The sequence below is a fragment of the Salvia hispanica genome, chromosome 5 (genome assembly GCF_023119035.1).
Source record: "Salvia hispanica cultivar TCC Black 2014 chromosome 5, UniMelb_Shisp_WGS_1.0, whole genome shotgun sequence".
NCBI classification, from domain to species: Eukaryota; Viridiplantae; Streptophyta; class Magnoliopsida; order Lamiales; family Lamiaceae; genus Salvia; species Salvia hispanica.
In genome coordinates this window covers 27,941,703-28,082,190 of record NC_062969.1, presented here as the reverse complement: position 1 = coordinate 28,082,190, position 140,488 = coordinate 27,941,703, and the positions used below count along the sequence as shown (strand labels likewise).

The window sequence follows — 140,488 nt, the reverse complement described above, 5'->3', positions numbered from 1 at the left end:
TCGGATGTCTGGGACATGCAGCACATCCTTAAGGGTAAGAACCTTTCCAGATCCTAATTTTAGGAACACGTTACCCACACCAACCACCTCAGAAGAGGCTTGGTTTCCCATGCGTACTTTTCTACCTCCAACAGATTTGTAAGTAGAAAAAACGCTTCTCTCGGAGCACACATGACATGTGGCACCCGTATCAACAAACCATTCATTTGGATTATTACCATGGTTCACGTCGGAGACCATTGCGACCACCTCGTGATCTTTGTTGTTTATAACAACACGTTCAAATAATTTGCACAATATTGTCTCCATCAATAAGTACACAATTATCTTGAACCATATGTGCATTGGTATATTCAACACCACATGCATTATTACTACCAAGTCAAAACTGGTCTTGCTTGTCAAATGACAAACGATAAACACAATTATCAAGAGAATGGATCTCAAGAAATTAACCACTTCATTGCGCATCGACATTGCGTCTGTTTGTTGCTTCATTCCAGCTTTGAATTTTATGTTTCCTCCGGCTTCGGTCGACATGATGATGGCAAGAGTACACTATCTCGTCTTGCGATTGTTGGAAATAGTGTAGCCTTTACACGGGCAACTCTTGCTATTACAAAAGAACCAAAAACTAGAAGGTAAATAAAACAAAAGAAATACAATAAAAGAACAAGATGCAAACTATTGTCTTCTTCAAGTCGAGTCGAGGTAACCCTCTCTCCGCAAGACGAGATACGCCCCGGCTAGTGCTCACGGATTGGCGCAACGTCCCCAAAGATGAAACGACTTTCCTCCTACCGAGTTGAAGCACCTCAAACTCGTAGGCTCCGGCGAACTTGAATTGGAGGCGAGAACCGAGCTATGCAATGCTCCTAAGATGCGAACTAGAATGCTTGAGATCTTAGAGAGAAGAGAGAATGATTGTTGGTGTGTTCTCATCTCTCAAACTCCACCTATTTATAGGATAGGGGAGACCACCTCAAAGGTCTTGACATTAAGGCATACCATAATGCATTTGGAGGTTACCAAAAGATGAAAGGCCAAAGGCCTAGCCTTTTCAAATTTCCCACATGTTCTCTGACATAAAGCCGCTTCCCCTTATTCCTTTACAAGCTCATTTATTTGAACCACATGCCTAGTCACTGCACTCTCACAGCTGGTAGTACTTTTACGATCTGGGAGATCTTCATCAATGTTCTTGATCACCACGTTAACACCATAGACGGGAGCCATGAAACCAACAGTTGGGAAACATGGCCCAGGGTATGGTTTGTATATCAGTCCCTCCGAGGGAGATCTCACCGGGACCAGCCATTGATTCCCCATTGGAACAGGCAAGCACCATGGTGCAGGTTTGGGATCAGTGGCGATGGATACGGAAGTTGGGAGAGGTTTATGTGGAGCAAGAATTCCTTTCTCGAAATCGCATACAGGCAACGGAAGCAATCCAAAATCTATGCAAAATTGGACTTGGGAGGGTCGACTTTTGCTTTAGCAAGGGGCGGGGATGGATCGACTGGGGATACATAGAGCAACTTGCTGATAGGAGGAAATTTGATGGATGGCGGGTTGGGGTCAAAGGTGGTCTCATGCAAGAGTTGTGGCGATCTAGCTATATGTCGTTGCACCTATCACACCACATCGAACGAAGATTAGGATTTCGTGCATACTTTTGGGCTAGAAAAGAGACATTTACCCCTCCAAAGGAAGCTGGCTTCAAATGCTTACGAACTTACAGTTACAAGTCTGTGCAGCTCAAACACCTGCAGAGAAAAAATCTTCTGTTGGCTGCGGGTGAAAAATGATCTGCATTAGCATCAGACCACAGAAGATGGAATTTAAACTAGTCGAAATGCTTACTGGGTCATTGTTTTCCTTGCTTTCAAGAACACCCTCTGGCCGATAACTCCCACAGCTTCGCCACTAGCTAAATCTATTGAGTCCTCTATGGAGGTATCCGAGGTTTCCTCCTTTTTGACCGCATCTCCTATTTTCAGTGACAGATGATCGTTGTCAATGTTCGCCTGTTGGTTGCAGCCTCCAGCTAGGGGAGAGGAAGAAGCCTTATCATCATCCACTGTACAAGTGCTTTTTCTCGAGGAAACGCCACATAATGCAAGCGTATCATCAGCCACGGTCTTCCTTTTGTGCATATTCTTCAATTCCACACATAGCTGATGCGCTTTAGGGAAATCTAATCTGTTCGTCTCATCATCTCCCGTGCTGGTTTTCTTTAAGTGATCGTGTTGAAGGGCTGTAATGCTCGAGCGGGATATTCTATTCCCACCGTTACTCAGAGATTGTTTACTAAAGGCATCCAGCTTCTCTTTTTTCACGCGCAGCTGAGGATTGCCAGAGGTGAGAATCTTCCTAGGCTGAAGAAAAGATGAAACTCAATCATTTTCGTCAGTGCAACAGCCATACGGTGCTTGGACTGAGATACATTTGGAGGAAATTGGATCCGGATAATTTGCAGGTCCCGATACCCCACCAGAACAAGGAGAGTAGTACAACTCTGCCACGGTAGGGTACCCGTTCATGGAAGCCAATACAGGCCGTACTTTCCGTTTTACACCAGCAACCTACAATGTTAAAAAATTCAAGAATTTGAGAGAGCATATGGTCTCTAATTTTAAAGTAACAAGCCATTTCAAAGCATATTCATCACAAAAACTAGCAAGTATGCATAAAAAAGTAAAACATGTGAAACAAACCTCAAGAACACTCGCACAAATTTTCATTTCTTTGTCATGATTGAGTAAACGGAACACTAGATACTCCCCATCTTCGTGCTCCTAAGTTATATACTAGGATCTTCTCGTTGCAGCTATTTCGAAAATGCCAAGGAAAAATACTTTGAGCTCTAGTCTACTAATGCGGTCGAGAAATTCAACCAGTGGAAACAACATAAACTATCGTCTTGATTTGTCAAAGCTCTCGTACTTAACTAAATATGCATGACCTCGAAGATGGATGGATCACAAAATTCGTATTTATGTAGTCGTGCGCAAGAGCAACGAATCTCTCAACAACAAAAAGAGCAACAATCGAAATATCCAACTGACGACTCTCGTACACATGACTCAAGTATAAAGTTGTCTAGAAAGTAAGCTACACAAGCTCTACTCAATGCATCAAAACAAGCTCATGCTTCATGAAACGAAAGAGAACCAATGACTCTCCTACACAATTCTACTCCACACATAACGGTTAGCTCAAGTCAAGTTCCGAACAAAAATAAACAAAGAAAAAAACAATATGTCAGACTCACGTGCTCGGAGATGCTTGTGAGATGAAGTTAGTTTGGAGATGCTTGTGAGATGAAGTTAGTACAGCCTAGCATAGGCAGATGCGGTCTAGGTCCGGACCTGAGCTCCGGACCTTCTGAATTCAAAATATACTCTTGGGAAAGAGTCATGTGAAACCCCAAATATGGCTATGATCAATCAATATCCATACATCTCAGCCCAACCCAAATCCTTGCATTGCATAAAGATTGCCTTTTTGAAAGAGTGTTTATCCAAACACATCAAACTATGCATGAAAATCACTGGCAGATCCAGTGGAGGACAAGGGGTACCACTGTAACCCCAAATTTTGTTTCTTTAATATATATTTCTTAGATATTGAAAATAGACATAGTTTAGCCCAACGATAGAATACTGCTCAGTGGTGTCACTCTCCCAGGTTCGAATCCCAGCGGTGGCATTCTTCTCTCAAGGTTTTGTTTTTCCTTTTGTTTCATGCTTTGCTATTTATAATTATACTGTGTATATTGCTCCATTTTGTTTTTTCTTCTTTCTATTTCATAGCTATTATGTTTTTATATATTTTGTAGTCATTATATTTTTATGTATACATATATAATTCATTCACAATTAATAAAAATATTGATATAAGATATTCACAAGTCGCAACTAATAAAATAAAAGAAAAATGATCGATCGAATTTTAATATTCTCTACGTCCCAACTTAAGAGTCATGTTTTGTTATTTCCGTCCAGTTCCTATTTCATTTTTACCATAAATGGTAAGTAGGTTCACATTCCACCAACTTATTTCACTCAAATATTATTATAAATGTAATATATATATATATAGGGTTTTAATCTATAAAAAATACCCTTAAGTATAGAAATACAACCTACATATGGACCGTTAGATTTGTAGATGAATGACCACGATTTGGATTGCTGTAAAAAAATTTTATGGCATATCTAAGACGATTTGTGTCATGGTAAGGGTAATTTAGGAATAGAAAAAATAATGAACTGTCCTTCCGTTTTTTAAGAGCGGACACTCTAATTTGGTGCTTAGGTTCCCACGCCGTTTAATTCACTCTCCTTCACCAATCCACTCTCTCTCCTTCACCAATCCACTCTCCTTCACCACAAAATCCGCTGAATATATCCACCCTACAAATTCTGCAAAATCAAAACTCTAATATACACAATCAACGAATATTTGGTTCATAGCTATGTATGTTTCATTTGTGTCATAGCTATATGTTTCATTTGTGTCAAAATAAACCAACATTTGGGTCATTGTATAGTTGTGTCATACTAAATGAATAGTTGGGTCATGTCATCGTATGGATAATTTGTGTCATAATAATCCAATATTCGAGTCATTATATAACACTACGGAGTACCAAAATGCGTCAAATAAATTTGATCGAAATGTTCGTATCAAACAAACTGGAGTAAAATAAACGATTATTCTCATGTTTTTGACACAAACAATGACACAAACATCTTCTATTCTTTTAGGTCATACTAAATGAATATTTGGATCATGTCATCTTATGAGTAAATTGGGTCATAATAATCCAATATTCGAGTCATATAAAACAACGGACTACCAGAATGTGTCATATAAATTATAGATTACAAGGATAACTGATAGATGAAGTGAAGAAGGAGATGAGAAAATATTGTTAAGGAGTATTTAGTTACAGTTATATTAGATCTGGAGAAAAAATTATCGATGAAGGAGACGGATACGGCGACGGAGTGTTAAAGGATATTAAAAACTCAAATAATCTGGCAACTATTTATTCACAAATAATAAATCTTCATGGAAAGAATTATAATGGAAGATTGTTGGAATTGCGGTTGATGAAGATGGAAGATAAATAGATGGTGAAGGAATTGAAGTTGCTGAATGTTAACTCATAAATCATGTATATGATTTGTTAGTAGAAAGAGAAATAAGCAAGATTGTAGGGATTACCATAACAATCTACATTACATATTGACATTACTAACCTTATATGATATTTAGTGATTAAAAAAATAATACTTATGAAATAAATTGAACCATCAGATCTTATGATCTTAAGATCAAAAAAGTTAATCCAAGGGTCAATCCACTTTTCTTTATACTTCTTAAAATTAGTGCACTAACTAATTAGAACTCTTAAATTGAGACGGAAGGAGTACTCTAAATCAATATAAAAGTTGTACCCCCGAATTAAAAATCCTGAATCCGCCACTGATAAAAATGCAGTACACGATAGGTCCCAGAAAATGCGAGTGAATTAGAGGGATAAAATCAGAAATGAAAAAAGAGTGTGACAGAAGTCCAGGTGAAAGAAACACAAGAAAAAAGGATTTAGTATATAAGACAGAACATGATCCCATGAGAGAAGGAGGAGAGAGGTGGTGAGGAGAAAGAGATTAGAATCGGCGAAAGGAGAGGGTCACCTCATGATCTCATAAAACGCATCACTACAAAATTGGAAGAGGGGTCAAAATTTCGATATCTCGCCTAATTATACAAAAAATTATAGTAAATTTTTAAAACAAAATATATTGATACAAAGATCTAATAAAATAAAAAGTTTATAAAATAATCTAATGTAATAAAAATATATTAGCACAAACTTTTAAATATATTTTTCCTTTTTTATTCAATAAATAAACAGTGGTAGTAATATTGATCAAAATAAGCTGTTTTTTTTTCTGGATTTTGACTACTATAGTAGTCAAAGGAATGTTAATGTCATCTAATATTACGTCGATCTAACCACATAGAAAGGAAACCTGTAGGAGGCGTACAATACGGAAAATAAAATTTAATGCTCAACTTTAATAGGAAATCAACTACTCCACATACTAGAGGTTTTTACGGAAAATAAAATTTGATGCACTATAATTAAGGAAATCAGTAAGATTTAATGCACTATTATTAAGGAAAATCAAGTATATTTTCGGAGATGACTGATAAAGAACAATATATATTTGAATGGAGGAAACGATATAAGTAAGTCGAATATAAAAGTTTCCATATTACTTTACATACAAAGCTGTTGGTTCATTTTGACGCAGGAAATATTATATTTCCATTTTTCTTGAATTTTCTTTGTTATTGTTTAAACCAAAAATTAACATGCGTTCAACGTTCAAACTTGTGTGCATTCAATACATATTGCTTTTCAACATAATAATAATAATAATAATAATAATAATAATAATAATAATAATAATAATAATAATATTTTTTTTCAAAAAATAGTACCACCGGCAATGACATATAAAATTTAATACAGTACTAGGTTGGTGTGACATGTTTAGATTACAAGAAAATTAGGCGAATGAAATTACATAACACATGGTCTCAGATTCCCATATTTTTTTCTCCTACATTTTAATGTTTCCTCACTTCCCAAAAATCAGCACGTAAAATTTTCCAAATCCAATCTCACTTAAAATGCTGATTCTGAAAAGAATAAATCTAAAGCACTCATAAATCTCAAGAATCAGTCTCATTCTTCAAACCCAGACGCTATTTCCCATTTCTTGTTGAATTCATTCCATGATAGCGAATAAAACACCCCATTTGCCACCACAATTCTGAATCATCCATTTTCGTTTTACCTCGTACGATCAAATGCCCCATGTTCTTGCATTTTTGGCAAGAAAATCAGCTGCATGATCTTAATTCCCATTTGGTAAGGAACTGGCCCTTCTCATTCTTGTGGTTATTCAATTATTTGTTGTAAAGATTCAATTTTTCTGAATGCCCATGTCCTGAAAAGTTATAATACCTCTTGTTCATGCCACATTCCTCTTTAGTAGTGAATCTTTTTTTGAGTTGGTAGCACACAAGAATTCTTGATTTGAAAGGATGAAAAAAAATGCTCCTATTTCTTCCATAAATTCTCTTATGAGTGGCTTCTCTGTTCATGACTGAATTGGGATCAAGACTAATGAACAGAACAACACTTCCCTAAGTATAGAATCCATAAATTGAGTTAGTTAGAAAGAGATGCAATCTAGAGTGAGCACATTAGAGGAAGGCCAAGTTCCTCCAAGGATTATTATACACCAACACAACAAGCATCTGCCTCTTAGGCTGCTGCTTCTCTTCCTCTTGTTAGGAGTAGGCCTAGTGTTTCTCTATGTCAGTATGTATACCTACGGCTGCATCCGCATCCACGACTTTTCCTCCTCCAGGATCCACACCCACCAGGCCTGCGTTCAACGCTTGGCGAGCTGGACTAGGCCTCCATTGACCCTCGTGCACGAGATGAACGACACAGAGCTGTTCTCGTGCGCCTCATCATCGCTTAACAAGCTCCCCTCCAACAGGACTCCCAAGATTGCATTCATGTTCTTGACAAGGGGGCCTCTTCCCCTCTCCCCTCTCTGGGACAAGTTTTTCCAAGGCAACGACCGCCTTTACTCAATCTACATCCACTCCTCGCCTACCTATGATCCCGATTTTGACCCTTCTTCCCCCTTCTATGGCAGGCAGATACCTAGCCAGGTATTGATACATCTCATTTATATGTTTGACAAGTTTTTAAGTTTGTAGCAATTTTCCTTATCTGTTTTCTTGTTGTTATAAGGTTGCTGAGTGGGGGAGGATGAGCATGTGTGACGCGGAGAGGCGCCTCCTTGCCAACGCGCTGCTGGATGTCTCGAACGAGTGGTTCGTTCTCGTGTCTGAAGCATGCATCCCACTCAAAAACTTCAGCACCATCTACACTCACATCTCCCAATCCCACTTGAGCTTCCTTGGGGCCTTTGATGAGGACAGTCCGAACGCCCGGGGGCGCTACAACTGGGGGATGGAGCCAGAGGTGAACCTCTTGGACTGGCGAAAGGGGTCCCAGTGGTTCGAGCTCAGCAGGAAGCTGGCAGTGGACGTTGTCCGGGACACCTTCTACTACCCCAAGTTTAAGTACTTCTGCAGGGCGGACAGCTGCTATAGTGATGAGCATTACCTGCCCACAATGCTGACCCTGCTGTCGCCGCGCCTCCTTGCCAACCGGACCCTCACGTGGGTCGACTGGTCAAGGGGGGGGCCCCACCCGGCCTTGTACGACGTGGGGGAGCTGACCGAGAACTTCTTCAAGGATGTTGTTGATGGTGAATCGTGCATGTACAATAATCACACTACCAATCTATGTTTTATGTTTCTAAGGAAGATTGCTCCTTCTGCTTTGGATCATTTGATGAGCAATTCGTTGGAGTTTTTCGGATATTGATGGACTTCTTTTTTAACATGAGATACATTTTTTGGAATGTGAAGATTCATTAATGAAGAAATTGGGGAGAGTACCATGTTGGTTTGTTTAATGAAAGTTGAGAGTTCGTGCAATGATACTTTGTGGAGCTTGCTTGCTAATTCGTCTTGCCGAATGAGGACTTTTCCCAATACGACTTATTGTACTTTGTGTCTTTATTCTATTTTGTTATTTTCTGGTGATTGATTGATTGATTCGTTTTAACTCGATTCTTCGTTGTGTCCATCATGGAATGGATTGGTTTCTTTATCTGAGAAATCGACTTCTGAAACATGGCCGTCAAGTTCCGGAGGTTCCCAATGTTGTGAGTTGTTGCACTTATCTCCTTAAATCATCCAACTTATTATCCAACTTAAATCATCCAACTTATTATCCAATGGTCTCTTTCTAGAGCCACGGGACCTTCGGCATTTGGCCCACGTCTATGACATCCCACCATAACTAGAGCTCTGATACCACGTTGACACCAAGAAAGTATGGTGAAGTGGGAGATAATTCAAGGAACCACTCAAAAGAAACACTCTCAACTCAAAGGAATCCACCTAAGAATTCAGAGCAAAAACTAAGAAGAATCATCTTCTCAAACAAGCACAGCTTGGAGTAAGTTCCTGATCGGCTTCAAACTCCAGATTTTTTTTTTTTTTTAATTAGTCAGCCAAATTCTTCTGCTCAAACTATGATTTACCTGCATGTACATTGATAGAGAGAGATCCTTGTTTTTTTCTTCGAATATTGGTTGCTAATCTTTTACTAAACGAATTAGTGTAGCATTGTAGGTAGGGGTGCAAAATTAGTTCTTGGCCCAATGAGTTTTGGGTACCCAAAACCTGACCTTATACCCAATGAGTTTTGGGTATCCAAAATCCGACATTACGGGTTTGGGTAGTTGATGTAAGATTTTTATGGATTTTGGGTATCCGTAACCCGTATTCGGGTACCCAACTAGTATTCGATTATCTGAAACCCGTATTCGGGTACTCAACTAGTATCCAATTAATACCGTTTATGGATTTGTGATAAATATCTTAACCCGATTATGCAAGGATATTAAAAAGTTTATCCGAATCTCTTGTGAGCTTATCCAAAAAATTTCTTTATTTTGAAATTAATTACTGTCTAATGTCTAGGTCATAGTATCACAGTAATGAGAAAACTAAAACACTAAAAAAACTAAAACACTAAAAATTGAAGTTTGAACTTTTACAAATAGTAAATAAGTGGTTATGTTAGTAGTATATAATTAGAGGTGTCAAACGGGCCGGGCCGACCCAGCCCAGGCCCGGCCCACCAATGAAATGGAGCGGGCTTGGGCTGGGCTTAGTAGGTTAAACGGGCTCCAATTGGGCCTTTCTTCAAACTCAGGCCCGGCCCCGGCCCGGGCCCACTTAAAGCCCGGGCCAGGCCCAGGACCGGGCCAGCTCGGCAGAATCTCAATTTTATAGTATATATTCTTAATTATGTGAATATATTTGTTTTTTTCATATCATATTATACATATTCTTTATTCTATTTAGTATTAAATAAATTACCTAATCAATCTAAATTAAAACTTATATTTTCAAATTTTATTTCCATGGTTATATAGATTAATTGTTAACTACTTTTCCTTTTAAAAATAGTGTATCTTAGAATTTATTACTTGATTTATATAATTGAAGAGATTAGTTCCATATATAAAGTGATTGATTAGTCATTTATATTTATGTGATAGGTATAAATATGTATTATCTATTATGCTTTATTATCTTACGTGTATTCATATGGGTAAAAAATTTAGATATTATCTCTACATATTCATATCTTTTCTATTAATTTATTACTAGATTGCATGTTATTTTATATTTATATATTTTAAAGATAATCATATATTTTATTAATAATATTATGCAAAAAAATCAATTAATTTAATTACTAACTTAGGTCAACACTTATTTAAATTTGATTTCCAATTACATTTGAATTGTAGTTGATTTACATAATTATAGATAGTAGTTATATTTGATTTATTACTAGTAATATTTAAAATAGTTCCATAATAGTAGCATATATGTTAACTCCTAATTTTGTGGGAATAGTGGGATTATAGGAGCAAAATTAATTTATATGTGTGTAATTAGTTGATTGATTAACCTATAATTATATTACTCCACACCATATCATAGTTCAATAATTGTTTTTTTTTCATAGTTCTATAATTTATTATGCATGCAATGAAGGTAAGTATAATTTTATTTAGCCATTTAATTAATTAGCAAACTAGGCCCGGCCCAGCCCAGCCCAGGCCCGGCCCAGCCCGACCCACTTGCCAAATGGGCCCGGGCCGGCTGGGCTCATTAAAAATACCAAAACCCAGGGCCGGCCCGGCCCGCTTCAGACATGGGCCTGTGCCGGGCTGGACCGGCCCGGCCCACTTGACACCTCTATATATAATACTCCACTCATCACAACATAATTATATTTGAAATGTAATAATTTTGGGTTCGGAAAAATGCATCTGGTATTAGGGTGCTCTGTTTGGAAATTAAACTATGTTTGGCAGTGTAAATATTTTTGGAATAGATTATCCTTTTTTCTTTTTCTTTTTGGTTTGACCATGGTCCACAGGTGTCCCGAATCCTGTCTTTTGGAGGAATCCGACCATTCCTGTTCGATCGAGTTGCGGATTAATGCCGAAAGTCTTCCAGCAGGTGGTGAAGTTTGAACCCGTGACCTCAAGGTCACCACAACTCCGCACTACAACCCGTTGGTGGAATAGATTATCCTTTGATTAATCATCCGATGGTTGATTATTTATAGACTGGATTTGAGATTATGGGAGGAATAATCTTAAAATTTATTTAGTCTAAGTTCCGATCTCCATTTGTTTTGTATACCTTGCTAGGGTCATATGTCTCTAATTAGTTTTGTACTTGTATAGGCCAGAAAGATACCCATACAAAATTTTAAGAAATTTTTATTCTGGTCAATTAGTTAAAAGATTTTGGGAGAAAATAATTATTGTTTTACTTTTTTTTCCAAAAAAACTCGCAAGTTAGTATATTTATTTTTATTTTTTAATATCATCATGAAAAGGGTCGAGAGACTAATGCATTAGATAATAAAAATGTCGGAAATATATACACCAATATCAAGATATCGGAAATATATACCACTAGTATATATTTTTTTCTTAAATGTAACACAATTTAATCATTTTAGCCATATGTTTTTCAGACGCATATAAAAAAAATTTCGCATAAAGACTGTGGGATGTGAGTCCTACTTTTAAAGTATTAGTTATATAATAAAATGTGAATAGGAATGAGTTAGTGGAATATGGGGTCCACTACCAAAAACGGTAAAAGTGAAGTGGGACAAATTATGTGGGACAATCCGAAATGGAATACTGGGTCGAATTATCTGGGACGGAGTGAGTAATAAAATAAAACAAGAATATTGTGAATATTGAGTATGAGAGGGGCATTTTTGTCCCATCATACGCCATAGCTAGGGTTTATAAGTTTACAATATATAGCGCTAAATCAATCCCTTTCGTCAGCTACCTTCACTCTCGAGGCCGTCAGAGCAAAACCCTAGAATCTCCAGTTCTTCTCTCTACGGTAAGCCCTCGCCAAACCTTGCAATTAGGTTAAATCGTTGGATTTATTTGTGTTTTGTTGGCTTAATTTTTATTTTCCCCTGTTACTAGAGTTATACAATTTTGTGTTTTCTTTGCAAAGGCTTTTCATTGATATTGTTTGGTGTATTGCCTTTCGTGATTTAGTCTTTGCTTGTTTCAGAAATGGCGACGGTGCCGGGGCAGCTCATCTGGGAGATCGTGAAGAAAAACAACTCTTTTTTGGTGAAGGAGTTCGGAAATGGAACAGCTAGCGTCAAGTTTAGCAAGGAGCCCAACAATCTCTACAACATCCACTCTTTCAAGCACTCAGGTTGTGTGTAATGTTTTAATATGTTGTGTATTTTACATTTTTTGAGCTTGTGATTGGCTTTAATTTTGGATTTGATTTCTTATTAATCATTCCAGGAAATTTAATCTCTTCTAAACCCTAAATTGCTTTTCCCTTTATAGGAGTAGAAAGCTTTAGGATAGTTTGATGCATTAACAGCTTCAGTAGAAATTAGAGTATTTGTTTGGCGAGTAAAATGGTCTAAAATGAATTAGGCCCACAATTTTTGACTCACCTATCACTTTGAGTGATTAAGAATTCTTGTTTCAGTTTAATTTGTGATTAATTTCCATTCCATGGTAATGGCAAGCAAGAAAACTTTGAGTATTTGTGATTGATTTCCATTCCATTTCAGTTTAATATGTTTGCTTATTATTTGGTTATTGTGAATAGGATTGGCAAACAAGAAAACTGTGACCATTCAACCAGGAAAAGATCAGACCGTGGTCCTTGCTACCACAAAAACAAAGAAGCAGAACAAGCCATCCACTCTGCTCAACAAGTCTGTCATGAAGAAGGAGTTTCACCGAATGGCCAAGGCTGTTTCAAACCAGGTAAACTATATTATGGTTTACTCACCTCATTCACTATTAACATAATGGTTTAGTTTATTGATTCTTGAAAATTTCATTTAGTATAATTTATGCTTGGATTATTGCTCATTTGGGATTCAATTTTGTACCATCACATATGATAGTATAGTAAAATCTTATTCAAGATGTTGCTGCTTTGTTTGAAATGGTAATACTAATACATCACTAATTCACTATTATATCTTTGTTGTTGGGGGTTACATCTTTTTGGCTCTGCTTCTTTCCCCTTGTAATGTTAGATATTAACTCTTGCTTTACATTTCCATGAAGGTGTGTGATAACTACTATAGACCTGACTTGAAGAAAGCAGCTCTTGCAAGGTTGAGTGTTGTCCACAGAAGCCTTAAGGTTGCCAAATCAGGCGCCAAGAAGAGGAACAGGCAATCATCTTAGAACACAGTCAGAAGAAGCAGGTGTTTGGACTCGTTTGCCTTTCCAAGCATCTGGATGCTTAATTGAATACTAAAGATTTTGCTGATTTCATTTTCTCATGAGTTTTTGATTTGGACACAAATAGACATTAGTTGGTAACATTGCCTTTTGTTTTACATGTATCCTTGAGACTTTGTTTTATCAAATGGAGTGAAATCTTTTTTGAGAAATTTTGATACTTCTGTTGTTCATCTATTTGTTTAGATATTCTCTTTCTATTCATCATACAATGCCATATGTTGAACATTGCAAGTGCTCAATTTTGTTTATATCCTTTAGCTTTCACAAATCAAATGATGACTTGTTTCCTCAGTGGATTTGATCGGAAAAGAATGAATTTGGGATTGAAATGATAATTTAAATTTTAATAAAATATAAACATGAGAAGGTCTCGTCCTTAAATGGGTATGAAATAGATATTCTGGTATCTATTATTGCTACCATTACAAATTCTAACAACTAGTATTTTATTTAGTAAGTCTATAAATTACTCTAACAATACTCCCTCCATTCCACAACAATGGAGTCATTTGCCATTTTTGTATGTTTAATACTCTCTCCGTCCGCGAATAGGAGTCTCGGTTGACCCTTTTCATCATTCCGCCATTAGGAGTCCCGGTTAGACATTTTATCTTGGGAGTATAAAAAATGATCCCACTGTTCCCTTATTGAAGATCTTTCTAGCATGGATAGTAAGAGTACCTTTTGTTCATCAATTTCGAGTTTATCTACACGATGATATCCTCTCACTTTTCCAACCATATGAACAGGTTGACCCCTTAGCATTTGTTCTAATGCCGCTTTCCAAATTCGAGAAGTTGTCTTCCTGGAAATCTGGAAATGTGATGAAGCTTCTTTCATAGCCCCTTTGGTCAGCACTCCATTATGGCTGTTCTTCATCAGGAACTGAGCAATGTTGTTCTTCATGTTGGTGCTTATAAATATGGACTGCCTCTGCTCTCCATCCATTGCTCAATGAAGAACTCTAGCTAAATTGAACTTGTATCTTTTGGATTTTGATTTTTGAGAAGTTATAGTTAACGACTGTATTTATAGGGAATTTCAATGACTGAAATTGAGTTTAAATTTCCCTCTTGAATTTTAAGAGGGGAAAATGAATTGAAACTTTCATTAAGTGTAATCTTCATTTTTGGATTAGGATTAATGAAATGGAATTCCTTTTTTGCCGCAATTTTTTGTTTGATTTCTGTGCACAAATTTTTAAACACCGCCACTTTTCATTTCAGCATAGTAGTTGTAATCTTAATGTTAGATTTCATTATGAATAAAACAAATAATAATATAAATGGGTCTCACATTCCACTATCACACACTTTAATTATTACACTCAAACTTTTCTTAAAACCCGCACCCGTCTCAATGAATATGGGATTGAAATGATGACTTTTCTTAATGCAAATTTTTTAAACACCGCCACTTTTCATTTCAGTCATGTTTATAAATGAATTTTGTTTATAATTCATTTATCTTTTTTATAAAAATCAACACATTTGTTCTTATTTATTTTACTCTCTCTTACTTTATTCTTTTTTTATCTCTCTACCTTTTTTTCATTATTTACTTTATTCTTCCTTTTACTTAACTCATTTAACACAATTTTTTTTTAATCTCCGTACCAAAAAAATATGTATCTATTATTATGGTACGGAGGGAGTATTATTAGTAGAATATGTGGGATGAATTACTCCATATCTTCTGAGCAAGCAAGGTAACACTATTCTGAAACTTGTTAGTGGGCCAAGTAAAGCCCAATCCGGAGTTGAGGGTTAAGTAGTACTTCCTCCGTCCCACCAGAATTTACACTCTTTCATTTTTAGTCCGTCTTATAAAAATATGCACTTTTTAATTTTAGAAACTCTTTTTTCTCATGAGATCTATTTCCACTAATAGTAATATTTTATTTACTTTTTCTCTCTAACTTTCTCCTACTTTATCAATTTGCATTAAAATCTGTGCCGCACCTAAGGTGCATTTCTTTGGAGAAGGAGGGAGTATTTCACAAATCACAACGAGCAAAATCATCATTATAATTATGAGAAATGTCACGATGCTGTTGTTCCAAAAAATGCAATTCCGAAGCAGTTAGTGATCCTCAAAACCTGCACACCGAAAGTTCAATAAACTGCCAATAATCCTATCACGAGGGCACGCTATAGTGTCCTTCATTGAACAAATATCAGCCATAACTCAATTTTAAGAATTCACATAATTTAACCACAATTTCTATAATAAGATTAGTCCCATTTTAATCATTTCATTAACAATATAATATTATAGAGTATTTATTAAAATCATACAGTAATAAACAATAGAATTTTCATAATTCAAATTCCTAAATTATAGTATATGCGAAATTCCTAAATTTGTAAATATTTTCTCTAGGATCTTGATCCATTGACATAGAGTAAAAAATTGAAAGAGGTGATTGAGAAATTGAAGGGAGGTAAATGACATTTGTGGTGTGATATTATAGAAGAAAAAAAGTCGGACCAATGGGACAAAAGTTATCAATAAAATTAAAAATTAAAAATATAATAGGAAATTGAACATAGGTCATTGCAAACCAGCCGAACAGGCTGGCTACCAGTCCCTCCCAAGGCTGGAATAGTGACTTTCTGAATGAAGGCTCTACTAAGAACGACAAAGAGTATCTTTCTTTTGTTAAAAAAAAAAATCTATAGCATTATTTAACTGAGTCGTCTTAACTTGGGATGGAGGAAATATTTAATACTCCTATAGTAAGTTATAAACACAGTAACTAACCTCTAGATTAGGGTTGGCAAATCGTATGTGTCGGGTCGTTATCATGTCGACACGATAATGACACGAACACGATAACAACAAACACGAACACGACCCGTTAAGAAAACCTCAAACACGAACACAAACACGACCCGCTACCCTCAGACACGAACACGACACGAACCACTTCGGGTCAACACGATACGATAACAACACGTATTGAAAAATGAGATTGTAAGAGTCATTTAATAAGTATTAAAAAATGAAAATAATAAGAATTAATAATATAAAAATATTATTTGTTAGCGGATAACACGAACACGACACGAACACGCATTGTTAACGGATAACACGAACCCGACACGAACACGACACGAAATTTTCGTGTCCTTAATGTGCCAACCCGATAAGGACACGAACCCAATAAACTCTGACCCAAACCCATTAATTTCGTGCCGGTTCATATTGTGTTATCGTGTCGGGTAAAAAATTGTCAGCCCTACTCTAGATAAAACAAACTCCTAAGTAACTAATTTTGTCTGTGCAAGTATAGGGTGAGAGTGAGATAAAAGTTTCATGGTCCAAGCTCCAAACATAAAAGAACAAAATATTAAACATGCGGAAAGTCGAGTTTTAACTGTATTAAAATTTTTATTTAATTGAAGAAAAATATAGTATTATTAGTAGGTAATTACTACAATATTTATTTAATTGGTAGTAATGGCTTCATTCGGGTTTTATTACAATATATTTCATCAATAGTATTTAGACAATGTCAACTTTTTGGCTACATGAGGAATAAATTGTTTGGAACATTATTTTATACTACTATTAGTAAAAAAAATTCTATAACTAGTAATACAATTTTTATTTTATCATTATGTTCAATGCGGCAAAAAGTTTGACGACATTCATATACTCTTAAACCAAAATATGAATAAAACTTTTGGTCTATTATTTTATTTATTTATGCAACTATCGAACTTATTGTTTTCACATTAAATAATGGTAAAAATCCGAATAGAGATAGAGAGTGCTTTCGCAGAAATTAAAATAATTGAAGCAGAATACATCGAAAAGCAAATTTAAGTTCCCAAATTTCTCCCCACAGTGTATACATACATACACATGAACATATACATTGGGAAATCTGAATCCTCCATTTTTATTGTACTAATCGATGCTGCATATCAACATACTCTGGAAAATGGCCGAATCTGAATCCAAATTTCCGCTGTTGCTGCTCCGATCTCCCTCAATCTCTCAGCTCTAAATCGCGTTTCATGATTTCTCAATGAAGTGAAAATCGGAGGGAGAAGAGATTTCAGCTGTTGTTTGTTATTTCGATTTTGTAGATTGCGTTCTGTTTTGTGTCGATTGTGGGGTAAGAATGGACAGTGGTGATGGTGGAGAGGTGGCATCAGCTGCGGCCGGTCCACCTACGCCGCTGGAATGGAAATTCTCTCAGGTCTTTGGTGAGCGAGCCGCCGGCGAAGAAGTACAGGAAGGTAAAAAAATATAATTTGATGAATACAAGAGTTTTTTGTTTGCTTTGGGGTCGGATCTTGTTGTTAGGGTTTTGGTTTATGTGAATTTGATCTGTCACTACCCGTTTAGTTACTTGATTTAGCAGGAAATATTGGTAATTGGTTGGGTTTTTGTGATTGATCTGTGTGGCAGTTTGATAATTAATTGCTCGAGAAGAATTAATGTTTAAGTGAGGTGAATTGAGTTCAGTGTTAGTATGCTTGTGTCGTTTCTCACTTACATGCTTTTCGAAGAAATTCTACGCTGTGGGTTTAGAACTATATATCGTTGTAATCTTTGTTTGATATCCCTTTTTTAAAGTGGAAGTTCTGCCGAATGTCCAACTCAGCAGCCCCAATGCAAGCATCTATATTTATGGGGTATTGGAGGGAGGCATGCTTTAGATATAGGTACATATGTAAATGTGCTCTGGGGGTTGAATATGTGCTGTCTACTGTTCTAGCGGTGCTGGCTTTTGTTTGGTTGACTAAAGTGATTCCAACATCTGTACTGGAGTTCTTTTTTCCAATATTCCTTAAGGCATAAATTGCAGCCAAGGCATGAAATACGCACTTCACTATATCCACAATATTCGATGAGTTGAAATGATCAAGGCCTTCCAAGTTTAGGGTGGCCTCTTTGGATTAATTTGAAATTCTGCATATCTGCATGGCATGCAGCATTAACCATGTTACATGGTGGCATATTACATTAGGACCAAATACCAAAAGAAAAATGAGTTGTTCCCAAGTAAAAGAGAACTTTATCTCTTTTTCTTGGTTACTTCATTTATTAAACGTTGTGGAATTAGGTTCTTGTCCATGTGGCAACATGCAACACACACATTGGATGATGCTTGACTAGAACTCTGATTCGAGGAGCAGTTTGATGTGAATGAAAGGGCTAGAGAATGAGTTGGCTGATGAATGATAACTATGCAATGCTAAATATTACTATTATTATTAGTTGTCATGATTGTTTTAATAAAATAATAATAAAAAAAATTTGCAATGCTAATTCTCGTCAGAACTCAGATTAGCTGATGAATATTAGTTATCTGAGATTTGAAACATGAATAATTTGGGCTTAAGAGGATTTCTTGTGATAAAACTTCAAGCATGCTGATTGAGTCTTCTAAAGAGCTTATTAGTTTGTCAAATATGCTAGTCCTGCATCAACATTGCTTAATCTTACTTTTTACTTTTAGTAGTAGTTTTTAAACTTAGACCAAACTTGTTGTGCAATGTGCATGTCACCTCTGCCTTTGAATTACTTCTGTTTATTTGTATATTTTTCTCAACTCGTACTACATCATGGTAAGCCTGATATTTGAGATGTACTCAAATTTTATAATCAAATATGTTGATCAGCTTCTTAATTTGCCCCAAGTTATTTACCAGATTTTCTTCTTTTATGGCTATATGCTACATTACCAAGAGATACAAATAGGATTAATAATTATCTCTATTATAAAAAATGAATTTACTGGTAACGACGTACAGTATTCGGATGTGTGCTTTCCTATTTTTGTCTCTTGTCTGACGGCTGTGTCTTAACATCTAATTGTTTCTTGTTGCAGTGGATATCATCTCTGCCATTGAGTTTGATAAAAGTGGCGACCATCTGGCTACTGGTGATCGTGGTGGAAGGGTGGTTTTATTTGAAAGGACTGATGCAAAAGAAGTGAGGCTGTGGGACTTAAAAGATTCTTTATGTTGATATGCTGAATTCTTGACTTAACTTTTTTGCTCTTTAATAAATCTAATTTTCAGCATGGTGGAAATCGAAGAGATTTAGAGAAGATGGACTACCAAGTCTCTCGACACCCAGAGTTTCGTTACAAAACTGAATTTCAGAGTCACGAACCCGAGGTATTTATTTGATTTTCAACACTTCTTCCTGTTGTTTCGCTTTACACCTTACTCATGCGATTATAAATAGTTTCCTTTTCAAATTATGGGTCTTGAGCATTTAATTATATTGTGAGTTTTCTGCTTTTAAATGTCACGAACCTGAGGTATTTATTTTATTTTTCAACAATTCTTCCGTTGTTTCGTTCTACACCTTACTCATGCGAATATAAATAGTTTCCTTCTTCAAATTATGGGTCTTGAACATTTGATTGAATTAGTGAATTTTCTGTTTTTAAATGTGTGTGTAGCAAATAAGCATCTCATTCTTGCTTCCTTTTTTTAACTTTTTTTTATCCTGAAAGGACTTCTTAATCATTATAACTTATGCATACATATATTTTTCTTCAGTTTGACTATCTAAAGAGTTTGGAGATTGAGGAGAAAATCAACAAGATCAGGTGGTGCCAGACAGCCAATGGTGCCGTCTTTCTCCTGTCAACTAATGACAAAACCATTAAGTTTTGGAAGGTGAGTGAGTCTTAAAATTCACGGTTTCATTTATAATCATTTTTTGCTAATATCTAATGCAGCCTTTTGTTTGCTGAGTTTCTTGTATAGATATTGGTTTGGATCTTTTGTTAGACTTTTCTTGGTGTTGTGTCTAAATTGGTTATTAAAGCTCAAGGAAAAAGGAACAAAGATTGAAGATTTGGATATTTTTCTATGAGAATTAAATATATACCGAACCTTGAACAATAATCATGGTGTTTAATATTGAAGATTCCTTCTCCCTACCCTAGGACCTCTCAACTTTCTTCTCTCAGGCTTGTATCTTGGTTGAATTGATTGTATGTAAGCCTGGATGATTCTTATTCCAATATAGACATTAGTAACTTATATTTTGTAATTTTTGTTGCATTATTTTAATTTCTTTGCCTTACCCTAACAGGTCCAAGAGAAGAAGATGAAGAAAATTTCAGAAATAAATGTAGACTCGGGTAAAGCTGCTGGAAACGGTGGTATTGCAAGTTCTAGTGTCTCTTCTAGTTCCAAAAAATTTCTTGCTAACGGCGACTGTTCAGATCCTTCTTACAATTCTTTGAGCAATGAGTTGTCCTTTCCACCTGGGGGGCTCCCCTCTCTACGATTGCCAGTGGTAGTTGTACTTAACTCATCTAGAGTTATACCAGTGGCATTAGGGATTCCATTAAAATTCTTTACTTTTTGATGTGCTCTGTTGAACATTATTTTTTAAAACTATCAATTTGTTCCCCCTTTTAGTTATATATGATCATGTCTCCTTTACATGTACTTGATCTGGTTTTGTGGTATGCTTGTGAATCATTTCATAACGACCTTTTTAAACAGATCATTGTTGATTGGTGGATCCTTATTGATGAATATTTTTCAAGGGTGGACTTATCAGTCGTAGTACCACATTGCATTCATACTTTTATGGACAGATCATCCACCTCCAAATGCTGACTGAGTTTTCCTATGACCTTTGACAATTGTAGGTCACAAGTGGTGAGACCAATCTTCTTGCAAGATGCAGGAGAGTATATGCTCATGCACACGATTACCATATCAATTCTATCTCAAATAACAGGTTGGAAACCTTTATTTTTTTCTTCGACAGTTGAAGTCTCTTTGCAGAAATCTGACAATGTTCACAGTTTGCTGCACATATTCTTTTGCATGCTCATCCTAGAAGTAGAATAGTTAGGACAATTTCATGTAAAGAAATTAGTAACATAACTGAGAGAGATAGATATGCCTTTTCTGAAAAGATACTCCCTCCGTCCCGCTTTAGCAGTCCCATTGACTTTTCTGCCCTCTTTTTGTAAAAATGATAAAAAATAGTTAAAGTGGAGAAATGGTAAAGTAAGAGAGACAATAATGTACATAAGACTCTTCTCTATATTATTCTCTCTCTTAATTTACCATTTCTCTTCTTTAACTATTTTTTTATCATTTTTACAACAAGAGGGCAGAAAAGTCAATGGGACTGCTAAAGCGGGACGGAGGGAGTATCAGTTTGTTAGAATATTTGTACAATAGCAGCTTTGAGATAATTCATAAACCATAGGAATATGAAAAGATATGACGCGTCTCATTACCCATTTAAAATGTGAATCATCTTACTCTGAGAAGGCTTATTTGATGAAAATGGTGAAAATAGTATGTTATTTACATAATCTTATTATATTAACAATATATATGTGACTGATTCATTTTGACTTCTTTAACTTTTTCAGATACATAATTTAGTAAATATAAGTAATGCATTTCTGATTTTGAAATTTATTTCCCTTCATTTGCCACATGATTACACGTTTAAGCTGTAACCTCAACCTCTAAATGCTGTGGATGCTGAACATATTTTGACTCTGTGGAACTGGAATGTGGTTACATTGTATATCCGTTTTTCTCCGATTCATTATGTTGTTAAAATGTACAATTTGTTTGTACTTGTTATTTTCTGCAGTGATGGTGAGACATTTATATCAGCTGATGATCTGCGAATAAATCTTTGGAACTTGGAAATAAGCAATCAAAGTTTCAATATAGTTGATGTGAAACCGACAAATATGGAGGATCTGACTGGTAAAATATTATCTGTATTTTGTTTTTTTTTCTTTATTTCTTTATTATCTTTTATTTTTGGAGGGGGAGAGGTAAGTTGTAGGGGAGTTGGTATGGGTAAGGCATTTATTTCCCCCTCATCTATGTCCAATGGAATATGTGGTTCCCAGTGCTTTCAGTGCATGCATAAGATTTCTTCTAGTCAATGGTTTATTGTTATAATTTAGTTCGAGTTAGAGAAGACTGAAAAAGGGCTAACACTGATATTTGCATCTAACACTTTCCTGTAATTTCAGTTATGTTTACTTTTTAATGTGACGGATCTCTTAAATCCGGAAAAAAGTAGTTTATCGGGTCGGAGTTGTCTTATCTCATTCAATGGATATGGTGACTTGAATCATCACAAACTTTTATAGCTAAGTGCTTTGATTGGTTCTTTTTGTTACATATTGCAGAGGTGATAACATCAGCAGAATTCCATCCCACTCACTGCAACATGTTAGCATATAGTAGTTCAAAAGGATCAATTCGTCTTATTGATTTGCGACAATCTGCACTGTGCGATTCACATTCTAAAATGTAAGCTCTTTGATAACCATTTGTGTTTTAGGCACCTCCTGATACGTAATTTGTATCTCCTGATTCTCCTTTAATACTGAAGGACAATAAATTAAATGTTGCATGGATATGAGACTTTTATTTCTCTATATTTTCCAGAACACTTTTGTTTAGCTCCATCGTAATACTCCTTTTCACTTTTGTTGGATAAGATAATAATTTTCATTCATAACAGATTTGAGGAGCAGGAGGCACCTGGCTCGAGATCATTTTTCACTGAGATTATTGCTTCAATTTCAGATGTTAAGTTTGCCAGGGATGGCAGATATTTACTGAGTCGTGACTACATGTCCCTTAAGGTTCCAACTTTTGTATATTTGTGCACTTTGTTTGTTGCAAATCCTTAAACTGGTCAGAGTGCTTAAGTGATTTTCATTTGGACTCATCTGCCTACTGCAGATCAATTTAGGAAACTATAGTGAATGATTTAATATTGTCATCATTAGAATTTGCTCTTGGCTAGACTGGGTTGGATAGTTAGATGTTATTTGCTTGCTTAAGTTCAATCCGGAAGGGGAAAATGCATGAACATATGCTTTTCTTAAACAATGATCCATCATTATTTCATCAATTTGCTGATGGAATTTCTTGGGTCTGCATTTATGATGATGAGATATATAACTGTTGCTATGCTTCAACAATTTCTGGTAGTTCCTAATTGATCTTTCACTGATAGATATGATTTGGTTGCAGCTATGGGATGTTAACATGGATTCTGGTCCAGTGGCAACCTTCCAGGTTCACGAGTATTTGAGACCAAAGGTGAACTACTTTTCATAACTCTTTTTCCTGAAATGTTTGTACGAACACTCCGAGGTGATTAAAATTTACTTTGACAATGCCTAGCTCTGTGACTTGTACGAAAATGATTCCATCTTTGATAAGTTTGAATGCTGCCTAAGTGGTGATGGTCTTCGAGTGGCTACTGGTTCATACAGGTGCGTCCTAGTTTTCTTTAGTTCCATCATAGTTATTATTGGTTCTTCTCACTCTAACCGAAGGATAAAAAATGTCAGCAATCTATTTCGTATATTTGGCTGTGCTCAGGGAAGCACTGAGGCAACTACTCTAGAAGCAAGTAAAAACCCAATGAGGTAACATAATCTCATGACTGTCCAATCTCTGTTTCTGTTGAAAAATCCTTGCTTATTGCTAGATATTGCTCCATTGCCTTTCAGAAGGCAGGTCCAGACCCCTGCTAGGCCTACCAGATCCCTGACCAGTAGCATCAGCCGTGTCGTGAGGCGAGGTGTGACATTTTTTCTTGTCTATTGTTACCTACATTCGCTTCATTTTTTTGTTTCCCAACTGAAGAAAGTTAATGAAATATGTTGCAGGTGCTGAAAGTCCGGGAGCTGATGCCAACGGGAACTCGTTCGATTTCACTACTAAGCTGCTCCACCTAGCATGGCACCCATCAGAAAACTCTATTGCTTGTGCTGCCGCAAATAGCCTGTACATGTATTATGCATAGTCAGTCCAAATTTGATGCTCGGTAAACATTTTTGGGTTGCTACTGGAGGAACACGCTTCTTTCAGCAACATGCGGCTTTGACCAATGTTACCTTGAAGTGCTTCATAAACGTTTACCACTGACTGAGCATGTCGGGTTCCAGAAATGGAAGTGGTGTTTTTGCAAGCAGCAGAGAAACATAACTATTTTATCCATCTTCACCCTTTTGCTGCGTCGCGCCCATCATATTCGTCTGTTTTTTTTTTCTTTACTCTCTCACAAGTCACAGCAAACGAATAGATGTTGTTATTTGTGCCAGGTAGCTAATGGGAAGGAATGTGGTTGTACGCTTGTAGCTCTCCCACAAAACGGAAACTAAAGATGCCGTATATTGTCTCTAGTTCTAAGGTACATGTAGTTTCTTCTTACTCCAAAAATCATGATGCTGCTAACTTTGCAGGCCATTAAGCTTTATTAACTTCCATGGGTAGCTTAATACTTTTCACATCAATCTATCTTAGGATGCTTTTTAGCCCTTTTCTTCAGCTATAGAATACTATTTCATTGGATATTTTCGCTTGTAAAAGTATTGAATCTTGGATTATAGTATTAATTTGTAAATTATTTTCCATTTCATCTTAAAATGCCCTTCAGTTTCTTACATGCTTTTAAACCCAGCAAAATGTGTGATATGATTGATCATTAGGTATGTTACCCCTTAATATCATTAATGGATTGTGATTTCGTTTTCTGGAAAGTTGTGCTTTTTCTAAACTAGTATAGCACGGTCCATTTTATTTTCTTCAAAATATAAAATATTGATTTGAAATAAAAAATAATATTATTATATGAGTTAAAATCATACATTGTTATAATTATTTGACCTTTCAAATAATAAAAATAATTTTAATTGATATATTAATTTGTAATTAAAACAACATTATTTTAAAATTTTTCAAAACTACCATTTTATATATGTATATATAGATATAGGTTTGTGTTAAAATGACAACCACCCTTAAAATGACAACGTGACAACGCTTATACAGCAACATTATTATAGATTGCTTTGTCTAACGTGTTGGATATTGCTTGTTTAAGAAAAATTCTTACATTTAAAGACCATGTCAAAAATTCTTTGCCCGTCTTTTTTGGTTTTTTTTTTTTTTTTTTCGTTTTTTTTTGCCACGTGGCAGCTTATTATTCGTCCACGTGTACAAATGATTGGCTAGAAATGGTGGTATGGTGTTATTTTAAGGGGTGGTGGCACCCTAACATGCCCCTATAGATATATTCTAAATATCCAACAATAATAATTATTTTATAAAATTATTTCAAAAATAAAATTTATTTCGACTCATCCATTTTATTTTCTTCAAAATATAAAATATTGATTTGAAATAAAATAATAATATTATTATATGGGATAAAATCATACATTGTTATAATTATTTGAACTTTCAAATAATAAAAATAATTTTAATTGATATACTAATTTATAATTAAAACAACATTATTTTAAAATTTTCCAAAACTACCATTTTATATATGTATATATAGATATATTCTAAATATCCAACAATAATAATTATTTTATAAAATTATTTCAAAAATAAGAACATTTTTTTTAAATGACTAAAATATACTACCAAAAAACTGAAAATCCCCAACATTGGTAGCATATGAAATGTAAAATTAATTTAAGATATTGTTTATCAAAAGCTATAATTTAAGATTGCACCGGTGAGACACTTCTTAGTCGAGCTTCATTTTATTGCAATATAGTGACCCTATACACTAAAAACCCAAACCCTGAAACTTAAATCATAAACCCTTAACTTTAAAATATACTCATCATGACCGACAAATGAGCCAAATATCAATAAAATTCTCCCTCTGTCCCACTTCAATTTTACTCTGTTGATCACATATTCTATTTTGGGGGTTTAAGATCTGTATTCGATATTCGATATCTTACACTTGGTCGGCCTACTTGATAATTATTAGAAATGGGCCACTCACCCCTTAAAAGGCCTCATAAGGGGGAGGGTTATCCACACTTATATAGATTAGATTGGATCATCACCAAGTCGATGTGGGACAGAATTGAGAGAATTTAACACGCCCCCTCACGTGTGGGCCGGAAAGGACATCGGTCTTCCATCACGTGGGTAGGCAATGCAAGAGATAAGAGAGAACCATCATCGATGTGGGCCGGAAAGGACATCGGTCTTCCACTCGTGAGGTAGATAAGAAATAAAGAGAAATCTATCATCGACTTGGGCCCGCTCGATACCATATTAGAAATGGGCCACTCAGCCACTTAAAAGGCCTCATAAGGGGAGGATTATCCACACTTATATAGAGAAGCTAGGATCATCACCAAGCCGATGTGGGACAAAGATTTGGAGAATTTAACACGCCCCCTCATGTGTGGTCCGGAATGACACATCGGACTTCCATCACGTGGGTAGGCAAGAGAAGAGATAAAGAGATAAACCATCATCGACTTGGGCCCTGCTCTGATACCATATTAGAAATGAGCCACTCACCCCTTAAAAGGCCTCATAAGGGGGAGGGTTATCCACACTTATATAGATTAGATTGGATCATCACCAAGTCGATGTGGGACAGAATTGAGAGAATTTAACACGCCCCCTCACGTGTGGGCCGGAAAGGACATCGGTCTTCCACTCGTGAGGTAGATAAGAAATAAAGAGAAATCCATCATCGACTTGGGCCCGCTCGATACCATATTAGAAATGGGCCACTCACCCCTTAAAAGGCCTCATAAGGGGGAGGATTATCCACACTTATATAGAGAAGCTAGGATCATCACCAAGCCGATGTGGGACAAAGATTTGGAGAATTTAACACGCCCCCTCACGTGTGGGCCGGAATGACACATCGGATTTCCATCACGTGGGTAGGCAAGAGAAGAGATAAAGAGATAAACCATTATCGACTTGGGCCCTACTCTGATACCATATTAGAAATGGGTCACTCACCCCTTAAAAGGCCTCATAAGGGGGAGGGTTATCCACACTTATATAGATTAGATTGGATCATCACCAAGTCGATGTGGGACAGAATTGAGAGAATTTAACAATAATCCTTACTGATAGTAGAGTTTTTTTTTTACCTAAAGCTTGGTTGTAAATCTATAACTAAAGAATTGTCTTAAATAAATGACCATCATCAATTTTAATGTTTAAGATTTGATAAGCCAATATCATCTATGTTGTTTTGCTTTAAAAACTTTTTGTTTTTTTTTCAATTTTTACTAACTCATAATGTTAAAAAGTGACCATCATCTAGATTATATTTCTCTAACGTTTTAATTAATTCATGAAAAAATAAAAATACAAAAACTATATTGTATTGTTAAAAACTCAACCACTTTTCTCAATTTTTATATTAGATATGTAAAGATTTTCAGAAGCTCCAATGAAATGGATTTAGCAATTTCCTCTTGTGCAGAAGCCGTTTTCGGTTGTAAAGATTTTAGTTGTTTTTCCATTGTCTGTGTTCTGGAGAAAAAAAATCAGTACTAAAAGTAAACTAAATACTTAAAGAATTGTAATGGTTATTAAAAACTTATTCATATCACAAAACGTTACAAAACCCATAACACCTCTTAATTAATTAACCAATCATATATAAGTTTAAAACTATTTTAGTGCTATAGCTAATGTTGTGATTGGGATTTCTATCAGTTATATTAATACGTTCAATAGATAGTTCCTAAGATATGTTAAAATATAAGGATCCTATTTTAAAATATTTTCGCTCATTTATCACCAAAAATCTTTTCAGTTTCCCTTATTTATCATAAAAACTCTACTAAACTTTTCACTTTTTCTAAATGATTTAAGGAGTATTGGCAACTTTGTTTATTGGTAAAATTCAACCCTAGTATCTCAATAAGTTGATTGCGTAGGAATATTAATGTAAAAGTTGGATAAATAATGCTTATTATATGGCAATTAGTACTGCATAACAATGCATTGAATATTAGCATTAATATAATTATAACAGTTACAAATAAAGTGGAATTAAGGTAATTCAATAAATTTGTTAATTGCATTTTTCATTATTATTATTATGCAGTAATTCCTATCAACCGATTAGACTTTTTTTACCATTGAAATGTCTCAATACATGATTGCATATTAAGTAGAAAATGAATTTCCATCACTATTGTGCATTAAATGCACACAATTCTTACAAAACATACTCGTCCAATTTTGGTTTGTTTTTAGGATTTCCTATTTCATCTTAAAAAATTACAACAACTATGTTGATTGTTGAGTTCTACAATTTTTCGCACAACGGAATATTTTTTAAAACACATTAATTTCAATTTTGTGAGTTTTGTGAAAAAACTAAAATTAATGCCATTGTAAAACTTTTGAATACATATATAATTGAATATAATCATCTATACATGTATCAAAAGGTGGAAACATTTATACTAATGCCATTTTAATTAAAACTAAATTACCAATAATTAATACTCTAAACAGTGAGCTCATTAACAATCCATATTCCTCAATTTTAATTTTATTCCTATTGTCATCACACTCCACCAAAGTGCTTCGCATGAAAAAAAAAAAGATAACTGCTTTTAAAGTCACCAACTTTCCATGAATTTCGGTTTTTCCCACGAACTTTAAAAAGTTCGTGTAATCTCATAAACTTTATTGTTGGTTGTCATTTTCCCATATCAGGTTTTCTGGTCTGATTCAAACTGTTCTTTTCCTATTAAATCAATGTCCAAATTCTTTTATCTTACTATCGTTATCTTCGTCTTTGAAATAGCTTCGCGTGGGTACCTTGTACGCCTCAATCGGAACTCGGATGAAGAAGTTATGGTCATTATGATAGTACAAGGTCGCACAAAGGTTGCAACCTTCATCAAATGAATCATCTAAATTCTCTATATATTACTCCATTTTTTCAGAAAAACTGTTGTTTTTAGTTTAAGTTTTAATATGGTCCGCTTAGTAAGTTAGGATTCAGCTAAAATATAAATACTTGGAAAATAATACTGTACATTATTTTTGTAAAATGGAAAAATGACTCCGACCGTGAGACCAAAAAATAAAGCAAATTTCCATCAAACAAAACAAAATAACCCTAAAGAATGTATAATTACCACTTCTCCTAATGAGATTTAAGATATTGTTTATCAAAAGCTATAATTTAAGATTGCACTGGTGAGACACTTCCTAGTCGAGCTTCATTTCATTGCAATATAGTGACCCTATACACTAAAAACCCAAACCTTGAAACCTAAATCCTAAACCCTTAACTTTAAAATATACTCATCATGACCAACAAATGAGTCAAATATCAATAAAATTCTTTCTCCGTCTCAGTTCAATTTTACTTTGTTGATTACTTATTCTATTTTGGGGGTTTTAGATCTGTATTCGATATCTTACACTGGGTCGGCCTACTTGATATTCCTTACTGATCGTAGAGGTTTTTTTACCTGAATCTTGGCCTAAATCTGTTTATATGCCATGTCCAGAAAGTGCTTTACAATAGAGCTATATGAATGGTAAACAAAAAAAAAATCTTGCTTGCATTCATCCAAGCATCTATTCACCCAATGGTATTATTTATTGAAGCCGAAGTAGTGTTTTGTTGAAGCTATACTTGTATTCTATCTAATCAAATAATTGTGTTTCACAGTTTAAGGAATGTAATAGAAGGAATGGAATACATATAACAAAGCTAAAAAATGAAATGCAAAGCTAGTCATTTTTTTTTCTACCACGGTCATGAGCCCATGACAATTTTAATTAACAGAATTGGTATTTATAGAAAATTTAATAGCTTTTGCCATTCTAATTCGGTAATCCATTTTACATTCTTCTCTATTGACACTTAGTGACCCCAATTATAATTTATTATAGATTGAAGTAGTAATAAATGGCATATAAATTTTTAACCGTTCTCAATGGAAGATTTTGTTTAATCTGAACCAAATGTGTGTAGAAGTTCAACCACTTCCCATATTGTTAGGTTTCAAACTAAAATTGGCCGCAGAGGCTTAGCGCAGTTGGTTTCGGGGGATTAAAAAATAGTTTTAATTAAATTGTAATTTTTAAAATGAAAATGGTAGTTTTGTAAATATCTCCAAGCCTCCCCTTTTATAGATTTATAGATTAATTCATAATCAATTTTTATATTTCAACATAGAAACTGTCGAATGAATTTAAAATTGTGCTTTCTGAAATTTCATGAATTCAAGTGAAAGATTAATAGTTTTTTTTAATTGCATTTACCTCCTTTGCACAAAATTATTATTCAAAATGTCCTAAAACTCCCTTTTTATATATGTATAGATGTGTTACAATGTGAGCAGTAACATTTTTTGGTGGTAATGGATTATGACTAAGCTATATTTTTATGGGAAAATGTCTACTCAATTTTGGGATATATTGTTGTTTTTATCTGCATGTGCACATATGCCATCAAAAAGTGAAACACGAGAAATTTTATTATGAAAAAATCAAATCCACCATCCATTTTGATTTCCCATTTTTATGTTTATTCATGTTTTCCGATTTGCCAGAAGCTTGATTTTAGGTATTTAGGAACATTATTCAAATAGTGTGGCTTGGTGTCTAGTCAGTCGCACCTTTTTTTCAATAGAGTCTAGTGCGACATGCAACTTGTATCTAATTTTCAAATGTGATCGAACACCAAAACAATTATTGATATATGACATCAATATTTTTCGAATTTGTGTTAATATTTTATATTCAGATGTGTTTGTTCATCATTCAAGTAGATCACTCTTACAACAAGTTTCTTGTTGCTGCAGCTTACAACGTGCGAACGTTCGTTTTACCTTCATCATACTATTTGTCAAGTCTTATTCATATTACTTACTCTCTTTGTCCCACCGCAAGTAATAAACTTTTCATTTGGGTTGTTTAATTGCAAGTGATTGATTTATTTTTTGGCAAAACACAACACATTTTTTCTATTTTACTTTATTATTATCTTTTTTCTTACTTTTATTTTGCTTTATCTTTTCTACTTTTTCATCTCTCTTGCCTTATTCTCTACATTTAACTCAATAATAATCATTTTCTTAAATCCCGCGCCCAATAGAAACCAAGCATATACTACCTCTGTCATAAAAAAAAATTACACTAACTTTACCATTTTGGATGGTCTTAAAAAATTAGATCAAATCTAAATATGGAAAGTTTTTAACAAATTATATATCACTAATAATGTGGATTCTATAATCTACTAACACTATTTTCATTAGTTTTCCCTTGTCCCATCTCTTTCTTAATTTACTAATCTACTATATCATTTACAAGTTTGTTTATTCGTTAAGGATGAAGGAAGTATTTAGTGTATTTAAATGTCTATTGTACACCCTCCGTTTTATGATAGTAGAGACATTTCTTTTTTAAAAACTGAAAGTAGAACGTAACACTAAACATATTTGAACAAGAAAATGTTAACTATGGAAGTGTTGTGTTGAGCACAAAAGAGTACTTAAATATAGAAAACACGAACTAAAAACTCAAGTGTTTGAAGAACAAAAGGTTTCTAAACAATAGGTTTGTAAACAGGTGGATCTGAGATTTGGAACATATAGCGATCGGGGGAAAGCGGAAGGGATCACCTACAACAAACCCTAAAACAAATTCTAAAACACACTCACAACAAAATAAAATAATCTTGTAAATATGAGCAATTTTGATAAGTGTTGGTGGGGTCTATTTTATTTTGTTGTGAGTGTGTTTTAGGATTTGTTGTAGGTTCTCACTGTTGAAGGCGTTGAGTGAGTTGTTGCACTTATCTCCTCAAATAATCCAACTTACTATGGAGCCGCGGGATCTTCGGCATTTGGCCTACGTCTATGACATCCAACCATAACTAAAACTCTCATACCACGTTAACATCATGAAAGTATGGTGAATTGGGAGATGATACAAGGAACCACTCAAAAGAAACACTCACAACTCAAACGAATCCACCTAAGAATTCAGAGCAAAAAGTAAGAAGAATCATCTTCTCAAACAAGCACGGCCTGAAGTAAGTTTCTGGCCGACTGTTTCAACCTCAACGTCGATGCTTCCAAAATCCAGGCAATGACCAAGTGGCCTATGCCAACCACGATCAAGCAGCTTCGCGGATTTTTGGGTCTTACAGGTTACTATCGTCGGTTCGTCAGTCAATATACCATGATCGCTGCCCCGTTGATGGAACTTCTAAAAAAGGACAATTTCCATTGGACCGCGAAGGACACTACAAGCTTTGAAAATTTGAAAAAGGCCATGACGACGGCCCTGGTTCTCTGCCTCCCCGACTTCATCAAAACCTTCATAGTGGAATTGGATGCCTCAGACCTAGGAATTGGGGCGATTCTTTTGCAAGAAGTTCATCCAATCACCTTAGTAAAAAAATTGGGCCCTCGACATCGCGTCGCTTCGACCTACCACAAAAACTTGCACGCAATTGTTGAAGCAGTTCAAAAGTGACATCAATATCTTTTGGGTCGCGAATTTGTCATCAAGAGTGATCAACGAAGCCTAATAGAGCTCTTACTTAAAGTAATCCAAACCCCTGATCAACAGTTTTACATACACAAACTAATGGGTTATAAGTTTCGTATCCAGTAACAAACGGGGGCTTCGAATCGCGTAGCTGATGCGCTATCTCGTAGGGACTCTCAAAGCACAGCGCGCCTGTTCCACTGGCTGCCCAACCAGTCTCATCCATCTTGTCTGACATTCTAGCCGAGAATGCGAAGGATGACCATTTGCGCATTCTACACTATGCTGTTCGAACAAGAAATGCACCTGGACGTATTTATGCTCATGAGGGCCTCCTCTACGACAAGAGACAAATTTACATCAGTTAAACTTCGCCTTTGCGAAGTAAATTGTTGGCTGAATTTCATGGATCTCCACTTGCGGGGCATCAAGGTGTTGATCGAACCTTCCACATGTTGGCGACGGTTTTCTTTTGGCCAAACATGCATAGAGATGTTCGTGCTTTTGTGGCTTCATGCCTAGCATGTCAATAGACGAAATACCCAACCTAGAAACTCGATGGGTTAATACAACCACTCTCAATTCCTACACAAGTATGGACGCGACCACTTTGGATTCTATAACAGGCTTGCTTCAGTCGCACGGATTTATGGCATCATGGTGGTGGTCGATAGATTGTCCAAATATGCTCACTTTGGTCCCCTACCATCCGCTTTTGATGCACCGAAAGCAGCCCGTTTATTTGCGCAATTTTTTGCAAAGCATCATGGGTTTCCCTCTTTCTTACTAACCGACCGTGATCCTATCTTGATGAGCCGATTCTTGATTGAATTAATGTAGTTGAGCGGCACCACGCTCCAACACACGACTGCTTATCATCCACAAACTGACGGCCAAACAAAAGTCATAAATTGAACGCTCAAACACTTCCTTCGCGCATTCACGTTCGACTGTCCAGCACGCTGGTTGAAACTCCTGACATGGGCTGAGTTAGCCTTGAATTGTAGTGTTCATGAGGGTACACACTACTGCTTGTTTAATTGTTTTGCCGCTGCTTGTCTGGTCGAGTTCATCAATCTACACACCACAGAGATACCTCGGGGTGACAAGTCCACTTCAATCTTTTCACGAATCTCAACTGTACTGGTTCCTTTGTTCATGCACATGTTAGTTTCTTTTTAGTTTGAAAATCCAATATTTAATCATAAAACTTGAAAAATCCATTATTACCTGTTGTGTGATGAGTGCCTAAGTTATTTTTACAAGCGTCACATGCCTGCTGGCTCTTTTGTCGCTGAGAATTGCTTGTATAAGATATCTTTGAACTCTTGGTAGAAGATGAAGGACTGTTTACAAAGTTGTAGAATCCATTTTGCGTCCCTATGGCGAGGTACCCTCATTCTTACGTTTATTTCTCTGCTGAAATAGCCTACTGCACCTGTGATCGTACGCTGTCCTGATGGACTTATCCGACAATAAACTGAAACGCTTCATCAGCCCCGATAGACCTATTTTTATCAGGACGAAGTTTCTGATACCGTTTCTTTATCGAGTCTTTATCAGCTAAATGGGTCAAACCAAGCACGCCATACCAATTCGATTCTCCATTTAATTTCTCCTCTTTAGCGGCAATATAAATCTCAAGCGTCCTCACCATTTGAGAAATGCCCTCTAGTTCAGGACACAAATTCTGAGCTTCAAGGGTGAACTTCTTCGCCCCCTTCATGTCCCTTGCCATAAACATCCTCTTAGCAATTTCTTTCGCTCTCACGGCCTTAACTCTGTTGTACTCCATCTACCCCTTTCTCCTCCCTCTATGGATCATCAAGTTAACAGAACATAAAATCAACTACTCATCCCCCAAAAAAGAAATTCAACAGCTAAAACACAGCTAATTCATGAAACACAAGTAAGCCAACTTCAATCCTAAACCATCTAGAACTGATTTCCAGAAAACATAATGAAATCATGAGCTAAAGAATTATAGCATATCCATCCTCAACCTAAATCACAACAAACTAACTATTACTTCAAACAATACAAACGCAACCTCATCCAATAAACAAAATTCAAAAATAAATAATGAGCTAATTCCCCAGCAGACCAAACCGAAATAGATAGCATACCGTAGAACAAGACGAAGAAAATAATCAAATATGTTAGGATTTAGATTTGTTAGTCCGTTAATAAAAGTCATATTCTTTAGGATAGTCAGCAGATTTGATTTTATTATTAGTTGTTACCACTTATTTAGCTAGACGAGAACTGATTTCAGTTTTGCTATTCTTTGTAAAACTATTATAAATAACTGTTTTGCATCTTCAATAAAGTAGTTCATTCCCTCAGATTCAATATCATCTTGTATGATTTAATATCCTTACAATCTGGTATCAGGGAGCCCCCACTGGGATCGAGAAAAGTAGCAGCCTTTCAGAGTGACTCACAAAAAAAAAGATAAAATTTTTTATGCAGCTTGCCATACCACGCTTCAAAGGTCACTACGATCATTGGAGCATGCTGATGGAAAACCTTTTGAGGTCTAAAGGTTATTGGAGTTAAGTTGAGATTGGTTATGAAGAACCAAAAGCAGGAGCATCATTGAGTGATGCTAATCGAAAGAAATTGGAGGAATTGAGGACTACGGACCTCAAAGAAAAGAATAACATGTTCTAGGCAATCGACATGACAATTCTTGAGCAAATTCTAGAGAAAAGAACCTCAAAGAAGATATGGGATTCCATGAAAAAGAAATTCGAAGGAAATGCTAGGGTGAAGCGTTCCGCCCTACAAGCATTGAGAAGAGACTTCGAGATTCTGGAGATGAAAGTAGGTGAAACCATCACCAACTATTTTTGCACAGGTTTTGACCGTTTCTAACCAGATGGGGAGTTATGGTGAGCAAATGAGCGAGAGTACCACTGTCGAGAAGATTTTTAGGACTTTGACTGAGAAATTCAACTACTCCCTCTGTTCCACTAGAAATGAAACGTTTTCCTTTTTGGGTTGTCCCATTAAAAATGAAACGTTTCTTAAAATAGAAATAACTTTATCTCTACTTTTCTCTCTCTCTTACTTTACTCTCTCTTCTTTAACTCACAAAACAACACTACATAAAATCTTGTGCCGAAAAACAAACGTTTCATATTTATTGGGACGGAGGGAGTATATAGTTGTCTCGATCGAAGAATCTTAGGATATTGATTCACTCACAATTGATGAACTGCAAAGTTCATTGATTGTGCATGAACAAAAGTTTCATAGGAGTAATGGAGAAGAGAAGGTTCTCAAAGCAACACTGAAGAGAGGAATGGTGGAAGAGGTCGTGGGAGAGCTGTGTTCAAAGGAGGAAGAGGCAGAGAAAGAAGTCCCCAATCCTACAACAAAGCCACTTTCGAGTGTTACGAACGCCATCAACTTGGACACTATCAATATGAGTGTCCAATGTGGCAAAAACAGACCAATTATGCGTAGATGAATGGCACAGAAGAAATGCTTCAAATGGCTTATGTAGAGTTGCATGGAGCAAGTTGAAATGATATATGGTTTCTCAACTCTGACTATAGTAGTCATATGTGTGGAGATCGGTTAATATTTATTCATATTTTATAACTCATGTACTAAAGTTATAAAAAAATGAATAAATATTAAGCTTGTGCATATATCTGGTTGTATACATAGTATTATTGGTGGTGTTCGGTTTCCTGGATAAAATAATACCAAGATATAATATAGGATTGAGTTGTGAGATTATTTTAGTTATAGGGGGTTAGATATGACTAATTATCCCATGATTATCCATCTAGGATTGAGTTATCTCATGAACCAAACACACTAGGGTGTTTAATCCCGGGATACAATCTTACAAACCGAACATGAGAATTATAGAAATTTCCATAAATAATCAATTTCTTTTCCTTTAAAATTCATTTGGCCATATATGCTCCAGCTTGAAGTGGAACCTAATATAATTCCATTTGGTAAAGAAATATTAGTGAGACACACCAAATCAGATTGCTAACGTGGTGTACCTAGACTATGAAATTTTTTCTCAGAAATAGGCATTTTGTTAAGAAGCGAAAAGATCCACAAAAAGATTAAGCATGAAATAGACTTTTTCTACCTTGAAAATCACGAGACACAAAAAGCTTTCTTATTAATTAGATGAAAGCTTCTTATATTTTTCAAAGAAATTATACATATTCTTCATCCTAAAATGAAGCATTTGAAGTAGTAAAACAATTTTTGGGGCATTGCTGAACTGCTGATGCAATTAAAAATATTGCTAATCCTAAACAGTAAGAATAATGGTTTAATATATTATGTAGAAGTATTACTTTTATGACATGCATGTATTACAATATGCAACATCTATACAAAATATAGTTATATACAAATATACTAAAAGAAAATGTCTTATTACAGCATATTTATATTTTGAAAAGTTTTTTGTGTCAGTTTTACTATAAAACTATAAAGGATTACATTCGGTCCTACTTGGTATGGTGTAATGGAATAGGAGAATAGAATGACATTCCTACCTCCATTCTTTTATTTGATAAATTTTTTTCTTAAGAATCACCATTCTATTTGGAATGGCCATTCCACATTCCACTCCACATGTGAATAACCACTCCATCTATTTAGCTAAAGAAGGCCATTCAATTCCATTTCATTTTCCTTTCTTCTTATTTTAAATTTTATTAAAATTATATAAATATTATTTATATTATATTTTAATTTAATATCATCACAATTTTATAATAAAAGTAAACTTTTAAAATTTTAAAATTTTTAATAATTTCACACACACACACACACACACACACACACACACACACACACACACACACACACACACACACACACACACACACACACACACACACACACACACACACACACACACACACACACACACACACACACACACACACACACACACACACACACACACACACACACACACACACACACACACACACACACACACCCCACATGCACCACCACCACCACCCCCACACACACACTAAGACCACGTTTATCGGTGCTTAGCGGCCGACCTCCACGTCATTTGTCAATTAAAATAAAAAAAAAATTCCCCAGCTGGTCTCTCTCTCTTTGAACGCGGTCGGATGGTGTGCAACCACCGACCGCATGGTCTCTCAAATACTCCCATGATTCCTCCAATGAAATTATGCCAAATGGCACAATTTCATTGGCTGATATTTTTATTAAAAAAAATGAATATATCTTTAATATATTATATACAAAAATTATAAAAGATACTAAAATTTATAATTTTTCATCCTCTACAAATAGAGACCACATTTGCTATAGTTTTGCATACAAAAAAATCTCATATTTTCTCAACATATTCTTTTTTTGGTATAATTTCTTATTTTGTAATCCTTTTATTGTTTGTTTTTTTAATAATTTTTAGTTTGTCATTTTTCGTACTTTTTAAAAAATTTTAATTCAATAATAAATATTTTATGTAATAATATTATTGTTGAAAAAATAATATAAAAAATAAATAATGGTATGGTTGGGTGGTCATTGATAAATCATGAAAAAAGGTGTGGTTGGATTGAATAAATATTAATAATATTGAAGATGATGTGGAGGAGATAGAAATTAATTAAATATTAAAAAAGTGGATGGTTGGGTTGGGTTGAATGGTTGCTGATAAACATAGTTTAATACATATTCACACACACACCATCACCACACTCACACATACACACACACACACACATACACGCGCACAGTAACACATATGTGCGCACACACATTTCCACCACATATGCACACACACAACACCACATATACACACACACCACCACACGTACATACACAACACCACATATACACACACAAGAAAAATGGAGTATTTGGGAAATTTTTTTTTGAATAAATATATTTTTTTAGAATCAACATATTAATTATTCATATTTCATTCTATTCCATTTCTATATTATTTGTAGTTTTCAAACATGGAATGAAACCAATCAAGGAATAGCAATTTCATTAACTTTGTATTCCTCATGCTGACCAAGCACAATAATAGAATGGAATTGTCATTGCATTCCCACCTTCATTCCATTCCCTCTTCATTCCATTCAATCATACCAAAAAGTCCATTAATTACTCCACATTATTAATTTATGTTTGCAGCCTTTGTACTATTAGATATTCCAAAATTATATTTTTAAAAAAATATAACGTGTCTGCATCGCACATACGAGGTACTAGTTTGTAAAAATGTAAAACTATTTAAACTGAGCTTTATCCGTACAATAAATCCTGTTTTTTAGCGGTTGGGCTCCATTCAAAAATGGATATCTAGTTGACTTCAATTGGCCCATTTTATTAATTCATTTTTAAGAAAAAAATATTCCTCACAAAAATAAAATAAAATATGGATATATATTGAATACAAACACAAAGAAAAACAATACTCCATTAAAGGCGATACCAGTAGGAATACCCTAATTTGGTAGAATTAAAAATTGTCGGGCTTCATCTTATGCATTTTTTACTCATGTCAGTTTTAATATCATTGGAAATAAATGTAAGTACATTATTTTAAATATCATGTTTTTGGTCCACATTTTTTAATTTTTAACATAAGTAATTATAAAAACCCAAATGAGGCTATATATATTTACGAACAAGAATATTTAGACAAAAATATACCCAGGAATGCGATATAAATGAACCTTCAGATTTCACGAATAACTTTATTAGTGATTTATGGTTGTATTTCAGATTTATTTGTTTTATATGTAGGAATTGAGAGATTTCGGAAAAAGGGTTTCAATTCGCAGGTCTTTCGAAATTGAGGATTAAATTGTTGACCTTTCGAAATATGAGATGTGAAATTTTTGAAATAAGGGATTTTCAATATTTTATCTATTTGTTCTTCTTTTTCCTTATGATTTGTCACACAGTATTTATGAATTGACCAAATTATTCCTAATATTTTCACCACAATTTTGACTTTTTTACTTCAATTCTGCAAATTACCGTGAATCACTGCCGCCTCCACGCACTCTCCTCCTCCTCCCCTATCCTTCTTGATCGCCGCCCTTCTTCTCTCCAATGTGTTTTGAGGAGGCTCGAAGAGACCAATTAGAAGGGATAAGGAAAGGTGGGCTTATGGAGAGAAGAGAGAGAAAAAAGAATGGTGAAGACTGAAGAGATTATCAGCATGTACGGGGAGATGCTTCGATCGGAACATGAACCTAGACTTGCTGAAAAATTAGAGTAAAAAAGTTGAATATAAGAAAGAAAAGTCCCTAAATGTACTTAATTTTCACTCCCCGTTTTTAATCTGCTGTAAATCGAATTGTGAATTTTTCCTAATCCCAAATCTCTTTTTTAATCAATAAGAGTTTGCACCTCAAACATTTACCATTTCTCATTTACTTGGTTTGGTTTGTTGGATTCATGAAATAATTTCGATTTGGGATATGATAATCAACCGGTAAGAGTTGGTAAATGAATTTTATAAACAGCAGAACAACAACGTTTACTTATTCCATTCCATTCAATTCTTTATTTATTTTTCTTTACCGTATCAATGAGTTTGATAGAAAAAATTACCATAGAGTAGCTCATGGTGTTGAAACTTGAAAGGTCGGAAGGATACGAACACCTAATGCCGGCATTGCAGAGGATTGTTGGAGTAAAAAAGTCAAATTGTGGTGAAAATATTAGGGATAATTGGTCGATTCATAAATATTGTGTTACAAATAATAAGGAAAAAGAAGAAAGATAGATGAAATATCGAAAATCCCTTGTTCCATAAAATTCGCATGCCACGATCCCTTATTCCCAAAGGTCAACGAATTTAATTCCCAATTTCGAAAGGCCTGCGAATTGAGACCTTTTTTCCGAAATCTCTCGTAGGGATTAGGGGTATGAAAATGAAAACACGTTATGATTACTAAAGTTAAATGAATATAAAATGAAAATGAAAATGAAAATGAAAATGAAATTAAAGCACGTTATAATTAATCCACAAATTGTTGTTTCATTTTGTCGACGATGTCATATTATTTCAAAATTAAAATAAATTTTATGAATCCTTTAGATATGAGCTCGTTAACAAGACATGAAAAGGGCCCTCAGCTGATACAGGATCATGCATAAAATAATTCGATATTAAGAAATATTGACTTGAAGTATTTAGTTTTTACTTGGAGAGTTATAAGAATCGATATACAACCTCCGTCCTGCATTAACTGATGGACGTGTACAGCCGGGGCATCCGTCCTGCATTAACTGATGGACGTGTACAGCCGGGGCAGGAAGGGGCGGTCCGGGCGGCGACTGCCGCGACGGTCCACTGTAGATCTCCGGCCAGAGAGTTATTGAATTGTTTTTTTTTAGTTTTTTTAATTTTTCAAATTTTATCTTTAAATATTTATTCCCAATTTATTTTTTCCATTCCGTTCTATTCTATTTATATTTGTCCAATTAATTTTGTTCTAGTCCGATTAAAATATACCAATAATTGATAAAATTATGTGATTTGTGGCTGTGGCATGACTGTTATTGGGGTGGTCAAGTTTTGTGGTTGTGGCGTGGCTGTTCCGCACCACTCTCAAGGGCCTTTCTTATAAATGGTCACTCTTATAAATGACCTTTCTTACTGCAATGGAAGGGTCTATCTCAAGGGCCATCTCACTTTCCATTTCATTTCAACATCATCAATATTTGTATATTTCATTTTTAATTGTTGATATAAAAAATGCAATAAATAAGAATAAACTCAACTTTTCTGACCGGTAGATCACGTCTCCGTAATTCAGATCAATTCCTCTTCCAATGCTCCATTGGAACGCCTGTAGGGTCAGCGGTCTACGAGCTCCGACAAAGGCATTTTCAGAGAATTGAGGGAGGCTGTCGTATTGGTTCTCGGTGAAATATGGGAAACCCCCACTGCCTAAGAAAGCAGTGAACCCGGGGGCGAATTGGTTCCCTGCAGTGAATTGGATTCCTCCATTGAAGGAGGGAATTTCAAAATTGGGTGGAGTTTGGGTTTCGGGGGAATTGGGGTTTGGCCTATGTCTGGAGCCGATAGGGAGCCCGATCGTAGGCTCGATTGATCGGCTCTTAGGGTTCAATTTCGAAACCCAAAACCCACACATTAAATTTCATGTTTACTATTGCTATTAGATTAATCAAACAGATTGATATATAAATCTATTTTTGTAATTTCTTGGTCTAAATGTGAATCTGCCCTGAAATTGGTGATATTTATTCATTTTCTTCAATATGTTCTTTCGATGAATACTCATATCTGGCCTCCATCATTGGAGAATGAGATAAATTTCGGAAGTATGTTAAACTGTCTGTCTCTACTCTCGTACCAAATCGCGTGATCCACAACATCATAAACGCCTGGTGCAAGAAACATAGAATCCATCTACTCGAAGGTAGTAATACCAATGCTACCACTTTTGGTGAAAGTTGAAGATGATTTCCTAAATATGCTACAAAAAATCTCATCCACATCAACATTGGATGATCAGAAAGAAACTGCGCCAATTGACAGAAAACACGCCTTCAATCAAGGAAAAGTTTGCTGAATCAGATGTTGCCGTGGAACATCTATTGACTATTCTCAGTCAAATCAGTTACCTCGATCATGACTTGAATGAGGACATCATTGCAACAATCACCATTCTGCCTCAATGACGACAACATTGTGTTAGCAATGCATTCTGGAGTTGTGCATCTTATATTCATTGCTTTAATGGGTCTGCCTAAGCCTTATACTAGTTAGTTACCATTTCCTCAAGGATATTAGCAAGAAACAGATTGGAAAAACTAATCCCTTTATTTCACTCGCACTATTATTGCAGGAAGGTGTTGATTTCGTATTGGAAGAAGCTGCCACTGCGATTCACAGCCTCTGTAGTCTCGAAAGCAATAAGAACAAAGCTATATCTTCTAAAGTAGTTGAAGTGACTATAAATGTGCTCAAGGCTGAAAATTTTGGAAAAGAAATGATTGACTTACTTGAATTGTTTTCTAGCAATGAGGATGCAGTTGCTAGGATGGTCAAGGCAATCCCATCGTTATTAAGGGTCGTAAGGCATCATCGTAATCATTTGATCAAGGACAAGACAACCCTTCTCTTGTAAAAATTCCGCCTCCATCATCCGGACAGTTTGAGGGAATGTCTTATTGACATGGAAGAGAGTATTAGGGATAAAGTGATGAATTATATCCAAACTGAAACAAGTGACTTCTCTCACATTTCATTTCTACTTTGAATAGGTTTATTGAATAAATATAGAATTTAATGTGTTTGTGTTTTGTGATACAGGTGATCAGGGAGTGTCATTCCCTGTTGAGACGGATGAACCAAGCACCAGCAAGACGCAGTGAAAAAGTGGTCTGCTTGTGATCACCAACCACTGTCTTGTTCATATTGAGATAGCTTTTGATCTTTGGCTTATGGAGTTCTTATTACAATGACAAGTTTTTTTTGCCGTGGGGAAAAGTTTATTGGATGCACACATAATATGACTTTGTCAATCATGCTTTGGTTTGATTCAATCCATAGTTCTTGCTAGTATACTCTACTTTCTACTTTATTTTGCTATTAGAAACTCGTCTTCACGTGGGAAGATGCTAGGGTCGCCTAACACCCTCCCAACGACAAGGAGGAATGTGGACACATTGAATGGCACCAGATCCTAACACCCTCCATTATTCTTGGAATTCATTTCTCTCCACTTTTCTGCTTCAAAGTTCCTCTTTGCTACTTTATATGCCATTGTTATTTGTTTATTTTTTTTTATGACTTATTTTGGGTATAAAATTTGTAATGTTACTACGTTAGCGGCAAGCAATTGGATTTTTGCTTAATATAGTGTTTGTAATTTGAAATTACATTCGTACTCTACCATTTCCTTAAAATTTATATATCATTTATAATGAAAGATGAAAATAGATACATGTTGATACGATCATGGAAGGCGTGCATCGAGGATTTTACATACAGCTGGATTCAACCAGTGATCGGTCTATCAAAGATGACTTCCAAATGCTATGCAAATGCAACCAATGTCTTCGGCTTCAAAAGAGCTTCGCGTGAGTATCTTGCACGCCTCAATCGGAGTCCGTTGGAGAGAGTTATGGACGATTTACTAAAGCCGCGCAGAAAGAGGGTGAGTCCAGAGAAAACGCGCGACCGGCCAAAATGAGCCATGCAAAACGCCCGATCGGACGTTTTGTCTAATTTTGGCGAGTTGAGGAAAAAAGTTCGCCCAGACGGGCGTTTTAGCCTTACAATTTGCCTGACCGGGCGTTTCTCCCGGACTTAGAATTTGTGGGCCATTTTCCTTGGATTTTTAGCATAGGCTATAAATAGCAAGCTTTATCTTTTTATTCCTTAGTTGATTGATGAATGTTGAATGTTAAAAGACTCCTATGAAGCATCTTCTTTGTGAGATTTTATCCAATTCCTACTTGTAGGTTGTTTGATTTAGTCTTTAGATTAAGTCAAGTAAAGGTATGCATTGATGATAGGGTAGTCATGAATGTGGAGCTAATGGAGTGTTTGCTTTGGTGAAAGTAGCCAAGGGTTTGTCCACATTTTTTTGTGGGAGGTCTTAGGTCCCAAAGAGGATTCCTCCTTCATTACATTTTCTTTGTATCTCTTTTTCCCTCCATCTAATTCTATTTTGAGTCTAGTTTCTGTGGCTAGGTTCCTTTATCCTTATCTTTTAAAACCAAAAAAATTGAAATCAAACACTGTTTTGGACATATCTTGGGAAATGGAACGGTTCAACCATAGGAATTCTTATCAGTACATGTGCTGTTTTTATTCATTTAACTTTGATTAGATGTGCTTATACATAATCAAAATTGAACAATTCCTAACTCAAAATTATGATAGCCAAGCTTAAACCTTAAATAGTACTCACTCCGTCCCACAAAAGATGTCACACTTTCCTTTATAGTTTTTCCCACAAAAGATGTCACATTTCCTCTTTTGGAAAAAGTCTCTTCTCACATCAATTATAAAATTATATTTTCTCTCACCACTTAACACACAAAATAACATCTCCTAAAATCCTGTGCCATTTCCCAAGTGTGACATCTTCTCTGGGACGGAGGGAGTACTAGTACTACCCTGGTAACTATTTTTCCCATAATATTTAATCTTTATTCCTAATTGATATAGTATAATAATTTCCTTTATTAAAAGTTCGAGTACATACCTCACTCATAATGTCATCGATATTAAAGTATATCATTACTAAAACGACATGCTACTAAAATAAATCGACAATGAAATGAGTATCAAAAATAATAATCACAACTTCTACAAATTTTAAAAATCACAAAATTGCAGAGCAAGAAATATAAAACCCCTTCAACTCTCCTCCTAAAAATTTCAGATTAATTGCAAAGCGAGAGACGCAAAGCTCATAACCCAAATCTTGAAACCAATTAAAAAAGATTTGTAGAGAATCGAATGCCAACAAGGAAGGATGAAAGATTGAGACGAAGAGAGAAAAGAAAAGGTTTTTCGCCGAATATTGAACAATAAACCGGATAAGATAAGCTTAGTGATGCAGCGAACTGACAATATCGGTTGTTTAGATTTCAGAATATCAGGGATAATTTATAACCTGCATGAGTACTTGATAGATATTAGGTGCATTACATCAATACATAGTAGAGAGTGATTAATAATGATAATAAATTAAAAAAATAATAAGAAAATTTATTATTCCACTGCCACATAAGTAGTGGCCTCTATATCACTCATGTGATGGCGCCCAGAAGAACAGATCTCATACTATTTCATTTAAAGTAGTACTACTAATATAAAATTAATTCCGTTAAAATTGGGTTTTAAGATAACGCATTAAATATTAGAATTATGAAAAGGAACGTACAACGAGTAATTTAGTCATGCGCTTACCATGTCATACAACATTTAACAAATAAATTTAAAAAACATTTAACTTCGAAATAAAAGTAAGAAAATAGCAAAAAAAAAAAAAAACATATAGTAGTAATTAAATTGAAAATATAGATTAAGAAATCCTAAGTTTTTTCAAAATTAGAGACTAGCTCTTACTATGAACATCATAAGTCACAAAATTAGATCAAATCCCTAGCCTATATAGAAAATTAAGATGTAGATTCATACGAACTCCTAAAGGAATATTTGGAGCGTGAATCCTTGAAAGCCTCTGAAAATTTCTTTAATTCCTCTTTAGAAGATGTTTGGTCTCCCGTTGACCAACTTGTCGATTCGTAATCTGCCAACGCCTCGATTCTATTTATTAAACTGGATGGATCATCCACGTTGCTATTCCGCGGCCGTGACCCATTACTGGTCGCGGCCATGGTCATATTCCCTCGGGAGTATGACCTTGGGACGTCGAAGGACCTGCGGGACCCGCTCCTCGACAGGATCGACGATGCCTTGATGATGTCATTGCCCCCGGCGTCTACGACTACCCTTGGTGAGCCCGCTGGGTATTCGCACGACAAGCGTCCCGGGATAGTATCCGAGGATGGAGTGCGATCCGTCAAGGGAGTCTGGCGTCGGGAGCTTTTCCCGAGGAGTAGCCGTCTTAGCTTGCCGAAAATTTTGGGCTTCCCGGGCTTGCTTGATGACGGAAGATCCAAGTCACGCTCGTCGGTCATGCACGAGTTTTGAGACGAAGACCATTGGTCGGATTCGAGGTAGTTGGAGTCGATGGTCTTTGGCTCTTTGTTGGCGTATTCGAGTAGGAGCTTCTTTATCTTCTCCTCCGACTTAGGGCTCAGGTTTCGGGCAATGCTATTCCCGGCCGGTTGGTAGTTCTTTAGCTCGTTTCCTAGGCACGCGTTGATCCATCGGAGGAAGATCAACTCTTCCTCGTCTGTCGTCTTCTCCGCCTTCATCCGCTCGACCTCCTCTCTCCACTCTTTGTTCTCTTGCTTTAGCTGGAAACTCTCCTCCTTCAGCTCCATCACCTATTATTCAAACAACCTTTTATACTTTACCACTGAGAAAGACATTTATACCCTTTTTAAACTGAAGGGTTAAAAAGGAAAAAAAGATATCCAATGAGTATTTTGTTTTGATTTCTGTTTTGAAATTCACTCTTTTATAAAACACACGCACGTAGAAGGCGTACCTCTTCGTTATCGACGGCGTTCTCAGCGAGCATCTGCACGTACTCGAGCTTCTGCGCGAGCTCGATGTTCTCGAGCTTCAAGATATCACTACACTTCCTCATCTCCTCTAGCTCGAGCCTCAACTCGCACGCCTCCTCGAGCTGCTGCTTCATCTCCACATCCACCTCCGCCGTCTTCTTCTCGTGATCCTGCACCATCGCCAGCCGATCCTGGAGGATCAGAATCTGCTCCTTATTCTTCTCGGCCTCCGCCCTCAGCTTCTTCCTCAGCGTCTTGATCTTCGCCTTGGCAGCCTCCAGCTCGGCTGTGGCATTGGCGTGGTCGGCCGCCTGAGCCTCCAGCCGCCTGTTGTCGAGCAGCAGCGACTCGATCTTGAGGTTGTACAGCTTCGCCTCCATGCTGCTCAGCCGAAGACGGTTCTGGAGCTCGATCACCGCAGTCTGTTGCTCCTTGATCCCGTAGTATTCGAGGAGCTGGAGCTCCTGGTTCCTGTCCTTCTCTTCGAGGAATTTCACCCGGTTGCGTAACCTACGCATCTCCCGCTCCTGCTCCTCCTCGTCGGAGTCATTCTTCTTCACACACAGATCGTCTTCGGAATTCAACGAGAGGATTCTTCTATGTTGTTGATTATTCTGCAGTCCAAAAAAATCATTGCAATTTTTATATGAAATCCTAGGAATATGATTAGTTGATAACTGACAATTATGTCAACAATCTAGGATGTTAATACATAGACATTTGTATGTCAGCTAAATGTAGTTGACATACACATGTCTTTCTGTTGACATGTAAATATAGATGTCGACAGATGTTCTTCACCTGATCATCGGAAATTTCCTTTCTTGAATCGACATTTGTTCCATGACCTATATTATACATACATAAAATGTTAAGAAACGAATCTTTCATATACTCATTCATGTGAAATTGCAATATATTGTACCTTGAGGAAGTTTGATATTTTTAAATCTATGATAGGTATAGAGGGCCCCACCGAGGGATAGAGCCACAGTCAAGCCAATTTTCAAATGTGTGGCAATCTCCTTTGAATGTTTGACTTCCATTTTCAATCAAAATAAAGAAAAAGAAAAGATTTAGGGCTGGGAATCATAAGTCAATCTACATGTTTTACCCTCTTCTCCATCATGGCCACCTCTCTCATCTGAGATGGAGAAAGAAACCCATATCAAAAATCAATTTTAAATTCTTTTTTGTTCTAATTCCAAGAATCCCAAAATATTAGAAAAAAAAAATGAGAGACTTACAATTTCCCCCTGACAGATTGTGATCAATATATCAGAGAGAGGGATGGATGTCGGAATTATAGGTTGTTTTTGTTTGCGTCCGGGGTTGAGATTGTGTTAATACTTTCTCTTTTAATGATTATTTTTTGGTTTTCTCTTCAATTTTTTTGTTTTTTTTATTTATTTCTAATTTTGGATTGGTCCAGATTAGCCATATAACTAATGATGATATCAAACAATATTATCGTCGCTAAATATTCTCCTTGCAATTTATACAAGTCTAGAAACATAAGAATTTCTACTTAACTAACTTTTGGTAGTTGAGAAGTCCAATGTTACGGTAACACATGTCAACAATACCTTTGATATCCTTGATATGCTAAGACAGTGGTTCTTATCCGGTCAAAAACATGTGTTTGGTATCAATGTTAGCAAAATTCAAAGCCCGTCGGGCTGTCTCGGCCCGTATGAATAGTGTGCAAAATTCACTATTGGCTCCATTTTGGTATCTTACAAAAAATCGTGAGATAGTAAACTGTTGTTAACATCAGTTTTCCATGTCCTACCCTTCTCCATTACTCCTTTCTTCACCCCTCGCCATAGACCTTCGTTTTCCGGCACCACCACCGACCTCGCTCTGTCATTGCAAGTCTTTCTCTTTCCCTCGACACAATGACAGCCGGCGATAGTGATTGCTTGCGACAGTATAGTTTGGTCGCATCTGACCGGACCGAACTCCACAGCCAACGTGCGTCTCTGGTTCGATCAGATGTGTCGACTCGAGGCTGTGATGATTGCTGTCAGATCTGACCTTAATTTTTCCAAAAAAATTTATTTCTCTAATTGACTTTGGACTATTTTGATTCCTAACCATTTCGATTGTGGTATGTCGATTGATGATGGTATAAATTGTTCGATTGTTATCCGTTCTTGTTCAATTTCATAATCTCTATCCCACCATTGATGCAACTTCCATGTCTTCATCTTCATATGAAGTTTCATTTTCTTCAGGAGAACACATAATTATTCACCCAAATCTCATTTTGCCTCAATTTAGGGTAATTACGAAATTGATTCACCAAAAGAAATCATCCGTTCTTGTTCAATTTTGTTCTCTTTTCAGCAAATTAGTTGAATTCATCTTTCTTAATTGATATAAACTCAATTAAAATTATTCAAGCATTTCTTAGTTCCAGCAATACTCATTACTCCCTCCGTTTCACTATAGTTGAGTTATTTTACCATTTTGGGAAGTTTCTTCATAGTTCAGTCGTTTCCTTATATGGTAACTTTTTCCTCTTTCTTACTTTACTCTCTCTTACTTTATTCTCTCTATATTATTCACTTTATACTTTATTATCTCTATCTTTTCCTCTCTCTTACTTTTTTATCTATTTATTTAACACACTTAACATTACATTCTAAAATTCCGTACCGAAAAGTTTCGCCTCAACTATAGTGAAACGGAGGAAGTAGTAATTTAATCACCAATTACATCTCCTCTCTCCAATGTAAAACACACAATATTGATAATAAGGGGAATTTTGTCTTTTCACATGGTATCTATATCACAACTTCAAACACTATTTCATATACCAAACATTTAACACAAAAATATTATCTTGTCATTAACTTGATTTTGGCCCGCGTTTCATATCAAAAGTTACATATCTTATTATAGGGTAGCATTAAGCTCCTATTGTCCCCTTAGTGTCAATTTCCTTCTTAATATCAACCATTAGATTGATGGAATGGACAGACTAGATTAAAAGGGCAGAGCTGATCCCGTGTTGCATTATTAGTTCGTTTTTGTGCATTATAAGGGTAAAGCTGTAAACACGAAAATATATCAGCAGTTTCAAAAATGCAAGTGCGAAAATTACATGGTTATTTAGAGAGAGGATTGACAAATCCCTCATTCCATTCTCTTTCATAGTCGCGACCTCCTCACTTCTTTCCTCTTCCCAAACCCTAACCGCGCCGTATTACATCCACAGATCAAGAAAAAAAAAATTTATTCGTGCTGCAAGGATGACGGGAGATCGAACCAAAGCAAACTCTGAACTTGTTTTCATCATTCGAGGGTCGATTTTACTATTTTGTCACAACCATCTCTTTCCACTTCCAGCAGCAGTAGTTGGAGATCGATTGATTCAATTTTGAATTCGATTTTTCAATGAATTTATGGATTATTGTGATAAATTTGTGCGTAACCGTCGGTTTTTGCAATTTTGAATTTGATTTTCACTGAATTTATGGTTTATTCTGATAAATTTGTGATGAACAGACGAAGAAAGTGAGGTTAGAAACCCTAGCTGCTTCAAAATCAGAGAAACTCCATTGGAAGAGTTGATTTTTGCCCGCTTAACACCTTCGGTCGACGCAACACCATTTTAATCGGTGGAAGATTTTCAATCGACAACAAGGTATGGTTCCAAAGTTTCGATTTTTGGTAAGAGACCAGTCTTCGAGTTGATTTTAGCCGTGAAAAAACCACAAAGTTGATGATTTAGAGTTTTATACTAAACATAATGTACAAATATTTCCGTGTAATGGATTTTATTTACTCAGTAATAGACGATTTGTGTCCTGTAATATATATGTTTATAAGACATTTTTGTTGTGATTTTATGAGTAGTTTTAAATGTATAAGTTAACTTAACAAAGTCTAAGTCTTTGTTTTAGTAGACCGGTTGTGGGCGACGTCCACTTTAAGGTAATACGGTCAGTCCTAAACAAAGAAAAAGAAGAATTTCACGACCTAGATGGAATTAGACTATCCATCGTGAAAGGTTGCAATGTCAGTCCGCATATTTCTAAGCCTTACTGAAAAAAGATGACATTGGTGTGGTAAAGCACTGAACGGATCTAACAACAAGACGTGTCTTTGTGCTATCTACTGAAAGACGAGGTCTTGATAAATATTTATTTCTTAATCAATGTAGGTTAGCATTGAGCATACGATATTGATTATGCATCACTTTGACTTATCAAATGGTGCGGGTTTTTCGTAACCCAATAATCCTAATATATTGGGTAGTGATGATTAATATCTAGCGGTGCTAGGATTGCTATTATATTGAATCGTGCGCGAGGTGAGTCTCGTTTGATAATGTCCTCAAGAGGAGCGTGAAACAAGGTTTTATTATTCGGAATCTAGCTAGTTGGAGTTTGATCACTCTAAGAATAATAAATAAGCGTTTCATGCTAAGTCCACTCTTGGAATTAATAAGAAGTTAATTAATTAAGTCCATAGCAGACATTAATTAATTAATGGATATTTTTATTTTAAGCGCGGGAAATAAAAGTTAAAACGGAAACCCGGATTACTTATAATTTCGGATTTGGATGGGGAGAGTTCAATATTACTTCTGTAGTGGCTGCTCGTAATATTACAATTAAAGCTTATATTAAATTGTGGGTTCAATTTAATTAGTAAAAAGTAAATTGGATGAGCTCATACGTAACATCCTGAAAATAGGGTTAGACATATTTATTTTATTTAAGAAGAAAAAAATAAAAGAGTTATCAAATTAGTGTATATCTATGAAAAGTTTGAAATAGTTTTTCATGATTTTTTTTAGGACTTACATTTTATAGTTATGAAATGCTAAATATAGTAATTGTACATGTAAGAATAAGTAGAGAGTTGATTACCGTGAGATATTAAGGATTTAAAAGAAAGTGATTTTAAAACTATTATAGAATAATGAAAGGAAATAAAGTACTCCCTCCGTCCGCGATAGGAGTCCCGATCACTTTTGCGCACCTATTTTATAAAAATGATAAAAAATAGTTTAAGTGGAGAAATGATAAAGTAAAAAAGAGAATAATGTTGAGAAGACTCTTGTCAACATTCTTCTTTATCTTACTTTATCAATTCTTCATTTTAATTATTTTTTATTAATTTTATAAAATGGGTGCGCAAAAGTGACCGGGACTCCTAATCGCGAACTGAGGGAGTAGCATTTTTTTTTTTGCAAATAATTACATTAAACCAATATTTTATGGAGTTGTCAGTTAAGATATTTGTGTCTCCATAAGTGTTGAAAGATGGAACTATTATATAAATATATTAATTCTAATGGTGCCACATGTTGAGTAAATAAGCATTTAAAATACATATATCTAAATTAAAAGGAGGTGTCGTGTAAAAATCTTAAGGAAAGCCTTGACGGAATAGTCTAGAATATTTTAGAAACTAATTAGGCACAATAAACTAGTAATAGTTTAACGGTAAGGAGGGGACGATTCTAGAGAGAGGATATACTAATTGGGGGAGGAGGAAAACCGAGGGGTAACAATTCAATCCCTCATTTTTCTTCTCCTTCTTTTCATTTCTGCACTTACACCTAAAATACACACGCACGCTCTACAAGTCGACCTCTTACTCGGTGCACCGGAAGTCGACCATCGCTCACTGCCATAAGAAACTGAGCAATTGTTGTCTTGCATAATCGGTCCTTATTAAATCAACAAGGATTGGGTGAGCTTTAGCAAATAAGGTAATACTCTAATCTTAACTAATTTTTATATCAAAAAGAAAAGATGAAAAAAATTGAGATTGAAGGATTTGGATGGTCGTCTATTTTTATGCTATGTAGATTATTTCTTGAGTTAACCATGAATATAAAATCATAGGATGTACATAAAATGTTTTAATTATTGAGTTAAAGCAATAAAATTCTAGCATGATAAGATTGAAAGTCCCCAAAATATTCATAATTGAATCTTAGAATCTTTTTATGCTATTTAGGCTATAGAAATTAGCATATGATGAGTTAACATGAATTAGGTGGAGAATTGTTTAGGAAATGAAATATATGGTGAAGATTGAGGTGATCATATGATGAGTTAACATGAATTAGATGGAGAATTGATAAGGAAATGAAATATACGTTGAAGATTTAGGTGATCGGATATATGCATGTGTATGCTATGAATTTTATTTGATTATTGGAATGCATATATGTGACCTAGAAATGATAAAATGCATACGGTAATTTTATTAATGGTTACAAAGATTGTTGATATATTTTGCAAAACTTGTTATAATAATGGAGTTGAAAGGGAAAATAAATTAATATAGTAAATAAATTAATGAGGTCAAATGGATAAGAAGTGAGTATATATCATAAACGATAATATAAGGAATGAGTATAATTCAATTGAGAACTAGTTATAATCATATGGTATTCGTAATGAATTGATTAATTTACTGATATTGGTTGTAAATAGTGTTGGGTGAATAGTAACAGAAACTTGATGCATTTTAGTTAGATAGTTTAATGATGTGAAATAATTATGAAAATGAAATGTGTGGTGCTATGTGCTATTATGTGATGATCGTATACTTATGATCCCGTCTGATTATTTATGCAATCTGTAATATGTTAACATAGTTGGACATGACATATAAAATATGGAAATATTGGATGAAATATGGTAATGAAATAACTTGACTAATGGATTGGGAATGAGATGGAATTATGGGTGAGCATGATGACTTATGAAATGCCACGTGCTTGGTTGATGTTATTGGGCATATTCGGCATGTGATGTGATGAGATTGATTCGGTCGGGCCACGCGCGGTGGCAATGATATAATGATATGTTTGTGCATCACATTTACTCATGGGGTCATACGGCCAGGCGGTTTATAATATTTGATGCGGAATTGCCCCATGAGCTATAAGGCCAGGCGGTGTAGTTATGTGGGTGCACTATGTTCATTCATGGGGCTATAAGGCCAAGCGGTTCATGTTGATATATGATGAATTGCCCCATGAGCTATAAGGCTAGGTGGTACATGTATGAGTGCTATGTGTTGCAGCTTATTCGATCGGTCCACACGCGGTGGAAATATTATATGATTTCGATCGGGCCTCGCACGGGGGAATATATATATTGACATGGTACCCATGGTGTTGTCAAGCACGTGGATGAGGGCTTAATATGGTGATGTTTGTGGTGATGATGAACTTGATTACGTGTGGTCGGTCGATGTTGATTTGAATTGGTGAATTATCTGCATATCCAAGAGGTTAAACTGAGCATGATGACGGTGCTATGGTTGTGGTATGTGATTTTGTGATGACTATGTGTCTATTGATGGTTATTGAACTGACGTTTGAACTTGTGATTAATTTATTGATTTAGATATTCTATTGTCATGTTGTTCACCGTTGGTTTTTGAGTATATAATAGTTCTTGGGAATATGATATCAAATTATGTTCTAAATTGATAAATAAGTATATTACAAGGATGAATGGCAGATAAATAGAATAAGTAATGTAAGACTTAAAAGAATATGAAAATGTGCTTATTACTTGTAGTGGATTATGGCATGTCTTAGAAGTTCTACTATTTTGTTGGTTCGAAGAATGGCAATTAAAATTCCCTAATATCAGATTAGCATAGCGGCTGCAAACTCAGAGTGTTACTGATCATGGCTTGCATCGTATGTGTCTAATTCTGTAAGGTGTGGCATGCATTGAATTTGAATACTTATATTAGCTCCCATTGTGTTTGTACAATTTTAGAATTCTCACAAATAATTTAATGGTTTAAAATTGGATATTTAGTTCACCATAGCTGATGGTAGCTCATTGTGACGTCACCTATTCGGCTGAGTATTAGTCGGGTAGGGGGTGTTACACCATATCCAAAACCTTACATAGATCACTGTCTGGGCCCAAACGAAACTTAATATAAATAGGAGAATAAAGGAGATAGAAAAACAAACAACATTATTATTTTTCCCAAAATTTTCGTCCCCTCCCCTATTTGGTGTTGGGCGATTTTTTCCTCTCTTCTGTGGAGTCGAATTTCTGTCTCTTTTATTTAAGTCCTAGTATTCCGGTAGCTCACGCTGATATTGGAGTACAGTTTGGGAACCAGAGAGAACATCTGTGGTATAGTATTCAAAGCGTCACGTGGAGAAGTTGCTAGCCATCGTCAATTCTTTGGAGAATTAATAAGGTATTATTTCTGTTCCGTAGAAAAACATGTTTTAGGTTTCAATTATACTTAAAGCATTATCAATTCAAGTTATGAGCATGATACATGTGAGAATTTCGCGAATAGAATTTGTCTAAATAATCTGCTAAATAGATCTGATTATTATGTGATTTATTTGTTCGATTAATTATTAAATTATGAAAACGAACGCTTCCGCTGCCAGTTCCTTCAATTTGTATCAGAGCCAGTCTTTGGCTCTGATTATTTGTATTTAAATTTCGCATTGTTATTTGATTATGAAGCATGTTCTTGTATTTTATTATTTATTTTATGCATGATGAACCCAAGAACATTCGAATCAATAGAACTTGAATTTTCGATTGTACGAGATGTGCGATTCGTCGGTGTTTGCACCGGGACGAATCGCACTATATGTAATCGAAGAGGGTTGTCGAGTTGAGTGGGAGCGAGGGAGGTGATCGGCCGGCAACACGCAGACGAGGGTGGTCTCGTGCACGCCGCCGGCAAGACCGCCGGTCCCAGCGAACCCCAGAAAAACGTGGCCGATCAGTGGGAGCATCGAAGCAATCATCCGGCGATGTGAATACGAGCATGGGCACGTCCACGCCGCCGGCGAGACCGCAACGCCGATCTTCCACAGCTTGAACGGCGGTCGACGGTGGTGGAGAGCGATGAAGCTCGCTGCTCATCCTAGAGTAGCGGCTTTTCTCCACCGCAAGAACCCTAACCTTAACCCTAGTCGAACCCTAGCCGTGCGATGCCAAACCGGAGCTGCACCGTCCTGCACGGTTGCTGCTGGTTCTCGGCAGGTTGACGACGACCGAGGGAGTTCTGCCGGAGCACTGCGGTTTTGGCCGCATGCTGGTCGACGACGAAGAAGGGAGAAGCGGCGCTTCAATGCCGGAGAAAAGGGGAGAGAGGAAGCGGCCGCGCTAATGCGCGGGCTGTCGGCATCAGTTGGATGGCGAACTCGCCGTTCCGGCGAGCGAATCGCTGGCAAATCTTCGTCGTTCATCATTCATGCAATCCTAAGACGATAAGATATCGTCAAAAGAATATTTTAATAATTATTTAATTCCATGATTAAAAGATATCATTAAATTAATACTCCCTCCGTCCCGGCTAAGATGACACATTGCTTAGCCGACACGAGATTTTAGAAGTTATTGGTTAAAGTGTTTAATTGGAGAGAGAGAATGTGGGTGTAAGTATTAAAGTAGAGAGATAAAGAAAGATGAATATTTTAATAAGAGTGAGAAAAAATGGTTGAGTGTGTTAATTGGAGAGAGAAAGTTACCAAAAAAGGAAATGTGTCATCTTAGTTGGGACAAACTAAAAAAGAAAACGTGTCATCTTAAGCGGGACGAAGGAAGTATTATTTAATGTAAATAAAATATTTTGGGAAGATTTTCCTAGATTTTAGGAATATTTTTTATTATTTTCTATATCTATGAAATTTTACATATCCTAGAAGATATAGATAAGAATAATTTAATAGTTTCCTAAATATTATCTAGAATCCTAATTAGGATAGATATGTAAGATTACATTAAATCATATAATTATTTTTCTTCCTAATCTTGAACATGGATATATTTTGAATTTAATGTTCATATCTAATTAAGATTTAAATAATGTACTTTATTTTAGATACATCTTATAGTATGACATGAATAAGAATTAAATTTAAGATTAATTAATTCCTAAATTAAGATTCTTAAAGATAATAAAAGATTTAATTATCCAGTCAATTAAATACAAACATAATTATATTAGTCTTAATTTTCCTTAAGGCTAAAGGATAATTAATGAAAAATCATAACCCAAATATCTAAGAGATAATTATGACCTTAAAGTAAAGTTTATATATGGTCTCCATCGGCTGGACTGCCAAATTTTGTGAAGCTAGTTTCTAATATTATCGCCATCCATTATGTGGAGACAATAATCCTACGAACCAGTAAGTTCATAAAAGCGAACTTCTCACATAATAAATAGAATGAACTAGAAAGTGGTCCTAATATTATCGGCACCCATTATGTGGGGACAAAAATCATATGCAACTACGAGTTTCAGGGTTCAATCAGAATTTATGAGATAGTTTGATTTTGTTATCAGCACATGAACATTGTCATGTGAGTGTGTTGTAGAAATAAAATTCTGTAATGCTAAATCTGATGGTCGTGCCTAGACAACATTAGGCGGCCATGCCATTATGTGGTCTTTGGACTATTCGTCGGTGTTGTGACCAGTAACATTGCCAAAGTTTTAATGCGTATTAACCTCTTATGGAGGGTACAAAATTTTAATTCTGCTGTTGTAAGATTTTGAAAAGTTTTATGGTTAATCTACTCAATTTCCTTACATAAGTTTATGACAGATAGTAAATTTTCTGTTTGCAGTGCAATAAAATCCGTCAAGATGTCTTTTAACCCTCTTTCTGCAATACTCAAAGAAAACAAACTCGAGGGCCAAAATTACATAGAATGAAAACAAAATTTGGATATCGTTCTCACAACAGAAGAGTACAAGTTTGTTCTCACTACTCCACAGCCTCCAGTTCCCGCGGCTGACGCAACGGTGGGAGTTCAGAATGCTCATAAACGGTGACATAAGGCGAATGAGATGGCTAAGTGCTACATGTTGGCATCTATGTCTTCAGTACTCAAGCATCAGCATTCTGCCATGGCGACTGCCGCTGAGATTATGCAAAATCTTGCAAATCTTTTTGGTACTCATAATGGAACGGCTAAGTCTCAAGCTTTTCGGAGTATCATGACGAAGACTATGAAGGAAGGCACATTTGCGAGGCAACATGTCCTCGAGATGATGAGCCACCTCAACCAGATTGAGGTTTTGGGAGGGACGATTGATCCGAGTCCCAGATTACTATAATCCTTCAGAGTCTTCCCCCTAGCTTCCAGCAGTTCAAGCTCAACTTTGAGATGAACAAGCGGGATTACACTTTGGCTGAGCTGCTGACTGAGCTTCAGTCGGTGGAGGACCTTATGGTTCAAGCTAAGGTAGCTATGCTGAGTTTGGCACCTAATTCCTCTGGCTCTAAGCCTCGCGTAGGAAAGAAAAAGGTGTCGAACCCAGTTGCAGCTAAGAATGCTAAGGGAAAGAAGAAGAAAAAGAAGAAGAAGAAGACCGAAAAGAAGCCTACTGGAAAATGCTTCAGGTGTGGAGAGAAAGGTCATTGGAAGCCAGACTGTCCTAAAAAGGGCAAGACTATAGGCATGCACCATGCTCTAGTAGTCGAGTCGTGTTTGGCTTCGACATCTACTCATACATGGGTTATTGATACTAGAGCTACTGATCATATATGTTTTGATCCTGACTTAATGCAGGTGACAAGATGGTTACATGATCGTGAGATCGAAGTCCAGCTGGGCGACGCTACTAAAGTGGCGGCCGTTGAAGTGGGAGACCTTTATTTACGTTTTAGTAGTGATAGATTTTTTATTTTGAAGAATGTTTTGTTGATACCTTCTTTTAGAAGAAATTTAATTTCAGTTTCTAAATTGTCTTTTGATGGATATTCGATTTCTTTTAATGACAATTGCGTTATTAAGAAAGATGGTTCTTATATCTGTCATGGTATCATGGAAAACAATCTGTACATAATCACTTCTACACAGTTTAATCAACGTAAATCAGAACTCAATGCTACATCGAAAGTTTCAAAGAATTGAAAAGAACCTTCTATTTCAATGAACGAAATGTACTTTTGGCACCTTAGACTTGGTCATGCCAACGAAAGAAGGATTCATGCTATGGTTGATCAAGATCTTATTAAAGGTCTTGAGAAGCAACCGTTTTCAAAATGTGAATCCTGTTTAGAAGGCAAGATGACTAAGAGACCTTTTAGGTCAAAGGGTAATAGGGTCAAGGAAGTACTTGAGCTCGTTCATACTGATGTGTGTGGACCAATGTCAACCGAGGCAAGGGGCGGTTTTCGATACATCATCACCTTCATTGATGACTTCTCGAAAATTGGATACGTCTATTTGATGCTACAAGTTTGAAACTTTTGACAAGTTCAAGGAGTTTAAGGCTTATGTAGAGACGCATCATGACAAGAGTATCAAATGCCTGCGATCTGATTGCGGAGACGAGTACCTAAGTGCCGAGTTTTTGGACTACTTATCAGTGTCGGGAATTCAATCCCAACTGACTGCATCGGGCACATCCCAGCAGAATGGCGTCGCTGAAAGAAGGAATAGGACTTTGTTAAACATGGTCCGATCGATGATGAGTTATGCACGATTACCAATTTCGTTTCGGGGATATGCCTTGCTATCAGCGAGCCATATATTAGACAATTTACCTTCTAAATCAGCTCCTACTACACCATATGAGTTGTGGACTGGGCGTAAGCCCAATCTGGAACATCTCAGAGTGTGGGGTGTCCGGTTCATGTATAGGAAAATGATCTAACTAAGCTGAAATCTAGGATGGAGGTATGTGTGTTTATAGGTTACCCTAGAGGATCGAAAGCTTATGAATTCTATAGTCTCCGAGATAAGAAAGTCATTGTGAGCACCCATGCCACATTCTTAGAGGAAGACTTTGTAATGAATCATAAGTCCAGCTGTGAGGTAGCTCTTGTAGAGCTAACTTCAGTCACAAGTTCCATTAACGAAGAACAAGTACCTAGTGTAACAATAATTCCAGAAATTTTAACTACTACTCCACATTGTTGTAGTGCCGCGTCGCAGTGGGAGGGTCTTTCATGAGCCCGAAAGATACATTGGTTTAGGAGAGTGCATGGATCACTCCTCGGACAGCAATGTACTTGATACCTGCAATCGTGCAGAGACGCAGGCAGATGTCGATCATTGCGAATGGGTGAAAGCAATGGATTCGGAACTACAATCAATGGTAGACAAAAATGTCTATGATTTGTCTATCCTACCCGAAGGCTATACTGCCATTGGGAGCAAGTGGATATACAAACGTAAACGTGGACCTGATGGACGAGTTAAGGTCTTTAAGGCCAGACTAGTGGCTAAGGGGTAAACCCAAAGGGAAGACATTGATTATGATTAGACCTTCTCCCTAGTAGCCATGCTCAAATCGATCCGTATCCTTTTGTCTATAGCAGCTTACATGGATCGGGAAGTATGGCTGATGGACGTGAAGACTGCGTTTTTAAACGGAAGTCTTGAGGAGACCATCTACATGGAACAACCCGAAGGCTATGTGGTAAAGGGCAAGGAACACATGGTTTGGAAGCTTAAGAAGTCCATTTATAGCCTTATGCAAGCATCTAGATCATGGAACCTGTGTTTTGATCAAGCTGTTCAAAAGTTTGGATTCGAAAAGTGCCATAATGAAAGCTGCGTGTACAAGAAGGTAGAAAAATGGAATGTTGCGTTGACATTCTTCTAATTGGAAACAATAAAAAGATGTTGCCATCAGTACGAACTTGGTTGTCCAGCCAGTTCGAGATGAAAGATATGGATGATGCGGGACACATTCTCGATATCAAGGTCCTTCGCAACCGTACAAAGAGAACGTTGTGCTTATCCCTAGAATCTTACATCGATATAGTACTTAGACGCTTTAGCATGCAAGATGCCAAGAAAGGTTTTTTACCTTTTAGACACGGCATCCATTTATCTCAAGAGATGTGTCCAAAGACAACATCTAAGATAGCAGAGATGAGAAGGATACCATATGCCTCGGATATTGGTAGTCTCGTGTATGTTATGCTTTGTACTAGACCTGATATTTGCTTTACTGTTGGCATGGTAGCAAGATATCAATCAAATCCGACGCAACACCATTTTAATCGGTGGAAGATTTTCAATCGACAACAAGGTATGGTTCCAAAGTTTCGATTTTTGGTAAGAGACCAGTCTCCGAGTCGATTTTAGCCGTGAAAAAACCACAAAGTTGACGATTTAGAGTTTTATACTAAACATAATGTAAAAATATTTCCGTGTAATGGATTTTATTTACTCAGTAACGGACGATTTGTGTCCTGTAATATATATGTTTATAAGACATTTTTGTTGTGATTTTATGAGTAGTTTTAAATGTATAAGTTAACTTAGTCTTTGTTTTAGTAGACCAGTTGTGGGCGACGTCCACTTTAAGGTAACACGGGTCAGTCCTAAACAAAGAAAAAGAAGAATTTCACGACCTAGATGGAATTAGACTATCTATCATGAAAGGTTGCAATGTCAGTCCGCATATTTCTAAGCCTTACTGAAATAAGATGACATTGGTGTGGTAAAGCACTGAACGGATCTAACAGTAAGACGTGACTTTGTGCTATCTACTGAAAGACGAGGTCTTGATAAATATTTATTTCTTAATTAATGTAGGTTAGCATTGAGCATACGATATTGATTATGCATTACTTTGACTTATCAAATGGTGCGGGTTTTTCGTAACCCAATAATCCCGATATATTGGGTAGTGGTGATTAATATCTAGCGGTGCTAGGATTGCTATTATATTGAATCGTGCGCGAGGTTTGTCTCGTTTGATAATGTCCTCAAGAGGAGCGTGAAACAAGGTTTTATTATTGAAAACTGGCCAGTTGGAGTTTTATCGCTCTATAAATAATAAATAAATGTTTCTTGCTGAGTCCACTCTTGGAATTAATAAGAAGTTAATTAATTAAGTCCATAGCAGACATTAATTAATTAATGGACATTTTTATCTTAAGCGCGAAAAATGAAAGTTAAAACGGAAACCCGGATTACTTATAATTTCATATTTGGATGGGGAGAGTTCAATATTACTTCTGTAGTGGCTGCTCGTAATACTACAATTAAAGCTTATATTAAATTATGGGTTCAATTTAATTAGTAAAAAGTAAATTGGATGAGCTCATATCCAAAACCTTCCATAGATCCCTGTCTGGGCCTAAAAGGAACTTAATATAAATAGCGAGAATAAAGGAGACAGAAAAACTCACAACATTATTGTTTTTCCCAAAATTTTCGTCCCCCCCCCCCTTGGTGTTGGGCGATTTTTTCCTCTCCTCCTCCGTGGAGTCGAATTTCTGTCTCTTTTATTTATGTCCTAGTATTCCGATGAGATCAGCCCACGCTGATATTGGAGTACAGTTCGGGAACCAGAGAGAAGATATGTGGTCTAGTATTCAAAGCGTCACGTGGAGAAGTCGCTAGCTATCGTCAATTCTTTGGAGAATTAATAAGGTATTATTTCTGCTCCGTAGAAAAACATATTTTAGGTTTCAATTATATTTAAAGTATGATCAATTCAAGTTATGAGCATGATACATGTGAGAATTACGTGAATAGAATTTGTCTAAATAATCTGCTAAATAGATCTGATTATTTTGTGATTTATTTGTTCGATTAATTATTAAATTATGAAAACAAACGCTTCCGCTGCCAGTTTCTTCACTAAACCCAAGGGGAATGATTCAACCTCTATGCTCTTTGTGATGGTTCCGTTTGTGAGTGGGTTCTACAACCTAGCCCCATGGATTGCAACCCAAAAGGCATGAATTCAATTTCCTTTCAATATTATTCTATTCAAACCAATGTTTTAAAAACCGGACCGGACCGGCCGGTTCGACCGGTTCGGCCGCGAACCGGCAGGTTATCCGATCCGATTCACCACTGAAAACCGTTGATACATCAAGCCGCCGTGAACTAGTAAAACCGGTCGGATAAACCGGTTCGACCGAAAACCGGAAACCGGTTTTTTAAATGTTAAAATAATTTTTCAAAAAATTCTTCAGCCCACCTTGCAGATCCGCCGCCCCCTCCATTCTCAGTGTCGCCCTATTTTCAGCCGCACGCCGCGAGCCTACTGAGTCTTCTCATTTACCACCATCGCTGCATGGTGGTGGTTGCTATTGCCAGGAGAGAGTGTGAGGAAATAGCAATGTAGAAGAAGTGTAAGAAGATATTGAATGTGGAAGATGAGAGAGAGAGAGAGAGCTAAATGGTGATTGAGCTGTCGCGTTAAATTGTAATGTGTGGAAGGAGTGGTCATTGGTAAGTGTATTGCAGAATAGGGAATTCAGAAATAGGTAGGTTGGCGTTGGGCAGATGAGCTAAACAAATTTTAAAATATTTATTTATTATTTTCCTTATGAGTACCATTAATATGGGAAAGGATGCCTCAATAGTCATATATAGTATATATATTGTATATGACGATTCCTTATGTAATTTTCATTTCCTTATAAAGGTTATTTTTTATTTTTTATCTACAGATTTTATTATATATATATTTAACAATATATAACATATATATTTATATATTCCGGTTTAACCAGTGGTTCGACCAGTTGAACCGGTTGAACCAGTGAACCAGTAACGATACCGGTTCGCCGGCCGATCCGATTTTTAAAACATTGATTCAAACTATACATTATTCACTGATCCGTGCACATTATTAGATACTATTAGTACATTATTTACTGTACCAAATCTTAAACGCATTAAAAAAAGAAATTTAATTCATGTTGTGGTGCTATAACCTAGACCCATGCGTTGCTAAACCCAAGGGGAATGATTCAAACTCTCTGCCCTTGGTGACGTTTTCGTATTTCGGTCAATACTATACCTTAGCCACATGGATTGTTAAACCCAAAGGGGAATGGATTTAACTTCTGTCACACATTAAACCAATTGTAATATACATTATTCAAAGCTGGCATATACATTATACAACTATAATCGTACATTAATACAATCTACATTATACACTTAATATAGTGCATTACTTGTCGAAAATTTACAAGCTGTAACTGACGAAAAGAAAACACGAAAATCTGTAAGTAATGGATGATTTCATGAAAATAAAACGATAATTGATGTAAAATAAAACTAAATACAACAACGAACTAATCACAACCAAATAGCGAAAACCATAGAGGTCAATTACACGCTTAATACAATAACTTTCTACCAAAATTTATCAATAATAAAAATAAAAACAGACGTCTTCAATTGAAAAAAGACGACAACAATTTCTTGAGAAGGTCTTCAATGGAGAAAAAACGATAAGGGAGAGCATTAGGCCCCTATTGCCCCCTTCTTCCATCGTTTAAAGAAAAACGAAATCAATCGTTATTTTTCAAGAACAATTTTAAATCGTGGATTCTTCAATTTAGAAAACCAAACAACAACTTAGGAATGACAAATTCTTCAATGGAGAAGTCACGCTGAAAATTTCGACAGAGAATGAGAGAAGAAGGCTGAAAATTTTGATAGAGAAGAAAGAGAGAAGAAAGATTGAAGCATGATTTAATAAGCAAAATAAATTAGATTATTTATTTACCAAAGTTAAAAAGGAGTGAATCAAGGAATGCAATTAACCGCCTAAAACTATCACTCCCAAAACTGCCCTTTTTCTTATTAAAATAATGATTTTATTAATAATAGGAGCATGAATCTAGGACATTAGATCACAAAATCATGGGGTTAAGATTGAAAAGGACAATAGAACAAAAGATGAAAAAAGAATATGAATACATCCCTCTTATTATATCTCAACCGACCTATCAAACATGCCCTTAATAGCGTTGCTAGATTAAAGTCGATATATTATGGGTTCAATTGATTATAGCATTTAAAATCATCGAACAGATTTATGATTTGCACACAGATTTACACGGTAAATAAAGTGTTAATTATTACAAACTATTACCCAGGGGAGTGTTATATTGCTAACTCAATACTTAATTGCTAACTACAACTAAATAATAAATAATAGTCATTAGATATTCAAATTAAGGGTCTAGATCATCAACCCCGAAATGTCAATACGATCAACAAAAAATGTCAGTATTAAGATCAATTTACAACAAATTAGTTGTAACTAACTTATAAAAAATATCTCATAACTTTAAAACACATATAACTTTCTCTATTTAAATTATTTTCTCGCACAACATATATCAAATTAAAGATGATTTTATAAAGATTCTAACGAGATCTCACTTGCATATGTTCCGACATCAAAATTTGAAAAAAAATTCAAATTTTTTTAATTTTTTCGTACAACACAAATGTAAACATAGTATATAAAATATATCAATATAATACATGTAGAATGTCAATATAAGCAATGTGTTAACATTCTCAAAGCATTGTGTTGATATTTTCGAAACACTATATTAACATTTTCATCCACAACCCTAATTTGGTAGTTTTTATTATCTTTTTCGATTTAAATAAAAAAAACGAAAATTATACAGTGGCAAATTGTAGACCACAAGTTTTCTAAAATCCTATGATCTTAAATTAATTGTAGTTAGCAATTATCACTCCCCTATTACCTATATCTCGAGTCTTGTAATAATATGCCAAATCATTCAATTATTACCTAAATAATAAAAAACAATAGGAACATGAACCATTAAAGTAAAACATTGGTTGATATTGAATAAATTAATTAAAATAACATAAAACTCAACAATTCTAAAAATCCAAGAATCTAAAATATTTACTAGTTACTTATTGACCAATAAACTAAAACAATTACAAGAGAAAAACATGTTCAACATAAAGTAACCAAGAAAAATCCTTGCAGAGAAGTCTGTCGACTTCAGTTTTTCTTGAATCATTGTCTTGTTTTGCTTGATCAAGTCTACAAAAGCTCTCATAATGGTGTATGGATAAGTTAGATAAGTGAAATTAAACATGATATGGTGTTTGTAGAAATCGAGCTTCCTTATTAATAATTGGGCAGAGATTATTAGACTTTAAAAGGAAAAGACAAGATTTTTCTTAATTCGTTATTATCTCAATATCAAAATTTTGGCTTGGTCACCGTGTGCACATTATTACATTAAGTGAAAGCGATGTTAATGTTGATTTTTTAATTTTGTCAATTAATTTCTTCACTTAATCTTGTCCCTTTTTTTACTTTCTCTCAATTGGAGTTTGTTTAACACCCCTATGGCCTTTTCATGATCGAATGGATTGTTCGCAAAAATGTAAACTTTTAAATATAACACATATATATTTAAAAAAAATGGTAAGAACTATAAAAGAAATTTAAAAGTATTGACATTCGAAATTCCCTTTGATTGATCAATTCCACATCCTGCTTTCAAAATTCAAAGTTTTCTTCTTGTGATGTGTGGTGGTTTAAAAAGAATAGAGATATTATAGGAGTATATACTAATTTCGTAGAGTTTCAAAGCTAACCCTGATTATTTCCTTACTTAGTCCTTAATGGCCCGCCTACAGATATTTAGATGACATTTCAAATGTCAAGGTTTCTAGTTTCTATCTTCTCTTTCTTGAACGTCCTTTAATTCCAGTATATGAGTATATAAAAGATGGGAAGGAGACGCCAATTTTTACATATTGTTAATTATTTGATTTACTGATTAAGTAATTATAAAGATGGGGTACTAAGTAATTACTCCATAAGTCCAAAAAAAATATACACTTTGAATTCGGCACGAGTTTTAATGTAAAATTGGTAAAATAAGAGAGAGGTAGAGAGAAAAAGTAATTGAAGTATTGTTAATGGAGAATGGATGCCACCTCATTAGAGAAAAGATTTTTCAAAATTAGAAAGTGCATATTCTTGTGGGACGGACTAAAAGGAAATAGTGCATATTCTTGTGGGACGGAGGGAGTATAACATATTGTTATCTGGGGATGTAATCAAATGCAAACTCCATATTGTACAAACTTCAAACTATGATATATCTGGACCATTTAAAAATGTCAACAGATGACAAAATAACATCAATAGAAAATATCAAAACAGTGTTAACGGTTGACACCGTGTTGACATTGTATTGGCATTGTGTTGACAACAAAATCTTGAAAATTTACACTGTGTTGATATTGTGTTGACACTGTATTAAAAAGTTTGGAGTTTATACAATATATAGAATTTGCATTTTATCATTACCCTCGTTATCTAATTAAGTATTTTTAAAGGTGACGCCAATTTTAACATATTGTTCCTGGATGAATATATATATATTCTTATAGAAAATTAGTGATCTACAAGAGACAGGCCACTTAATTAGGTTATTCTTACATTTATTCAGTCGTCCGATTTCACATTTCACTTTCTTTAAACTTGCATTCGATATTGTAAGATAGTGGGCCTAGTTAATGGGCCGGTCTGCTTCCTGTGTAACCAGCCCGAGAGTGTTGGCCTGATTGTTGCTAAGGACCTAGCCCACTTCACTCCTTAACCCTACACGTGTCTTCTGAGTATTGGTGGTTATGATAGAGTCTTTTATATACTCCCTCTCCCCCCATTACCTTCAGTGATTGATGCGCCGTTTCTCTGAGTGTTGAGATTAGGGTTTCTTCTCTTCTTCCTTTGTGTTGATCTCTCTGTGCTGTGAGCTTGAGAGATTGGAGTGTTCTCCTTCGTGGTGCTGCGTGTGTAAATACTGAGTCAGTTGTGAGGGAGAATCTGTGTAAGGAAACCTTTGGTTTCTGGTCTAAGGGATCTGACCTTGATTGTGGGAGGTTTTCTTGAGTTCTTGAGGAAGGGAGTGATTTGCAGGAGCTAGGGCTCTTGTGCTTGACTGCAATCTGTGGGAATTGCTGAGTCTAGGGCTTGTGGATACTTGGAAGCAGATCTTCTATAGTTTCTCATTCCTGGGCAAATCAATCGGTGGATATAGGAATTGAGGGTCGGATAAATAGGCCTGTGCAGTTGTATGTGATGCAACTTGTGCCTATTAATCTTTTCTGATCTCTTTGTTCTTTCTTTTACCTTCTAGATTCGTTCCTCTGCTTAATTCTTGTGGGTGAACGAATTTGATCTGTTTGTTAAGTGTTTTAGGTTTCTCGGATTAGCAAACGGCTTGTTCCAGATTTGAAGATCTAAGCTAGTTCTTAGTAGATCTTCTGTAATAGTTGTATTACTTGTTTGTATCTTGGCGAGTGTAAACCTTACAGTGGCATCAGAGCCAGTGTTAGGGCTCAGCCGAGTGGTTCTGTTTCCTCTTCGCCCTTGTCAGCGGGCGTTTTGTCTATTGGTAATACAAGGGATCTCTATCTTGATCTCTTGATCTGGTTTTGGTTGTTTGGCTTCTCTCTCTCTCTGCTCCGTTCTCTCTGCTCCGTTCCTGGTTCCGTTGTGCGCTGTATCCCTGTTCAGTAGGGATCCCATTGGTTCTTTTCTGCTCTGTTTTTTCTTTTTTTGAGGTGTTCTTGGTTTTCTGCCGGTTTGCTTTTCTTGCTAAGCGTTTCAAGAAGTTTTAAAACGTGTGGTTGCAACAAGCTGGAGAACCTCTTTCAGTGACCCCCTACGCCCTCGAAAAATCGAGTGTTTGTGAACTGGGAAATCCTGGCCTAGGTGCTTTGTTGTGTAACTTCTTGATGTGCTTGTGCTTTTGTCTGATTTGCTCTCCTGCTGTTTTCTTATTCCCTCTCTAAGTGCTCTTTTTTCTTTCTTGCTTCCTGCTTTCTTGGTTATATATAATGTCTAACCTCCCTTTTGGTCTTGTTCCCTTCAATGGGAAAGGAGACTATAGTATTTGGAAGCAGAAACTAAAGTGTGTTCTTGTGCAGCAGAAAGTCTTCAAAGCTGTGGATGGATCTGTTATTGAAGATGCTACCAAACAGGCTGAGATGAATGAGTTAGCCTTATCTACTATTTTCTTGAGTTTAAGTGATCCTGTTATTAGAAAAGTTGGTGTTGTTGATACTGCTAAAGCTCTTTGGGATAAGCTTGATGAGTTGTATACTGAAACCTCTCTGTCCAATCGCATGTACTTGCTTGAAAAACTGATTAAGTACAAATTAGATTTGTCTAAGGACATGGATGAAAATCTTGACTGTTTTGCTAAGCTTGTGTTAGACATTAAGAGGTCTGGGGACAAGAATATTGATGATTATACAACCATTGCTCTTATGAATGCAATTCCAGATTCCTATGGTGATGTTAAGGCAGCAATCAAGTATGATAGGGATAATGCCACCATGGATATGATTGTCAGTGCCTTAAAATCAAAGGAACTGGAATTGAAAGAAAAATCTGATTCTAAAGCTGCCCTTGATAAGGCTTTGCAGGTTAGGGGAAGATCCAACACCAGGGCAAAGGATAAGCAACAAAATGACAAGCCTCCTGACAAGGGAAATAGAAAAAACCACAGGAGCAAGTCCAGATCCTCCTCTCAAGACTATAAAAAGTCTAAGAGGTGTTTCAAATGCCATGAACTTGGGCACTTCAGTAAGGAGTGCCCATTGAAAAAGAATAAGAAGGCTGAGACTGAAATTGTTGCCAGCCTGGTTAAATCTGATGATGATGATCTTGGTACCTGCTTTATGCACTGTGATATAACTTTTGTTAATGCCTCCCTGAATACTGGTATAAATAAGTATGAATGGCTTGTTGATTCTGGTTGTACTTATCATATTTCACCCTTCAAAGATTTATTTTCTGAACTAACCCATGTTACTAATAGGTTTATTTCCATGGCAAACAATAAGCAGTGCAGGATTGAAGGCATTGGAAGTGTGTGCCTGAGGTTCAGTTCTGGTATCTCTTATACTTTGAAAAATGTGAAATATGTGCCAAGCCTATATTATAACCTCTTGTCTTGTTCTGCTCTTGAGACTGAAGGGTTAGAGGGTAGATGGGGAAATGGGGTTATGAAAATTTTTAAGGGCTCTTTGTGCATGTTTAAAGCTGATAAGAAAAATAATCTGTACATATGCTCTACTATGCCCTTATGTGATGTCAATGCTGCAAATGTTGCTAAAGTGAATAACACTGTTTTGTGGCATAATAGACTAGGTCATATGAGTGAGAAAGACATGCATATTCTCTGTAAGAGTGGTCTTCTGACCAATAATGATGTTAATTTGCCTTTGCCTTTCTGTGATACATGTGTTAAAGGAAAACAACATAAGGTTTCTTTTCCTGCTTCTGTGCCTACCTGTTCCAGCCATGATGTTCTTGATTATTTACATGCTGATGTTTGGGGGCCTGCTTCTGTTACTACACATGGTGGTTGCTCATATTTCCTGTCTATAGTTGATGATTTTTCAAGGAAAGTGTGGGTGTTTTTATTGAAAAACAAATCTGATGTCTTTGAAAAATTCAAAAATTGGTTGTGTCTGATTGAAAATCAAACTGGAAAGAAGGTTAGGACTCTTAGAACTGACAATGGTCTTGAATTCTGCAACTCTCAAATGAATGATCTTTGTGTTAAATCTGGTATTAGGAGACATAGGACTGTTCCTTATACTTCCCAACAAAATGGGGTTGCAGAGAGAATGAATAGAACTTTGTTGGATAAGGTTAGGTGTCTTCTTTCTCTGAGTGGTTTGTCAAAAAAGTTTTGGGGTGAGGCCATAACCACTGCTGCTTATTTGGTTAATAGGTCCCCCTCTGTTCCTTTAAAAGGAAAGTATCCTGAGTCTGTGTTTTGGGGAAAACCTGTTAGCCTTTCTCACCTAAGAGTTTTTGGTTGTTCTGCTTTTATTTTGTCAAAAACTGATAAATTAGAACCTAGGTCCAAAAAGTGTGTTTTCTTGGGGTATCCTGAAGGTGTGAAGGGCTACAGAGTATGGCTTAGAGGTGAGCCTGGTTTTAAGGTTACTAATAGCGGGGATGTGATTTTTAATGAGTCTGGCTTTCCTTGCTTGATTGATTCTACTGCTTCTAGGACCTCTGATACTTCAAATGAGGTGGAGTCTACCTCAAATGAGGTGGAGGTTCCTATGACTTATGAGTTTGAGCAAACTAACACTTCTTTGCAGGACAATTTAGAACCAGACACAGAGAATGCTGGCCACAACCCGGCCCAGCTGAGACTCAAAACTTAAATGACACAACACTATCTGATTCTGTTGTTTCTGTTCCTCCTAACTATGTTTTGGCCAGGGATAGAACAAGGAGGACAAACATTGGACCACCCAAGAGATGGGGTGATGAGATGAACTTGATAGCCTTGGCTTTCAATGTTCATGAATCAGATGGAGATGAACCCCGGTCATACAAACAGGCTCTTAAATCCATGTTCTACCCTAAGTGGCTGACAGCCATGGAGGATGAGATGAAATCTTTAATTCTGAATAAGACTTGGATTTTAGTGCCTAGACCTAAAGATTGTACAATTGTTGAGTGCAGGTGGTTGTTCAAGTTGAAGCAGGAGCTGAGTGGCCTGAGATATAAGGCCAGATTGGTTGCAAAAGGCTTCACTCAACAAGAGGGAGTGGACTATACAGAAATCTTTGCCCCTGTAGTTAAGTTTACAACTGTTAGGTTAATGCTTGCTTTGTGTGCCTATTTTGACTGGGATCTCAAGCAAATGGATGTTAAAACGGCCTTCTTACATGGTGATCTTGATAAGCCTATTTACATGAGCCAACCTGAAGGGTTTGTTGACCCTAAATACCCTGATCATGTGTGTCTCTTGAAAAAGGCTTTGTATGGTTTAAAGCAGTCCCCTAGGAGATGGAATATAAAGTTTGATCAATCCATGCAGTCCCTAGGTTTTGCTAGAAGTGCCTTTGATCATTGTCTTTACTTTAAAGATCTCTTTTCTACTCCTGTGTTCCTTTTATTGTATGTTGATGACATGCTGATTATGAGTCCTAGTTCTTCTGCTGTCAAATATGTGCAAAATATGTTGTCTACTAACTTTGATATGAAGGATTTAGGGTATGCTCAGAAGATTCTGGGCATTGACATTGTGAGAGACAGGAAGAAGAGGGAACTGACTTTGAATCAAAGTTCCTATGTAAGAAAGATTCTCAGTAAGTTTAGTATGATGGATGCCAAGCCATCCACTGTCCCATTGGCTGCTCACTTTATTCTTAGTAAGGACCAGTGTCCAAAAACAGACATTGAGGTCCAAAGAATGAGGAATGTCCCATATTCCAATGCAATTGGATCTGTCATGTATCTAATGGTGAGTACAAGGCCAGATATTGCATATTCTGTCTCTTGCCTGTCTAGATATATGTCTAATCCTGGACAGCCACATTGGGAGGCTCTGAAATGGTTACTGAGATACCTCAAGCATACTGTCAACTATGGTTTGAATTTTTCTAAGTGTTCATATGATACTCACCTCTGTGGCTTTGTAGATTCAAATTATGCAAATGACAGGGATAAGAGGAAATCCACCACCTCTTATGTTTTCACACTTGGTGGATCTTGTATTAGTTGGAAGTCACAGCTGCAGCACATTGTAGCCCTTTCCACTACTGAGTCTGAGTATATAGCCATCACAGAGGCCATGAAAGAGGCACTTTGGCTAAAAGGAGTGATGAGTGAGCTGAAGTTTCTTAAGCATCCCATTATTGTTTACTCAGACAGTCAGTCAGCAATTCAAGTGTGCAAGAATCCAGTCTTCCATGACAGGACCAAGCACATTGATGTGAGGTTTCACTTCATCAGAGATGTAGTGGAGAAAGGTGAAGTCCTCCTTGAAAAGATCCACACTAACCATAATCCAGCAGATATGGGGACTAAGTGTCTCTCAGTGGAGAAGATGCTCTACTGTGTCAGAAAGCTTCACATAGACTCTGGATAGGTAAAGTGGTCAGGTATCATCCTTGTGTATTATTCTTTGCTATATTTATATAACTGGTTGATGGATACACTATGGGTTTGATGTCTGTTTAGTCATTGACTTGGCAGGCATCAATAGGCGATGATGAAAAGCACATGCCAAATTCCTTGCTGATTTGATAAGGCCCAAGGTGGAGAAATGTAATATAGTGGGCCTAGTTAATGGGCCGGTCTGCTTCCTGTGTAACCAGCCCGAGAGTGTTGGCCTGATTGTTGCTAAGGCCCTAGCCCACTTCACTCCTTAACCCTACACGTGTCTTCTGAGTATTGGTGGTTATGATAGAGTCTTTTATATACTCCCTCTCTCCCCCCTTACCTTCAGTGATTGATGTGCTGTTTCTCCGAGTGTTGAGATTAGGGTTTCTTCTCTTCTTCCTTTGTGTTGATCTCTATGTGCTGTGAGCTTGAGAGATTGGAGTGTTCTCCTTCGTGGTGCTGCGTGTGTAAACACTGAGTCAGTTGTGAGGGAGAATCTGTGTAAGGAAACCTCTGGTTTCTGGTCTAAGGGATCTGACCGTGATTGTGGGAGGTTTTCTTGAGTTCTTGAGGAAGGGAGTGATTTGTAGGAGCTAGGGCTCTTGTGCTTGACTGCAATATGTGGGAATTGCTGAGTCTAGGGCTTGTGGATACTTGGAAGCAGATCTTCTATAGTTTCTCAGTCCTGGGCAAATCAATCGGTGGATAAAGGAATTGAGGGTCGGATAAATAGGCCTGTGCAGTTGTATGTGATGCAACTTGAGCCTATTAATCTTTTCTGATCTCTTTGTTCTTTCTTTTACCTTCTGGATTCGTTCCTCTGCTTAATTCTTGTGGGTGAACGAATTTGATCTGTTTGTTAAGTGTTTCAGGTTTCTCGGATTAGCAAACGGCTTGTTCCAGATTTGAAGATCTAAGCTAGTTCTTAGTAGATCTTCTGTAATAGTTGTATTACTTGTTTGTATCTTGGCTAGTGTAAACCTTACAGATATATTTTCTCTTCTCCTTAAAATTTTATTAGATCATTAATTCGTTTTCCAGTAAATTTGTCAAATATTTTATTAAAACGATACGTGGCTCCCCCGAATTAATATATCCAGTTATAGAACATCACGAGCCAAAAATAAGGTAATTTGATTTATTTTTTGACACTGAACTATTACATGAAAAAATTAAAATAGCTCCATTATAAAAAACTAAAGAACTTAGGTTGAGGACAAAAGCACAATTGCAAATATGACATTAATAAAGCCTGAATTAATGCAAACAGCCCACAAATTTCAAGAAATCCCCGCAATTATCAGTCAAATCAAGCCCTAATCATTGGTTAAGGAATTTAAGACCTTATTTTCATCAAATAATATAAGATCATTCTTTTCAATTTTGAGTCCATACGACGGCACGTAGACCATATTATATTCTCCTTAAAAACCGTAAAATACTCCTTTGTTTAACATTGAACCTAAAAAGTTTGCATTAAAAGTTTCAAAAAATTGTTTCAGGGTGGAAAAGTAAAGCAAAGAATTAAAAGGTGTGGCTTTTTGTACTTTAACATCGAAAAAAAGAATAATCTCTAGGCTCTAGATTACCCTTTTAAATTTTAATCTAAAACGTAAACTCTAATATCCAAGTTGATAAAGTGATAGTAATATCTATCCAGGGTGGTAAAATCATATTTACATATTATATACTCCATCCGTTCTATAGTTCTATAGTAGTGGAAACATTTTTTTTGGGCAAGTGATTTAAGTAAAATTATACTCCCTCCGTCCCATTAAAAATGCAACGTTTACTTTTGCGCACTTGTTTTGAAAAAATTATAATACATACCTAAAGTGGTGAAAAAATAAAGTAAGAGAGAAAATAATGTAGAGGAGAGTCCCCTTTATATTATTCTCTTTTTACTTTATTTTTTCTCCACTTTAACTATTTATTATTATTTATTTAAAACATGTGTGAAAAAGTAAACGTTTCATTTTTAATAGGATAGAGGGAGTATTAAGTAGGTTAAGTAAATGAAGAATACAATAAAAAATGAAAAAGTTAGGGAGATGAAGAGAAAATATAGTATGAGAGGAAAAATGTGTAAACTTTTGCTAGAAAAGGAAATGAATCTACTATTACAGAACGTACCAAAATAGCAAAATGACTCCGATACTGCGGAATGAAGGAACTAGTATACTTCATGTAATAGTCGAATTCTGATGGAAATTATTTTACAGATTTACAGTATGGAGTAATTATAGTATGGAGTAATTATTTTGTTTTGCTTATGTTCATAGCAAGGTAGTACTCACTCCTCCTGAAAAGTACTCCATATAAATATTTGGTTAGACACGAATTTAATTCATTAATTGATAAAAAAAATAAAATAATAGAAGTAAATGGAGAGCGGAGTCCACACTGATTTACACATTTAAAATTCTATGTATTGTCACAGCGAGCCAAAGTAAAAGAAACCAACAGACATAATCTATGCTAGTTCCATCCCACAGACAAACTTCAACATTAAAGCACACATAAAAATAAAAACACACACTAAAGCTCAAAATCTTCTTCGACCTTAATACATGATCCCTGCATTCTAACACCGGTGAAGCTACTTCTTGATCCCACTATTTCATTCAACAACATCCATCTCCTCGGGCCGGGTTCGGGCCTTTGCTTCGGGGCGCTTTGGGACCTCAGCTTCGCCCTGAACGACTGCGTTTTCGTCATGTAGTTGGGGTAGTTCGAGTATGACCCGAGGAAAGTGTCACCACACACGCTCCTGGCAGGTGTGGTGGCCCGGCCCAAAAAGCCACTTGAGGACTTGCATTCTTCTGGGACGATCATGGCCCGGCCCGAGCAACCAAACCTCGGTGTGTTGTGCGCGGTCAAAGACTTGCATCCTTGTGGGACGAATCCCCAGTCGAAATCTTGATGGTCAAGGACGTATTTCTTAGGGGAAGACAGAGAGCGATCATCGTTGCTCATTCTCCTAGACCTCGATTCGGCCCGACAGGTGTCGATCTCGACTATTTTCGGGCTTTCGCCCGATGGATCAAAACAAGCGGGAATCCTCTTGCTTTGAATTAATTCACTTCTCTCCTGCTCCAAATTCACAAAATTATCTCAAATTGTTGATCATATAAGAGCCTCAAATTTACTTCTTACCATGGATTTCCTTGACGGGGCATCGGGCTGGAGCTTGTTCGTTATCCTACGGGCCCTTCGGGCCTGAACAAGGACCTGGGCCCGAATAAGAGCCTCCATACTATGCAGAGTCGCGGCAGCTCGTTTTCTTACAAGATAGCCTCTAACAAGTGCTTGTAACTTCACAAGCCCTCTTAGAGCCCTCAGTGCTTTTCGGGCCTGCCGAATTACCGGGCCCACATTCAAATTTATCCGAATTTCAAAATGTAAATTCAAGAAATTGAAACACTGCAAATAAAAATATGAATGATTAATTCACATACCAAAAAGCCTCTAAAAACAGCCTGAATTTTGATGGCAGCACCGCCGCCGCCGCTGGTGAGCCTGACCACCGCCGCTGCCGCCTTCGCGGCGGCGACTGCGGCATCCGCTGCGACTGCGGTGGCGGCGGCAACTGCAATGGCGTGATTAGTCTGCTCCTTCTCCGATGAGACAAGCGAAGATCTCAGCCACGCGGCGTCTACGGCCGGAATATCCCTCAATCCGGCGGAATCTTTGCTCCACCGATTCCGCTCCTTTTCTTTCCCTTTCTTCATTCCAAGCAGCGCTCTCAGCCACCTCGTAGCTTTCCCCATGTTTTCAACTAAAGATTGCAAATGATAAATTTCAAATCAATTCAAAATCATAAAATAATGCTCAAATTATGGGCCTTATATAAAATTCGCTTTCATGATTCAATTTTTTGAAATGGAAAAACAAATGATAGTATTATTTTTATCCATCCGACATGAGCTCGTGAACAAATGTTTTAAAAAAAAACATAAAAGGCCAAGAAACATGTTGTAAAAATGGAATATGAGAGAAAAAAAGTTTGAAAAAAGTGACACATAATTGAAAGTTCCACTTCTCCCAATTACAAACTCAAAGGGAAAAAGGAAAGGAAGGCACAATCATTTTCTAACGACCTCAAATTCCACGAGCTGTCAAAATTCAATAAAAAGTGAAACATTGCGGTAATAATAATCATACAAATATTCAAAATCTACCTTGAAAATTACTCAAGAACAGACCTTCCTCAAATTCAAAAAAAGCAAACAAAAGTCTCTGTAAATTTTACTCACTCTCTCTCTCAGCTGACACCATTTATAGAATATTTAATCCTGACACCTTTTTTTAATATTCAAATCAAAACTCAACAAACTGATTATGGGATTTTGGAAAAGATTACACCTGTACCAACTCTCATTCTCCTCTTGCCAAATCATGTTCAACCTCTACACTCATTTTTTTCACAAACCCCAACGCAAAATAAATAAAAATCCAAACTTTAATTATATTTGAGTCCACCCAAGATAAAAGATGGAAAATAGCTGGGGTTGTTATGAACAAATCTTGTAGGATTTGGGAGTCTGTATTTTGGTATTGACTTTGGGATAGTTTCACTCAGAAATCTCTGCCATTTTAGGCAGAAAATCTTTTTGATGAAGTTATAGAAAAGCTATTCTGAGAGAGTGACAGAGGTAAAAGTGCGTAAGCAAATCTTTAAAATTGGAAATATTCAACGCTTCGCATCAATAATTCAGGAGTACAATTGTGTAATGTGAAATTTACGAAGATTGAGCTGACCTCCGTGTATAAATCTCATTTATTTTGTTTACCATAATTTAACCCTATAATTACTATCATTTTTCTAAAACGAGTGCAGAAAAAAAAATAACTCAACTAACGCGGAACGGAGGGATTAATATGTATATTAACGTGTTAGACTGAAATCTACACTAACTTATCCATGTGTACATTACATTAATGTGTTGACTTAAATCTATATTTATCAATGTGTACATTAATGTGTTCACTTAAATCACTACTTACAAAAAAGTGCCTTGTTTATAAAAATAGATTTGCCCATGATATTATGAAAACATAAAAAGTACTACTACTATATTTCTAATAGTTTACTCCTTACATTTATAGTTCCCTTGCACTATAAAAAAAACATAAGGACACAAAATTAGGGACACAAAATCATTTGTGTTATAATTTTTTTAAAAAAAATAATTATACACAGAAGAAAGTGTTCTTAAGTTGAGTAAAAATTATCTTAATCTTTTTATTTTTTTAGGACGCTTCCATTTGCGTCCCATAATTTTAGTCGGGATAAAAAAAGTAAGGATATTTTTTTAAGCATCGATCATATATTTAGAAAATTAATGTGACGTTCTAATTGCATAAAAAAATATCCTTAAGTCATTTTTTAATTATATTTTATGAATAAATATTAAAAAAATATCCTTAGTCATTTTTTATTATTAATGTTTATGAATAAATATTATAGTCGATTATACTTATCATATAGTAGAACTGTATTATTGAGATTTACACTACTAGCATATGCCCACTCCCCACACCAATGTTTTAAAAATCGGATCAGCCAACGAACCGGCGAAGCTACTGGTTCGTGGTTCAACCGGTCCAACCAGTTTAATCACTGGTCGAACCGTTATACTATTATAAATGTGTATATATATAATTAAATAATATACCAAATATTTTTAGTATATCCCAAAAACATTACACCTCCACCTATAAAAGTTTAGACTTTTAGTGAATGATAGAATTTTATTAATTATTTTATTAAAAAATATGATTAAATATATAAATTATACTACTAGTAAGTTATTGTAAATAAAAATTTTTAATAGTTTATGTATAAAAATAAATAAGTTCATAGTATTAAATTCAAAAATTAATGCAGCAAAATAATATTATACATAAAGATATATTAATAAACATGAATTAAAAATATATATTGAGTAAATAGTATATAATCAAATAGTAGTACACTTTAAGTATAGTTAATCACATATTCACGTATTATACAAATAATAATAAAACAAGCAGTTAGTGATACATAAATAAAGTGGATGATAATTTAATATCACTACTAATTACTTTGCTATTTAACACGAATTATTAGTTTATATAGATAAAATATTTCGTGTTTAATATATAAAACTAACTTATGCTCATATTTCTATGAAGAAGTCCTTCTGGTGTAGTGGTAGAATTGTTGGTAAGTTCATCATGAGGTCTTGAGTTTGACACCTCTCAAGGCCGAAATTTTAAAATTAAATTTTGAAAAGCATTTAAACCGATTTCCGGTTCCCGGCCAGACCGGTCCGGCCGCCGATTTCAGCGGTTCATGGCGGTTGAACATGTCATTGGTTCTATAGGGTAAACCGGACCGGACCACCTACCGGTTCCCGGCCGAATCGGTCGAACCGGCCAGTCCGGTCCAGTTTTTAAAACATTGCCCCACACCAACTGCTATAAAGAAAAGAGTATGAAGTGTGGGGGGAAATAAAAAAAAATCTCATTATGCAAGTTTCCTGAAATTGTCTTTGGAGAAATTGAATTTCTTGCAGGCAACATCAATGAAGAAGTCATGCTAAGAGTGAGACAAAGATAGTCAATGATGTGACACTTATGAATGCCAGAAATAATAATTACTTTAATCGCAAAACTGAAATTTTCAAGTTTTGAAATTTGAATAGCAAGGGGATCGAGCGAATTATGAATGCCAGAAATAATAATTACTTTAATCGCAATCATAGCAATAAGTCAATACCTGAAATTTTGAATGTTGAACATTTTATGAATAATTCAATCTGGCATATTGAGAATCGGATGTAATATGATGCCTCTAATGAATTAGAGCAAAATTACTCCCGTAACCACCGACGATATCATTTTTGCTAGTTTAGCCATCCATAAATTTTTTTTATCTTATTTTGTTTTACTATATGTAAACTTAAAAATATCCCCGTTATTTGACAAAATTACACCAAATATAATTTAAAATAAGGAGGGACGTTTTTGAAGACATACTTCCTATTGGGGGTAGAAGAAAGAAATAAAGAAAAATTAAATATTTTAATGCAGAAGTGAGAGTAAATAGACATTCATGGCATTGAGGGTATAATCTTTCAAAAAAATCAAAACAGTGAAAAAAAGGCTCATATAATGTTAAATCGAACTTTATAGACCTCAAATGCTCTTTTTAAACGTTATGGACCAAAAATGATACCTTAACAAAATTTGCTAACAAAAAAAATGTTCCCTCTTTAACAAAATGTTTATCGTCTGTCATTCCTGAAAGTTTATCATTTGTCATTCCTGAAACTCCACCGAAGACCGACAGTTCAATTAAGTTGGCCTATTATGAAAAGTGGTGCATTAGATTCCTAGGGCATTGTACATTGTGTTTTGCAGCTCATGTGAATATGTGAGTCTGTTCTTTGGCTCTTTCTTTAGAGCCACCGTGATGAACTAGAATTCATGGTTTGGAGGTTTTGTTTTGAAACCAAACCCTACGATAGTTGATTTTGAGAGTTTTGGTCTTCAACATCCGGCCTATGATGTGTAAATATTTTTTTTTCGTCTTATATGTGTTGTACCTTGTGAAAGTTTAGGGTTTGTTCAATGAATTGAAAGTTTAGGGTTTGTTCAATGAATTTGAGGGTTTGTTTGAATATTATACTGTAGTATATGCCATGCATGTGTGATTTCATGAGTTTTTGGTAAAGTTATCTCTTTAATTGGTTGGAGGTTTTACACTGGATGTTTTTTTTTTTTTTTGCATGTCATATGTGTTTGTTGGGTTTTGTCTAATGATGTTCAAGTTGAGGTATATTTGCCGCTAGTGATAATTTACTACTCCCTCTGTCTAGCTAATAGAATTAGGCTAATTAGGGATGATATAAATTTTAATATTTAATTGAGGAGAAAAAGTAGTCGGAAAAAATGTGTTGGGTGTTAGGACCCATACATAATATATAAAGTAAAAGAGGATATATAAAGTAAAAGAGGAATAAAAAGTTTTCATAAATGAATACGAGTTTTTTCTCTGGGAAGAATGAAAAAAAAATTCAACCTATTTCTATTGGTCGGAGAGAGAACTAGTATTAAAATTGGTATAGAAAGAAATGTGTATTCCCTCGGGTCCTCAATAGAAGTCTCATTTTCGACCGGCACAAATTTTAAAAAATTGTTTGACTTTGTAAATGAAAGTGGTAGAAAAAGTTAATGGAATGTGAGACATATTTTTATATATTGATTTTATTAGGGGTGAGGATTCGGTCAGTTCGGTTAGAACCGAACCGATAAGTCGGTTAACCGAATCCATTTTTTTTCCAAATTCAAGAACCGGAACCGAATCTTAAGTCGGTTCGGTTATTTGAGGAACCGATCGGTTCTGACCGACATGTTATTCGGTTCTACCGAAGGGACCGAAATTCTGTGACAGACAATAAAAAAAATTTGTTTGCATTCACTGGGATTTGATCCATAATTCAAATTCTAGACTTCAAATTGTTAAACATAAAATCAGAATTCATAAATCGTAATCATATAGTATCCATATTGATAGAATACTGATGGTTTTAATAATAGTTAAACCATAATATCATCACAAACCTACACTATAAAATTTAAATACTAAAATATTCATATTGGCAGAATATGCCAATTGCCTAAACGGGCGACGAACGATACAATTTCTATAGTACTTTTTCATTTGCTTTTTTGCTTTTCAAAACTGAAATAACAAAACTAAAATCAATATATAAAAAGTTAAAAATTAAATATAAAAAAATATCAGTTATTCGGTTCTAACCTCTCGGTTCTTGGTTAGAACCGAGAACCGGGATTAGCTTAAGCCTATTAGCCAAAACTAAACCCTAACCTTATTTTCTCGGTTCACGGTTAACTGAGAGCCAATAAAATAAGGTTCGTAGGTCTATATTTTATAATAAAATATGAGTAAAGTGAGTTAGTGAAATATGAGTCCACTTTCCAAAAATGGTAAAAGTGAAATGAAATTTTTAACGTGAACTGGACAAAATTGATAAAATGAGATTTCTATTGGATATTGGATATTCGGTATCAGAATTGGAAGCAAGATTCCATCCCAAGCAATACTTTGTCTCTAACCGGCGCTACGGACGATAGTGTACTTGACCGAGCAAATGGTTCAATCAAATAGGTCACAAATATGTTGAGATATCACTATTCACAACTTCATGTAGTTAGTCAATAGCTTGTGTACTCATACGTTTGTTGTTTTATAAGGTCAACGGTTAGCCCTCTTATTAAATGTTGTAAATTACTAATAATCATATTTATCTATGTAATTGGTGAGACTGGACTACTATTTCATTTTTTATTTATTTATGTTATGTACTATTCACATTCACGTAAGACATGTGCGACTGATAATGATATCACGTGTAATTATATCGCTACTCAAATAAGTAACATTCTACTTAACTTTTCTTATTGATAAATTAACAAAATCTCGAAAGCATGTGAAACTTTTTGCTAAAATTGGTAAATCATATTAAAAATTTGCAATACAAATTTAAAAAGCAAACATAAAAGTACTTAATTCAGATAAAATCGGGTATTTCCTTAATCCTTTGAAATAAAGAAATTAAATTTTTTAAAATCCAACAAAATAAATAAAAAATAAATGAAGATCTCCAAAAATAAAGAGTTAAGAGACAGAGCTTCAATGGCGGACTTTCCACCTCGACACTTAAAGTTGAAACTAAAAGAAAACTCACTCACAATTAAAAACTTTCTCGTTCCAGAATAAACCCCAATTTCTCTATTTTCCCGTGATTTGACTATTTCCCAACTCATTTCATCAATTCTTTCGTTTCTTGATTCTTGCACCACAAAAGCTTCAAGCATCTAATCTTTTCTTTCCTAATCCGCGAGATCGGAGATGGGGAAGGTGGCGGTCGGGGTGGCGGTGATCGGCACCGCGGCGGTGGTGGCTGCGGCGGCACTGCTGGTGCGGCAGCGGATGAGGAGTTATGGGAGGTGGGCCCGGACGAGGGCCCTTGTCAAGGAATTTGACGAGAAATGTGGGACCCCCGATGCCAAATTGAAGCAGATTGCAGATGCCATGACTGTTGAAATGCATGCTGGTTTAGCATCGGAGGGTGGCAGCAAGCTCAAGATGCTCATCAGTTTTGTCGATAATCTCCCCACTGGGTATGAATTATAACCTCTCTCTGCTTCAATGTGTGTGTGTTTGTGTGTGAGGGAGAGAGATCTTGAGTCTTTTTATGTGTTTTTTGATGTGGATGGAGGATTTGTGAAGTTTTGCTGTGTTGTTTTTCTTGTTTGTTTTGAGTGAAATAGGAGATCCTTGGCTGCTTAGATGATTCTTGATGAGCTCTGTTGTAGGCAAAAGCTACCCTTTTTCTATGTTGTTTAGTCTGATCATGAATCCTAGGTTTTCAAGAATGAATGTATAACTACTTTTGTGCTAAAACAAGGGCGATGAACGTTGTTTGCGCTTGTCGTTTTAGATGTGTATTGTTTGTGTTTTGATGTGCATTTGCATTTTCCTACACCAGAGATGAGGAAGGGGTCTTTTATGCACTAGATCTCGGGGGTTCGAACTTCCGTGTGTTGCGTGTTGAGTTAGGAGGCAGCAAGCGCGGTGTTGTCCATCAGGAATTTGCCGAAGCATCAATCCCCCCTGCGCTGATGAGTGCAAGCTCGGATGTGAGGGATTGCTTATTGTTCCTTTAGTTTGCATGAGTTGTAACCACATTGTTGAAACATCCAAACCCGCTATTTTCAGGCACTTTTTGATTATATTGCGGAGAAGCTTGCTGAATTTGTGGCTGACGAAGAACGGTTATATGAACAACCTGCTGGGAAGGAGAGGGAATTGGGTTTCACTTTCTCATTCCCGGTGATGCAGAATTCGATAAACTCTGGAACTCTGATTAGGTGGACAAAAGGATTCTCTATTAATGACACGGTACTACTTCGTCTTGAGCACACTTACTCGTTTACTTTTTGTTAGTTCATTAGTCATATTTCCATTGATCATTGCAGGTCGGCCAAGACGTGGTGGCTGAATTAACAAAAGCCTTGAAGAGAAAGGGTGTTGATATGCGGGTGGCAGCTTTGGTGCGTTTGTGTTTTTTAATTTCATAGATCACTTTTGAGTATCATATATCCTCAAATATTCATTTCAGATACTTTTGTTTCCGTTTGTGATGATCATGGCAGGTCAATGACACGATTGGAACATTAGCCGGAGGAAGACATTCCGATCCAGATGTTACTATTGCTGTAATATTGGGTACTGGATCGAATGCTGCATATGTTGAACGCGCTCAAGCCATCCCAAAATGGCATGGTCCTTTGCCTAAATCCGGTGAAATGGTTAGCAAATGATCTTATGCATTAAACTATTAATTTGATCGGTCAAACGAATTTTTCAAAGCTCAAATGGTACACAACTCAGGCTATAAACATGGAGTGGGGCAACTTCAGATCGTCACATCTCCCGCTGACAGAGTATGACCATGCAATGGACACTGATAGCCTGAATCCGGGTGAACAGGTAGGAGACATGTCTCATTCGATTATTCAACTGCATAACTCCATTATAATTTTTTTCAACTACAAAACTACACAAATAACTACATTATTTATGCATATGCAGATGTTTGAGAAGCTAATTTCTGGGATGTACTTGGGAGAAATTTTACGCCGAGTTTTACTTAGGTTGGCTGAAGAAGTTAGTTTTTTTGGTGATGAAGTTCCAGCCAAACTCAAGATTCCATATATTTTGAGGTATTTCCATGAAGAAATGAATTTTATAATCAGTTCGCAATGATCGTTCCAATCTTAGTACTGTCATAGTTTTCTTGCCTGAAAACTTGAATTTGGTAGGAATATGAGAACCACATTACATTTTAATGCCTTCTATTTACGTTTGAAACTGCGAACAAAGAAAATAATTGACCTATCTGTACAATATAGCCGATCAGAAGCCGTCTTCTGTGTATGTGAAAGAGAAGATATAAAGAAGAAGATGGTCTTATTCGGTCACATACTGTTACTCTGCTTGCTTATTATGTCGAATTTTTATTTAGTAAATGAAAAACAAAGGCTTGATTTCGGATCCCGTACACACAGGACTCCAGAAATGTCGGCTATGCATCAGGATACATCGTCTGATCTGAGGGTGGTGTATGAAAAACTGAAGAGTATACTGGAGGTACAGTTTTTTTTTGTGCTCGTTTGAACGCCTTGCAAACAAGGCACACGTTGTTTGATCTCAAGCAGGAAGTATATATGACAATGTGATTTTTACTCAGATATCTCATATCTCCGTGAAGAAGAGGAGGGTGGTGATAGAGCTCTGCAACATAATTGCGACACGTGGGGCTCGTCTTGCGGCCGCAGGCATTTTGGGAGTGTTGAAGAAGACGGGGAGGGACTCTGTCAAGGGTAATGGAGAGAAGACTATGATAGCCATGGACGGTGGCTTGTATGAGCACTACACAGAGTACAGAAAGTGCTTGGAGAACACGGTGTTTGAGCTGATCGGGGACACCACCAAATCGAGTGTCGTGTTTGAGCACTTCAACGATGGGTCGGGCATTGGCGCAGCTCTTCTCGCTGCTTCCCATTCGCTCTATCTCGAAGAGACGTCGTGAGAAATCTCGTGTTTGTTTTTCTTTCCTTTGCACTATTTTTCAAGTGGAGAATGATGATAGAGAACTCTCAGTTCTCTTTGAGACGTAGAGATGGTGATGACACATTGAGGAATGTTCGATTTTTCTGTGGACATGAGATTTTTTTTGGCAGAAGTGGGAGAAATAAAGCAGTCTAAAAATTTCAATCTTGTCTCATTAAGGATGAATATTATTTTGTTAGTGTTTTCTTTTAGCAACGTTTGGTAAATTGCAAATTAATGTCCATCCTATCAATTTAATTAGAAGTTATAAATAACAAATGTGAAATGGGAGAAATAAGTGATGAATATTGTGGAAAATGTGGAAGCATACGTGGAGAAAATGTTTCTTCTTTTTTGATAGCTCAAGTATCCAAGTCATTGTGAAGATATTTGCCAATACAAGAATTTTGTTTTGTAAATTATTTTGGATTCACAAGGACAAATCCAGTTGCTGTAGAGTAGTACTATTAGGTAAAGATTGAAGAAAACAGAAACAGGCAGAAATGCAATTAAAATCTGGAGAATAAAATATTGCAGTTACATATGATTCCTACAGAAATTGAGGATTTTGAAACAAAGTTTATGGTACATTTGATTGATGAAAGTAGGCATTGTCCATGATAGGCTAATTTGGTGGTGTGGAAGCCATATGCTTCCTCTGTTTATCTCCACCTGCAAGAAACAAATGGAGTTGGAATCATTTTTTGTAAGACAAGAGTGTGGAATCACAACAACTCACCACGCGACAACGCGGGGAGCTCGGAGCTTTTCAAGACACGCAGCCTCTTGACAGTCGAGAGGAACATGCTGCAAGATTTAGTACTATTTGTAAGGATGAGTGATCAAGGTTGAAAAAGAACAGTTGTATGATAATGAGAAAAAAGGCATGGATGCTTACTGCCAAGGGACATCTCCAACGAGCATCCGGTCCCCTTCGTTATCCTCATACACGAGGGTGTATCCCCGATTCCCATCCAGCAAGCCTCTCATCGCCTTCCCTTGATCACGTTGAGCTAAACAAAACAATCAAGAATACAACATGAGATTCCGCAGCCAACACAAAGGGACCATATGGATAATTAGGCTGGCTCACCGGCAAGGAGGCCTCCAAAGAGCTCATCAACAGCAAACGAGAGCTTCTCGTAGCTATCATACGCGATCAGATCCACTTTCCTTCCAATTGGAATACCATCCATGTTTATCTTCACAAACATGGTTTTCCCGCAGTTTTCTTCAGCTTTCAAATGGCTTTTGTCCTCCACAGCCGGTTTAGATGAACCGGCACTTGCTAGATTCTTTCGAAAAGATCGGATAGGTGGCCATCCGACCACTGCAGGCGCAGTCCTATAGTTTTATGAAGCACTTAAGATTTGTTTTTTCATTTTTTCCATAAACATAAGTTCAAGAGAATGCATATGTTTTAATCATCTTCAACTTTGCCTAAATTGGATTTATGGAATGGATCACATGATGTGGAGTATTAATTAAACAAGACAAGAGATTCATGTGACTGTACCACAAGACATAAATATATAAAACAGAAATTAATTCTGATTCTTACATAAAACAGATATGAATCAACATAAACTATGTGAAACAGAACCCTGGACCACTGAAACAATGTTAAAAACAAGAGACAAAAAATTAGATAAAAAAAGATAAAAGGAAAACAAGAAACAAAGCTGAATCACCTTTTCTGAGCACTGTTGTTGGGCACAGCTAGATTTGCAGGTGTAAATGTCTTTTTTTCTGGATTTTTCAAATCTGGAGCTGCTCTACTGCTACAGGGCTGTGACTCAAGGTGGAGAAAATGAGAAGATTGCCACGGATTTTGAGCAAATCTTGAGGGATTTTTGTTTGTCCAATCTTGACCTGGTGGAGCAAGGCTTAGTTCAAGCTTCTTCTCTTCTGAAAATGCTGCATGCACTTCTTCTCCCTCCTTGGTGACCAAATCAAGAAACTGGCGACACCCTTCATCTTTTCTTGAATAGCCCTCCATATTTGTTATCTATAATATCCCACTAAGAAAGTTTTCTGCTGCAAAAATTATACATCAAGAAACTGAAATGTGAAACCTCAAAAAAGTGATCTTTATCAAAATCCCTCCATATTTGTTAACTATAATATCCCACTAAGAAAGTTTTGTGCTGCAAAAATTTATACTCCTATACTTCAAAAAACTGAAATGGGAAACCTCAAAAAAAAAGTGATCTTTATCAAAATCTTACCTTGAAATTCTTAGACTTCCAAAAACGCACATTCTTGATTTAAAGGTTGCAAAAGACAAGGACAAATCTTGTTTGAGGAAGGGAAAAGAGTCAAGAACTGGACAAAGTTTTAATGAAGAGAGAGAGAGAGAGAGAGTATTTGTTTGGCTGAATATTTCGGCACACGATTAGAATGATTTATCTTTGTCTCCTCTCTCTTTCTCTCTTGTGTTTGCAATAGTAGTATTAAAAACTCTTGGTTGTAATTTTACCAACAACATAAGAAAATTGTTTGGAAAAATAACTAAACAGAGCCCTGAAAACAGGAAAAGGATTAGAGCATTAAGCCCGCAACCAAGGCAGGATTGAATAATAAATTAATTAAATGTATGGCTTTGTTGGATTGAAAAGCAAAGCATGCTAATAAACCCTGTATTTCTATGTGTCATCAAATGAAACAGTGACACAAATACAATGTAGGAGTAGGACTAAAGAATATAGCACACTGCCCCAAAAACATCCCCCTTTACTTAAATCTCGAAAGTAGAATTACCCTTTAAAGTCAATCAAGAAAAAGATTAAAAAAGCAACTAGTGCTCTTGTGATTTGTGACTTTTATCAAAGAAAATAAATGAGACAAACCCTCTTGTAATTAACCGTCTAAAATACCCAATTTACAAATATAGGTGATTTTGAAGTAGAAAATAGAAAATCTAGTGGTTTGCCGACCAGTATCTAGGAAGGTGGTAGAGAGTAGAGTACAAGATATGAAGCGGGGGGGATGGTACAAGTCGAACAAGCAGAGATTAAAGCAGCATTTAATCCTATGGCCGCCCATGTGTTTGTAGTTTTTGCTTGACCTTATCACTACATGCTGTGCATACACAGTCTCAAACTATTATGGATTCTATTAGAATAATCCCTTCGTCTCCTAAAAATAGGAATTTTTGACTCCGTGTGGATTTTAATAAAAAATGGATAAAATAGGAGATAATGTGGTAAAAAAAAAACTCAAAATGAATACGACTCATTACCTTGTGACGGAAGGAGTATATATTAAGTACTAACTTGATTTGACAAGAATTTTAAGAAATGTAGTGAAAAGTGGGTAGAAAAAATTGTGGAGTGTGTGTCCTATTTTTATAATACTATTAGTTTTAAAATAAAATATGAATGTGATGAGTTAGTGCAATGCAAAATAGTAGTAGTAAAAAGTAAATAAGAAATTTAAAAAAAAAATTGAGAAATTTAATTATGAATGGAGGAAATAGTACATATATAAAATTGTCGAAGAGGGTTAAACTTCCCTATAATAGGTCACGCGATTCACCCCAAACATTAAAATCAAAAAATTACAATCTTCCTTAAGCAAAACTACGTACAAGCAAAAGGGGAAAAAGTCAAGCCAATTTTGTTAATAAACCAATGGGCTGTGAGACAACCAACTAATTGAGCTATTATTAGTCGAATTAGTAGGTATATATGTTCCCTCAAAGTCAAGCACCTTGACTAGCACACAAATCTCAGCCTAGGACACATAGTTTAGCAACTTATTAAATATTTCTAAATTTGTAATCTCTTTGAATAAATGAGGCAAATTTGCTACGTTTGATTAGGAAAGTCAAGAAACCGGCCATCAAAATATTTTTAATGCGAGTTAAAACTAGGAAATTTTTAGTTATTTATGTATTTCCACGTGGGGATGTGTCATTATGATTTAGTCAAAGATTTTATAAAATTAATGTTTTGACAAACTGAAGCGTGCGTGCGTGCGTGTGTCTCAATCAAGCATTCCTTGGATAAATTGGACTATAGTTTTTGTTCTCAAATTTCTTATTTTTCATCTAAGATTTCATTTGATTGTGAGTTTTGGCCGGTTGGATGATAAAATAAATTTTTACTGTAAGGTTGTGCAGATTTATTTAACTTCTGCTGAAATAGAATATATCAATAGTGGCATCATTTATGGTCGGTCCTAAGAAATGTTACTACTAATAAAATTACGGTATCTATGATGACGGGGGACTATTATGCACATATGTACACAAAAATAAAGTATATTCATAAAATTAATGCCATTTCACAGTAGTTTCTATAAATAAAAAATTTTATTTATTATTTTTTTTAAGAATGAGTAAATGAATTTAAATGTAGCAAATGTCGGTGTTAGAGAACGAGGAAGGCTCCGAATATGAGGCTGTTTTCATTGGCAAGAAAGCGGGGCTTAGTGGTGGATGGGGAGCATTTGCACTCGATCATAAACTCTAGTCTTTGAATTGATTGAGCAAACAAGATTCAAGCATGATGTATGATTATGAATAATTCATCAAATTTTGGTAATAAAGTGTCCATTGTTTCTTCTTCTGCAGGTTTACATAGTTAGAGCAGCGGAGTGCCAAATGGAAATGCTAGTTTCGAAGCATTGGATGCTGACGAAAAACCAAAGAAGAAGAGGAAGACGAAAGACAGCGACCAGACGAAGATGTAGGACATTATTTATCATCATATATTCAAGATTACATAATTGAATATAAATAAAGCAAGATCTTCGAACATCATGTATTTCACGTAGTAACCATAAACATAATGGATCGAAAACTTACCTTTATGATCCATAGCGGAAGCGATTGGGGAAGACGGAGAACTTCCTCGGACTTTCTTTGGTGTAGTAGCGCAACTCCAACTCCAAGGATTTGTTTCTCTCTCTTTCCCTCGTTTATGTGTTCTCTGTAATGTATGTGATTTGATGGGATCTCACACTTGTATTTATAGGCAGAGAGAGGACAAAACCTAATTATCAAACCTTAAAGCCATTTCCATCAAAGTGGCTAATAAAATAATTAATATGGACATTTCTTATTGATCAAGTCAATTCTAATCACATCATAAAATATATATATGCACGTTTATTTACTTAGTAATCAAGGAATAGAATATTCCTTTTACTATAATGATTACCATAATTTTGCCAATTAATGGCACTCAAATCTGCACATATATATATCCTTATATTCTCCTTTTCCATATTAAGATAGGAACATGATATTAGTCAAACTTAATGACTAATTATGATTTAGGGAATATATTATGGATAATTGATTAAACGTCCATTTTTCATTCTAATTAATACAATAATTAATTGATAACTAATTAATTAGGGAAAAATGTGTCTTATACCAAATACATGTATTATATGAAAAATCCAATTCTATTTAGGATTCTATTGCATGTCACATATGTGAGACATAAAACTTACATTCTCCCACTTGGCGAACATGTGGGACACAAAGTTTTCGATTCTCCCACTTGTCACACTTGACAGAGTCACAATAAAATAGACAAAATAAACATAAGGCGCGCATAATATTGGACTTTATAAATACTTTCATCATTGGTAAACATAAGTATTATATTAGAGAGACTACTAATGCGGGTCATGGCGGGCGTATATCATTCAATCGATATAGTTCCTTCCATGTACCACATCACCAATATCCACTCTAATATAATCTAAGTGACACCGCGTCCGTAATTATCTTATTTCAAGACCTCCTGCATTAATACTAAAAACGTACATATGCATATCAAATAATAAGTATATGCAGGAAAAGTAGAAACAACTTTATTGAATTCAAAATATCCATAACTTAAGTGTCTGAACCAACATGAAAACATAAAGATTAGACGTTTCCATACCCAAGACCCATTATGTTAACTTATTCCATAAATGTCTTAGGCGGTAACGCCTTAGTCAACGGGTCAGCAACTATAAGCTGTGTGCTTATACATTCTATAGATATTATTTGTTCCCGAACTTCATCTTTCATGACAAGAAACTTTAATTCCATGTGTTTAGCTCCTTTGAATACTTGTCATTCTTAGAGAAAGATACGATTGCACTATTATCACAATACATTTCAAGGGCTTGGATATTAAGGAGACAATACCAAGGCCTGAAATAAAATTTTGCAATCATTAATGCTTCAAAGCAAGCCATAAATTTAGCTTTAATGGAAATCCAATCATTTCTAGTTGATCAGATTTCCTTAATGTGAGCATAAAATCTTTTGTTCCCTTTAAGTATCTCATTATTATCTTTGTAGCTCTCCAATGTTTAACACCAGGGTTACTTTGGTAACAGCCTAGCATTCCAACTGCAAAGTTGATGTCTGGTCTAGTACAAACTTGAGCATACATCAAACTTCCCACAATAGATGCATAAGGAATATTTTCCATCTTACGTTCCAATTCAGTTTTTGGACATTGATTCAAACTGAATTTGTCACCTTTATGAATTGGAACAACACTTGGAGAACATGCACTCATGCCGTATCTCTCTAAAAGATTCGATCTATGTAGCTTTTATGAGACAATCCAAGAGTCCACGTGATTGATCACAAGATATTTCTATCCTATGACATAGGATGTCTCACACATATCTTTTATGTTGAAATTTTTAGAGAGATAATTTGTGTCATGTAGTAATCCAATGTCACTATTAGCAAGCAATATATCATCAACATACAAAACCAAAAATATGAACTTGCTCCCACTAACCTTGAGGTATATACACCGATCAACAATGTTTTCTTTAAAACCAAAAGCAGTAATAGTGTCATGGAATTTAAAATACCATTGTCGAGAAGCTTGTTTCAGTCCATAAATTGATGTCTTAAGTTTGCAGACTAAAAATTTCATTCCATTTCTTAATGAAGTCTTCAGGTTGTTTCATGTAGACTTCTTCTTACAAATCGCCATTTAGAAAAGCAGTTTTTCACATCCATTTGATGTAGTTCCAAGTCGAAATGGGCTACAAGTGCCAAAATGATTCTAAGTGAGTCCTTTGATACTTGAGAGAAAGTCTCTTTATAATGAATGCTATCTTTTATGAGTATAACCTTTGGCAACAAGTCTGGCTTTAAATCGTTCGATTAAACCATTTATGTCGAATTTGGTCTTGAAGACCCATTTACACCCAATATACTTTTGTCTATCAGGTAATTCGACAGGGTCCTAGACTTTAATCCATAGATTTTAACTCATCTATCATGCATCAATCCATTTATTAGAATTATTACACTTAATGGCTAGTGAATATGAAACTGGATCATTACGCATTCCTATATCACATTCGAATTCTTAGAGATATGCCACATAGTCATCAGAAATGGCACTTCTGTAGATGCTTCTTCCACACCCATGTTCAATGACTTTGGCATCATCATTAAGTGGTTGGTCATTCAAATATTGTTAGGCTGTTCAACAATATTTGACACACTTAATTCTTGAGGAAATGAGGGAAAAAGGTTATACCCTTATTTCATTAATGACCGCATTATGAGTGTTAAAACTCCCACTGATCTCACCATTCTCAAAGAATCATATATTTCCAGTTTCAACAATTCTCATGCTATCATTAGGACAATAAAACCTATATCCTTTGGATTTTTCTGGTAACCCATAAAGTAACCACTAACTGCCTAAAATCCAATTTCATTTCTTGCGAAGAGTATACTCTAGTTTCCGTTGGACAGCCCCAAACATGAAGGTGCTGCAAACTGAGTTTTCTACCTGTCCAAAGTTCATAAGAGAGTCTTTGGTACAACCTTACTAGAAACCCGGTTTAATACATAAATAGCGGTTCAAAGAGCATAAATTCACAACGACATAGGTAAGGTAGAATTCACATTCTTCTAACCATTCCCATGAGAATTCGGTATCGTCTCTCAGCAACATCATTCTGTTAGCATAAATGCCATGCTTTTCTAAATATTTGGCAAAAGGTCCATGTAATTGACTTATTTTAGTGGTACGACCATAAAATTCACCACCTCTATCAGATCGAATAATTTTCACCTTTCTATTTAATTGCCTTTCAACCTCAGTCATAAAATGTTCAATTGTGCCTGAGATTTTTCTTGCAATAAATAAATCCATAACGCGAAAAAATCGTCAATAAAGGTGAAAAAATATTTTTCTCCACCAAAAGTCGAGACATCAAAAGGTCCGCAAATATCTGTATGTATGATTTTAAGGAGCTCATTGCTTCTTGTGGCATTTTTAGTAGTGTTTGGTTTGTTTACATTTAATGCAATCCACACAAACGGTAATGCTTGTAAAGTCTAAATTCGAATGAATATTATCCTTTATAAGCCTCTTAATTCTTTCACTAGAAACATGATCCAGTTCTTTTATGCCATAAGAATGATAAATTTGAATGAATATTATCCTTTAGATGCTCCTTCGATTGCAATGTGAGCATGAGATGCACCAATTCCATACTTCTTCATCTTACGCTCCTCCTAGACCAATACGTTTCCCATTCTTTAAGAATCCACTAATCTTTTATAGTGAATCAATTTGGAATGGTCCATATTGAGGAGGTAAGGAAATTAGGGTCAATTGTACAAGGAAATCCTCATTCACCTATAATCCTAATTTCATGCGTAGAAGAGATGTTATTTATGTCCATCACATGCTCATACATAGTCCGAGAACCATCATATTACATGCTCATGAGATCCTTCGTAAGTTTTCCTGCAATAGACTTTATATGCAGTTGTGAAGCAATCCTCAACATTCTACAAACATTCTTTTGCAATGTCAATCGTTGAGAAACTTTATCTGCAACGACCATTCTAAAGAACTATAAACTTAGTCCTGTTAGATTTTTTCCAAGCATTATGGGCAATCAACCAAACTACTTTGATCATAAGATCATTGACTTATCATTCATCAGTGTTAGGAAGTCCATTACATCAAGAGTGAACTCAAGTTTCTCTTTCCATTCAGAGAAGTTAGTTCCATTAAGTGCGGGAAAATTTGAGATAAACATACTAGTAGCAAAAAATATATGTTTTTACATTATAAGAGCAATTAAGAAATGAATGCTCATATATAAAAGCTTTGAATAATAACACGAACATTAATTTGAAAACCCATATCATGAGGCAATTATGAAAACTCCTTTGGGTAGTCTTCATACAATTATAAAAACCATGCTTTTAATATTCATATCTTAGTTCAATAATTGAGTAATAATAAATTGGCGTTACCTTTGGGTAATCGACACCCTTTAAATTATTAACTCCATAAGTGTTTATTATGTTGCAAAGACTATTTCCTTTGGGAATCTAGACCTTATAACAAACAAACTATTTAGATAATGAATAGCCACAACAAGCATGATGATTAATTGCATACATAGATTTTCATATTAACTTGATTATAAACTCTTCTCATTTTACCTCACTTTGGTGATTGCAAAATAAACATAATATAATCAAGAATGTATAGCGATTAATTGCTTAAGCAGATTTCCACTTAATTTGATTATAAACTATTATTTTACCTCACTTTGGTGATTGTAAAATAAACATAATATAATCAAGAATGTATAGAGATTAATTGCTTAAACAAATTTTAATATGAGTTTGATTATAGACTCTTCTTATTTTGCCTCACTTTGGTGATTGCAAAATAAACATAATATAATAAAAATACATGTTAAAACGAGAATTGAATTATGTAATCATTCATTCCACCGTCTCGGTAGATTCATAATCGTAAAATATTTAATTGAAATCTCAATTCATCAATGCATATATTCAAACTCAATTTACATACTGTATATACACAATCAATATACCCAAATCAATTCCATATACATAAATAGAATCAATTTAGAAACAACATATTTCAAACATGGAAATCATTAATTCTCGGCAGAGAGCACATAAATATAAATTGGCAATTCATCAATTAAAAATATCCATAATCAAAACTATGAAACAAGATTTCGGTTTATGGAAATATGACACACTCAATATTATACGGACATAAAAAGATTTGCAAATAATTGAAATCTTAATCATAATTAACGAGAGTGTATAAACAATGAATGCATCAAAACCAATAAAATATGTAAACTCTGGGCAGTAACCAAAATTTTACCGTGAGGCCACAAACATAAACTACAATCAATTATTTCAGCAAAGCTAATTAAAACTTTGCAGAATCACACGTGGAAACTTAATAGATTCACAAAAAATAAACATTAAATTTTATGGATTCATAAATCAAGCGAAAGACATAAAATTATGGCTTAAATAATACGAAAATACATGAGTTCTCAACCATACTCTGATACCACATGTAGGACACTATTTATCATCATATATTCAAGATTACATAATTAAATATAAATAAAGCAAGATCTTCGAACATCATGTATTTCACATAGTAACCATAAACATAATGGATCGAAAACTTACCTTTATGATCCATAGCGGAAGCGATTGGGGAAGACGGAGAACTTCCTCGGACTTTCTTTGGTGTAGTAGCGCAACTCCAACTCCAAGGATTTGTTTCTCTCTCTTTCCCTCGTTTATGTGTTCTCTGTAATGTATGTGATTTGATGGGATCCCACACTTGTATTTATAGGCAGAGAGAGGACAAACCCTAATTATCAAACCTTAAAGCCTTTTCCATCAAAGTGGCTAATAAAATAATTAATATGGACATTTCTTATTGATCAAGTCAATTCTAATCACATCATAAAATATATATATGCACGTTTATTTACTTAGTAATCAAGGAATAGAATATTCCTTTTACTATAATGATTACCACAATTTTGCCAATTAATGGCACTCAAATCTGCACATATATATACCCATATATTCTCCTTTTCCATATTAAGATAGGAACATGATATTAGTCAAACTTAATGACTAATTATGATTTAGGGAATATATTATGGATAATTGATTAAACGTCCATTTTTCATTCTAATTAATACAATAATTTATTGATAACTAATTAATTAAGGAAAACTGTGTCTTATACCAAATACATGTATTATATGTAAAATCCAATTCTATTTAGGATTCTATTGCATGTCACATATGTTAGAGAACGAGGAAGGCTCCGAATATGGGGCTGTTTTCATTGGCAAGAAAGCAGGGCTTAGTGGTGGATGGAGAGCATTTGCACTCGATCATAAACTCTAGTCTTTGAATTGATTGAGCAAACAAGATTCAAGCCTGATGTATGATTATGAATAATTCATCAAATTTTGGTAATAAAGTGTCCATTGTTTCTTCTTCTGCAGGTTTACATAGTTAGAGCAGCGGAGTGCCAAAATGGAAATGCTAGTTTCGAAGCATCGGATGCTGACGAAAAACCAAAGAAGAAGAGGAAGACGAAAGACAGCGACCAGACGGAGAAACTGGAAGTGGTCTCAGCAACAAGGAGAAGTTTGGGGAAGAAAGGCAAGTGAATTTGGGAGATTATGAGGTTCTCGTTCATAGTATATAAATTAATGAGAGCTTTGAGATGAGCTATTTTGTGAATGTGCTGTATGTCAACTTTGAACATCATCATGTATGTTTCCACTTCGTTCTGTTTTCTTAATCTGTTTTGTCAACAAAATTTTACCACATCAAATCTAGTTAGTGCTTCAACTTGCAACAGATCAACAAACAACTCTATCATCAACCAACAAATTTACAACCGATCATATTTCTGGGTAATTACGTGGTACATGCAAAATATTTCATCAATATTTAATTTAGTACAAAAGATTTTATGTTTACATATTTCAAACAAAAAGTTCACTTAATATTCCGAATGATACATTCTGTAAAATCTCATCAGACACCGTTACTTCTTTTGTATTCATTTGCTTCCTACTTATCCTTTGTTTTTTATTTGCTTCCAACTTGTTTTTTTCCAATCAAATTCAATAAGAAGATAGTACATGGTGATTTTGTTGCCTTGCAATTAGCATGATTGCATTTAGTTAGATACTAGTAAATTTATTTCTCATTTCTTGATAACATGGTTGTCATGATTGCATTTAGTTTAGATACTAGTAAATTTATTTCTCATTTCTTGATAACATGGTTGTCAACAGAAACTTTTAGATGAACACGTAATTTATAGTTGTATTTCTAGTTGGAATCGGGAATAATTTTGTATCAGTGATTATTATATTGAAATATTGTATAAATTTTGATAATTATATCAGGTTTTTACATTTTAGGATATAATTTGGGAGTGAGTAAGATGAAAAAACGAAGACAAGTAACAATGTTAGATGAAATTTAACGGAATGTATCGATTTGTAACATTAAATACAATTTTTTGTATAAAATATGTAAATTTAAAACCTTTTTATATTAAATTAAAATATTTATTGAAACATTTTGTATGTGTCATTGTAATTACCCATAATTAGAGCATCAGCAGCGGCGGACGTCCGTCGGGCGTCGGACCAGCGTGCCCAATGTCCGTCGTGGACGTCCGCCCTTGGGCGAGGAAGGGATGGACACGGACGTCCGGTGCGGACACGGGAGTTCCGCGGTGCTTGCGCGACGTCCGTCGCGACGGCTATGGGACGTTCGCCGTTGTGGCATGCGGACAGACGTCCGCGGCACGTCCGATACGAAATTTAATTTTCAAACTCTATATATACAGCTCGTTGAAATTCATTTCATTCGCACCACTTGTGTTAACAAATTTTTCTCTCTCTATGTTTCTTTTATATTATTATAATGGCAAGTGGTAGTGGAAGTGAAGTGGCAGTGGTAGTGGTAGTGGTGCGGGTGGTAGCGGTGCTAGTGATTGATGCCAGATCGTTAGGGATGAGCTGCGTGCCGTTACGTCTAGGGAGATGAATTGGGCGTTACAAGCGGCCATGTAGCAGCAACAGCCGGCGGTACCTCGACCCATCCATTGTCGAACTCATGTACCTCGGGACCGCATCGCTGCACACCATCGGTTGTACGCGGACTACTTTGCTCCAGAGCCGCGGTTTGGGGGCAACTTATTCCGCCGACGTTTTAGGATGAGTCGTCCACTGTTTCTTCGTATTGTTGGCGCTTTAGAACGTCGATACAAATATTTCAGGATGAGAGAGGATGCGGTTGGTAAACCCGGCCACACGCCCATTCAGAAGTGCACGGCAGCAATCAGGCAGCTGGCATACGGAGGTACGACCGACATGTTCGACGAGTACCTCCACATCGGCGAGTCGACTGCCCGCGAATGTCTGGAGTTTTTTTGTCAAGGCGTTAGGGAGATATTCAGGGATACCTATCTTCGGAAGCCTACCCCCAAGACTGCCAGGATCTGATGACTATGCACGGGGCTCAGCACGGGTTTCCGGGAATGTTGGGCAGCATAGACTGTATGCATTGGGAATGGAAGAACTGCCCCTCCACCTGGAAAGGGTTGTACACAACCGGTTTCAAGAGCAAGCATCCCACGATTGTCCTTGAGGCGGTAGCTGACTACCGGCTGTGGATTTGGCATGCATACTTTGGAGTAGCCGATTCGAACAACGACATCAATGTCCTACAGTCGTCCCTCTTTTCAACGACCAAGAACTTGGTGTTGGTCCAGCTGTCAGTTTCGTCGCCAACGGCAACCAGCACAACATGGGCTACTATTTGGCGGATGGGATTTATCCTATGTGGCCCGTCTTCGTGAAGATGATCAGATGCGCAACAGAAGATAGGAAGAAATACTTTGCGAGTCGTCAGGAGGCAGCGCGCAAGGATGTGGAGCGGGCATTTGGTGTGCTCCAGAGTCGATGGGCGATAGTGAAGGGTCCATCGCGGTTGTGGCATATGGACTGCATCGCTGATGTCATGTACGCATGTATTATCATGCACAACATGATTGTCGAAGATGAAGGTGCATGACTGATTGGGCCGATGACGATGATGGTGCCGGTCCAAGCCACGGTGTGGCCACCCCCAGTGGACGTATGGGGGTACCCCATGAAGGGGCCGACCGGGTGCGTGCGTTTGCCGACATGCACCAACGACAAGCCCATATTCGACTCCAGAACGATTTAATTGAAGAGCTATGGTTGCGTCGGGGTCATCGTTGATATGTTCATGAGTGTAATTTGATTAAGTTGTTTCTTTTTGTTGTTTTTTTTATCTAATGAAATTATTTTGCACTTTGTTTAAATCTCGTATTCGTGCCGAAATTTTAATACTGTACATTGTTTAATTCCGTAAATTGTTTAATTTGGTGAATTTGTGAATTTTTTTAATTGTAGGGAAGTCCGCGCGGGAAGGCTATGGGATGTCTGCCACTGTGCAGTGGGAAGTCCTTATGACGTGGCAGTGCTGTGAAAGCTATGGAAGGTCCTTATGACGTGGCAGGAGGTGTTTTTGAGAAGTCCGTCAGGAAGACTATTGGACATCCGCACCCACTAGGGATGCTCTTTGATCATTCTCAATTTACATGTCCATTTTCAGATATTATCAGTCTTAGCACCAACAACTCAGACAAAATATCCCAGCTATAATTCTTTTCTTTATTTAAAATTCATCATTTTTTATCCTCCAGTTAGATATATTTATTTAAATTGAGTATCCTTTTATAATGGAAATGTATGAAAAAATTTTAAACAAATGAAATTATAGTTTAGTTTTCAACAAATTAATTATAGATTAGGTTTTAGATAAAATCTTCTCAAATCTCATAATGGTCTAAAATCTGATTTCATTCATCCCTATAATAATGAAGAGGTGAGGTTTAGGCGTTTAGCTATCAAGGTGTTTGTTTTTATTTTCAAGATTACTAGCCAAGAGCTAGGGATGAGTTAATAAGATTTTGTTGAATAACATGATTTCAATCATATAAAAATAAATAAACCTAAACCAAGGAAACTAAGGACAACAAAAAGCTCAACACAAACTTCTCATCATAGAATTAGAACAAAATATTGATCTGATAATAGTGCTCCAAAAGGAGTAATCAAGAAAGATAAATGAAAAGAGAAGTTGAAAGTAGCTCAAACGAGACACAACAAAGTCAGCACAATGACTAGGTCTCATGCCCAACACAATATTTTGATAGCTATCTATCTTAGGCAGCTTAAACAGCGGTCAAAAACGCACTTCCTGGTTTACGGTTAGCCAATATCCCATGACAACCCAACAGCTGCAAAAGCATTCCCAAAATGAGTAACACAAAATATGTTCATGAACGTCTATGAATAAGAGTTGCAATTTCAAAAAACATACCTTGGCATTGACACCATCTGGTTGAATTCTGTTCTCTGATTTCCACCTCACGTAATCGCTACGGTTGAATTTAGTGAAGCCCCTGAAATTTATACAAGCAAAACATAGGCACATTAGAGAAAAGGCTTCCAAAAGACGATCAGGTATGCAAAAGCATCAAATTATGCATATAAGAGTTATACCACTTCCTGCTGACAATGATCTTCTGACGCCCTGGGAACTTGAACTTGGCACGACGCAGAGCCTCTTGGGCATGCTGGCTGTTGTTATCCTTGCAACGGACAGAAAGGAGGACCTGCCCGATGGCCACACGAGCACACACACCCTGAGGCTTGCCAAAAGCACCTCTCATACCAGTTTGGAGCCTATCAGCTCCAGCGCACGACAACATCTTGTTGATACGCAGCACATGGAAGGGATGCACCCTGACCCTCAAGTGGAATGCGTCCTTTCCAGCGAACTTGGTCATGTACTTGTTGCAGGCAATACGGGCAGCTTCAAGTGCCTCACTGGACACATTCTCCTTCTCCCAACTGACCAAGTGGACACAGAATGGGAATTCATCCACACCCTTCCTCTTCATACCTACATCATAGATCCTGATCTTCGGATCAGGCACACCACGGCAGAACCGTGATTTTGGATACGGCTTGTTCTTGATTTGGCGGTAACACCTTGCAGGCCCTACAAAGCAAGAATAAACACATTACAAAAACATATCAAATCATCACAAAAATGCAATTTATCGAGCAATATCCCAACAAAAGGAAAACACCAATACAACTCTGATAAAATTAGGGAGAAGGCACACACATGTGGTAATAGAAATGCAGACAAAACTTCCATGAATGCGAATCAGGTAAGTATAGAGGGAGAATGCAACACGAAGAAGCAGGTCTACAAAAATCTCCTCAAATTAAGATGTACTAAAGCTATCAGAATGGATTGAAAATTCCCAAACCCAAACTCAAATTATATTACATTTTCTGAATTCTCAAAACAATTAAAGCTAAGAACAGAGGAACATTGCTCCAGTTCATCAATAAAAAGCAATCATTTTATCGGATCCTAAATCCTAATCAAATCTACGTCACAGTTATCATGAGAATTTATTGCAAAATTGCAGAATAGAATGTATAATCTAGTTCTGAAATGAAAGTAGTATATCAATTGGAAAGCCAATATGGAGGAGAGACTTACTTCTTCCCATGGTGGTTGCTCCGCCGCTGCAATTGAGAAAATTAGGGTTTGGCGAGATGAAATGTTTACTTTATAGGAATGGGTGGATTACTGTTTTGGGCCAATTAATGGATTGGGCTATAATTCCAGAATATATCTGTGGGCCCTCCCCTTTTATTCCTCTCTTAATATTCTCCCCTCTCATCTCTCTCTCTCTCTCTCCTCGGCCAGATACTTACCAACGCATTTCTTCCATCTCCACCATCACTACAGGTAACAGCTTCTGCTATCCAAATTTTTATTCTACCATTTTTATCCATCTAGTAGCTAGTTTAGATTCTTTGCTGTTCGCTTATCTTCATTCCTAGATTTGGATTTTTTTATCCGGTTGATTCTCCTTGCCTGTTTTTGGAGAAGATGAGCTTGCTAGGTTATCTGATTGCTCGATTGGTTACGATTAGGTTTTTTCTCACGGCTGAGAGGAGATACTGATGGCGTCGAAAAGGATTCTCAAGGAGCTCAAGGATTTGCAGAGAGATCCTCCGACGTCGTGCAGCGCTGGTAAGCTGCTTCATTATCTGCTGCATCTTTAATTTTACTAGATTAATCTAATTATTCCTTTTACCGAATTCAGTTTTTAGTTTAACTATGAGCTTCGGTGTATATAGTTTAATTTAATGATTTTTCAATGATCTATGTTATTTTCCCTTTATCCGTATGTGCTGGTGATATTATATGTACAAGCAGCATATTGTTGTTTTGTTCCTTGATCTCTTAGATATCTTGATAGTTTGCTATTTCTTCTCTTGGATGTATGACTTAGATGAATTCCTTGCTGTGATCTGTTGAGTTATTACACATCCACAAGCAATATTCTTATCTTGTGTGCTGAGTTTCTCTTGTGGTAGCTCGTATTCTGCCCTTATCACCTTGATTAACATTTCAATTGATATGTGACCTAACTCTCATTTGCATAATGTGTTATAGGTCCTGTAGCTGAAGACATGTTCCATTGGCAAGCAACAATCATGGGCCCTTCTGAGAGTCCATATGCTGGAGGTGTATTTTTAGTTTCAATTCATTTCCCACCTGATTATCCCTTTAAACCTCCGAAGGTATGTTTGCTACTTCTGTTTGTACTTTTCTTTTTGCAACTTGGTCTCTTGAATCTTAATTTACTACATGAAAGTGGTTCAAAGGATAAACACCCATCATACCTGAGTTGTGTTTGGGGTAGCTCCTCTAAAATTGTATCTGGTAATTATTGTGAATAATACTTTTCTGCATGCCTTAGTTATTTTCTGGAGTTCTGTTTCCCTGCACTATGTTGTTAGTGTAGTTTCGAAATGCTAGGTGGTACCAGTTGATAAGTTCGGTCTGTGGACAATAAATTATGCACCAGAGGTTTCTGATAAACAAATTAAACCGGAATGCAACAAAGATTATAATTTATAATGTTCTTTTATTTTTGGGCATAGCCTCAGAAGTTCACCTTCTTGCTTAGAGTTGCCTCTGGTTGTAAATTCTATTGCTGAGAACAGTTTCAATTTTCCGGTACATACTCGTGCATATTCTTTGGATGATTTCTGCTTGGAAAATTTTCAATCTTTCTTTAACTTGTGAGATCTTAATTACTTGTTTGGAGTGTTAATTATGTTAGCTGTCTTGTTTTTCTTCTATATACTAGCAAGGTTCATTTGCTTGAAAACACTTTAATTGCACTTTTGCATCATCAAGTATTGAGTGGAGATATAAATTTTTCACGTCACTTAGTAATCTCAGAAGGTGATTTCATTGTTGCAGGTTGCATTTAGGACAAAAGTATTCCACCCTAACATCAATAGCAATGGAAGCATTTGCCTTGATATTTTGAAAGAGCAGTGGAGTCCAGCATTGACTATTTCTAAGGTATCTAGTGCATCACAAATCACAATCATCCTATTTTTTTGGAACCTGGATTTGTGAAGTTAATTGTGTAATTAAGAAATTAGTAAGAATAAGTAGCAACTATCACAGTATATTAACATTTTTGCCAGTTAATACACATTTTGGAGAGAAGAAACCCTTTGTGAGAAAAGGCACATAGATCTCTGCCAATTGTAACTATGTGGTTGAAGTTCTGAATGTATTTATATCAAAATGCTGTTATCCGACGGCAAATATGCATATATCCTACTTTGTTTTTTACTTTTTTGATGTCCTGATGTCTTTCAGCTGATTATGTCTGAAATAGCTTAGGCCGAGTTCATCTCTTGCCATATAGGAATTGCGCATTATTTGCTTGGCCATCTATTTTGTTATAAATGAACTGTAGGTTTTCTTTTGTTATTTATCATAAATCTTTTGCTAAAGATGCACAGTTTTAGCTTTTCATGGGCATTTGGTGAACTATTTTATAGAATGCGAGTTTCTTTCTTTTCTATTAACACTGCTTAAGTTTCAACACGTTGGGCTTTATGTGGTTAACTAGACTTGGAACTTTGGTAGAAAGTATTATCTAGTCTTATAATGTTTTGATGGTGAAAACTGATGGCAGGTCCTGCTGTCTATTTGCTCGTTGTTGACGGATCCAAACCCTGATGATCCTCTTGTTCCGGAAATTGCTCACATGTACAAGACAGACCGGGCAAAATACGAGTCGACTGCTCGCAGCTGGACCCAGAAATATGCCATGGGATGATGCCTTAGTGGGAGACTTGGCGTGTTCTAGTGTAATTCGAGTTTATGCATGGGATGAAAATCCCGAAGTATCGGTGAGGTGTTTTTTCGTATTTTGTCCTGTCGGGTTCATGCTGGCAGTGTACTGAATTTCTCATTGTGCTTAATTTGAAGTTTGGATACAAGCTCCGAATGTTGTAGCCAATATACAGGGCTGGAACGAATCTAAATGTATGGGTTTTCGATCTATCAATGAGCAAAACAAGTTGCCAGTGTTACAACCCATTGTTATATGCTGCTTTTTTATGTCCAATAATTGCATGTTAGGGTGCGATTGGACCCTTGTTAGGCATTAGCATGATTATTGAGATAGTGTGTGTTTCATGATTTTTGTGTTTATAAAGAGATTGTGAGTGTTTGGTAGTAGAAAATGAAGTCCATGAAAGTGGGCTTTCATTTGTTTGGTTGAATCCATACAAGTCTGAAAATGAGTGGTGTTTCCAAAATTGGCCCTGAATTTAAGACAACCATCTTTTGAGTGGAAGGTGCTTCTCACAAATGTTAATCTACTCTGTTTTCTATTTCTTCAACAAAATTTCATAGAAACTAGGTTGGTCGATGCCTTACACACTTGGCAATAACAGCCCCAAATCAAACCTCAGTTTTAGTCTATATATTATGTATGTTAGATTCGGGTACTAAATGAATTTTTTCATATTATTATCAAAAACTGATGGAGAAGTTAAAATTTTAATAGGTCAAGTATTCAAGTCATGTGGAGATATTTGCCAATACAAGAATTTTGTTTTTCAATTATTTTGGATTCACAAGAACAAATCCAGTTGTAGAGTAGTACTCCCTCCGTTTCACTATAGTTGAGGCGGAACTTTTGGGCACGGAGTCTAAGAAATGAATGTTGGGTGTGTTAAATAAATATATAAAAAAGTAAGAGAGAGGAAAATGTAGAGAGAATAAAGTATAAAGTAAATAAAGTAAGAGAGAGTAAAGTAAGAAAGAGAAAAAAAATATCATATATGAAAATAACTCAATTATAAAGCAATTTTCCAAAATGAAAAAATTACTCAACTATAGTGAAACGAATAGTACAGTATTAGGTAATGATTGAAGAAAACAGAAACTGGCAGAAATGCAATTAAAACCTGGAGAATAAAAGATTGCGGTTAGTACTTATGATTCTACAGAAATTGAGGATTTTGAAACAAAGTTTATGGTACAGAAATTTTACTGTAAGGTTGTGCAGATTTATTTAACTTGTACTGAAATAGTAGAATATATCTATAGTGACGTCATTTTTGAAAAATTATGGCCCTTAACCTAAATTACGGTATCTATCAACTATGATACGGGCGGACTATTATGCACATATATACACAAAAATAAAGTATATTCAGAAAATTAATGGCATTTCATAGTAGTTTCTATAAATAAAAAATTAATTTTTTTTTTTTGGACGAGTAAATGAATTTAAATATAAGGATTGCGTCAAAGAGGACTCAAATCTAAAACATTTGGCCTTTTTACTATTCCTTTTTACTATTCCCTCTGTTCCATAGTTATAGAGTCATTTTGTCATTTTAATACGTTTCATAGTAATAAAGTCATTTCCCTTTTTAATAAAAAGTCAACATATTTTTTCGTACATACTTTGCTCTATCTTACTTTTTTCTCTTTTCATCTCTCTACCTTTTTCATTTTCCACTTTATTCTCTTTTTACTTAACTCACCTAATCTCCGTGCCAAAAAGAAACCTCTCCATTACTATAAAACGGATGAAGTACTACTTTACCAACTCATACCCAACAAAATATAAAAAAAATTAAATTTAGTTATTTATCTCAGAGCTACCATTGGATCTCGAAACGTTTGAGGGTCTCACGTCTGCGTTATAATAATGTAATACTCCTTCGTTCCCTCATAGTTGAGTCATTTTTCCATTTTGGAAAGGTTCCTCATAGTTGAGTCATTTCCATGAATAGTAGTAACTTTTTTTCTCTTTCTTACTTTACTCTCTCTACTTTATTCTCTATACTTTTTTCTCTCTCTTACTTAATAATCTACTCCCTCCATTTCATAGTAATGGAGGCGTTTTTTTTCTGCACGAAGATTATGAAAAATTGTGTTAGGTGAGTTAAGTAAAGAAAGAATTAAGTGGAAAATGAAAAAGGTAAAGAGATGAAGAGAGAAAAAAAAGTAAGAGAGAGTAAAGTAGGTGTGGAAAAATGTGTTTACTTTTACTAAAAAGAGAAATGACTTTATTACTATGGAACGTACCAAAATAGCAAAATGACTATATTAGAGCATCCACAATAGAAATAGGCTAGCTACAAACTCCTTCTGCCACATCATCAGCACTAAAATTCATCCTGCCACATCATCAGAACAAACAACTGGACAAGCAATAGGCTAGCCATAGGCCAGCAAAATTATAAAAAAACAAATAAATTACAATCACGCAAAATACGAAATTAAGTTTACGACACAGATATGGGAAAGTGCAATAATTTTATTTAAATTAAAAAAAGTACATTAAAAAAATTACATAATTAAAAAAAACCCCTCCAGCTTCCACACACGAGCCCCGCCTCACTTCTCGTCGCCGCTACGTGCGCTAGCCGCCATTGCGGCCCGCATACTCTGGAAGAGATAAAAAAGAAGCCCCTTCTTCACAGGGTCAGTTGCCGCCTTCCATCCACCTATGATTTTCCACATGTCCACCTGCGTTTGTAGACGCGCGAGGCGGGAGAGCTCGACTGGAGGAGAGTCGTTATTGTTCTCCATTTCGCGATATTGCTCTTGTACAGAAATTCAGATAGAGAGAAAAATCGTTAAAACAAGCGGTGCAAATGAAAATGACATTCAAATCGCGCATATATAGTGTTTCGGAATTTTTTTAAAAAAAAGCCGTTGGCTGATCGCCAACCTACAATGGCGGCGAGCCAATCGGCGAGCGCACCGGCCAGCAACCAATAATCGGCCAGCGCTCGCCTATATTATCGCCGAATTGGCGCTCGCTGCCCACAATGGTTCGGCGAGCGGACTGGCCAGCGCCCGGAATCGGCTAGTCAGCCTGCTCGCCGCCATTGTGGATGCTCTTACTATGGAATGGAGGGAGTATTTATTTGACACACTCAACATCCTTCTTATAAACTTCGTGTCGAAAAGTTTCGCCTCAACTACGAGGATATCAAGGGAGTATCTAAACCAATGACTAAATATCAATTGAATTGATTTTCTATTTCTTTTTACCTTTTCGAACCAAAATGACCCTCACCGTTGTTTTGGACAATTTGCTAATGACTAAAGTTCATTCTTTTTTCTAAATATATTCTTATTTTATGATTTTAGACGGTAACATTATAAGTATTTGATAGCTTCAGATCATTAATATTATGAATTTGTCAATTTTTTGTCCTGAAAGTGCTATTGCTATAAAATTTAACAATGAAAGCAATTTAGAATTTATTAGTAATAATTAGACAATATACTCTCTCCCTCCGTATTTTAAAAATAACAACTCTTTCCATTTTAGTCCATTCCTTAAAAGTAACAACTTTCAAATTTTTTATTTTAGGAAATCTTTACACATCTATACATCAATTTATTTACCACTTATACCAATAATAAAGTGGACCTCATAATCCATTAACATTAATTCCATTACTTTTTTTCTATCTTTCTTTCTTACTTTACCAATTTTTTCTTTCCCCCTCTCTTACTTTACCAAATTGTGCATTAAAACCCGTATCGATTCAAATGTTTCTATTTGTCCTAAATATATGTATATTTAATTTTAGTCTATCATATAGTATGTATGTTAGATTCAGGTTTTTAAATGAATTTGTTCATATTATTATCAAAAACTGATGGATAAGTTAAAATTGTATGATTTTAGAGTTTCATTCGCCATTTATATCATGATGTAATCAATCCAGATTTTGGCCGATATCGACAATAAAATGCTACAAAATAATAGGAGTTTTAAAGTCCATCATCCAATTTACAAAACCAATGTCTGGCCATGAAATCATATGTCAATGGTGAATTTGGAAGGTGTCTGGATTGGAACATGCGACGACGTTTATTCTCATAATTCTCCATCCTTGCAACGGAGTGAGGCGCCTTTGGGGGTGTGGCGACTGACGAGCTCCCCCAAGCCCGCAGTGTGGATGCCCTTAGCTTTGAGTAAAAGAATGCAGTGATTTATGTTTTATATGTGCATCATGGCTCGTGAGAATAATAGAACAACATATAGTTTTACTAGGTTTGTTAGTTTCTTTTTATTGAATAAATTTGAAAGTCGTGTGGATAAACAGAATATAATTTTTTTTTAGTCTTAGATATTGTAAAATCCTAATTGATTTTTATTTTAAATGTTTAATTAGGTTTGTTAGTTTCTTTTTATTGACATACAAACATAAATTTGGAAGTCGTTTCAATAAACAGAAGATAATTGTTTTTTTAGTCTTAGATATCGTAAAATCCTAATTGATTTTTATTTTCAGTTTAAAATAATTATTGAAACACCAATCGAGAAGAGTGAATCCAATCATTGTCCCCACTAGAGAGAAACGAGTGGCCATGCAAATGAAGCAAACACCTTGAGACAATCCACACATTTTCCCCACCTCTCATGTTTGATTACATCCCACTTCAATGGATAATTCCTTAAATTTAAAATCAAACATATATTTAGAGACAAAAATAAAATCCCATTTCAAAAAATAGTTTAACTCCGCTCCATAAACAAGTGTTATCGTCTCTCATTTTCTGTCAAAGCCCATTTCAAGAATCTTGATATTGGCGCCGTAAACTGTTGATGGGTTGTTCCACTTCACTTTAGCTTAGTCTGAATCAAAGTTCACAGCTTTATGCGTTTGCTGCGGATTCTTGAACTAAAAATGATGGTTTAGCAATATTTTAGTGGATTTTTTTTTATCTGATTGAGGTGTTTTGATTGACAATGTTGCCTGTTTCTTCCGCTACAACCAGCTGCTCTTGCCATGGACAGGTAACAAATTTAATTTTATTGATTTTGTTGCTAATTTCTTCATTTGCACTACCTAATTTGGTATTAAATGATGGGATGTGAAATTGAATGATTGTTACTGAATTTCATGAATATAGGTTTAGTGTGAAATTAATGAATTGCTGCACTTAACTCTGCAGAGTTCAATCTATGGAGGTTTGAAATCTTTATCCTCATACGCTAGGGCATTTGATATCAGCAGTGTGAATAAATCAGTCAAGAAAATCTCGAATTTCTCTAGGCAAAGAGTCACTACGTGTTTATACTCGGATTATGTTGTGAAAGATGATCAATGTGGCTCCATTGACACTATTAATCAGTCATTGTATCAGAGTACTCGATTAGGGGTCGGTGATGAAATGCGTGGTTTAGGGCCTAATTTGGTGTTTGTTGATAGCTCGGGTGAGTCTCAGCTAACGGAGTTTCTCAGTAAGGCCGTTGATAGCACTGATCTCCAACCAAGCTATGTCGATCCGGACCTTCCTATGTCCGTTAGTAGTGTGACAGTTGATCCTGCTGTGGCGTCTGATTCATTGCTCATTGAAGTGAACCCCTTGTCTGTCCAAAACACACAGCTCGCAGATATTGTTGAGGGAGGAGAGGATTTTATAAACAATTCAATAGAAACCGTCACCTCTTCGTTCAATGCTGCCCTAACGAGTGCTAGTGAGGCGGCTGATAGTGTCGTCAAGGACATCAACACGTTCCTTGATCAAACTGGAGAATCAGCTGGTAACAGGCTGAGTGGTGTGTCTAGTGGATTGAAGGAAGGATCGGGTGCAGCAGCCTCTGTTGCACTTGATGTGTTGAGGCGAATACTAGTTGCGGTGGAGGATTTGCTAACGAAGAATGTTGGATATGCTTATGATTCTGCAAAGGGATTTCTTCCTCAAGATTATCAAGATGTGGTTAGATCAGGTGAAGGACGCGTTGCAGAAGTATTGGGCCCTATTGGTGCTGCACTACAGCAGGTGAATGAATTCAAAAACTTTCAGAAAATTCAGAGGCTTTTATAAACCCGGAGATGTTTCCTTTTATCTTATTAAAAAGTTGCTATGTAAAGGTTTACATCGCGTTGGAGGGATTTGAAGAAAGAGTAGGCTTGGACCCAAATGATCCACTTATTCCGGTTGTTCTTGTATTTGGGGCTTCAGCCATTGTGTGGTATAAATTTCTTGTTTTCTCTTTGCTCAGTTTTTAAATGTAAATTACATTTTTCATCAGATTTTTGCAGGGGTTCGTATAGAGTGTTGAAGTATAGTGGATATGCTGGTGATTTATCTCCTGAATTAGCTATGGAGCTGTTACGAGGGAATAACAACGCTGTGCTTATTGATATTCGGCCCGAGGCAAGAGACTGTTATTATAATTGTATTTTATTTGGTTGAAAGTTGCTTATTCTTGCATACATGTATAGCTAATATTTACTGGTCCGGGAAAAGAAAAATAATCTGGCCAATTCAGTTGGATTTGTATACTTGTTGATGACATGTTTACTCCGTCCATTTCTGGCTGCATCGTTTCTGGATGTGAAGAACCTCAGGGACAGAGACGGAATTCCTGATCTTCGGAGGAGTGCTCGGTTCCGATATGCGTATGTAGGGCCACCCAAGGTTCGCAGTGTAAAACTTGAATTTCAAGATATATGAAAAACAGAAAAGCATAGCAACAAAACAAATGTTTCGACGATCTCAATTTCTTTATGGCATATGAATATTTCAGGTTGACAGCTCCATCAAAACTCTGCTGAAGGGAGGAAGAGATTTGGAGGACTCGTTGCATGCTGTCATTATTCGTGACCTCAAAATTGTTCAAGTATGATCACATTTCCAAGATGCATTTACCCATATCCTTAAATCAAGTCTTGATCCTGTGTTCTTAATGAAGAACATTATTTTTACCCCTAATAGTCAACTAGATTATCAAATAGTACAATGTTGCAAAGACCAAAGGCTAAGCTTTGGAGAAAGAGATATTTGGACAAAACTCGCAAATATTTTATGATGTTACTAACGAAAAGAAGTGATGCCTGAATTGATTTCATATATATAGGACAGGTCCAAGGTTTTGGTTATGGATGCTGACGGATCTCGTTCGAAGGGTGTTGCAAGATCATTGAGGAAGCTTGGAACCAAGGCAAGTATAACTGCAGCAAACGACCTTTCTTCTATATTTATGCCAATAGCATTCATTACACAAGCGAAAAATAAAACAAACTTGTTGATTGATCTATTACATTGATTTTCTACTTTGCTTCTTGGTAAAACTTTCTGCAAGAATAGAGACCATATCAAGTACTAGGTGGATTTGAATCCTGGGTGAAAGAAGGGTGTCGCATTAAAGAGCTGAAACCCGAGACAACGTTTACCATACTCAATGAGGTAACAAACTTCATTTAGATGCTTGGTGATATCTACATTGAGGCTTGAGCACACTTGTCTGTTCTATATTCACAAAAAACTCACTGAGAAGCTTACATGCTGTTCAAGTGGAGATGATAAAAAAAGGTGTTTTAATTTAATCGACATAATCATTTTACAGGAAGCTGAAGCTATCTTGGAGGAAATCAAACCAACCCCATTGAAAGTTGTTGGTTTTGGAGTGGTAAGGATGTTTCTCTTCTACTTTAGTGTTCCAATCTCATGTTCCATTGCTTTTTTGATGTTCTTTCAAACAGTTTTGTGTATAGGTATAAGTTTATTTCTTGCTCGAACGACTTACTAACACGGAATTCCCCATATATAGGGCGTTGCTGCAGCAGTTTATTCGTTATTAGGTAAGTTCGTGCACCGTTTCTCAGTATCTATAAGTTAGAATCATCATTTGTTTGTCTACAAAGCTCCGGCTAAACACTTGTAACCTCTTTTTGCAGAGTGGGAAACGACACTCCAGTTTATCGGTGTTATCGGCCTTGGTCAGGTACTACAGCATCATCCATTTTTTGTTCAGACTCTGAATCTAACATTCGACGATGGAACAGACTATACTCCGACGAATCACTTCATATCAAGGCGCAGAAGACTTTCAGCAAGATTTAAGGTCCCATTTTAACAAACAAAAGCTTTACTACAACATATATTGAGACACACATATACTGTAAAAATAAATTACAACTACTACTTTAGGTCTCTGCTAGCTCCAGTCACACTTGGGAATCAGGCAGTTTCATGGGCTGCTGGGAAGCTGGAGACAAACCGGAACGGACTCCCAACATCACCCTCCTCATCAGACGTCCAAAGCCGGGTGCTGCAAGCTGCGGCAAAGCTAGAATCTCAACCCCCTGGCACTGTGGATACACAAGATTTGCCTCAAGTTGGATCTTCTGGCAATGAGGAAGTAAATATATCTGAAGCATAGGAGAATATTTGTACTTGAAAAAACAAACTTGCACATAATGGCTTGGATTCTGGTGCTTTCCTCATGTTGTAAGAAATAATATGAACCACTCTTGATTTAATCTTATACTACTAAGCTTGACTAAAGGGTAACAAACACAATACAAGAAATGTAGTTTTCCTTTCATCTATTTTTAGAGGGAACTGTAGTTTAATTTACCAGAAAATAGGCAAAAAACGAAAAAAATATAAATGTGATTCCCATAAGGGAAGAGAGAGAGATAGAGGGAGAGCCCAAACTGGGCAAGCATGTTCTTTCTTCCTGCCCTGCAATCAACAATATTATGGTCAAGAGCAACTATTCGGACAAGTCATCCTCGGCACCGCTGTAATTATCGGGTTCCATGTCCTGACTACTCATCCTACGCAGTCGAGTGAGTCCTCTATCCATGCTGCCGTCCCTTCCACTTCTTGAGTTTAGATTACCCTTCAATGGTACATAATCCTGATGAGAGTGGAGGAGTGAGAACCGGCACTGTATAGATGAACGTGAGAGTAATGAGTTCTTTTTACATACCTCTTCTTCTACCAATTCTCTGATATCAACTTTGGTTCGTTTCCTTACAGTTATTGATCTTGGCACTGGAAATTGTTCCACCTCCTCAGTAGATTTTCCCTCTCTCGCACGCTTTTTCCTTAGGATTAACTTCTTTGGAAGGGGCTGCGCGAACAAGAATCAGTCAAGTATGCTGATTGTATGAGAGAAAATTAAAAAGGAATAAATCAAGAAAAAGGACAGACCAAGTATCTGGCTTCTGTATTGCCAAAGGACACAAGATACGTTGTGGGATCATCCACATCATCACCTCGAACCTGTCAAGTGGTTAAAGGACAAAGGACATAATAAGAGAAACAGTTGTAGTATCAAAAGAAAAAGACACAATGGAACCATACATCATAGTGATACTCGCGGACCCATGAGTATGAGACATCTTCAGTTTCATCGTATATATCCTTCTCAATCTGTCACCATAACCAAGAAATGATTATCAATTTGGATGAACATTATTGGATATGAACAAACTGAAGCCTCAATCCTGTGAAAATAACACCTCGTCTACTGATGGCACCATGTACGCTAAGAATCTATCTTGCCTTTCAGGATCCGTGCTTGTTGATGCATAACTTTTCATGATTGCCTGCAAAGCCATATGACTCGTCACACCGTGAAGGTATGTGTCTTACATACTCCAACACTATCTAAATATTGACCACAGAATTCCACTGGCAGTTAATCAATGTATACGTACTTTCTGTTCGTACTCATCACGATCAGCTGCAGTCAATTTTCTGTAGATTTCTGAATCCACAGTTGGAGCACTATCAAAAGTTGCAACCACAAAGTGGTCCTCGTACCTGAAAAGAAAATTAAGGAAATTAAAAATAGTATCTTCTTGATGTAGCAAAACAAATGCAGGAACTAGGATTGTAAAACAACACATGCCAATCAATGCCAACTTGCATAAGAGTCAAAATAATACTAATATTTATACCAGATTATTCCACTTCATACACACAACTAGAAATAGCTAAAGTTATGAATTACATGAAGATACAATATACCTGTCAAAATCAGGCAAAAGTGGGAGGACCCTTCTCGGTTGTAGATGGCGATTAACTGCATGGACAGGCTTGGTCTTGCATTCCTCAAAAGACGCCACAATATCCTGAATTTTTCTATCCCTGAAACAAAGTAAAGGGGATCAATAAATTATTGTAAATGGCTCAATCGTAATTCTTCTTGCAGAGTAGAAAACAAGTCAACTAACCTACTGTTGAGGTTCTCCAAGAGGCTCCGACCTCGAGATTCTCGCAATTCTTTTGCTTGCTTCTCTGTCAAAGACTGCAAGTAATATCACATATTTCCAGGTTATTTTTCCAGTAGAGTCTGGGTGATTCGTAGTGAGAAATAACTCACTGATACCTGCTTACTGGACTCAATACTCAGGGGCGATATGTATTGTGTTTTAACAAGCCAAGAGACACCTTTATCTGTAGGCCTTTCTTTCGTTTTAATACCATCAGTCTTAATTGGGGTTATAGGATCATCATCACGCAATAACTCCTCATCTTCAGGATCGAGGGGTATCCTTTCACCTTTGGGAGGACTGATCAACAGAGAATGATGGAACAAATCAGACAAGCAACTCAGCCTAAGGTGCATGAAAGAAAGAAGGGCCTGAGAAGGTTTTACTTGTAAACACTCAGGTCAAGAAGGTCCAGCGGTATCCCGAGATCAGGTTCAACATGTAGCTGAGGCTTCCAGTTCTTCTCCAATGATGTGATTTGATATTTACAGTATCTGCAAAGGCCATATGTATCAGACTGGAATTAGACCAGTGTCAGAAATGCACCGGTTGAACCAATTTACAATTCTGTGACCAGTGACACGGGCGCTAGCCATGACTGAAAGGTGAATTTCAGCCAAGTATTCACGTTGTGGCAGTTGATTATAAATACGATAGAGTTCCATACCTATCAGGGTCCCTTTTTAATGACAAAAGCTTCATCTTTGCAGATGGATCAGGCAGTTCATTCCGAAACCTAAAAAGGCACAAAATTGTTAGCGAATATATTATCCAAATAACGATGTCTAAGAGAAAAGTGGAAAATCTTATACATACACTCAAAGAAGAATCTGTAAAAATCAATGTCATAATTCGAGCAACAAAGCAAAATAAGAAAATTGTGACAATCCCTCGATCAAGATAAAAATGATTCCTTGGTAATTACAATCAATTCGAGCCAAATAATACACAATGCTGCCACATCGTTACTAAAAGTAAAGGTAGCAATGCTGTATCGTTCTTATCGAGTTCTTATGTCGTGGTAAACTTCACAGCAATAACAATTACCACAGAAATAGATTAAAATACCATAGAAGGCCAACAAACTCGAATGAGGAGCTCCGGTATACTCACTTCAACTTGCAGAGGAAGGTGGTTGGCTTCTTCAGCCGGTTTTCGATTCTATCACCGCCTAACAATGGAGTGCTCTTTCTGTCACCCATATGTGATCCAGTAATGGAGCCGTGGCCCTTAGCTCCAGAGGCCAACATTTGGGTTTTCTGCAGAACTTTATTCTGTGACTCTCGAAGATGCTGCTTGAGTTTTTCCTCTTGCTTCTGCTTCTCAAATTCCCTCTTCTTCCTCACCCTTCTCTCCTCCTCTGTCTCAACCCGCCCGCCTGGTCTTTTATTACTCAATGGAGGCTTCTGTTCCTTCCTCGATGACACTGCAGAATTGGGTTGCGTACGCTCCCTACTCGCACCCGTGGAAGGAGGCAATGGTGGAGGCGATGAGGGCTGCAGCGGAGGCGGTGGAGGAGGAGGAGACGAAGGAGGAGGCGGTGGAGGTGGTGGCTGATTAAACTGTGAATACTGAGATGATGGGTAGTAGGCAGACTGAGGCGGTGGCGGCGGGGGAGGATAAGAAGATGATTCCGGTGGAGGGGGCGGAGGCGGAAATTGATACGGCTGCTGTTGAGGGTTAAAATGCTGCTGCGATGAAGACGATCCATAGCCTGGATGCTGGTAATTGTAATTCGACCCAATGCCGCCGTTGTAGGGACCCCAATTCTGAGAATACTGACTTCCGCCGCGCGGCGCAGCTGCTGGTGGTGGAGGCGGCGGCGGGTTCTGATTCGACGACGGTGGAGGAGGCGGTGGCGGAGCAAACGTTGACTGCGGCGGCGGATGGAATGGCCGGTACGACGCCATGGATAGATTCCGAAACGCAATAGGGCGAGATCCGACGAATTCAAATTACGCCGAAAAAAGGTGATTCCTATCAAATTCTACGCTGCAAAGAAACAAAACCCTAAATCTCTAAAAGGGGAAAGTAGAAAATAGCATCTTTTCTTAATTTATTAGTTCAAGAAAAAAAAATTCATTCCCCGAAACGATTATTGAACTCCTCAATCTGGGCTCGAAGAAGTAGTAGAGGAAAAGCCCGAGCAACGAACTCGGAATTAAGAGTTGAGTAATTGAGATGTGGCTGGCAGCTGAGAAAAGGGATCGATTTCGGAGATATGGGAAAAAGATACAGCCTCTGGAAAGGGGGATTAAGCTCAAATCCAAAACCCCAATTGAATTTCAAGAACCCTAGCTTCTAAATCGAGTAAATTAACGATCTTTTGCGAAAAAAACATGCATCACTGAACAAGATACAATAGGTGCTCAGATTTGAATGTATGTGTATTATTTTTGGAAAGAAAAAGAATAAAAGAAAGCAAGACGATTTTTTGAAGAAAATATTTGACTACTTCCAAATAAACTAGGAATTCTAGATATTTGTGTATTTATAACTGAGGCAACCTAGTTTTTGCTCCATAGATGCAAAACACAAATCAAATTACAAAATTATTGATAAAACTTGGAATTGGTCTAACAATCACTTGCAATATATAATTCGATCTGATATGAGACTTTTTTGGTATTCCATCGGTTTCAAACAAAAATACTACTACTAGTATTATTCATTAACCTTAAAAAGTGTAATATGAAAGCACAATTTCATATTTTGAGTAACACAACAATTTCACCTTGTACTAAAATCCCAACTCATGCATGAAATTCACCGAATTCATCGTTCGTGATCAAGAAAGAAAACGAAAACGAAAATGAAAACGAAGGCGAAAATGCAATACAAAAAGATAAAAATAGCAGTCCAGCTTAACGGTAGTTGCGGTAGTTGGGGCTGTACATACAGCTCTCTGCATATTTTTCGAGGTTCTCTGGCTGAGGCAGACGAGTCGCCAAACCTGTGCGGTAAAGAAAAGGTCGTATTACTTTTTTCTCAGCTCCGAGTAGTTTGATTTAGAATGTGTTTGCTGAATAAAGATATTTACCGAGTTCATAGGCTTTCGCTGCTACTCTGGCCGCGATCTGGGCTGAAATCTTCCTGATGTTCGAAAATGGCGGATATATGAGCCCTTTGTCTAAGTTCTCTTGGCTAACCTGTTCGGCTAATGCTTCCGCTGTTTGCAGAAAACACGAACGAATAAGTAAAGTGATATCTAAAATTAGTATAATTCATAGGAACTTACAAGCTGCGAGAAGCATATCATCGTGAACACGGATGGCACCAGAGATTATCAAACCGAGACCAAGTCCGGGAAAGATGTAGGCATTATTTGCCTGTTTGGAGAAATTTAAAGCTAAGATTAGTGTGAAATTAAAGAATAACATTTGGTTGATCCTGAACCTGGCCGGATGCATAAAATTTGCCATTATATTCAACCGGGCTAAAAGGGCTCCCACTAGCGAAAATGGCTCGGCCCTGGATGAGAAATGAACGAGGAGGAATAAGTAGAATTGATCGCACGAGACGAAAGAATTTATATCAAAGGCGAGAGGTGACTCATCACCTCGCTCCATGTATAAGCTTCCTCAGCCGTACACTCGGACTGTGAGGTTGGGTTTGACAAAGAGAGAATGACGGGTTTCTGGAAATGATAGAAGAGAAATTTTGTAATGTGAGTGCGCGTTATTTATTACTGACTTTATGAAGTCGGGATCCAGATCAGATTACATACCTCATTGAAGGCAGACATTGCTTCGACCACTTCTTTTGTGAAGGTTCTTCCTGCTCCTGACGATCCTATCAATATTGTCGGCTTGATGACCTATCAGAACGTGACATATAAGATATTCAGCAGTCGAGGATGCATATGGTCGCGTAGATACGAATGCAGATAAGGAGAGAGAGAGAGAGATTTTGCACCTTCACAGCATCTAACAAAGTTCTGACAGGTTCGTGTTCATGTGCCCACGGCCTTTTAAAATGTTGAAGCGTCTCAACACGAGATTTAACAATCAAACCCTAAAAAAGAATTTGGGGTTCTATAAATGAACAAAAAAAAAGAAACAGTGGTGCCAAAGGGAACTATTGAGAACTACGATACCTTTGAGTCGACGAGAAAGATCTTCTTGCGAGCCTCTTCCACGGGAACATTTGTCTGCGTGTGATAAGGGGACGTGCATGCATAAATTCCAACAAATTACCGTACGACAAATCATTCTAAAGTACAAATGCTCGTCAATTATTGTACCTGTTTTGATATTTCAAGAGCTATGAGCTCTGCAATACCAGTGCCAGCCTGCAATAATTGTAGGCAAAAAACCATATTATGTCAAACAAAATCGAAGAATTAACAATCAAGGACAAAAAATGGCATGTGATCGTCACGTGGTACAAAATCTAGGACGCGTTTAGCAAAAATATGCAGTTTACATGTATGAATTTTGCTGATATCATAATCAAAGCTTAATAGCACTAACGATCTGCTTATACTAACATAACTTTGGTAGATCATAGGAAATGATACTGAGTTTATAACGAAAACACACCTCTCCAGCTCCAAGGAATAAGAACCTATGATCGGACAAGGTGCCCCCGACTAAATTCAGCGCTGTTATGAGCCCGGAAAGGACCACAGATGCCGTGCCCTGATACAGAAAAGATAGAAAAAAGAAAAGAAAACAGAATATGTGAAAACTAACAGTGATTGATGGATGACAAAAGAGGAATATAAAGACAATAAAAAGGCAAGAAATGACTATGCAGTTACCTGAATATCGTCATTAAAAACGAGATGGGTAGTTCCATATTTAGCAAGAAGATCAAAAGCATTGTGGTTTGCAAAATCTTCAAACTGTGCATTCCTCATAAGGAAAGAAATCGTTAAGAATCAGAACTATTGAACAAATTGGTTAACACGGCTTCACTTATAAAAAGTGGGACCAAACCTGGATTAGGACTTTTTCTCCGTAGTTCTGCTTCACTGCATTCATAAACTCGTCTAGAAGCTCAGCATACTCCTGCTTGTGAAGATAAATAACATCAAGTTAGTGGAAAACGTATTGTTGCTTCAAAATTTTATTCCAAGAAGGTGGCGTGATCATTTATGATTGTTAACCTTTCCAGTTGCACGCCTTCTCCTCAGTCCGATATAGAATTCATCATTCAACAACTGCTCATTGTTCGTCCCCACATCAATGGTTACGGGCAAGCACTGAAAGGATAAGAGCAGACCCTCAATAACGACACATTCATTAATCACAAGTTGCATAAAGAGACCCTGAGTCATTACTTGAGACTAAATTATCAGTCATCATTTCAAATTTGAGGTACATGTTACTGTATCGAAAAATAGTTCGAGCTTTTTTTTCTTGGATATGACAGCTGAAATATATACATATGTGTGTTTGTGTGTGTGTGAATAGCCAGATACTTACAGCAGATGGACGAATGCCACCAAGGGCTGAATACAATGAAAGCTTCCCAACGGGTATCCCCATACCCTGGTAAAATTAAACAATATCAAGATTCAAAACAAATCATATGCAAATATTTGTAATAATATATATAGCATGGGCATGAAACACAGTCACGATTGAGTTACCTGGCAGCCAAGATCTCCAAGACCCAAAATCCGCTCACCATCCGTCACCACAATAACTTGAATCTTCTTCTCAGGCCAATTTCTCAATACCTCAAGAATCCTTCCCCTGTAAAGTTGCAACCAGTCACCAGTGAAAAAGCTCACAACAGAACCTCCGAACAGCAACCTTGTATGCTATTAGTCAGACGAAACGTACTTTTCTTTCAGACTGATGAAGAGACCCTGGGGCTGCCGGAAAATACTCCCGTACTTTTGGCATGCTTCACCAACAGTCGGGGTGTAGACTACGGGAAGCAGCTCCTCGACGTTTTCAATGAGAAGTTTATAAAACAGTCTTTCATTTCTCTCCTGAATAGCACGAAAGAGATTAAACATGACCACACCTATGCAAGGATGATTGTCTCATTGCAAAAACAAAAGCAGTTGGAAAATTTTTAAAAATCTATGCCATTCGAATCACCACAGCTGATGTGTATCTGTTAACTACCTGAAGATCCATCATAGCCATGTACCTCTGCAATGGCACTTGATACTGTCGCATGTTGGCCATCATTTTCTTAACCTACTCAAATGAAGAGAGATAGATGACCAAAACTCAAGGGGATCTTTACAAAAGAACTCAGAGAAGTCTACTATACTAACCTGGAGCTCTTGGCTTACAACCACAGGCGGGAGAAGGCCACGTAAAAAGTGGGCATCCCTTTCTTTCACTGTAAAGGCGAGGCCTTTGTTGTAGTGTGGGTCGCGCAACAATGGATATCCACTGGAGAGCAAAGAAGCGAGATCACAGAAACATACATATAGAGAAACTCAGAGCAATGCGATAGTCCCACACTCATCATATTCATCGAAACACTAACGATTAACTAGCCAACAAAGAAAACTGCAAGCTCAAGCCACATTATCAATTCTCAATTTATGCACATGAGTAGGATCAACATAATTTACAAACACATATTCTCATATTATCAATGAATACATTGTTCAAAATGGTGAGTATATGATGATGGATCACCTAGCTACAGTGAGAGTCCAAGGGGTGATGTACTGATCCTCGGTGGCGGTATCCTCGCCGTAAACATCTTCCACGCCGCCGCCAACGGTAGATGCCGGTTCAATCTCCGTCACCCGCGACTGCGAAGGTGATGAGGAGGGAGCATTATCTCTCACCAAAACGCTGACGTTTCGGTCTGCAGGAATGCCATTTGAGCTCACAGAAGCTACCACCACACTTGGAGCTGATATCTTCCTCTGTGAAGATTGCTTCGACACGCCACATGACAGAGTATTGTTCTGCAACATAATGAAAAATTTCCAGCTCCAGATTCAAGGATCAAGAAATGAAGTACAGTAGAAGATAAAAATGGAGTCTTTTCCGTTGAATTGAGCATAATTGGAAGAATATCAAAACAATTTCCATTTCAAATTAGCATCAAACCAAAAAATTAAATAGCTAAAAAAAATAAGGAATCGAAGGAGATGAATTTGGTGCGGAATTACCAGAAAAGAGGTCCCATTGAAGGAAAACATGGCGGCGGAAGAATTGAGGTGAGTGATGAGTGTAGAGAAGGTGAATATGGGAGGAAAGAGAAGGAGAAAAAGAGAGTGGAGTGGGCTGCTAATTTTAACGTGATCTCACACCTTCTCTCTATTTTATCGGCTATCGCTCTCCCTTGTCGATATTGCTCTGTATCAGGGAACCAGCGCTACATTTATTACTATGAAGTATGCTTCTATTACTCCACTGTTTCTTCAAATGTAAATGCAACCCAATTTCCACAATATTTACACGCATTCCATCGTACTCCCCGTCAACAAAAATTAGAGCAATTTGTGTATGCCACAGATTTTAATTTATACTACCTTTGTCCCTGAAAATTTGATACATATTACTATTTCGGTCCGTCCCTGAAAATTTGATACACTTCACTTTTACCATTTTTGGTAGTGGACCCCATATTCCACTAACTTATTCCTACTCACATTTTATTATAAAACTAATACTTTAAAAGTAGGACCCACATCCCACCAACTTTTTCAACTCACTCTCCATTACATTTCTTAAAACCCGTGTCGGGTCAAAGTGTAGCAAATTTTGGGGAAAGTAAGAGAAAAGAAAAAAAAGTAAGAGAAAAGGAAAAAAAATAAAAGAAAAATAGTGTTAATGGAATAATGTGTAGGGTTATTATTTTTTGTGGACGGCCAAAAATGATAATAGTGTTCTATTTTTTTGGACGAATGGAGTAAGTTTCTAACAATAAATACTTGTGTTAAATAACTTAAGTAAAAGAAAATAAGAAATATATTACTCCCTCCGTCGCAAAAGAACATGAACTCTTTCTTTTTTAGTCCGTCCCACAAGAATATGCACTTTATAATTTTGGAACGTCTTTTCTCTCTAATGACTTGGGACTCATTCTCAACTAACAATACTTTAATTACTTTTTCTCTATAAATTTCTCTTACTTTACCAATTTTACATTAAAACCCGTATTGAACCCAAAATGCATATTATTTGGGGACGGAGGGAGTAGTATAATAACGTGGAGAGGTCAAGAAAGAATATAGTATGTTGCATTTTGTAAAAAAAAAATTAATTCAATTTGTTCCAAAAAAAATTGTCACATTTTTTTTGGAAAAAAATTTCTTTTTTCACATTAATATAATAGTATTCCACTATTTTTTTTTCATTCTACTTGCTACATAAAACAATATCTCATGTAATCTAGTTTCATTATGACATCTGAGACTAAGAATGAGACGGAAATTTATTACTACTATTTGTCTATTTTATATTGAGCCTTCCAAACAATTTAAATAGAAAAGTATTATCCAACAAATTTGGAAAATTTAATATTGTACAGTTGTATACTTGCAATGGAGATGCTTGAACAAAAAATTAGTCAGCTACTTCCTTCAAAAATAATTTGGTACAATTTGTTGTAGTGTCAAATTTATCATGAAATATAGAACTTACAAATATTTTCAATCTTTGATGTTTACTTCAACATTCATTTTCAAAGTATCTATGTATACAGTAGTGCATTGTGTACTCCACCCTAGCAACATCACCACAATGGCCCAAAATAAATGGATAAAAAAGTTTGATTCCCCTTTATACCAATAATATTACTATAATAATTACTACAGAAGATTGAAAGAAGAAGATCAAAATTGAATTACCAAATCAATTTTCTTCCATCTCACTTATAAATGGATGGAATGTAAATTCATTTTACTCCAATTATATGCAAATGCATGTAGGAACCATAATATTCAAAAAAGAGGAACATGGACCACAGTCAACTTGCATGACATTCACGTGGCAGGCGATGTTGAAAATTCCTATGATTGCCTTTGTGTAGAAAAAGCATATTCTTATTACGGATAAATTACACTTGCACACTTGCGGTATTATCGCATCGAGTATATATTAGTGAAGTTTTGAAGGACATCAATTTGTACATTAACGAGCCTCCAGCTTATTTACTCCATCCATCCCTAATAGTCCTATTTAACCCAGCACAAATATTAAGAAATTTAATAAAAAGTAGGTTGAAAAACTAGTAGCATGTGAATCCTACTTTTATATACTCCATTCGTCCTCAGTTAATTGTCCACTTTTGCCATTTTCGTTCGTCCTTCATTAGTTGTCCACTCACCTTTTACCATAAATGTTACTAAGTAAATACATTCCACAAACTCATTTCACTCACATTTTATTATAAAAGTGATATATAAAAATAGGACCATATTCCACTAACTTTTTCAACATACTTTTCATTACATTTATTAAAACACGTGCCGGAACCAAAGTGAGCAATTATTAGAGAACGGAGGGAGTATTACTGTATTAGTTTTACAAAAAAAAATGTGAGTACGAATGAGTTAATGGAATATGAGGTCCACGACAAAAATAGTAAAATGAAACTATTTTTCATTAATAATAATTTTGTACTCCATTCGTCCATGAAAAATAGTTTCATTTTACCATTTGGGGATATACACAAAAAATAGTCTTATTTCTATAAATGGAAAGTTTATCTCTCATACTTTATCTACTTTTTTCCTCCATCTCTCTTACTTTACCTATTTTTTCTCCTTCGCTTTTACTTTACCAATTTTTTATTAAAACTCGTATCGTCCATAATTGAGTTTTTTTTAAACGGATGGAGTATTAAATTAAAAGGATAATTGAATTTGATTTTGATTTGAAAGAAAAAGAAAAGGAAAAAAATTAAGATTAGTTTCATTAATAGTAATTTTAAAGTAAATTAAAAATGAAATTGTATTTGATTTTGATATGAAAGAAAAAGAAAATGATTTAATCTTCATTCATAATAATATTGTATTGAGTTAAAAATGATATTAAAATTTATTTATTTTAATTGAAAAGAAGAAAAATAGTGTTTTCTTCAATAATAATTTTTTTTATAGAATTGAAAATAATACTAGTACCATTTATTTTTTACATTTGTCACCTAATACTTCTCATCCACCCAATTAAGAATTCTTAGCTTATTAGTAGTATTTTTTATCTCTAGCATAATCACGCTCTTTATTTTGAAGATACTAAAGGCTTCCAAGATAATTTCTCTCTAGCATAAATAATGTTTTTTAAATTAGGCAACTCTAGAAAAAAAATACTCCCCCCTACCTTTAAAATTTGTAATTTGTTGATCTGGCACGAGTTTTAATAAATATAATTAAAAGTGGATTGAAAAAGTTAGCGGAATGTGAGTTCTACTTTTTTTATATTAATTTTATAATGAATATGAGTGAGAATGAGTTAGTAGAATATAGAGTTCAATGTAAAAAATGGTCAAAGTGAAATGTGATAAATTTTGTGTGATGGACGAAAATGGAAATAAAAGACATATTTTTAGGGACAAAGGGAGTAATATTAATTAATTTAAGTCACATAGCATACTTAAATTAATTAATGCCTATTTATATTTTAAACACGAGAAATAATAAATTAAAGAGAAAAACCCAGATTATATGTAACTTGGGATCGAACATGCAATCAATACTATTTTTACTATAGTGACTAATAATAATATTCTGTTTGGTCTTGAACTAAATTGGAACTCAATTTAATTAGCAAAAGAGTAAATAGGCTTGACTCAATTTCAACCTCCATGGATCCCTAATCTAACGCACAATAAGTCTATATAAAAGAGTCTTGACAGAAGATAAAGAGTGAATCATTCATAATTTTCAAACATTCCAAGATCGGGGATTTCAAAAATTTTCCTCTCTTATGAAAGAAATTATGAAGAACTTCACGTGGAAACGTAGTAAACAATCTTCGATTCTCTAAGTAATCAGTTCAGTAAATTTCAAACTATAGGAATTCATGAATTAGGGTTTAACTACTTATGCGTGAATTAATTGCGTTCTTATATGCAATTGTATGTTTAACATGTGAATAAATTAATCTCATAATTAGTCAAATAGATCCGCTCGTTTGATTATTTGTATATGCAAGTCTTCTGTTATGCATGATTCACCATAACTCCAATATGTGCATCCCATGGTAAGTCACTTATTTCTATTATTGTCAAAAAACAACAATTTTAATATCTCTTATGTTTTATTCTCTGTCTACTTAACTAACTAAACACAATTTTTCTTAAATTTCATGTTGAAAAGAAACACATCACTTAATAAGGGATAAGGGATAAAGGAAGTATTTTTGTGAATTTTATCAATATTAATAAATGATAAACAATGTGACCCAAATAATTTTTCTCATTAATAGGGGAAATAAGGATTACATAATACTACAAATTATGATATTCAATATATATTCTATGGTATGGAGTATTGAGTAAGTCCATGCTCACAAAATTGCATGTAGCACTACTTTTATATATTATCCATATGCGTTCAAAAATATATATCTACAAATAATTCACATTTGATACTCCTGTATATCTACCTTTAGCTCTACCTCATCTGGAAATTGAGATTCTTGATGCAGTAAGCATACATGAAAGCAAAGAAAACTGCAAAACCAACCAAAACTGTAGCAACCGGGCCTTTAAAATCAGGATCATACCCAAAATGATCTTGAATATAATCCTTGATCATAGGTGATGTTGGTCCATTGTTTCCTGCCACCGTTATAGTTTTGGTCACATCTCCATACTGTCCGATGATTAGGCCGTACACGGTCCACGCCACCGGGCAGATCCAGTAGTACCACACCCACCATTTGGGAATTTTCTGATGACACAAAACAAAGAGCTAGAGATAGTAAAACACAGCATTGCAATAACGGTGAGGGGTTTAGCTGGACTTACCGGTCTTGGGACGAAGAAGCCCGAGAATAAGTTGAAGAGGGCGTAGAATGCGGCTGCAAAGATGGCTGCAACTTGGTGGTTGGGTGTGATGGAGACGGTCATCATGCCGTAGTAGGTGAAGTAGAGGAAGGAGAAGAGAGTGACGAAATAGAACCAGAAGAATTTCGCGAATGTCCATTCGAAGCTCACCATGGCGTACACGATCAAGGTGTAGTAGGTTGTCTGGATGAGCACATATGGTATTTCTACGATCACCTGAACGAAAGTCCATGACATATATGTTAGAGGATCGTCAACTGCACATTAGTCTGATATTGTCTGCCAGCATGGATTCGTATTTCAAATAGTTTTACCTGAGACAGGGCATAAGGTAAGGCAGAGTACATTCCTGCAGCCCTCTCTCTGTAGAAAACTGTTCTTTCGATGGCAACAATGGGCTGAACCGTTGAGCAGTTGTTTATTCCGACAAACAAGACTGAGGCGTACATAGCCCCGATGACTGTCAATAGATCCGAGTCGCTATCCCTGTTGACGAAATACCATGTCAGGATATGAAAAACATTAGTTGAATGGAAAGTGAAGAAAAACGAAACGGACTTTTTGTGGCCGACTCTCCAGAAGACGGTGCCAACAAGGAGGGCGCAAGCGAGGGTGAAGAAGTAGCGGACGAGGTTGTAATCGGGGCTTCTCCAGTAAGTCCACCATTGTTTCCAGAGGCAGGACTTAAACTGCACCCAACTTGACTGTGAGAACTCTGTTTCAAAGTGCAAGTCATGCGCGCCTGGAGCCGGCGTGCTCAGCTCCTTCACCAATGCCTTGTTTCTCCTGTATAAATTAGTTAGATCACAAATATGACGGTTTGCAAAAAATTAGCATATATTTTACTTACTCATATAACTCTGTGGTTTTGTAGTAGTCTGCAAAATCCATTCCTAGTCGGGATTCTGTCGCGATTGAGCTCGCTTCCAGCATCCATGTTGCTGGATTGTACTTGTCTTTGATCTTCGGAACTCCCGGAACCGCCTGCAATTTCGTACGTTCGATAAGAATCATACATTTTTCATTTTTGTACTAATATGTTTGAATACCTCAAAGTAGTCGATGATTTTCTGCGAATGGCGGCCTAACGGCCCTGCATAGATAACCTGGCCTCCTCTCTTCATGAGAAGCAACTGATTTCAAGAAACAAAGATAGTTTTAGTAAATGGTTGAATTTAAGAGGATGAAAAATGTGTATGTTACCTCATCAAAAGATTCAAAAATATCAATACTAGGTTGGTGGATGGTGCAAACAACAGTTCTCCCAGTGTCAACTGTGTTTCTCACAGTTCTCATAACAATGGCAGCAGCTCTTGCATCAAGCCCAGAAGTGGGCTCATCCATGAATATAATCGAAGGATTCGCAACTAGCTCAACCGCGATGGTCAGTCGTTTCCTCTGCTCTGTCGATAGCCCTGTTATCCCGGGGATGCCTACAATGGCGTCCTTGAGATTCTCCAACTCAACAAGATCCATAACTTGATCAATGAAGGCCTAACACAAAATATCAAATTAAAATCTACAAATGAGTAGTAACATTTATATTTGTCAGCCAGTAAGAAACATGAGCTCACCATCTTCTGCTCCTTGGAGACTTCTTTAGGGAGACGGAGGAAGGCCGAGTAGATGAGAGATTCATGGATGGTAACTTGAGGCGAATGTATGTCGGTTTGTTCACAGTATCCAGAGATTCTTGCAAATGTTTCTTTTTTCTTGGGAAATCCGGATATCATGATGTCACCTTCAATGTAACCGCCGGTTTTTCTGCCAGCTAGAACGTCCATCAGCGTCGTTTTACCTGCTCCGCTCACTCCCATTAAGGCCGTCAGCACTCCAGGCCTGAACGCCCCGGTTACATCACGTAGCAACTGTAGCCTATCCTCGGTGACTCCTTGTTCCCTCATTTCCTGCACGATCGAAGGCATGTTTTAGTTGTCTCGAGTAAATAAAAAAACAGTTCAAATTTTAGAATCCTTACCGGTGGCATGTCGACAAAATAGTTTACACTGTCGAAGGACATGGATAGAGGGGTGAACGGGAGCACCATTCCCCTCTTTGGCGCCATACCAAGGTTTAAGTCGTCGTTCCTATTTAACGAACCACTACTCATCCGTTGCATCGTCATTTCAACTGACATAATGAAAAAACTTTATAAGCAAACTATGTTACTTTGCTACTAGTAGATAGATTAATGTGATCTTACAAGTTTTGTTTCCATCTCTTGTCGACAAGGCTCGGGGGAAAGAGTCATTTTTCGACCTGGTTGGCCTGAGTCTCGGTGCATTAGTTCCAATCAACTCCTCTTCCATCTCCCTTGCTTGCTCCTTAGATATTATAGCCTGTGGCTTCCCAAGAGCTGTTGGTATCGAACGCAAAGAGAATGAGTCGCGACATTTATAAGTATAGGCGCTACAAAACGCGAATCCCACAACTTACGGTTGAGATACATGAGTGAGAATGTGAATAGAATGTTGAAGAGCAACGTGAATCCGACAAGAGCTCCAAATCCAATCCAATACCAGTTTTTATCCGGGAAGATGTTGAAGTTGTTCAAAACCGCTATGCCTAATGGCGTGATCCCGTCTGACGCCTGCATTTGCACCACAAACATGTTAGCTTCATGATATTTAATAAGTCCAAAAAAAAAATAATTATACCGCTTGGTTCATCCATCTGGGAGCGAACATCTCGTTTACAGTAATGGCGTTGTATGCGTACGAGAGAGGCGAACACCAATACGCCCATCCCCACCAGTCAGGAATCTTGTCTGGAAAACAAAGAAAAGTTTAGTTGTATTTATACATGACAGGAGCCAGAGGTGGTGATGGATGTTTCCAACCTTTGGGGAGGATGAAGCCGCCTACAAGGAACACGAGGAGGAGAGTGAGGGCGCCTCCCGTGTTGGCAATGATCATGGTTCTGCACAGCCCTGCAGTCAGCCTGAATATCCCTGCAGCCATCTGCTGGATGACGAAGGTGAGAATCAACTGCTTGAAGAATCTGAGGAGAAAAATAATGTTCATTTATTTAGGCTGCAAGATTAGGCATGGATGGCATGTAGTCAGTGTGAGTGAACTCACATGGCCGCTTGTGGGGCGAATCCGATTGTGTAATACGTTGTAAGCGTCCAAACCACGGCCTCGAACAAGGATATAGGGATTCTGAGGAGAAAGTTTGGGAGAGTATAAGTCCAAGCAGGGTGGAAGAGAAGGTCTCTCTGTTTGTAGAAGACCGGAAGCCTCTGTATGGCGAGAGACAGCTCTGCGAAGCCGTTGAAGGTGTTGCAGATCATGCTAAACAACAGGGCGCCAATGTAGGTTGAGGCGTCGTCCTCGTTCCTGGTGTGCATCTGAGTCCTCAGGAATAGTGTGGAGGTGATGATGGCCACGATGAAGATCTGGACCGTCTTGAAGACGTAGACGAACGAGTTGCGTTTAATGAGGAGCCACTCCTTGTCAAAGTTGGCCTTGAGTAGCTCCATCATTGGGACTGAGTATTTTTTGAACACCAGGGCGGCGCTGTGGCTTCTGCTTTTGTCGTACGGGACCGAGAGCTCGTTTTCAAGGCGTAGTCCCGCGTGGAAGCGCTTGAACCTCCTCACAAACTCGCTCACCGGGATATAACTGTATGGTCTGTGCTTGTCTGCCCAGTATTGCTCTTGGTCTTTTCTTGATGTCACCTATTGCAAAATTTGATTTTAAATGTGTGTTTTTTTATAATTAAAACAAAGGATTGGAATAAGGTAATACCTCTTGTAAGAAATCAGCAGTGCCTTTTCTCTCAGGGCATTTGAAGCCACAACTCTCAAAGAACTCAACTACATGTTCTCTTGGGCCTTGGTAAACGATCTGGCCTTCGGAGAGGAGGACGATGTCGTCGAATAGATCGAACGTCTCGGGGGCCGGCTGGAGGAGGGACATGAAGATGGTGGCCTCAGTTAGGTGCACAATTTGTTGCAAACATTTGACAATTTGAAATGTTGTGGAGCTGTCTAGGCCTGTGGATATCTCATCCATGAAGAGTGTCTTTGTTGGGCCAACAATCATCTCTCCTGTAATGGTAGAAGGCTTTGAGTAAGGCCCAAAAGTATGCCCATTACCAAGAATAGTAAAGAATTTCTTATCAGTTGACGGAGTCTCTTCTTAGGTAGTGTTAGGTAAGATTTAATGGGAAAGAAAAACATAATGAGATGTGTTAATATGTCAACTTCTAATGATTTGGTAATCTCACTAGTGGATTTTGTCAACAAATGCGTTTATTAGGACAAACCTTTTCCCACAATGATCACATTCTTTTTTGTTTTTTATAATTTCACTAAAGTAGACCTTGAATTTATAGACAGTCATATCATAAATTACTATTAAGTCTACATGTTACTCTTCCTCCACTAAATTTTACAGCAAATGTTAATTCTAAAACAAATACTCCTACTAAAAGTTATAACAATATTAGTAAACCTGTTGTGACACGTTTCTTTTGGCCTCCAGATATTCCTCTCATCATCTCATCTCCAACAATTGTGTCCCTGCAAACGTCTAGTCCTAATATCTGCATTTATTCGAATATAGTATTAAAATATAAGGAAATCATTAATAATATTGTTTTCCCGTTACACCATAAAATATTACTCTGCCAAGAAAAATAGTGAATGATACAAGTATAAAATTAGTCAAATAAAATAGATTAGAGAAAATAATAAGTAGTAGTTAAAATATTATTAGTGAAAAATAAGATACATTTTTATTAGAGAAAATTTACATTAAATAGATAAAAACTAGTTTTAATAGACAGAATAAAAAACAAGATTTTTAACGGAGAATAAATCATGGCACCATCAATTTATTTCTTAAGAAATTTGAGTCCTTACTCTTAAAGTGTAGTCTGTAATAAGGCTGCTCTCTACACCTTCCATAGCAGTTGCCTGTTAAAAATTTGAAACTAATTTAATAATTCACAAAAAATTAGTTAAGCTAACATTTAGTACCAACTGCTTAGCTAAGCTTATATTTTTAATTACCTTCATAAACAAGTCAACTTCTGCCTCAGGAAAAATACCTGCTTCCCTTTCCCTTCTTGCAAGCTCAGTCAAAAGTTCTGTTTAATAATTTCAATATTAAATCCTAAATACACTATAGTGGCATAATAATTTCATAAGCATAATATTTCCATATTTTAATTAGGTCCCCCAAAATTATTGATAACAAATTCAATAAATATATAAAATTACAATTAACTACTACGGGCAGGTAAAAGATATACCGTATCGAGATCCGACCCCTTGGCATCTTGCCGAGAAATCTAGGGTTTCTTTGACAGTCATTTCTCCTACATGAACATCATTTTGGCTAATGTATGCTGATGTTTTTTGAGGTACAAATTCATCTAGCAGATGCCCATTGTATGTGATTTCTCCCCTTGTCTGTTTATTTTCATAATAAAGTCAATAGAATTTAATTAATTAAGTCTCAAGATTTGGTACAAAACAGGTAAGCCTACTTGCACCAATAATTAAATACGTGTGAACAATATATAAATGACATGTCATTGAAAAATCAAACCTTCAAAGCTGGGTCCAATTTTCCTGCCAGAGCCAACAAAAGAGTTGTTTTCCCTGAAGATGGTGGCCCTAGTAAAAGGGTCATCCTGTCCAGCCAAAATTAATCATTTACTTGCGAATTTCAATTTGCCACTATTACTAATTAACAAACTAAATTAAATTATATAAGTAGTAGTATTTTCTTTTTACAAAAATTTACCTAGAAGGCTTTATGATGCCTGAGACGTCTTTTAGTATAGTGAGTTTAGTTTTCTGAGCCAGCCTAATTCCTATGCAGCCTAACGCCGTCTCGCCGATGTTGCGCGCCGTGTTGATCAGCGTTGGAAGCGCCCGATCTCCGACGAAGCAGTCCGCCTCCACAGTCAAGTGTTCGAATCTCACTTCAACAGTAGGTAGGGAAATTCCGACCCTGTGTAATCACAAGATTATTAACAAATTAATTGCATTTATGCAACACTATTAAGCATTAACTGATTTGATCATGTGGTGTGAAAGTTTTCAGATTTGTACGCATGGTATCACTTTAAAGTCTGCTTTAATTTCAAGTCCTTATTCTTTAATTTGAACTCCTCATACTTTAATTTGAAGTCCTTATTCTTAGTTTTTACATACATAAGTAGAACATTGAAGGCATTGTTTTAGAAGTCGGACTGGCCCGTCTAGTTCGACGGTGAACTTGTACTTGGTTGAACCGGATAAATAGTCCAGTTCGACCGTGAACAATTGATTGGTTGAACAGCATTTCGTCATTGTATAATTTTATTAATTTTAAATTAATTAATAAAATTATTAGTAGATGCAATTTACCGAACATACAAAGAAAATATCAACTTATACTTTTTTAAGAAAATGCATATTTGTTTAGCCTTCGTTTTCAAACACCCACTACAATCATCTTAGCTACAGCGTCTGACTATTAATAAAAAACGACGCGTGACAACTTGATAAAAACTAAAAACAAAATAGTACCATAAGCAAGGTTTCATGACAAAAGCAACAAATTACAATAACAAAATAACAAGTCAAACTCATGCACATAGTAAAATCCAAAACAGGACCAAGTCAATAAAATTTGACAAGTTCCTTGAATCAATTAAAATACTAATCACCCCCTTCAATCCGTGATTAGGAGTGTCATTTTTTTGGCACGAGTTTTATGAAACATTAAGAAAAATGGATGACAAAAAGTTAGTTGGGACCAGAAGGTCTGGAACTCTAATTTACTGACGAACCAAAATAGAAAAACATAACAGGACTCCTATTTGCGGTGTGCATGAATGAAAGATGAAACTTACTTCTCAATGCGATCTCTAAACTTTGTCAAGAACTTCTCATTATCTTCCTCAGCAACTTTGAAGAATCTGTCAATGAATTCTTGCTTCTCATTCATGTCCATTTTTCTCACATCAATCTCTTTGTGAACAACCTTAACTCTCCCTTGACTCGGCGCCTCCATGAACGATTTCAACACGGTTTTCCTCAGCCTATCGTATGTCGGGAGCTTCTCGAGCGCCGCCCATCGCAGGGCCTCCTCGTCCTCGTCCGCCCTAACGCTCTGCCTCCTCGACGCGGTGGAGCCGGCAAACACCTCCTCCACCATCCTCCGGCTGGCGCTGCGGCTCGTTTGCCGCCCCGAACGCCTCATTCTATCCTCCATTTCTTGTCTATTGTGTCAAGAAATGAAGAAAAATTGTCGTTGCAAAAAAAATTGGATCAAGAATAATGTGTGAAAGAGATGAAAATGGGGAGAATATTGAGTAGAATGAGGGTTTGGTGAGAGTTGAAAAGGGATAAAAAGGGTAGTGTTTTGGGTTGGTAGATTAACTTTGATTGTTTCCAAAATCAGTTTTTGGAAATGTGTGAATAAGTCTTTGGAGAGTTTGAGAGGTGATGATTTACAAAGGTTTGTGTTTTAGAAGCAGAGTTTGTGGCCTTTTATAATGTGGGTGGGGGTGGGTGGTGGTGGGTGGGGCTCTTATCTTATTTTATACAGTACTATTGAAAAATCTTGTGTCAGATTGTGATATGAAAACAAGTTTAGCGATAAGATTTTGATGAATCTTAATCATCTGCACACTTACTTGTATGTTTAATTACTCGCTCTTCGTTTTTTTTCTTTCTTACTTTATCGATATTTTCTCTTTCTCTTTCCTACTTACTTTTCTTCCATATTTTACCAATTTTATAATAAAATCGTGTCGTCCACCAATAAAACTATTTATAGTGGACAAATGAAACTTATAAAGGTAGAACACACATTTACAAATTTTTACTATCAATTTTTCTTATTATATTTCAAAATCCGAACTGAGCAAACTTAAGTCAATTAATAACGGACGATGGGAATAATACTTACTAGAGACATGTTTTAATCTAAACAAAATAACTATGATAAATTGTGATATTTGAAGAGCAAGGGATCATTAGAGCATCCATCAGCGCTAGCGCTGTTCGTTGCAACGAGTAGGTGCCGTGCCGTCGGCGCGGCAAGCACCCCTGTGCTCTTGCCGACGACACGAACATGCTCTTGCCAACGAGCACGCCGACATGGCGCAACGCGATTCACCTACGGCAATGCCTTGGCATTTTTCATTTTTTTTAAATTCAAAATTCTGAATTGTTCATATTTAAATAAAAATTTTTCACTTCCCAATAAAATATATCTGTTTTTCCACTTTTAATTTATTTTTCATTATTTTTACCTCAAATTTCACATTTTCATATATAAATATCTCCTATTTCAACACAAAAAATCACACTACACCAACAACTCTCTCAATCACATTTTCTCTAAATTCTCGCTCTTTCTTTCTTGCAAAAATGTCTGGCGAATACCCCTCCAGCGGCTCCCGCTAACACCCATCCAACTCCCATAGATGGAACCACGATTGATTCGGTGGTCGCCATTCCCCTTGCCGGATATGAATTTCTCGCCCCTTCCTCTTACCCAAGGCTCGCAAATTCCGGGTGGCTACCGGCCTTACCAGGTGGACATGCAAAATGCCCCCGATGGGCAATACGGGTGGGCACCCGAACACAGCTTGGCAGGGAGCGGCTCGAGACACAACCGTTATCCCAAATTCCGGTAGTCGCAACGGTCGTGGTGTCCATTTCCGTACCCATGGCAGTGCCGGTGACCCCAACGTCTGCACCCACCCCGTACACTCCACTCAAGATGGAGAAGATATTCGATGCATATGTCGCGATCTCAGAAGATCCGGAGGTAGGCGTTAACCAAAGCAGGGACAGGTTTTGGTTCCACGTCACTCGCCGGTACAATGCCAGCCGACCGACTAGAACGGTGGAGCGCTCTGAGTATGGTGCGCAATGTCGTCGGAAGAGCTAACGAAGAAATTCAAAAGTTCCAAGGGTATTACCTTGAGGAACAATGGTCGGCAGGGAGCGGCACCAACAAGGTCGACATCATCACTGCCGCCATTTCGGCCTACCAAACAATGCATTACAAACCATTCAAGCATCTCAACACTTGACAGAAGATGTGTCATCTTTCGAAATATAAGGGAGGCGTCCAATCCTCCTCCGGCTCCTCCTACAAAAGGTCAGGTCGCTATTCGACTTCGGCGAGAACGAGTTGGCAAGCCAGCTTGCCGGAGCTCACTTGGATAGCTCCGACGCCGGCCCGAGCGGTTTCCAACGGCGTCCGTCGGGAAGGAAAACGGCGACGGCCAACCGCCATCGTGCCGCGACCCTAGCCGAACCGCCGGCTCCCGCTCTCTTTGTGCCCCGTCCACCCCTGCAATGCCTCCAAACCCCAACACGTTATGGGCCATTTTGAATAACGCCAATACGTCTTGGATGACTACCGAGCAAAAAGATGCTCACCATTGGATGATACAAACCCTCCGACAGCAATTGGGGATACCCCCAACCCCAACCAACAGTCGCCATCGAACTAATCTTCTTTAATTTCCACGGATGTAATTAAAAAATTTTAGGATTTTAATTATGTAATTTTTAATTTTTAGGATTTAAAATTTTTAATTGCATAAATAAAATTTTGATAAATCTACAATAATTTGGGTTTGAATGTAATAAATCAAAAATTTTAAAGTGATCTGGTTATGCTATGGTGCAAACCAAAAAAATTATTCCATTACCTAAATTAGGATTTATTTTAAGTTATCATTAAGACTATTTTCTTGTACTACCTTTCTTTCTATTTTGAGTTAGCATTGAACTTGTTAGTTCACTTTTTATGCTTTCTTCATCTTTCTGATCTCTTTAGGACATCTGCAAGACTACACCGCAGATTTAAAATAAAGACTCGTCTCGTGAAAGACAACTAATGCATCACCACATAAAAGTTTGATCAACAAACATAAACTCCTCCCTAATTTATCATGAAGTAGTTGCATAAACTCTCTTGTCCCATTATTTCACATTATCAGGGTGTACGCTTTTATAGTAGACTTAGTAGTTAATAATTTCTGAAATAAGTTCATAAAAAAAAATCATCTCTTGTAAAACCTGTTTTTCTAAATTTACCAATACCTACTTTTGATATAACAAAATAAATACTAGTAGTAGTAGTATTATGTTTCTTTTAAAATTTGGCGGCCGGGGTAGTAGGGCCAATTCGGTTTTGGACCTCCATAAATTTGCATGGATAGATACTATATTGAAGACTTCAATGATTCTCCAACTTGTTAACCGTTGTTATTGAACTTTCTTCTTGTTGGCACTTTATTATTTTATTTGGACTCTTGTTATTTTCTTGGTTATTTTTTTTATTTTTTCTTGTTTGTTTTACTTTGTGGTACTGGCACGGCTAGCTACTGCCTTATCCGTGTAGTGTGATTGTCGAGAAAAAAGGATAACAAAGTGGCAATTAAATATAAATTTATATTAGCATTATTGTTATTAATTTATCCATTAAATACTAAATATTACACTAACTAAGAAATTCCCCAATTAAATAATCTACGTACTACGTACACTCTTTGATCAAAATAATTATACTAATAGGTAAACTAATTAAGAAATTCCCCAATTAAATAATCTTCAGAAATGGTGTACGAATTCAAAGATGATCAAGTTGCAGAATTGTCAATTATGAGTTGGTTGATTGACCCTGTCAGCACATCCTGCCAAAAAAAACCCGACAGAATCATGTACAAAATCTGAATTATAGTTTTCCATCTATCGCACTCAATATATTTACATTCGTAAGATGCACAAAATTTTAAAAGGATGATATTTTAACAAGGAGAGAGAAGGAGAGAGAGATTTATTTTCATATAGAAAAAATGATATTTTGAGTGAGATAAACTTAAAGGAATGTTGACGTCTTGAGTGTGACAATAGTGATTACTACTAGTTGGCCTACCACACTTCCACGTCAGGACGTGTAACAATCTTCATTGCTATACCTCGTTCTTGGTTAATTGATTTGAGTGAATTATAAAATTAGTCCCTATGTATAGCTAATAATACGTTGGAGATACCATGTTTTGTAAAATGCATCAGATGCCTCTACGTATGGGTATAATATCATTTAAAATCTTTTTTCATTATTTATGATATTTCATGCCCTTCTTTTCCTCATTATTTTTCCAAAATGCCACTCCAAGGGCATTCCGGTCTTTCCATGATTTCACACTTTTGAGAAGTTGAAAACAGTTTGAAAATGGGGGTTGGTTGTCGTCTTCTCCCTCTTGTCGTTCGCCATTTTTACTGATGATAATACTATAGTAATAAGAATTTTTATATATTCCTAGTATAAATTAGTTTTAAAAGAGTGTTGGGAAAATAATTTTTATATATTACTACTATATACTTTAATCTTTATTAGTATTTCTTGAGAAAAATAATTGAAGAATAAAAAATATTTGTTTATCATTAAAACATTCGATGATAATATGTGTATTATAATTTCTAGTATTTATAATTTATTGGTATTATGTTTATATAAAAATTATAAATATTTTAATAATTTTTTTTACAATATTCTTATAACTCATTTATTTATATTAATGAAATGTAATTATGAAATACTGGGAAGAGCGAAATGCCCTTAGACCATCCGCATCCCTATCTCTTATTCATCCCTTAACCATCTCATCTCTTAACTATTTATGGGCTCACTGTACTTTTCAGCTCATCTCTTAACTAAGAGATAAAACCCGCATCCCTCCATCTCTTAACCATCTCATCCCTTAACAATTCATTCAATTTAATTTTTTATTTTTATTTCCAACAAATTCAATTAATAATAAAACACACTTCATTAAATAAAATAAAATTATAATTTAAATACCTAAAAAAATAAAAATAAAAAAAGACATAATTTAAAAAACTAGAAATTACAAATTGCACACTTAAATCGAAATCACAAAAAAATGGAGGCAAATAAGCAGAAGAAAGAGTTCTCTAGTGACGATCATCTAACAATTGCCAAATTTTGCCCAAATGTGCTCCATTAGATCCTCCTGGAGTTGGGCGTGGGCGGTAAAATCACGTGTCCTTGCCTGAATAGACAACCGCTCTTGCAAAGACGGATGCACTCCCCTTCGAGGCAAACTACTTGCGGTTGAGCTTCCCGGGGTTTCAGGGTCGAACCAATTTCCCGCATCAGGTCCTTCGTCGGCGACAATCACGTTGTGCAAGATTATACACGTATACATGATGTCGGCCATATTATCCATAAACCACGTACGAGCTAGGGCTTTGATAATGTTAAATCGAGCTTGGAGAACCCCGAACGCTCTCTCCACATCCTTGCAAGCAGCCTCTTGCTTCTGCGCAAAAAGAGACTGTTTTCGTTCACAGGCCTGTTGAACGTCTTCACGAAGGTTGGCCACTTCAGATAGATGCCGTCGGCAAGATAGTACCTCATTTTATACTGGCGATTGTTAGCAATGAAGTTGATGGTCGGCGCTTTACCATTCAGAACTTCGCTGAAGAGGTTCGAATTGTTGAGCACGTTGACGTCGTTGTTCGAGCCGGGGACCCCGAAATACGCATGCCAAATCCATAGCCGGTAGTCGGCGATGGCGTCGAGTATAACGGTGGGGTGGGTGCCTTTGTGGCCGCTCATGTATGACCCCCTCCACGCCACAGGGCAATTCTTCCATTGCCAATGCATGCAATGACGCTCCCGAGCATCCCGGGGAATCCGTGTGCTTGTTCGTGAAGTTGGAGCAGAAACTGACAATCTGCGGTGGTTGGCTTCTTCAGAAATTCGTCGGTGAAGGCTGCCCGGACGCCTTTGCAGAAGTTCAACAAACAAAGTCTCCTAGTGGATTCTCCGACGTGCATGTATTAGTCGAACGAATCTGTCGTTTGTCTAGTAGCAAGCTAACAGATCGCTGCAGTACATTTCTGGAGCGTCGTGTGGCTAGGATGGCCAACAGCGTCGAACCCTTCTCTGAAGTACTCTTCCCGTGCCGCCAATGTATTCGCGATATGCAAAAATAGCGCGCGTGACATACGGAAACGGCGACGGAAGTAGATATCTCCCCATACCGGGTTCGGACTGAAGTAATCACGTTCCAACCTTGCGGCGGCTTCCTCTCGTTTTACGATGGATGTAAGTCCGGGCTCGCCTTTGAGGAGGCGCGACGGCTTCCTCCTCCCTACGTCGATCTTCTTCTAGCGATTCTTCCATTATTCGACGCATTTGCTCAAATGGATCCATGAATGGATTACATTTGGGAGAAGAAAAAAATAAAGGAATGATTTATAAAAGTGATTGGAGAGGAAAGAAAGAGAGATGAGAGAAGAATAGATGTGTGTTTGTGTGTAAAATGGAGAATGAGAAGAATATTTATAGAATTAAAAAAAAAAAAATTGAAATTCGACCGTTGAACGGTCATATTACCGTTTTTAAATTTTTTTTTTTTCGAAAAATCGAATTAAAAAAAAAATCGAATTATGACGTCATTATTACGACGCCCACTCGCATGCCGGCGAGTGGGCGTCACGCCGCGCGCCAGCGTGCGCCACGTGGCACGCGCGCGTGGCGAGCCAGCTCGAGGTCGGCCCCTTCCGCCCGCGACGCGTGACGGGATGTCCCGTCTCGTCGGGACGAGATATCTGTTGCAACGCGGTCTCGCCGGTGGCGAGCCGGCTGCGGATGCCCTTAGTGGCATTTTGGAAAACAAAATAGAAGGGTGAGAAGGGCATGGAAGACAGTAAACATTGAAAAATGACTTCAAATGATATTATACCCATACATAGAGGCGTCTTTTGAAACATGAGTACCTCCAGGATTCGATCA

At 36.5% G+C, this 140,488-nt stretch overlaps 14 protein-coding genes and 2 long non-coding RNA genes across 27 annotated transcripts; 9 read left to right on the top strand and 7 right to left on the bottom strand.

The window, feature by feature from the left end:
• The first annotated feature begins 7,129 nt into the window (after positions 1 to 7,129).
• LOC125189750 (glycosyltransferase BC10-like) lies at positions 7,130 to 8,497 on the top strand. Its single transcript, XM_048086989.1, has 2 exons — positions 7,130 to 7,773; positions 7,856 to 8,497. Exons 1-2 carry the CDS (start codon positions 7,273 to 7,275, stop codon positions 8,495 to 8,497), a joined length of 1,143 nt encoding a protein of 380 aa, XP_047942946.1. The 5' UTR covers positions 7,130 to 7,272.
• Positions 8,498 to 12,007: 3,510 nt separating this feature from the next.
• LOC125186606 (60S ribosomal protein L28-1-like) lies at positions 12,008 to 13,678 on the top strand. Of its 2 annotated transcripts, XM_048083004.1 has the most exons (4): positions 12,008 to 12,135; positions 12,316 to 12,465; positions 12,877 to 13,037; positions 13,347 to 13,678. In XM_048083004.1, exons 2-4 carry the CDS (start codon positions 12,318 to 12,320, stop codon positions 13,467 to 13,469), a joined length of 432 nt encoding a protein of 143 aa, XP_047938961.1. In that variant the 5' UTR covers positions 12,008 to 12,135; positions 12,316 to 12,317; the 3' UTR covers positions 13,470 to 13,678. The 2 variants fall into 2 exon arrangements, with proteins under 2 accessions (XP_047938961.1, XP_047938960.1); XM_048083003.1 differs by lacking the exon at positions 12,008 to 12,135 and having other exon boundaries at positions 12,300 to 12,465.
• Positions 13,679 to 14,091: 413 nt separating this feature from the next.
• On the top strand, positions 14,092 to 14,643 carry LOC125186448. Its single transcript, XR_007170448.1, has 2 exons — positions 14,092 to 14,200; positions 14,279 to 14,643. It is a non-coding gene; the product is annotated as an uncharacterized LOC125186448 (long non-coding RNA).
• Positions 14,644 to 17,320: 2,677 nt separating this feature from the next.
• On the top strand, positions 17,321 to 24,944 carry LOC125189097 (serine/threonine protein phosphatase 2A 55 kDa regulatory subunit B beta isoform). 7 transcript variants are annotated; one of them, XR_007170824.1, is made up of 15 exons: positions 17,322 to 17,779; positions 19,378 to 19,481; positions 19,571 to 19,669; positions 20,060 to 20,179; positions 20,601 to 20,810; positions 21,169 to 21,260; positions 22,140 to 22,258; positions 22,693 to 22,816; positions 23,031 to 23,154; positions 23,549 to 23,617; positions 23,702 to 23,793; positions 23,872 to 23,949; positions 24,034 to 24,104; positions 24,193 to 24,559; positions 24,628 to 24,944. XR_007170824.1 is itself a non-coding variant. In XM_048086295.1 (15 exons), the coding sequence occupies exons 1-15, from the start codon at positions 17,662 to 17,664 to the stop codon at positions 24,327 to 24,329; spliced, it is 1,470 nt and encodes a 489-aa protein (XP_047942252.1). In that variant the 5' UTR covers positions 17,322 to 17,661; the 3' UTR covers positions 24,330 to 24,944. The 7 variants fall into 7 exon arrangements, 6 of the variants coding, with proteins under 6 accessions (XP_047942249.1, XP_047942252.1, XP_047942251.1 ...); XM_048086295.1 differs by having other exon boundaries at positions 20,601 to 20,649; positions 20,734 to 20,807; positions 24,193 to 24,944; XM_048086294.1 differs by having other exon boundaries at positions 20,601 to 20,649; positions 20,734 to 20,810; positions 24,193 to 24,944.
• Positions 24,945 to 45,921: 20,977 nt separating this feature from the next.
• LOC125186572 (protein CHUP1, chloroplastic-like) lies at positions 45,922 to 48,342 on the bottom strand. Its single transcript, XM_048082954.1, has 5 exons — positions 48,271 to 48,342; positions 47,949 to 48,167; positions 47,825 to 47,871; positions 47,005 to 47,637; positions 45,922 to 46,840 (listed from the first exon to the last, which is right to left on the bottom strand). The coding sequence occupies exons 2-5, from the start codon at positions 48,067 to 48,069 to the stop codon at positions 46,007 to 46,009; spliced, it is 1,635 nt and encodes a 544-aa protein (XP_047938911.1). The 5' UTR covers positions 48,070 to 48,167; positions 48,271 to 48,342; the 3' UTR covers positions 45,922 to 46,006.
• A 4,148-nt stretch (positions 48,343 to 52,490) lies between these two features.
• On the top strand, positions 52,491 to 55,172 carry LOC125186054. Of its 2 annotated transcripts, XR_007170353.1 has the most exons (3): positions 52,491 to 52,754; positions 53,902 to 54,327; positions 55,139 to 55,172. It is a non-coding gene; the product is annotated as an uncharacterized LOC125186054 (long non-coding RNA). The 2 variants fall into 2 exon arrangements; XR_007170352.1 differs by lacking the exon at positions 55,139 to 55,172 and having other exon boundaries at positions 53,902 to 54,431.
• Positions 55,173 to 57,554: 2,382 nt separating this feature from the next.
• Positions 57,555 to 58,750, top strand: LOC125186053. Its single transcript, XM_048082372.1, has 2 exons — positions 57,555 to 58,468; positions 58,582 to 58,750. The coding sequence occupies exons 1-2, from the start codon at positions 58,177 to 58,179 to the stop codon at positions 58,599 to 58,601; spliced, it is 312 nt and encodes a 103-aa protein (XP_047938329.1). The 5' UTR covers positions 57,555 to 58,176; the 3' UTR covers positions 58,602 to 58,750.
• A 16,346-nt stretch (positions 58,751 to 75,096) lies between these two features.
• LOC125187614 (protein IQ-domain 26-like) lies at positions 75,097 to 76,962 on the bottom strand. Of its 2 annotated transcripts, XM_048084236.1 has the most exons (4): positions 76,903 to 76,962; positions 76,180 to 76,499; positions 75,878 to 76,075; positions 75,097 to 75,814 (listed from the first exon to the last, which is right to left on the bottom strand). In XM_048084236.1, the coding sequence occupies exons 2-4, from the start codon at positions 76,489 to 76,491 to the stop codon at positions 75,260 to 75,262; spliced, it is 1,065 nt and encodes a 354-aa protein (XP_047940193.1). In that variant the 5' UTR covers positions 76,492 to 76,499; positions 76,903 to 76,962; the 3' UTR covers positions 75,097 to 75,259. The 2 variants fall into 2 exon arrangements, with proteins under 2 accessions (XP_047940193.1, XP_047940195.1); XM_048084238.1 differs by lacking the exon at positions 76,903 to 76,962 and having other exon boundaries at positions 75,097 to 75,811; positions 76,180 to 76,552.
• Positions 76,963 to 82,425: 5,463 nt separating this feature from the next.
• On the top strand, positions 82,426 to 85,574 carry LOC125189227 (hexokinase-1-like). Its single transcript, XM_048086516.1, has 9 exons — positions 82,426 to 82,915; positions 83,284 to 83,434; positions 83,514 to 83,696; positions 83,774 to 83,848; positions 83,951 to 84,106; positions 84,189 to 84,287; positions 84,390 to 84,520; positions 84,866 to 84,947; positions 85,048 to 85,574. Exons 1-9 carry the CDS (start codon positions 82,644 to 82,646, stop codon positions 85,387 to 85,389), a joined length of 1,491 nt encoding a protein of 496 aa, XP_047942473.1. The 5' UTR covers positions 82,426 to 82,643; the 3' UTR covers positions 85,390 to 85,574.
• A 313-nt stretch (positions 85,575 to 85,887) lies between these two features.
• LOC125189228 (auxin-responsive protein IAA18-like) lies at positions 85,888 to 87,842 on the bottom strand. Of its 2 annotated transcripts, none has more exons than XM_048086517.1 (6): positions 87,638 to 87,842; positions 87,101 to 87,446; positions 86,503 to 86,753; positions 86,308 to 86,422; positions 86,149 to 86,216; positions 85,888 to 86,081 (listed from the first exon to the last, which is right to left on the bottom strand). In XM_048086517.1, the coding sequence occupies exons 2-6, from the start codon at positions 87,406 to 87,408 to the stop codon at positions 86,035 to 86,037; spliced, it is 789 nt and encodes a 262-aa protein (XP_047942474.1). In that variant the 5' UTR covers positions 87,409 to 87,446; positions 87,638 to 87,842; the 3' UTR covers positions 85,888 to 86,034. The 2 variants fall into 2 exon arrangements, with proteins under 2 accessions (XP_047942474.1, XP_047942475.1); XM_048086518.1 differs by having other exon boundaries at positions 87,101 to 87,443.
• A 12,481-nt stretch (positions 87,843 to 100,323) lies between these two features.
• LOC125186465 (60S ribosomal protein L10) lies at positions 100,324 to 101,976 on the bottom strand. Its single transcript, XM_048082831.1, has 4 exons — positions 101,863 to 101,976; positions 100,845 to 101,346; positions 100,663 to 100,744; positions 100,324 to 100,579 (listed from the first exon to the last, which is right to left on the bottom strand). The coding sequence occupies exons 1-4, from the start codon at positions 101,870 to 101,872 to the stop codon at positions 100,514 to 100,516; spliced, it is 660 nt and encodes a 219-aa protein (XP_047938788.1). The 5' UTR covers positions 101,873 to 101,976; the 3' UTR covers positions 100,324 to 100,513.
• A 56-nt stretch (positions 101,977 to 102,032) lies between these two features.
• LOC125186466 (ubiquitin-conjugating enzyme E2-17 kDa-like) lies at positions 102,033 to 104,780 on the top strand. Its single transcript, XM_048082832.1, has 5 exons — positions 102,033 to 102,114; positions 102,303 to 102,402; positions 102,829 to 102,956; positions 103,645 to 103,749; positions 104,378 to 104,780. The coding sequence occupies exons 2-5, from the start codon at positions 102,333 to 102,335 to the stop codon at positions 104,519 to 104,521; spliced, it is 447 nt and encodes a 148-aa protein (XP_047938789.1). The 5' UTR covers positions 102,033 to 102,114; positions 102,303 to 102,332; the 3' UTR covers positions 104,522 to 104,780.
• A 4,436-nt stretch (positions 104,781 to 109,216) lies between these two features.
• On the top strand, positions 109,217 to 113,003 carry LOC125188836. 2 transcript variants are annotated; one of them, XM_048085896.1, is made up of 13 exons: positions 109,228 to 109,528; positions 109,687 to 110,517; positions 110,610 to 110,710; positions 110,781 to 110,895; positions 111,082 to 111,159; positions 111,269 to 111,361; positions 111,599 to 111,682; positions 111,829 to 111,927; positions 112,088 to 112,150; positions 112,292 to 112,322; positions 112,419 to 112,465; positions 112,527 to 112,585; positions 112,672 to 113,003. In XM_048085896.1, the coding sequence occupies exons 1-13, from the start codon at positions 109,481 to 109,483 to the stop codon at positions 112,901 to 112,903; spliced, it is 1,881 nt and encodes a 626-aa protein (XP_047941853.1). In that variant the 5' UTR covers positions 109,228 to 109,480; the 3' UTR covers positions 112,904 to 113,003. The 2 variants fall into 2 exon arrangements, with proteins under 2 accessions (XP_047941854.1, XP_047941853.1); XM_048085897.1 differs by lacking the exons at positions 112,419 to 112,465; positions 112,527 to 112,585; positions 112,672 to 113,003 and having other exon boundaries at positions 109,217 to 109,528; positions 112,224 to 112,321.
• A 40-nt stretch (positions 113,004 to 113,043) lies between these two features.
• On the bottom strand, positions 113,044 to 117,224 carry LOC125188834 (protein PAF1 homolog). Its single transcript, XM_048085894.1, has 12 exons — positions 115,863 to 117,224; positions 115,417 to 115,485; positions 115,136 to 115,243; positions 114,866 to 115,049; positions 114,711 to 114,784; positions 114,505 to 114,624; positions 114,192 to 114,297; positions 113,994 to 114,080; positions 113,836 to 113,904; positions 113,683 to 113,754; positions 113,459 to 113,602; positions 113,044 to 113,386 (listed from the first exon to the last, which is right to left on the bottom strand). The coding sequence occupies exons 1-12, from the start codon at positions 116,657 to 116,659 to the stop codon at positions 113,240 to 113,242; spliced, it is 1,977 nt and encodes a 658-aa protein (XP_047941851.1). The 5' UTR covers positions 116,660 to 117,224; the 3' UTR covers positions 113,044 to 113,239.
• Positions 117,225 to 117,420: 196 nt separating this feature from the next.
• LOC125188835 (NADP-dependent malic enzyme, chloroplastic-like) lies at positions 117,421 to 122,046 on the bottom strand. The gene is made up of 20 exons (XM_048085895.1): positions 121,846 to 122,046; positions 121,361 to 121,638; positions 120,988 to 121,108; positions 120,833 to 120,907; positions 120,542 to 120,693; positions 120,346 to 120,451; positions 120,179 to 120,244; positions 119,860 to 119,955; positions 119,690 to 119,761; positions 119,512 to 119,595; positions 119,291 to 119,389; positions 118,993 to 119,040; positions 118,846 to 118,899; positions 118,665 to 118,763; positions 118,477 to 118,566; positions 118,309 to 118,386; positions 118,146 to 118,220; positions 117,988 to 118,078; positions 117,790 to 117,918; positions 117,421 to 117,702 (listed from the first exon to the last, which is right to left on the bottom strand). The coding sequence occupies exons 1-20, from the start codon at positions 121,873 to 121,875 to the stop codon at positions 117,614 to 117,616; spliced, it is 1,932 nt and encodes a 643-aa protein (XP_047941852.1). The 5' UTR covers positions 121,876 to 122,046; the 3' UTR covers positions 117,421 to 117,613.
• A 4,144-nt stretch (positions 122,047 to 126,190) lies between these two features.
• On the bottom strand, positions 126,191 to 134,146 carry LOC125188288 (ABC transporter G family member 35-like). Its single transcript, XM_048085061.1, has 22 exons — positions 133,545 to 134,146; positions 132,449 to 132,658; positions 132,251 to 132,335; positions 131,952 to 132,111; positions 131,710 to 131,786; positions 131,560 to 131,613; positions 131,150 to 131,240; positions 130,442 to 130,743; positions 129,773 to 130,371; positions 129,532 to 129,692; positions 129,350 to 129,459; positions 129,129 to 129,282; positions 128,896 to 129,048; positions 128,671 to 128,822; positions 128,267 to 128,599; positions 127,896 to 128,186; positions 127,742 to 127,825; positions 127,543 to 127,676; positions 127,251 to 127,478; positions 127,007 to 127,178; positions 126,654 to 126,908; positions 126,191 to 126,576 (listed from the first exon to the last, which is right to left on the bottom strand). The coding sequence occupies exons 1-22, from the start codon at positions 133,904 to 133,906 to the stop codon at positions 126,298 to 126,300; spliced, it is 4,446 nt and encodes a 1,481-aa protein (XP_047941018.1). The 5' UTR covers positions 133,907 to 134,146; the 3' UTR covers positions 126,191 to 126,297.
• Between the last annotated feature and the right edge of the window lie 6,342 nt (positions 134,147 to 140,488).

Coding starts and splice junctions, on each gene's coding strand:
- LOC125187614 (XM_048084236.1), bottom strand. CDS start 76,491: ATGGGGAAAGCTACGAGGTGGCTGAGAGCGCTGCTTGGAATGAAGAAA. Junction 76,076..76,179: donor CTGTTTTTAGAGGCTTTTTG/GTATGTGAATTA, acceptor GTAATTCGGCAG/GCCCGAAAAGCACTGAGGGC. Junction 75,815..75,877: donor CCCCGTCAAGGAAATCCATG/GTAAGAAGTAAA, acceptor GTGAATTTGGAG/CAGGAGAGAAGTGAATTAAT.
- LOC125186466 (XM_048082832.1), top strand. CDS start 102,333: ATGGCGTCGAAAAGGATTCTCAAGGAGCTCAAGGATTTGCAGAGAGAT. Junction 102,403..102,828: donor TCCGACGTCGTGCAGCGCTG/GTAAGCTGCTTC, acceptor AATGTGTTATAG/GTCCTGTAGCTGAAGACATG. Junction 102,957..103,644: donor ATCCCTTTAAACCTCCGAAG/GTATGTTTGCTA, acceptor TCATTGTTGCAG/GTTGCATTTAGGACAAAAGT.
- LOC125188835 (XM_048085895.1), bottom strand. CDS start 121,875: ATGTTTTCCTTCAATGGGACCTCTTTTCTG. Junction 119,596..119,689: donor GAGAAAAAGTCCTAATCCAG/GTTTGGTCCCAC, acceptor AGGAATGCACAG/TTTGAAGATTTTGCAAACCA. Junction 118,567..118,664: donor CTTTGTTAGATGCTGTGAAG/GTGCAAAATCTC, acceptor ACGTTCTGATAG/GTCATCAAGCCGACAATATT.
- LOC125189097 (XM_048086290.1), top strand. CDS start 17,662: ATGGACAGTGGTGATGGTGGAGAGGTGGCATCAGCTGCGGCCGGTCCA. Junction 19,482..19,570: donor AAAGGACTGATGCAAAAGAA/GTGAGGCTGTGG, acceptor TCTAATTTTCAG/CATGGTGGAAATCGAAGAGA. Junction 23,155..23,548: donor GTGACTACATGTCCCTTAAG/GTTCCAACTTTT, acceptor ATTTGGTTGCAG/CTATGGGATGTTAACATGGA.
- LOC125186572 (XM_048082954.1), bottom strand. CDS start 48,069: ATGGAAGTCAAACATTCAAAGGAGATTGCCACACATTTGAAAATTGGC. Junction 47,872..47,948: donor AAATATCAAACTTCCTCAAG/GTACAATATATT, acceptor TGTATAATATAG/GTCATGGAACAAATGTCGAT. Junction 46,841..47,004: donor ACGCCGTCGATAACGAAGAG/GTACGCCTTCTA, acceptor TTTGAATAATAG/GTGATGGAGCTGAAGGAGGA.
- LOC125189228 (XM_048086517.1), bottom strand. CDS start 87,408: ATGGAGGGCTATTCAAGAAAAGATGAAGGGTGTCGCCAGTTTCTTGAT. Junction 86,423..86,502: donor CTTTGGAGGCCTCCTTGCCG/GTGAGCCAGCCT, acceptor TGTTTTGTTTAG/CTCAACGTGATCAAGGGAAG. Junction 86,217..86,307: donor GTTGGAGATGTCCCTTGGCA/GTAAGCATCCAT, acceptor TAAATCTTGCAG/CATGTTCCTCTCGACTGTCA.
- LOC125186053 (XM_048082372.1), top strand. CDS start 58,177: ATGAACAAGCGGGATTACACTTTGGCTGAGCTGCTGACTGAGCTTCAG. Junction 58,469..58,581: donor TAAAAAGGGCAAGACTATAG/GCATGCACCATG, acceptor GACTTAATGCAG/GTGACAAGATGGTTACATGA.
- LOC125189227 (XM_048086516.1), top strand. CDS start 82,644: ATGGGGAAGGTGGCGGTCGGGGTGGCGGTGATCGGCACCGCGGCGGTG. Junction 83,435..83,513: donor TGATGAGTGCAAGCTCGGAT/GTGAGGGATTGC, acceptor CGCTATTTTCAG/GCACTTTTTGATTATATTGC. Junction 84,948..85,047: donor AACTGAAGAGTATACTGGAG/GTACAGTTTTTT, acceptor ATTTTTACTCAG/ATATCTCATATCTCCGTGAA.
- LOC125188288 (XM_048085061.1), bottom strand. CDS start 133,906: ATGGAGGATAGAATGAGGCGTTCGGGGCGGCAAACGAGCCGCAGCGCC. Junction 131,787..131,951: donor AGGGGTCGGATCTCGATACG/GTATATCTTTTA, acceptor ATTATTAAACAG/AACTTTTGACTGAGCTTGCA. Junction 130,744..131,149: donor AAAGAAACGTGTCACAACAG/GTTTACTAATAT, acceptor CTACCATTACAG/GAGAGATGATTGTTGGCCCA.
- LOC125188836 (XM_048085896.1), top strand. CDS start 109,481: ATGTTGCCTGTTTCTTCCGCTACAACCAGCTGCTCTTGCCATGGACAG. Junction 110,518..110,609: donor TTGGTGCTGCACTACAGCAG/GTGAATGAATTC, acceptor TGCTATGTAAAG/GTTTACATCGCGTTGGAGGG. Junction 110,896..111,081: donor TTATTGATATTCGGCCCGAG/GCAAGAGACTGT, acceptor CTGGATGTGAAG/AACCTCAGGGACAGAGACGG.
- LOC125188834 (XM_048085894.1), bottom strand. CDS start 116,659: ATGGCGTCGTACCGGCCATTCCATCCGCCGCCGCAGTCAACGTTTGCT. Junction 113,905..113,993: donor TGGTGCCATCAGTAGACGAG/GTGTTATTTTCA, acceptor TTATGGTGACAG/ATTGAGAAGGATATATACGA. Junction 113,603..113,682: donor ATACAGAAGCCAGATACTTG/GTCTGTCCTTTT, acceptor TTGTTCGCGCAG/CCCCTTCCAAAGAAGTTAAT.
- LOC125186465 (XM_048082831.1), bottom strand. Junction 100,745..100,844: donor ATCATTGTCAGCAGGAAGTG/GTATAACTCTTA, acceptor TATAAATTTCAG/GGGCTTCACTAAATTCAACC. Junction 100,580..100,662: donor CAGATGGTGTCAATGCCAAG/GTATGTTTTTTG, acceptor ATGCTTTTGCAG/CTGTTGGGTTGTCATGGGAT.
- LOC125186606 (XM_048083004.1), top strand. CDS start 12,318: ATGGCGACGGTGCCGGGGCAGCTCATCTGGGAGATCGTGAAGAAAAAC. Junction 12,466..12,876: donor CCACTCTTTCAAGCACTCAG/GTTGTGTGTAAT, acceptor TATTGTGAATAG/GATTGGCAAACAAGAAAACT. Junction 13,038..13,346: donor CCAAGGCTGTTTCAAACCAG/GTAAACTATATT, acceptor ATTTCCATGAAG/GTGTGTGATAACTACTATAG.
- LOC125189750 (XM_048086989.1), top strand. CDS start 7,273: ATGCAATCTAGAGTGAGCACATTAGAGGAAGGCCAAGTTCCTCCAAGG. Junction 7,774..7,855: donor GCAGGCAGATACCTAGCCAG/GTATTGATACAT, acceptor TGTTGTTATAAG/GTTGCTGAGTGGGGGAGGAT.